This window comes from Pongo pygmaeus, chromosome 19 (genome assembly GCF_028885625.2).
Source record: "Pongo pygmaeus isolate AG05252 chromosome 19, NHGRI_mPonPyg2-v2.0_pri, whole genome shotgun sequence".
Lineage (NCBI taxonomy): Eukaryota > Metazoa > Chordata > Mammalia > Primates > Hominidae > Pongo > Pongo pygmaeus.
Genome location: NC_072392.2, coordinates 6,659,695 through 6,803,873, shown reverse-complemented (window position 1 = coordinate 6,803,873; position 144,179 = coordinate 6,659,695). Strand labels below are relative to the sequence as shown.

The window sequence follows — 144,179 nt, the reverse complement described above, 5'->3', positions numbered from 1 at the left end:
GCCTGTTTCTGGGCTGTCCATTCTTCTATTCCAATTGCTCTACTTGTCAGTCCCTGTGTTAATACCATGCCGTCTTCAAAACAGGTCATTTCTATTGATGTCTGGCTTGTTTGCTCATACTAGCCATAGCATGTCTTGCCTGATTGCAATCTCCTAATTTTGTTGAGACTTACTTTATTGTCCAGCATGATTCACTTTGTAAAGGTCCTGTGTGTTCTCGAAAAGAATGTGTGGTATGCAGTGTTGGGTGCTGTGTTCTGTGAATGTCCACTTGATCAAGTCTGTTAATTGTGTTCAAATCTATGTTCTTACTGATTTTTCATCTACTTGTTCTATCAATTATTTTCCTTCCATAGGTCCCCCTTTTCTGGGACTTTCCTCCTCAATTTCAGCTTCTCTGGAAGCCCCAAATCCAATCTCTGGCTCCACATCCCCTAAAATTGCTTCTTTCTGTTTGAGATCTCTTCCACTGTGTGCAGCAGCAAGCTAGGAAGTCTCTCAGGAGAAAAATCTTGGTAAATCTGGAGCTCATCTCATGTGCTTCCTTCATTTTGAGGACTGTCTGTTTCCTGCTCAGTTTCTGCCTGCTTAGGTTTATCTCCAGTCCCTTCAAAGACCTGTTTGTTATATTTTGCCCAGAGTTTATAAATAATTATGGCAGAGGGGTTAATCTGATACCATCTAGTCCTCCAAAAGAAGAACTACAACTCTGGCCACATCTCTTTTCATCCAGTCTTTTGATGCTCCAATTATAACGGCCGTGACCCCTTAGTTACAAGAAGCTTCATCTTTCCTCTGCAGTATCTTCTTGTGATAGTCTAAAGGGATTAGTCTTTATTAATGCTGACTGTGAGGGAAGAAACAAGAAAGGCTGATTCGTCCTCTAAATGCCCCATCCTCCCCTGGTGTTTTTGTCATCATCACTTCCTGGAGATGTTGGTGAAAACGGAAAGGTGAGAAGCTTATTTAAAGGTTGGCCCTGTTTCAGGAATCACCTCAACTTCAAAGTCAGCAATTCCTCAGGGTGTGATACCTCTTCTCTCCAGTGTTACTCCCAGTCAGGCGCCAACCCATAGAAGTGTTCAAATCCCTTCAGGTCACATATATAAGCAGTCACTTTCCCCTAGGCAGGCTCGCAGGGTCCAGGTGCTTGGTCAGGGCTGGTGTTAAGCATGAGATACAGACTAAGTTCTCTTCTATGTTAACCTAGCCCTTGTGTTGACTCCAGATGGCGATTCCCGATCGCTAGCCCTCTTAAGATTTCTCTTGGGTTATCTGAGGGCCAGCTTACTTCAGTTGGAGATACTCCAACTTTTTAGAAATGTGTCAATTAATTATAGCAAATCGAGGAAATCACTCAGATCTTTATTTTCTTCCTTCCTGAAGGTCCTCGTTTTTAGGATGCAAGGGGGATGCCACCTACTTTTTTCTACCAAGAACATTTAAACTCTTGCTCCCTGTTAATCTTCCCTATACCTCCCACCCCCCTCCAAAAGAAAATCCCGCTACTTTTTCTCTAGAACAATGAGTGGGTTCTTGCTTGTGTGTAACGAAGTGACCAAACTGTATACTTCCCCAAATTAAAAAAAAAGGCTACTCTGAGGTAGTTTAAAAGCTCTCTTCTTAAAAACAGAAATGGCTAGCAAATCTAAAAGCTTAATTTCATTATGAAAAAAAGCTTGTGGAAGACATACATGTAGACAACAAACATAAAAATGACCAACATCATTAATCATTAGGGAAATGCAAATGAAAACCACAATGAGATACCATCTCACACCAGTCAGAATAGGTATTATTAAAAAGTTGAAAATAACAGATGCTGGCCGGGTGCGGTGGCTAGCCAAGATCGCGCCACTGCACTCCAGCCTGGGCGACAGCGAGAGTCCGTCTCAAAAAACAACAACAACAACAGATGGTGGTGAGATTACAGAGAAAAGGGAATGCTTATTCACTGCTGGTGGAAATGTAAATTAATTCAGTTGTTGTGCAAAGCAGTGTGGAGCCTTCTCAAAGAGCTTCAAACAGAACTACCATTTGACCCAGTAATCTCATTATTGGGTATATACCTGCAGTAGACCACACTGCTATAAGGACATATGCAAGATTGGGTAATTTATAAAGAAAAAGAGGTTTAATGGACTCACAGTTCCACATGGCCAGGGAGGCCTCACAATCATGGCGGAAGGTAAAGGAGAGGAGCAAAGGCACATCTTACATGGCAGCAAGCAAGAGAGTGTGTACAGGGGAACTGCCCTTTATAAAACTATCATATCTCTTGAGACTTATTCACTATCATGAGAACAGCTTGGGAAAAACCTGCCCCCATGATTCAATTACCTCTCACCGGGTTCCTCCAATGATAAATGGGGATTACGGGAGCTACAATTCAAGATGAGATTTGGGTGGGGACACAGCCAAACCATACCAATACCCAAAGGAAAATAAATTGTTCTACCATAAAGACACATGCACTCATATGTTCATTGCAGCACTACTCACAATAGCAAAGACACAGAATCAACCTAAATGCCCATCATCAATACACCAGATAAAGAAAAGGTGGCACGTATACATCGTGGAATACTATGCATCCATAAAAAAGAACAAGATCATGTTCTTTGCAGCAACATGGAAGGAGCTGGGGGCCATTATCCTAAGTGACCTAATGCAGGAACAGGAAACCAAATACTGCATGTTCTCACTTAGAAGTAGGACCTAAAACACTGAGTACACATGGACACAAAGAAGGGAACAGTAGACACGGAGGCCTTTGTGAGGGTGGAGAGTGGGAGGAGGCAGAGGATCAAAAACTACCTATTGGGTACTATGCTTATCAGCTGGGTGACAAAACAGTTTGTACACCAAACCCCCATGATACTCAATTTACCTATACAACAAACCTGCATGTGTACCCCTGGACATAAAATGAAAGTTAAAAAAAGATAAAATTTGTAATCAACAGCAACAACCACAAAAGTTTTGTTTCACAAAGCATTCATTACAATATGTAAAATAGTAATACTTAGGACAGTTGGCGACTCATTAAGAATCCAAAATGATAGCGATTATTTGACAAATTCCCACTCTATACCAGCTCTAAGTCCTAGTTCCTGACTACACAGTGCAGAGTGGGCTTAAATTAGGACCCTTTACGTTTTTAAAATCACGGTGAAGTTTTAGCCATTTTAAAGTGTACAGTTCAGTGGCATTAAGCCTGTTCACTCATGTTATGCAACCATCACCTCTATCTAGGTCCAGAACTTTTAAAAATCACCCTAAACAAATGCTAACTAAGCAGTCGCTCTCCATTTCTCTCTCTTCTCAGCACTTGGCAACCACTAATCTACTTTCTGTCTCTATAGATTTGCCTATTCTGGACATTTCATATAAATGGAATCATTCAATACGTGGTCGTTGGTGCCTGGCTTCTTTTACTTAGCATAATGTTTTTGTTTGTTTGTTTGTTTTTGAGACAGAGCCTCACTCTGTCTCCCAGGCTGGAGTGCAGTGGTGCAATCTCAGCTCACTGCAACCTCCGCCTCCTGTGTTCAAGTGATTCTCCTGCCTCAGCCTCCCGAGTAGCTGGGACTACAGGCGTGCGCCACCATGCCTGGCTAATTTTTGTATTTTTAGTAGAGATGGGGTTCCACCTTGTTGGTCAGGCTGGTCTCGAAATCCTGACCTCGTGATCCGCCCCCCTCTCAGCCTCCCAAAGTGCTGGGATTACAGGTGTGAGTCACCATGCCTGGCCAGTTTAGCATAATGTTTTTGAGGGTCATCCATGTTGTAGTATTTTTCATTCATTCCTTTTTATGGATGAATAACATTTAACTTTATAGTATCAAAACATATTTTGTTTATTCATCTGTTGGTGGACAGTTAGGTTGTTTTAAGCTTTTGGCTATTGTGAATAGAGCTGCTGTGTTCATTGGTGTATAACATTTTGTAAACAAACAAATGGAAATGTTTTTATTTGAACACCTGGTTTCACTTCTCTTGGGTACATATTTAGGAGTAGAATTGCTAGGTCATATGATAATTCTGTGTTTATTGAAGAATCACCAAACTGTTTTCCACAGTGGTTGTACCATTTTTCACCCCCACCAGAAATGTATGAAGGTTCCAATTTCTCCACATCTTTACCAACATTTATTCTCTATTTTTAAGAAATGGCTATCCTAGTGAGTGTAAAATGGTATATCTCATTGTGCTTTTGACTTGCCTTTCTCTAATGACTAATGACATGGAACATCTTTTTGTGTGCTTTTTGGCCATTTATATATCTTCAGATAAATGTCTGTTCTTTTGTCCCTTTTTAAATTGGGTTGTGTTTTGTTGTTGTTGAGTTGGATTTTTAAAGCTTTAAATTGCAGAAAACACTAGCTTAAACAAAAAATGTTTTTCTTTTTTTTGAGGAGGAGGCTTACATAGCTGGAAGGTAAAAGGAGTGATTTGTTTAGTTCCAGGAATTCTAATAATGTGAGGAGGGCTCTGTGTCCTCTTTACATCTGTCAGCTGTGATTCCCTCAAATTAGTTGCAGAGGTTTCTTTTACTACAGAGTGGCAAGGCGACCTTCAGTAGCACCACATCCATCTCATCTCCTGACCGACAGTGGAAAGAAATCTTCCTAATACCTTCCTTTTTAAAGGAATAGCATTAGGAGAAATATCTAATGTAGATGACGGGTTGATGGGTGCAGCAAACCACCATGGGACGTGTATACCTATGTTAACAAACCTGCACGTTCTCCACATATATCCCGGAACTTAATGTATAATAAAAAATTACTTTTATATTTATTTATTTATTTAGAGACAGGGTCTTGCTCTGTTGCCCAGGCTGGAGTATAGCGGTGCAATCACAGCTCACCACAGCCTTGACCACCCAGGCTCAAGCGATCCTCCCACCTCAGCCTCCTGAGTAGCTGGGAGTGCAGGTGTGCATCACCATGCCCGGCTAATTTTTTTTTTTTTTTTTTTTTAAGATGGAGTCTTGCTCTGTCACCCAGGCTGGAGTGCAGTGGCGAGATCTCAGGTCACTGTAAGCTCTGCCTCCCGGGTTCACACCATTCTCCTGCCTCAGCCTCCCGAGTAGCTAGGATTACAGGTGCCCACCACCATGCCCAGCTAATTTTTTTGCATTTTTAGTAGAGACGGGTTTCACCATGTTAACCAGGATGGTCTTGATCTCCTGACATCATGATCCGCCCGCCTCAGCCTCCAGCTAATTTTTTTGTTTTTCATAGAGACGAGGTCTCCCTATGTTGCCCAGTCTGGTCTCGAACTCCTGGGCTCAAGCAATCCTCCCACCTCAGCCTCCCAAAATGTTGGAATTACAGGTGAGCCACTATGCCCACTCTCTAATACCTTTCAGAAAATGTCCAGGGGGAACCTAGTTTAGATTTCATGTCCAGGTCTTAAATGATCATGGTAGCTGATGTTATGGGTAGCATAATTTGCCGAGTCTAGGTCATGTACCCAGTGATGTCGTCATGGTGACAAGTCAGCGTTGGCCCTGTCCTAACCACAGGGAAGCGGTTCTCCACAGAAAAGCAGAGTTTAGATCTGAGAAGGTAGTTGAGAATGAGTGACGTATAGTGAATAATAGTAGATTTTTACCCCATTTTATCCCTCTTGTCTTTGGTTGTATATATATTCACATACCATTCTAATTATACATGTAGTTTCAAAAATGCCTCTGCTTCTCCAAACACAACTATACTTTATATATATTTTCAAAAACAGATCTACCTCCTTCTTCCAAAGATAAATATCTGTGTTTTGTGTCCTCCATGGCCACCCCTAAGAGAGATGCGAGGAGGATTTCATTCCTGGGAATGACCTACTTTAATAGCCTGGGTATTTACTGAAGGAATGAAGAATTACGGGCACCTATTTCTGGGCTTGGCATTTTTAAGCAGTATTTAAAACCTCAGTTGACATGAATTTGATGATTCTATGGCATAATAACCACATCCAGAGATCTTGTCTAAACCTGGACCTTGACTCTTGATCCTCACCTTGTGGTTTCTATTTCTTGCCAATAATCTATTCTGGCTTTTCCCCATCTCCCAAAATAATGCTTTTACTTTGCTGTCTGCTTTGAACAATGTGAAAGACTTGAAGGGGAAAATGAAGCTATATAATTGGCATTTCCCCCAAGATTATAACCTGCTGGATGCATTTTTATAAGGGATATGATGCTTTTGTCTAGCAAAGAATACCTACAATATAATATTTGAGAGAGAATCAGACTTCCCAAATTTTCTGGCTCATCCAAGACCCAATATTTTATTTATTCATTTAATCATTTTTTCAACAATTTAAAAAATTGATGGATAATAAGTTACATAGTTTCAGGGTACACATGATAACTTAGTACATTCATATAATTCGTATACATCACATCAGTGTACTTGGGATATCCATCACCTTAATATTTGTCTTTATCCTAGAAATGTTTGAATTTTTCTCTTCTATCTATTTTGAAATGTACAGTATGTTTTTGTAAACTATAGTCACCCTACTCATCTGTTGAACACTGGAGCTTATTTCTTCTGTCAACTTTATATTTGTATCCATTTATCAACTTCTTCGAATCCCCTACTTCTGCTACCCTTGCTGGCTTCTGGTAACCACCAATCTATCTCTACCTTCATGAGATCCACTTTTTCTTAGCTCCCACATATGAGTGAGAACACGTGGTATTTGTCTCTTTGTGTGTTTGGCTTATTTCACTTAACATAATGACTTCTAGTTCTATTTATGTTGCTGCAAATGACAGGATTTTATTCCTTTTTACAGATGAATAATATTCCATTGTGTATATACACCACGTTTTCTTTAGCCATTCATTCATTGATGGGCACTTAGATCGATTCCATATTTTGGCTGTTGTGAATAGTGCTCGATAAACATGGGTGTGCAGATAGCTCTTTGATATATTCATTTCCTTTCTTTTGGAGATATACCCAAGAGTGGGATTCCTGGATCATATGGTAGTTCAATTTTTAGTTTTTTGAGGAACCTCCAAGCTGTCCTCTGTAGTAACTGTACTAATTTCCATTCCCACCAACAGTGTACAAGGGTTCCCTTTCTTCCACATCCTCGCTGGCCTGCGTTATTGCCTGTCTTCTTGATAAAAGCCATTTTAACTGGGGCGAGATGATATCTCATTGATTTGCATTTCTCTAATAATTTGTGATGTTGAATATTTTTTATATGCCTGTTGGCCATTTGTATGGCTTCTTTTGAGAAATGTCTACTCAGATCTTTTGCCCATTTTTAAACTGGATTACGTTGTTTTTGTTTGTTTGTTTTTGCTATTGAGTTGTTTGAGCTCCCCATACCTTCTGGTTATTAACCCCGTCTCAGGTGGTTAGTTATATTTTCTGCCATTCTGTGGGTTTTCTCTTCACTTTATTGATTATTTCGTTTGCTATGCAGAAGTTTTTAGCTTGAAATAATCCCATTTGTCTATTTTTACTTTGTTTGCCTATGCTTTTGAGATCTGACATAAAAAAAATCTTCACCCAGACCAATGTCCTGGAGTGATTCCTCAATGTTTTCTTCTAGTAGTTTCATGGTTTGAGGTTTTAGATTTAATCTTTAATCAATTTTGATTTGATTTTTGTATATGGTAAGAGAGAAGGATCCAGTTTCATTCTTCTGCATATAGTTATCTAGTTTTCTTGGCACCATTTATTGAAAAGTCTAGCCTTCCCCCCGTTATATGTTCTTGGTACCTTTGTCAAAGATGAGTTGGCTGTAAATGTGTGGATTTACATCTGTGTTCTCTATTCTGTCCCATTGGCCTATTCTGTCTGTTTTTATGCCAGTGTCATACTGATTTGGTTACTATAGCTTTGTAATAAAATTTGAAGTCAGGTAGTGTAATGCCTCCAGCTTTGTTCCTTTTGCTCAGGATTGCTTGGTTATCTGGGGTCTTTTGTGGTTCCATATACATCTTAATATTTTTTTTCTATTTCTGTAGAGAATGTAATTGGATTGCATTTAATCTGTAAATTGCTTTGAGTAGTATTATAATTTAACCAATATTAAGTATTACAGTTCATGAATCTGGAATATCTTTTCATTTTGTTGTGTCCTTTTCAATTTCTTTCCCACTATTTTAGTATGGTATTTCTTTATCTCTTTGCTTTTGTCTTCACAAATTTTAGCTTAGGATGCAGAATTTGGCCTTATCAAATTCTGGCTCCCAGTCCTCAAGGATTGCAAGGTATGGGTATAAGGATTTTTCTAAAAAATGAAGTTTCATTATTCCCTCTCTGCTTTTAGATAGTATAGCTTGGACTGAACTTCTGCTTTTCTCATGTAATATTATTTGAGGCCACAAGTAATGTTCAATATCTTGCTATTTTTCTTGGGTCTGAATCCAAAGACTTAACAAACTATTGGATAGCCAATTGCATTTCTACTGTATAACAAAACTTTTCAAACAATTATTTAGGGATGGGAATAATTATCTCCTCTCTGTTTTGCACCCCACATTATCTCAGCTATTTTCATATGTTAGGGCCTGTTACTTAAATTATCTCATTCTTAGGTATAAATTACTCAGGAATTTTTCAGTTGCAGATGACAGAAACCCAACTCAAAACTGCTTTAACAAAATTAAAGTGGGTGGTAGGGGGTGCAGATGTGTGTTTCAGAGGTGGGAAGATTATCTCCACTTCTATAAGTACATGCTAGATTGGGCACTGATGGATGGAATCATCAATTTATTAGTGAAGCATGACTTGTGTTGAACAAGACAAGCTGGCTCAGGCATTTGAAGATGCTTTCAAGGTACTAAGGCAACATTCAACTGGAGATCTTCAAAACTTACCTGGTTTTCATCAGTGATTGTCCCCATATCAGAGGAGATTCCAATTGCTATGGAGTGTTGCTTACAGAGGAATCTATTTATAATTGGAGAACTTTAATAAATAATGCTGCAGACTTCTGTTTTGAAGGAACTATTCATTGATCTTTGTGGAACATAACTGAAAGCCAGCTGGTACAGTCTGCTGTTTTCCAGCAAGAGGGAGGACAAGGCAGGAAGATGCTCTGACTGTTTGAATAACTTCACAAATCTCGGTATAATCCCAAGATGGCATCTGTATTCAGTAAGTAGATAAAACCAAAGGCATTTTCCAGTGTGTATCAAAAAACGAAGAAAAATTTGCCAAACTTTGAGGAATAAGAAAGGGCAACAGGAAGACCATGATCTATCAGAAAATGGCCAGGGAACTGAGGAATTATGGAAAAACTCAGGAAATCAGCAAAATTTGAAAAAAGCTCATTTACCAATCATTTACCAATGAGCTTCAGTGGGGCCATTCTCTGAAGATCTCTCCATCTTGTTTCTCAGAGAAAGAGATTGTCTACTCACAGTATGTTCAACTGATGAAGAACATCTCAGTTTAAATAATTGGAATGCAAACTAAAATTATACATATGCCAGTTACCATGAGCTTAGTCACCATGATTGCTAAATATACTCTCCCATTTCATCATCTTTTTTGGCATTAGAAATCCCTACAAGCTTCAGGATTTTTCTCTTAAAGCAAACACTGAAGATAAAAAAATTAGCTTCATTGCAGCTATCTTTTATCAAATAGCACATAATTTATACAGACCCGGTGGGAAATTCTGCCAGTGAACAACTTTATTGTTTCAAATCATCAAGCCCCTTTTGAAAGTATGGACCAAATATCCTTGCTCTTACTATTCTCTATGCAGCCACTTTCTTCTAGGTTGACAATGCCAGTGCAGATGATTTGATTTATGTATTGATTTAAACATTTTCCTGTCTTACACTCAGGTGAAAAATCATTTGGATATATATCTGATGGCTTTACAAAAATTATTTACAAAAAGTAATTGCATATAATACAGTGTTTATGCCAAAGTATGTTTATGTCTTAAAAACTTTAGTGGAAATGTCTATTCATGTCCCTTGCTCATTTTCTAATTGGGTTTCTTGTTTTCTTAATATTGAGTTGTTTGAGCTCCTTCTGTATTTTGGATATTAATCCCTTGTCAGATGTATGACTTGCAGCTGTTTTCTCCCAATCTGTGCATTGTTTCTGCATGCTGTTGGTTGTTTCATTGGCTATGCAGAAGCTTTTTAGATTGATGTTATCCCATTTGTCTATTTTTGCTTTTGTTGCCTGTGCTTTTGGGGTCACATCCAAAAAACTGTTGCCCAGAGAGTGTCATGTAGTTTTTCCTCCCTGTGTTTTCTTCCAGTAAGTTTAGAGTTTCTGGTATTACATTTGAATCTTTCAATTCATTTTAAGTTGATTTTTAGTTCTGTATATGGTGTGAGATAAGGGTCCAATTTTATTCTTCTGCAGGTAGAAATTTCGTTTTCCCAACAATATTTATTGAAGAGACTGTCCTTTTCCTATTGCATATTCTGGTACCTTTGTTGAAAATCAATTGACTGTATAGTAGTAGGTTAATTTCCAGGCTCTCTATTCTACTCCATTGGTCAATGTGTCTGTTTTGTTTGTTTTTTTTTTCCCAATACCATGTTGTTTTGATTGCTGTAGCTTTGTAGTATACTTTGAAATCTGGTGGTGTGATACCTCCAGCTTTGTCCTTTTTGTTCATGATTGCCTTGGTTGTTTGAGGTTTTTGTGGATCCATATGAATTTTTGTTTTGTTTTTTGAGACGGAGTCTCACTCTATGGCCCAAACTGGAGTGCAAGTGGTGCGATCAGGACTCACTGCAACCTCCGCTTCCCAGCTTCAAGTGATTCTCGTCCATCAGCCTCCCAAGTAGCTGGGATTGCAGGTGAGCGCCACCATGTGTGGCTGATTTTTGTATTTTTAGCAGAGATGGGGTTTCACCATGTTGGCTAGGCTGGTCTCGAACTCCTGACCTCAGGTGATCCTCCCACCTTGGCCTCCCAAAGTGCTGAGATTACAGGTGTAAGTCACCACGTCCAGCCATATGAAGTTTTGGATTTTTTTTTTATTTCTATGAAAAGTGATGTTGGGATTTTCATAGGGATTGCATTGAATTTGTAGATCACTTTGGGTAGTATAGATATTTTAGTAATGTTAGTTTTTCTGAACCATGAACATGAAATATCTTTCCATTTACTTGTGTCTTATTCAGTTTATTTAATCAACATCTTATAGTTTTCATTGTGTAAGTCTGTTGCCTCCTTTGTTAAATCTGTTCCTGGGTATTTTATTTTATTTTATTTTTTGTAGCTACTGTGAGTGTGATTTCTTGCTTTCTTTTTGGATAGTTTGTTGGCGGTGTATAGAAATGCTACTGATTTTTGTGTGTTGATTTTGTATCCTGCAACTTTATTGTATTTATTAGTTTTAACAGGTTTTTTTTGATAGGATTTTCCATATATAAGATCATGTTATTGGCAGACAGTGAAAATTCCACTTATTCCTTTTAATAAAAGGCCTTCACTATTTTGCTTTTTATTTCTTTTTCTTGCTTAATTGCTCTGTCTAGGACTTCCAATTCCATGTTGAGTGGGCATCGTTGTCTTGTTCCAGATCTTGGGGGAAAGGCTGTCAGTTATTCACTGCTGAGTCACTGTTAGCTGTGAGCATCTCTGGATAGCTTTTATTGTTGAGATACCTTTCTTCTATACCTAATTTGGTGATTGTTTTTATGATTAAGGGATGTCGAATTTTGTCAATTGTTTTTCTGCTTCTGATGAGATGATCATATGATTTTTGTCATTTATTCTGTAATGTGGCATATCATTTATTGACTTGCATATGTTGAACCCTCCTTGCATTCCAGGGATAAAGACATTTCTCAAAAGAATACATATAAATGGCCAACAGATATAATGAAAAATACTCGATATTGCTAATCATTAGGGAAATGCAAATTAAAGCCATAATGAGACATCATCTCACACTGGTCAGAATGGTTTTTTATCAAAAATATGAAAGATAAATGTTGTCAAGAATGTGGAGAAAAGGGAACAATTGTACAATGTTGGTGGGAATGTAAATTAGTATAGTCAATATGGAAAACAGTATGGAGGTTCTTCAAAAAACTAAACATAAAATTGCCATATGATCTTGAAATCCCACTTCTGGGTATTTACCAAAAAGTTTTAAAATCAGTTTGTCGAAGAGATGTCTGTACCCCATGTTCCCTGCAGCACCATTCATGATAGCAAGTTACAGAATCAACTTAACTGTGCATCAACAAACGAGTGGATAAAGACAATGTGGCATACTTACAGAAAGGAATACTATGAAGGCTTAAAAAAGAAAGACATTCTTGGCCAGGCATGGTGGCTGACACCTGTAATCCTGGCACTTTGGGAGGCCGAGGTGGATGGATCACTTGAGGTCAGGAGTTCGAGACCAGCCTGGCCAACATGGTGAAACCCCGTCTCTACTAAAAATATAAAAATTAGCCGGGCATGGTGGTGGGTGCCTGTAATCCCAGCTACTCAGGAGGCTGAGGCAGGAGAATCACTTGAACCGGGGAGGTGGAGGTTGCAGTGAGCCGAGCTTGCACCACTGCACTCCAGCCTGGGTGACAGAGTGAGACTTGGTCTCAAAAAACAAACAAACAAAAAAACAAGAACAACAACAGAAAAGAAAGACATTCTGACATTTGTGACAACATAGATGGAATTAGAGAATATTATGCTAAGTGAATTAAGTCAGGTTCAGGAAGGCAAGTACTGCAGGTTCTCACATATATGTGGAATCTAAAACAAACCCATAGAAGCAGAAGGTAGAATGGTGGTTACAGAGGCTGGGGGTTGTAAGGAATGGGGAGATGGTGAACAAAGGGCATCAGATTTTAGTCAGACAGGAGGATTTTAAAAATACCTTTGAGTTCTATTGCACAGCACGGTGAATATAGTTAATAATAGAGTATTGTACATTTCAAAATTGCCAAGAGAGTAAATTTCAAATGTTCTCACCACAAAAATGTAAGTATTTGAGGTACTGGATATGTTAACCAGCTTGATTTAATTATTTCACATTGTATTCATAAATTGTAACATCACTTTGTATCCCATAAATTTAATTATAAATTATCAATTTACAATTTCAAAAATAAAGTAGGAAGGGGATTTATTGGCTCACAGAGCTAAGTCTGAGGCCGATAGGATTAAGGTGTGGCTGGATCAGACGTCATCAGTACTCTGCCTTTCTGCCTTCCTTTTTTTTTTTGAGACAGAGTCTTGCTCTGTCACCCAGGCTGGAGTGCAATGGCTTGATCTTGGCTCACTGCAACTTCTGCCTCCTGGGCTCAAGTGATTCTCTTGCCTCACCCTCTTGAGTAGCTGGGATTACAGGTGCCCGCCACCACGCCCGGCTAATTTTTGTATTTTTAGTAGAGTCGGGGTTTCACCATGTTGGCCAGCCTGCTCTCAAACTCCTCAGGTGATCCATCCGCCTCGGCCTCCCAAAGTGCTGGGTTTACAGGTATGAGCCATCATGCCTGGCCGGAAAGGGTTTCTTAATGAGAGCTGATGGGATGGGATTTGAACTGGCAGGAAATAAAGTGGCAGATACTCCTTTGGGCGGCTGCATCAGCAAGACTGGAATCAGGGAGTTGAGACGAGGTGGGACAGGCAGGAGGGAGCCAACTCTCACTTCCTCCTTCTCTCCTCATTTGTCTTCTTTTTTACCCTGAGCAGATACCTGTCATCCTTTTTTTCATTTAATATTGTATCATAAGCATTTTCCATGTTGCTAATGTATTTTCTTAATAAACTTTTTATTTTGGAATAATTTTAGATTTACAGAGAATTAATGAAGACAGAACAGAGAGTTCTTGTATTCCCCTCCCCTAGTTTGCTTCTCCTGATGTTCTCATCTCACATGACTGGTCAATTGTCATAACTAAGAAACCACTCTTGGTACGTTACTATTTTTATTTTTGAGACAGGGTCTCACTCTGTCACCCAGGCTGGAGTGCAGTGGCACAATTTCAGCTCACTGCAGCCTCCACCTCCCAGGCTCAAGCGATCCTCCCACTTCAGCCTCCTGAGTGGCCAGGACTACAGGCATGCACCACACCTGGCTGATATTTGTATTTTTGTTTTGTTTTGTTTTGGTTTTTTGAGACAGAGTCTCACTCTGTTTCCCAGGCTGGAGTGTGGTTGCGGTGGCACGATCAAGTACTCCCTGATCACTGCAGCCTCCGCCTCCCGGGCTCAAGTGATTCTCCTGCCTCAGCCTCCCAAGTAACTGGGACTACAGGTGCACGCCACCACGCCTAATTTTTGTATTTTTAGTAGAGATGGGGTTTCACCATGTTGGCCAGGCTGGTCTCAAACTCCCGGCCTCAGGTGATCCACCCACCTCAGCCTCCCGAAGTGCTGGGATTACAGGTGTGAGCCACCATGCCCAGCCGTATTTTATTTTGGTAGAGACAAGGTCTCACTCGGTTGCCCAGGCTGGTCTCAAATTAAGTTCATTGATCCTGGGCTCAAGTGATCTACCCATGTCGGCCTCCCAAAGTGCTTGGATTACAGGCATGAGCCACTGCACCTGACCTATATGGTACGTTACCATTAACTTCAGAATTTATTTGGATTTTGCCAGATTTTCCAAAAATATCCTTTTTAAATTTTAGGATCCAGGCCAGGACACCACAGTGCATTTGGCTGTCATGTCTCCTTCGTCTCCGTGATAGTTTCGCAGTTGTTCCTTGTTTTTCGTGACCTTGACAGCTTTGGGGAGTACTGACCAGGCACTTTAAAGAGTGTCCTTCAAATTGGGTTTACCTCATATTTTTCTCATGATTAGTGTGGGGTTATGTGTTGCTGGAAAGAATACGACAAAGGCGGCATGCCCGTCTCATCCCATCGCATGAGTGGCACAGGATATCCATGTGGCATCGCTGGCAATGTGAGCCTGGATCACTTGTTTAAGGTGGTACCGGCCAGGTTTCTCTGCTGCAGAGTTACTGTTCATCCCTCTGCCTCCTCTGTTTTTGGAAGTGAGTCACAAAGTACAGTCCACCTTCAAAAGGGGCGGGGAAAATGAGCTCCTCTTCCTGGAGGAGGTAGTATTTTCATACGTGATTTGGAATTCTGTAAGGAACTTTTGTTTCTTCTCCCCATTTAATTATTTATGGAATCTTTTATTTATATGGGTATGTATGCTTTATATTTTGGATTACTATCCAGTACTACGATATTTATTTTGTTGCCCAAATTGTTCTAGCTTTGGCCATTGGTAACTTTCCAATTGGCTTCTGTGTCCCTGCAACATGCCCCCATCCTTTTATGATGATGATGATTTTTTAGCAGTTTCTTATTTCTGGCACCATGAGATGCTCCAGGCTCATCTTGTATTTTTCCTGCCCCAGCCCCTAGAGTTAGCCATTTTCTCAAAGAGCCCTGATTTCTTTGGAGAATGATATTTAGAAACCAAGGTCTGAGTGTTGGGAGTTGCTACATGGTTTTTCTAACTATGTGTTTCAACTGTTTATTCCATTTGGTGGATTACAATGATTAATTCAGCCAGTCTGAATTTTACATTTACTAGTAACACAGTTAAGTATCATTTTGCACATTTCCTCTTTGATTGGATTATTTCTGGAGAGTAAATTTCTAGGAGAGGACTTAATGAGAACAAGGTCATGAATATTTTTATGTTTCTAGAGGAGGACAAATTGTTCTCCATAATATTGTTCTAATATATAATGTCTCCAAGAACTTATAAATTCACTAGTTTTATTTCAATTTTTAGAATAAATAAAAAAGTATACAATGAAAAGTCGTTTTCCTGTCCCCATCTTTCCAGTTCCCACACACCTCTTTCTTGGAGATGACAGTATTTGGTTCTTAAGTATCTTGTAGAGTTTCTTTATGAATAAAGCAGAAAAATGAATGCATGCAACAGAGCATACTAAACACAGTTATTAATTTTGTCTTTTTTGTTTGAATCCGGAAACCTTTCTATATCAGCACAAAAGAACTTCCTCATTGTTTTTATACCTGCGAAATCTTCCATCGTATGAATGTATTATAATGTATCTACTGATAGACATTTATTTTTCCTGTCTTTTACTAAAAGCAAACAACGAGGCAATGATTAATCTACACATTATTTTGCCTGCATGCAAGTATATGGATAATGAATTCTGATAAACATTATTGCTGGATTGAAGGATATCTACATTCACAATCTTGTTAGATATCACCAAATTGCCCTCCTGTAGTGGCCTATATCTAACTTACATACCTGCTCATAACATGAGAGTGTGATTTCCCTATTATCTTATACACACGAATGCGTTATTAAGCATGTGAGTTAATATGTCCAAACCACATAGAACAGTGAATGGCATATAGCAAGAGAGTGTTAATTACTTTTATTACCATTGTTATTATTGGATTTTTGCCAATCTGGTGAAAAATTGTACCCTTGGTATCTTTTAATTTGCTTTTCTCTTATTATGAGTGAGGCTGAATCTCTTTTCAAGTGTTTAAAAGCCATTTTTAGTTCCTTTTCTGTGATCTCTTTGCATGTCTTTCACTGTTTTTCTGGGTTAATGATCTCTTTATGAACTGTTGTTAATTACATCTAGTGAAATGTTTATTTCAGATATTGTATTTATCATCTCTAGAAGTTCCATTTGGTTATTTTTATATTTCAGAGAAGCTCTTTCAATATTAGAGAGATTAGTCTTTTGTAATATGAATGCCAAATATTTATTCCTAGTTCATCATTTATCTTATTGATCTTTGCTTTTATGGCTTTTAGATTTTGAGTCATAGTTGGAAAGGCTTTTATGGTTTCATTTTTTACATTGAACTATTTTATTCTTTTAGAAAATATCCTGGTAGATGGTATAAGGTTTAGAATATTTTAAATTTTTGTAAATTTAATAGCTATAAATTAGCCCCTTGGTGATATTTTTGTCTGCATTTATGTGATTATTGGTGAGGTGAAACATTCTCCTGTGAATTTGTTTTCTGATATTGTTTCATCCCAGCTGAATGGCCTGTACATACTTTTGCATACATTAGTTTTTGGGATCTCAAGAATTTTCTTACCAACTTTCAAGTGTTCCTTATATAATAAAAGGTACATATATTTATTGTATATATTTTTCCAAGTCTGTTTTTGTCTTTTTATATTTATTGTGTTTCAGAAAGTTTTAGCTTTTATACATTATTTACCTCTTTATGCTTCATTTTGGATAATTCTTATTGCTATGTCTTCAAGTTCATTGATCTTATATAGTATTTCATCTGCTGTTAATTGCATCTAGTGAAATGTTTCAGATATCATATTTATCATCTCTACAAGTTCCATTTGATTATTTTTATATTTTTCATTTCTCTCCTTTCTATCTGTATATTTGACTTTAAATCTTTGAGCATATTTATAATGGTCATCTTAAAGGCCTTGTCTGACAATTGCATCATTTTTGTTATATCTGGTTTGTTTCTATTGAATACATTTTATTCAGGTTATGGACCACACTTTCTTCCTTCTTTGCATAGCTAGTAATTTTTGATTGGATGCCAGATATTGTAAATTTAATGTTGTCAAGTGCTTGATTCTGTTGTATTTCTTTAAAGAGTGGTGTGCTTTGTTCTGTTAGATAATTGATTTACTTGCAGATCCCTTTATCTTTTTGAGGTTTGTTTTTAAAGCATTCTAAAGGATAGAGCTAGAGTGGCCTGTACCCATGGCCAGGTTAGCCCCTCTCCTAAGGGTGACCCTCCTGGGTCTTTACTGAATGCCACATGTATTTAATGAGGTCTCTCCACTCTGACTGGTGGGAACTTGAAGAATTTCTAGCCCTGTGTGAGCTCAAAATTTTTTGACCTACAGATTTCAAGTAATTGTTCTCTGGCAGGTGTTTGCCTAGACTCATCGAATTTCAACCCTTTGTCAGATTGGTATTCAGCCAAACACTCAGGAGACCTCTATGCAGATTTCTGGAGCTCTTTCTCCTTGTAGCTTCCTCCTCTCTGGTATTTTGCCCCCTAAATTCTGCCTCAACCTCTCTGCACTCTGTTGTCTGTTTTCTCAATTCAGTGAAGTTCTATTTGAGAGTCTTCTGGTTCTATAATCGAGGAAATGCCCCTAGGCAGAACGCCTGTGCAATATAGGATTCATCTTATTTGTTCACGGTCCAGCACTATCTGTTTTCTCTTTGAAAACAATTGTTTCACATATTTTCCCAACTAATTTTTTTTTGCTTTTTGTTTTTTAATGGCAGAAAGGCAAGTTCCATAGTAGTTACCAAATATTCAGCTTTTTATATGTTATATTCTTTGTAACCTTTTTCTATTATACATATCTGAGAAAATTTTTATCTTGCTCTCAGAAATGTGATAACCCAGGAAAGGAGAGGAGGATTTGGTAGTGAGAATGGAGAAAGAGTGTTTTTTTTTTTTTTTTTTGAGATGGAGTCTTGCTCAGTTGCCCAGGCTGGAGTACAGTGGCGCCGTCTCGGCTCATTGCAAGCTCCGCCTCCCGGGTTCCCGCCACTCTCCTGCCTCAGCCTCCCGAGTAGCTGGGACTACAGGCGCCCGCCACCATGCCCGGCTAATTTTTTTGTATTTTTAGTAGAGACGGGGTTTCACCGTGTTAGCCAGGATGGTCTCGATCTTCTGACCTCGTGATCCGCCCGTCTCGGCCTCCCAAAGTGCTAGGATTACAGGCGTAAGCCACTGCGCCCGGCCAAGAAGGAGTGATTTTAAGAGATACTGCAACAGGAACAAGTAGTAGGATCTGGCAGTTGCGTATGGGGGGGGTGTGTGTGTGTGTGTGTGTGTGTGTGTGTAAATTATGAGAAGTAAAGGACGGCCTAAAGTTATAATAAAAATGAAGGTGACACTGAAGATAAATCTTTCAGCCAAATGGTGCTGGATCAGATGTGCTGATCTTGAGATAAGGTCATTTCATTCTTATTTATAATTTGAGAAGAGGAGGAAGGTGCATATCCAAAAGAAGACATGATGATATTGAAGAAGTAACTGTATAAACACATGAGACATTGTATAAAAAGCAGTGAACTGGGAATTGGAAATTCTAGGTTCCAGTTCCTGCTCTACCATTTGCAAGCTCTGCAGCCTGCAGCTTATCTGAGCCTTAGTTTCTTTGTTCAGTGGGAAAAATATCTGTCATATGTACCTCCCAGGAGAAGCTCAAATAAAATAATGCAAGCGAGAGTGCATTATAAACCACCTTGTACCATACAGGGGAGATATCACTATATGTTTGTTATATTTTGCCTAGTAAATGTCAAGATGCAGAGGGTCAGACCAAACTTCAATCAAAACCAGACAGTTATGATCTCAGAGGTCTTCCTAAACAAGGTGTCATTAAAGGTGGAAACAAGGCCGGGCACGGTGGCTCACGCCTGTCATCCCAGCACTTTGGGAGGCCGAGGCGGGCGAATCACAAGGTCAGGGGTTTGAGACCAGCCTGGCCAATGTGGTGAAACCCTGTCTCTACTAAAATCACAAAAATTAAATGGGCGCAGTAGCATGCGTCTGTAGTCCCACCTACTTGGGAGGCTGAGGCAGAAGAATCGCTTGAACCGGGGAGGCGGAGGTTGCAGTGCACCGAGATCGTGCTACTGCACTCCAGCCTGGTGACAGAGCAAGACTCTGTCTCAAAAAAAAAAAAAAAAAAAAAAAGCTGGAAACCATAACTGGAGGGAAAGTAACAGGTATGGGAACCACCATAAACAAAGCATTAGAGGCAGAAACAAGCTCTCTTTTTATGTTGGCCCCCGGGACAGTTTACTCTTCTCCCCACAGAGAGTAGCTGACCAACACTTGGAGGAAACTATAGCAAAGAGTTTAAAGCCTGGAGTGGGAAGATTAGGGGTGTGCTGGGTGAGAGACGGGGTACTGAGAAGGAGCGAAGAGGCATGGCTGGAGAGAGAGAGATAGATGTGGGAGAGCAAAGTGACTTGTCACCACTGCTTTTTGGCTGGAGTGGCAGTGGGGATAATTATTATTATTATTATTATTTTTCTGAGACGGAGTCATGCTCTGTCGCCCAGGCTGGAGTGCAGTGGCGCTATCTGGGCTCACTGCAAGCTCCGCCTCCCAGGTTCATGCCATTCCCCTGCCTCAGCCTCCCGAGTAGCTGGGACTACAGGTGCCCGCCACTACGCCCGGCTAATTTTTTTTGTATTTTTAGTAGAGACGGGGTTTTACCGTGTCAGCCAGGATGGTCTTGATCTCTTGACCTCGTGATCCGCCCGCTTCGGCCTCCCAAAGTGCTGGGATTACAGGTGTGAGCCACCGTGCCCGGCCCGGGGATAATTATTAAAATAATCCCTACTAATTGTAAAAATTCATGGACAATAGAAGGGAACATCCTCAGCTCCTTTTCACCACTGTTTTTTGTTTTTTTAACTGCTCCTAACAATCTGGTGTATTTCTTTACATACTTTCTTCCTGTGCATACAAACCATAAGAATACAAACTTATAGGATACCAGGCAATACCAACCACCTAAGCCTCGAAACTCTCTCTGCCACTGGCTGCTTTGTCCCTGTGCTGGTTCTCCTCCTAACCTCCAGGTGGTCTCTCTCTCTCTCTCTTCTTTCCCCTTCCTTCTCTGTTTTTTTTTTTTTTTTTTTGATTGAGACAAAATCTCACTCTGTCATCAGGCTGGAGTGCAGTGGTGTGATCTCGGCTCACTGCAACCTCCACCTCCCAGGTTCAAGCGATTCTTGTGCCTCAGCCTCTGAGGAGCTGGGACTACAGGCGTGCACCACCACGCCTGGCTAATTTTTGTATTTTTAGTAGAGATGGAGTTTCACCACGTTGGCCAGGCTGGTCTCGAACTCCTGACCTCAGGTGATCCATCCGCCTCGGCCTCCCAAAGTGCTGGCATTTCAGGCATGAGCCACGGCACCTGGCCCCCTTCCTCTTCCTGAAAAGAAGGTGATCTCAAGGCTCAGTCCTGCTCTTCCCTCCACGTCCTTTGCTCTTGCATGCAGGTGGCTTCCTGATGTCCTCTTCAATATCTGACTTCTCTCAAAAGTTCCAAGTCTGGATTTGCCATTGCTTGCTGGACATCTCTTCCTTTGTCTCATACCCACCACTGCTCATAAAGATTTGTTGACGACCAAAGTCAGTCATTTGTCTCAGTTTCCTTCTTTAAGCCTTCCATTTTTTATCACTGGTGTTTGTGTATACCCAAAGTCATGGGCTCCAAACATTGGCCTCATCCTTGACTTTTCTCATTAATATCCAGCTCTAACTGGTTCTTCTCCTGTAATATCTTTCTCCTCCATCCCATCGTATCACTCTATTTTTACCACCTAGATCATGATAGACTTCCTGCTATGAATCTGTCCCCACTCCAACCTGTCTCCTTACAGCTGCCACGTGAACCTTTATAAAATGCTATTTACATGTTAATCCTCTCTTCCTCCTGAACACAGAATCCTCACCTTCTTGCTTACCTCCCACTGTCCCAATTTCTAATCCTGGTAATTATACCTCCCACCGTCTAGCACCAAACTATCTTCCTAGACTCACCTCCTGCTTTTCCCTCACCCGTGTTCCACTCCAGCCCAAATCATTTAGTTATTGGTCTCTTAAAACACTTTGCATTTGCTGACTCCTGGGTCTTTCCTTGAGCCACTAACTCAATCTGAAATTTTGATCTCCTTTTTTTTTGAACTTGTTCAAGAACTTTTTTCCCAGCTCAAATCCCAGTCAAGCCCTATCTCTTTCAAGAAGCATTTTTTTAGCTGGGCATGGTGGCTCATACTTGTAATCCCAGCACTTTGGGCGTCTGAGGTGGGAGGATTGCTTGAGCCCTGGAGTTGAGACTAGCCTGGACAACATAGTGGGACCCCATCTCCACACACACACACACACACACACACACACACACACACACACACACACACACACACACACACACGCACACACACACACACACACACACACCATTTTTTGGCCACCTCCACAGTCCATAGAACTGACCCTTCCAAAACCTGAGGCCAATGCTTATTGATAGACTGGATTGGTATTTACATATTATATATTATCTCTTTGGCCTCCCTGAGTTTCCCCTGTGCAGAGACTATACCTGTCTATTTACCTTCTATTTCTCTATTTATCTTCAGTGCCTGGCACAGGATCTGGACATCATAGATGTTCAATAACTTTTTGAAAAAATTATTTATATATTGAGAGACAGGGTCTCTCTCTGTCACCTAGGCTGGAATGCAGCGGCATGATCATAGTTCACCGCAGCCTTGAATTCCTTGGGTCAAGGGATCCTCCAGCCTCAGTCTCCCAGGTAGCTAGGACTACAGGTGCAGGCCACCACACCTGGCTAACATTTTTTTTTTTTTACTTTTCATAGAGATGGGGGTCTGGCTATGTTGCCCAAGCTGGTCTTGAACTTCTGGCCCCAAGCATTCCTCCTGCTTTGTCCTCCCAAAGTGCTAGGATTACAGGCATGAGCCACCATGCCTAGTCTCAATAGCTTTTATGTGGAATGATTATGCTTATGCATAGGTTGAAGGTTTGAAGGCAAGAAGATAAAGTTTGGGGAATAAACAAGGGAGATGTTATAGGAATGGATAAAGGATTAAACTGTGGTGGGGACAAAGGGTTAAAGGAGAGGCAAAATTGGGTTTGGGGATTAAGATCGCAGAAGAAGGATACGAGTATGAGATTGTGTGAGACTGTCCTACATGTCATTGGCAGTGCTCGGGTTAGAGGGACCATCTGGATGTGGTCATGAGGTTGTTGGGTGAGAACCAGATGGGCCTCAGGCTAGGGAAAATTAGCTGGAGTTGGCCTCCTCAGATCTACAAGGGCAGACAACCCAGTGAATTACTTACTTAATTTGACTCTTGAGGAGGCTCAAAGAAGCTCCTCCTGGAAGGCCTAGCTGCTTGTTTCACAAAGGCCAAAGACAGGGAAGTATTTTGTTGTTTACTGGATTCATTCAGAAAAGTATTTATTGAGCATATACTATGCACCAGGCATTGAGAACATAGAGATTTTGTTTTCCCTCAAGGAGTTCCTAGTCTAGTGGGGGGAAACAAAGACATAAAAAGTAAATGCTAAAGTCTGTTACAATGGAGAATGAATCCTGTGTAGGGTATTATGGGGGCACAAAGCAGGGAGGGATAGGTTCACCTCGAGGAGATAGAAAAGGCTTCTCAGGGAGGCAACTTGAACTGAGTCTTTAAATCTGAGTGGATATCTACCAGGTTGATGGGAATAAAGGACAGTTGGGGAGAGGGTGGGCATTCTGGGCAAACAGACAGCAAGAGTTGCAGGGAGCTGATGAAATTTCGGGGAAATTCATGAGTTTGGGGTCAGGAAGAGATAAGTGATGTGGTTGCACAGAACACAGGAGACCCATGAGGAGACGTCTTTGGTGTGCTGGGGAGAGATAACAAAGGCCTGCAGCAAGCAGGGGAAGCAGGAATGGAGATAGGCAGGGTGGAAGACATGCGAAGGAAGTTGAGTGGTCAGGACTCCTTTGTTTAATTGGTGATGACAGGAAGAGAAAGAGAAAGAGTAGACTGTGTGAGAGAGAGCAGAAGAGAACGAAAGATTGGTCATTGTTACTCCCTGGTTCTTGGCTGAGGCAACTTGGTATATGATGTGTGTGTGTGTGTGTGTGTGTGCGTGTGTGTGTGTGTGTGTGTGTATTTGCTGAGACGTGGGACACATAAAGACTAGAAGAGTTGCTTGGTTTTTGACAACCAAGTCTGAGGTGCTTTTGGGAATCATGGCCCACTTAACTTTCCACTCCTTTTCATCTGTGAAAGCTCTGATGTCTGAGAAAGGTCAAAGGGATCTTTGGTAGAGAACTATAAGCAAGTACAATCCAACTTAGAATAACTTACTGAACATTCACTATGTGCAAGACACAGTGTGGTCCACGCTAATCTCCGAGGGGGCAGGGACTCTGACTTCTTCACGTTTGCATTCCAGTGCCTCATACAGAGGCTGACACACAGTGGACATCCAATTAATATTTGTTGAATGGATGACAAGACATGAATGAACATAACACTTAATGGGTAATGGGAATATAGTAATGAGAATCTCCTGATCCCTCCTTTTGGGAGCAAGCTGTCTGGTTGGGGCGACAAATGTATAGACAACCAGTGTCCAAAGAGCATATTAAATACTTGAATAGAGGTTGGATGTAAGGGCAATGGGGACTGAAGAGAAAGGAGGAGTGACTGAGCCCTTGTGTTGGATTTTTAAGGATATGTAAAAGTTTTCTAGGCAAAGAAGAAAAGAAATCCCAGGAAGAAGGAACAGACCATATCAAGGCTTAGAGGGGTGCAAATGTATGGCATGGTTCTCAGAATAACAAAATGTTTAATGCATCCGAATTCCACATGGCGATCATAATGCCTGCTATCCCCTAATAAGGAAATCTGCCCCATCCACAGAGGTGTACTTGGATGGGACCACTCCCCAGACAAAAGGGCAGGGTCAGTTTCTCAGTACGGGTGTGTGTGTGTGTGTTGATGTGGAAAATACAGAGAGGATCAGGCAGTTAGCAATAGGAACAAAGATGGAGAGAAGCCAGAGGGGCCAAGATGGCCATGGGGAACAGAAGTTACAAAGAAGTAGAACCTCATGATAGAGAAAAGACATGCTGAACAGAGGGAGATGCCACGGTTGTTTTTTGGCTGAGAGCAGATGAACTCAGATGGTCAGCCCATTAATCACATCTATGTATATTGAAAACCTATTAGTCATGTTAAAATATTTGCTTCCAACCATCAAATATATTTTAAAGAACTCATTCGGAGAGGGATAGTCTGTTATATTTACCCAGATATTTAATGTTTCTGTTGTTCTTGCTTGATTCCCCATGTTTCAGGTTTCCTTCTCACATCACTTCCCTTCTGTCTGAACAACTTTCTTAAGCAATTCTTTTAGATTACATATGCTGGAAATTCTTAGTTTTTTTTCTTTTCATCTGAGAATGTCATCATTTCACCTTCATTTCTCAAAGATATTTTTTCTGGATATAGAATTCCTAGTTGATAGCTCTTTTCTTTCAACACTTTAAAGATATTATTCTACTTTCTTTTTTTAAAAAAAATTTATTTCCATAGGTTATTGGGGAACAGGTGGTATTTGGTCACATGAATAAGTTCTTTAGTGGTGATTTATGAGATTTTGGTGCACTCATCACTGAAGCAGTAAACACTGCACCCAATTTGTATTCTTTTATCCCTCACCCTCTTCTCACCCTTTCCCCGAGTCCCCAAATTCTATTGTATCATTCTTATGCCTTTGCATCCTCATAGCTTAGCTCCCACTTATGAATGAGAACATAGGATGTTTGGTTTTCCATTCCTGAGTTACTTCACTTAGAATAATGGTCTCCAGTTGCATCCAGGTTGCTGCCATTAATTCATTCCTTTTTATGGCTGAGTAGTATTCTATTGTATGTATGTGTATATGCATATCAGTTTCTTTATCCACTTGTTGATTGATGGGCATTTTGGTTGGTTCCACAGTTTTGCAATTGCGAATTGTGCTGCTATAAACATGCGTGTGCAAGTACCTTTTTTGTATAATGACTTCTTTTCCTCTGGGTAGATGCCCAGTAGTGGGATTGCTGGATCGAACGGTAGTTCTACTTTTAGTTCTTTATGAATCTCCACACTGTTTTTCATAGTGGTTGTACTAGTTTACATTCCCACCAGCAGTGTAGAAATGTCCCCTGTTCACCACATCCATGCCAACATCTATTATTTTTTGATTTTTTTGATTATGGCCATTCTTGCAGGAGTAAGGTGGTACACATTGTGGTTTTGATTTGTGTTTTCCTGATTAGAGATGTTGAGCATTTTTCGTATGTTGGTCATTTTGTATATCTTGAGAATTGTTGTCTGTTCATGTCCTTAGCCCACTTTTTGATGGGATTGTTTTTTTCTTGCTAATTCGTTTGAGTTTGTTGTAGATTCTGTATATTAGTCCTTTGTCAGATGTATCTTCTGGCCTCCATTATTTTTGATGAGAACCCTGCAGTTATTTGAATTATTATTTCTTTATGGGAAATAACATTGCTTTTCTCTGCTTGCTTTCAAGATTTTTTTTCTTTGGCTTTAGTTTTCACTAGTTTGATTGTGATTATCTGGATGAGGATTTGTTTTATCCTGTTGGTGATTTGTTGAGATTTTTGAAGCTGTAAGTTATGTCTTTTATGAAATTTGAAAAATTGGAAGCCATTATTTGTTTATTTTTTTCTGCACCACACACCCTTATCTTTCTTTGACTCTGATGACATGAATGTTAGACCTTTTGGTATTGTCCTTCATGTCCTTGAGACTCTATTTACTTAAACAATTTTTTCTTGATGTCATTCAAATTGCATAGTTTCTATTGAGCTATCTTCAAATTCACTGACTCTTTCCTTTGCTGTCTCTGTTCTGCAAGCTCACTCAGTGAGCTAAAACTTGTTTTAAAAATTTATTTTATTATTAACTTATTAATGGGGTACAGGTGGTTTTTGATGACATGGATGAATTATATAGCGGTGGAGTCTGAGATTTTGGTGCACCTGTCACCTGAATAGTGTACATTGTACCTAATGCATGGATTTTGTTCCCTTGGTCCCCTTCCCACACTCCCCCTTCTGAATCTCTAAAGTCTTATTATATCACTCTGTACGCCTTTGCGTATTCCTAGCTTAGCTCTCACTTATAAGTGAGAACATACAGTGTTTGGTTTTCCATTCCATTATCTCCTAGGGGGTTGGAATGGTAGAGGTTTCTTAAAACTTATCTCCTTCTCCCATGTCATGCACTTTTTATTTATTTATTTTTCCCCAGTATTTTATTTACTGTTTTGATGATTCAGGTTTCAGGCCAGTAGAAGAGGTGTCCTTGATTAGGAATCGGTTTTGGCTAAAGCAAGTGGGTAAATGAAGTCCCAGGCTTGACAGAGGTGGCTGGAGGAGCCCTCAGTGAGTCACAGTGAGGTCTTATCAGGGAGAAGGGTTGGAGCCACCTTAGCTCCCCTGCAAGGTCAGCAGAGACATTTTCCACCTCTTAACATATGCTCCTGTCCCAGCGCTCTGGCTATTCAGATCAGAGAGGCACCTCTTTTCATCTGTAGGATGTTGGTGTTCCAAATAGAGAGGAATTGTGACTGTTTCTTGTGCAAGCCTGATCAATGGAGCGTGCTCCTCTTGTGGGGATGCAGTCACTTAGATATGTTCTAGAATGGCCATCTATAGTTGCACCCATGTCGAGCTCCTGTGGGAGAAGTCCCAACTGTGCATATGGTGGCAAACAAGGGGGGAAAGACTTCTTCTTCTCCAAGATCCTCCCCGTGCACCAAAGCTGTCTGACTGTTGAGATAGAGCTGAAGACTTTCCCTGCTGAACCCAGCACTTCAACTGTGCCTCTGCCCAAGGAAGCTTTCCACCAGCAGAAGGATCTGATGCTCAAGGCCTGCCATCCAGATTCTTTGGTCCCACAGGGTGTTCCCTTGATGGGGTGTACTCCTCCTTTCCCTATGAGTGGGAGTCCCTGTGAGCCACACTACTGTGAATGTTGTTGCTCCTGTGGGTCTAGCTGTCCAGTGATGTTGCCACCCTCCAGGCTGGTGTTAGGGAATGCCAGTTGTGAATGCCAGTTTCCCAGAAGTGGGTAGCAACACCAGCTCTACTGGGGGTAGCAGGGGAGTGACGTAGACTCTGAAATTCCTTGGTTATTGGTAGCCATAGTGTGCTGGCTTTCTTGAATGCTAGTTATAGTAGTAATGAGCTGGTCATGTGGACTCAGGACCTCCTGGTTAGCCGGAGTGATGCAGGCAGTGGTGATAGCTGAGATCACAGAGCCTCCTTCCTGGGTGCAATGTTATTCTACCAGGAGATGCTGTAATGGACTGTGCTGGTTGACCTCCAGCCGGGAGGTGGTGCTTGCAAATGAACAGCAGCTGCTGTAGGTGTGTGTATGTGGGGTGGTGGTGGTGGGGGCGTGGAGGGAGGAGTACTCTGGTTTCACAGGCAATAGGCGGGGCCACGTAGCTCTCAAGAGATTCTGTCCTTTGTGTTAAGCTACCAGGGCAGGTGGCGGGGCAAAGCCAGATGGGGGCTGGGTCAGTCAGGTTTGTGCTCTGATTCTCCGTGTGCAGGGCAAGCAGCAGCTCCTGTGAATGTTGGGGGATGGAGTGGGTCTCAGGCCACTGGGTGGATGTTCTTCTGCCTCCGCTGCGCAGAAGAGTTTGTGCAGAGTGGGGAGTAGCAGGCAGCGGTGAGCCCCCCAATTCCCATGCACTTAGTGAGGCAGATCTACTACCACAGCTTCCACTGGCAGCGGCGAGCTGAATTCCAGTCAGTCTGTAATCAGAACTTGCCACAGTTATAAGCTTTCCCCACGGGAGATCGCAACTGTGGCTTTCACGCCACACCCTTCCCTCTCCTGCAAAGCCGGCACCTGAGGCTCCTGCACTCACGGCCCACTGCACTCGCAGCTCACCTGCACTCCCCTGCCTGGCCCTGGCCAAGGGAGTTGGTCCCCACCCAAGGTTATATATATATATCATGAAACCCCGTTGGGAGCTTCTTTCAACCTGTGACCGCCGTCTAAACTTTCCGCTTGTCCTCCACGGGGTCCCCTGTGAGGAACAGTAAGGAACGGCTGCCCTCCTGTGTTGGGATTTGGGAGTGCACACAAGTGTCTTCTGCCACTGCTCCTATTTTTATATTCCACCACCCTCCCCGAGTTGGTTCCTTTGCTGGGAGGGGTTAGGGTCTTCCTCCGTGTCCTGTACTTTCAGGGTCCCTGGTGGGGGTGTGTATCCCAGAGGCAAATTTACTCTTCCCCTCTGACACCCTGGGACTCACGGTCCTTTACCCGACTCAGTGTAGACTGCAGCCTCCTGCGTCCTTCCAAGGGTCCCTGGGTTTTCCTGTTCAATGACTGCATCGCTTCTTGAAAAAAGTTCACAATGTGAATCTCTCTACACTATTTTGTCCTTCCACGTGGGAGAGGCGTGCTAGCAAGGCCTCTAATCCGCCATCTTGACAAAAAGAGTTAAAAAACTTTATTGCATTTTTCAGTTCTGAAATGTTCACTTGGTTCTTCTTTATATTTTTCTATTTCCTTCCTGAGGTTTTCTACCTTTTCAACAGTGTTTGCCCCGACTTGGAGTATTTTATAACTGTCTCTTCCCATGTGAACTGAGATTTTCCTGTTTTCTTCTTGTGTCCGGAATTGGTGGGTTCTTGGTCTCACTGACTTCAAGAATGAAGCCGCGGACCCTCGCGGTGAGTGTTACAGATCTTAAGGTGGCGCGTCTGGAGTTTGTTCCTTCTGATGTTTGGATGTGTTCGGAGTTTCTTCCTTCTGGTGGGTTCGTGGTCTCACTGGCTCAGGAGTGAAGCTGCAGACCTTCCCGGTGAGTGTTACAGCTCTTAAGGTAGCGCGTCTGGAGTTGTTCCTTCCTCCCGGTGGGCTCATGGTCTCGCTGGGTTCAGGAGTGAAGCTGCAGATCTTCGCGGTGAGTGTTACAGCTCATAACAGCAGTGTGGACCGAAAGAGTGAGCAGTAGCAAGATTTATTGCAAAGAGCGAAAGACCAAAGCTTCCACAGTGTGGAAGGGAACCCCAGCGGGTTGCCATTGGCTGGCTCGGGCAGCCTGGTTTTATTCTCTTATCTGGCCCCACCCACATCCTGCTGATTGGTAGAGCCCAGTGGCCTGTTTTAACAGGGCGCTGATTGGTGCGTTTACAATCCCTGAGCTAGATACAAAGGTTCTCTATGTCTCCATCAGATTAGTTAGATACAGAGTTTCGACACACAGGTTCTCCAAGGCCCCACCAGAGCAGCTAGATACAGAGTGTCAATTGGTGCATTCACAAACGTTGAGCTAAACACAGGGTGCTGATTGGTGTGTTTACAAACCTTGAGCTAGACAGAGTGCTGATTGGTGTGTTTACAATCCCTTAGCTAGACATAAAGACTCTCCGCGTCCTCACCAGACTCAGGAGCCCAGCTGGCTTCACCTAGTGGATCCCGCACCCGGGCTGCAGGTGGAGCTGCCTGCCAGTCCCGCACCCTGCGCTGGCACTCCTCAGCCCTTGGGTGGTCGATGGGACTGGGCGCCCTGGAGCAGGGGGCAGCCCTCGTTGGGGAGGCTCGGGCTGCACAGGAACCCACGGAGGCAGGGGAAGGCTCAGGCATGGCAGGCTGCAGTCCTGAGGCCTGCCCTTGGGAAGGCAGCTAAGGCCCGGTGAGAAATCGAGCGCAGCGCCGGTGGGCTGGCACTGCTGGGGGACCCAGTACACCCTCCGCAGCCGCTGGCCCGGGTGCTAAGTCCCTCATTGCCCGGGCCCAGCAGGGCCGGCCGGCCGGCTGCCAAGCTCACGCCTACCCGGAACTCCAGCTGGCCCGCAAGCGCCACACGCAACCCCGGTTCCCGCTCGCGCCTCTCCCTCCACACCTCCCTGCAAGCTTGAGGGAGTGGGCTCCGGCCTTGGCCAGCCCAGAAAGGGGCTCCCACAATGCAGCAGTGGGCTGAAGGGCTCCTCAAGTGCCACCGAAGTGTTTACCCAGGCAGAGGAGGCACCGAGAGCGAGCGAGGGCTGTGAGGACTGCCAGCACGCTGTCACCTCTCATTATAAGGAGTAATTTTGGATTGTATCCTAATATTTTGAATATTGTGAGACAATCTTGTTTATGTCCTATGGAGAATGCTGGTATTTTTCTGAAGCATTGACCTGGTTGAGTTCGGCCCACAAGTTCGAATCAGTCTTCTGCGGTGGTTTCAATTCTAGTTCTGTTTTCCAGGCCTTTGCAATGCTGTTTGGATCTAGCCTATGCATGTGCCACCCAGTTAGGAACCTGGATGGGACCCTACTTCTGAATTCAGCTCTCAGTCTTTAGTAGTTTGGTCTGTGATCTGATCTCTGTTTGTACAGTTTAGGAATGAGCCCCTGAGCTTATAAACAATATTTTGGGGTTTCCTTCCTGAGCTCCTCTCTCCGTATGATTTCCTCTGTGCTCTTCAGCTTCCTGGCATTTTCCTTTTTGGTCCTTCAGCCAGAAATTTAGGGCTTAATTTACCCTACCCTGCTGTACACTTCTTGCCTCTGTGCCCTCATCCAGGGTCAAGTGCTAAGAGGAAAGAGAGAGGAAAAAAAGCCATGGAGGTTTTCCCCACGCTCTTGGGACCACACTTCTTCTGATTGGAGAGGAAGATTCCCCTTCTTCAGACTGCACGTGCTTATCGGCCCCCTCTGCTGTTGTCATTTCCAGGAGACCCCTTTATCACTCCCGTATCCCAGAACTGAGGGCTTTCCCTAAAGCTTTCTGTCCATGCTGACTTGCACCTCTAGGTTTTAGGCTGCCTTGAAGTCAGTCTAGGAGTTACTGCAGGGAAAATATAGTAAGCTGACTACTAGTTTTCTTTCTGCTCCTTTACTCCAACCCACCTGGTACTGCTGCTTCAGGCATTCTGACCAGGTCTTCATTGTTGCATTCAGTGGCAGAGAGGAACCAGCACATCTGCCTTTAAAAAAATACTACAAATTATAAAGCATGCTTGTTTTAACCTGACACTGTTGCTTTTGGTTTCTTTACATATTACCACATTCTTGGCATCTCAGATAACTTTTATAGTCTTGTTTTTCCTTTTCTTTCTGAGCACATTACCAAAAGTTTTTGTGAGGCAGGTCTTTAGAAGTAAATTTTCTCATTAAAAAATGATTGAAACCATTTTTTTTAGAGTTCTGAGTTCACATTTCTTGGTTGACCAATAATTTTTTTCAATATACCAAAGACCTGATTTTGTTATTTTCTGGCTCTCATTGTCATTGAGACTTTTGTTGTTGTGCTAATTCTGGTTCCTTCGTAGGTGATCTTTCCTTCCTTTTTGCCTGTATTTCAGATTATCTTTTTACCTGTGGTGTTCTGAAGTTTCACTCTGATGTGTCTCGTTATGGATTTATGTTCATTTTTTCTGCTTGGGATATACCAGTCTGTGGGGTTTGATGTGAAGCCTGCAGAATTGTGTACCTCTTTTCTTTATAAATTATCCAGCCTCAAGTATTTCTCTATAGCAATGCAAAAATGGCCTAATCCACCTTCTTTGTGTCTCTTTACAGTTTTTGACTTGAAGTTTATTTTATCTAAGTATAACTTCTCTTACTCCTTTTTGGTTTCCACTTAAATAGAATATCTTCTTCTATTCCTTTAGTTTCAGCCTATGTGCATCTTTATGAAGTGAGTTTCTTGTAGGCAAAATATAGGTGGATCTTGTTTTTTTTAAAAAATCCATTCAGCCACTTTCTTTAATTTGGAGAATTTAGTCAATTTACTTTAATGTTATTATTGATAGGTAAGAACTTACTATTTACATTACGTTAGTTGTTTTCTGGTCATTTTGCAACTCCTCTCTCCTTTACTTTCTTTTTTACTGTCTACCTTTGTGCTTAAGTGATTTTCTCTGGTAGTATGTTTTAATTTCCTTGCTTTTTATTTTTAGTGTATCTATTATAGGTGTTTGCTTTGTGGCTATTGTGAGGCTTACAGAAAACATCTTACAGATATAACACATTATTTTAAACTTAACCAGTTGTCATTTAAGATGAAAATTAACTTAAATCACAAAGGAGAAAAACTGAAGAAAACTTTACACTTTAACTCCATCTCCCTACATTTTGACTTTTCATTGTCTCAACTCACATTTTTTATAATGCCTATCTCTTAATTTTCAAACTAGAGACATGAGTAGCTTACACATCACTATTGCAGTATTAGAGTATTGGTCTGTTTGTCTATGTACTTACTTTTACCAGTGAGTTTTACACATTTAAATGTTTTCTTGTTGCATATTAGGATCCTTTTCTTTCAGAATGAAGAGCTCCCTCTAGCGTTTCTTATAGGTTAGATCTGCTGATGATCAGCCTTGTCAGTTTCATTTGTCTGGGAAAGTCTTTATCTCCTTCATGTTTCATGGATAGTTTTTTGGATATAGTATTCATGACTGAAAGTTTTTTTCCAGCCAGTTGTGGTGGCTCATACCTGTAATCCCAGCACTTTGGAGGGCCAAGGCAGGAGGAAAACTTAAGCTCAGGAGTTCAAGACCAGCTTGGGCAACATTGGGAGACCTTGTCTGTACAAAAATTTGAAAATTAACCAGGCTTGGTAGCTCATACCCGTAGTCCCAACTACTTGGGAGGCTGAAGTGGGAGGAGCACTTGGGCTTCAGGAAAATAGAGGCTGCAGTGAGGCATGATTGTGCCACTGCACTCCATCCTGGGTGACAAAGTGAGAATCTGTCTCAAAAAAAAAAAAAAAAAGTTTTTTTCTTTGCATTTTGAATATGTTTCCCACTCCCTCTTGGCCTGTATGGCTTCTGCTGAAAAGTCTGTTGCCAGACAAATCAGAGCTCCTTTACATGTTATTTTCTTCTTTTCTCTTGTTGCTTTTAGGATCCTTTTTTTTTTTTTTTTTCTGAGATGGAATCTCACTCTCGGCTCACTGCAACCTCCACCTCCTGGGTTCAAGCAACTCTTCTGCCTCAGCCTCCTGAGTAGCTGAGATTACAGGCATGTGCCACCATGCCCAGCTAACTTTTTTCGTATTTTTAGTAAAGATGGGGTTTCACCATGTTGGTCAGGTTGGTCCCGAACTCCTGACCTCATGATCCGCCTGCCTCGGCCTCCCAAAGTGCTGGGATTACAGGTGTGACCCACTGTACCCGGCCCTTTCTTTGTTCTTGACCCTTGAGAGTGCGATTATTACATGCTTTGGGGCGGTCTTATCTGGATCTGAATCTATTTGGTGATATCTGACTTTCCTGTACCTATATATTTATATCTTTCTCTAGGTTTAGAAAGTTTTCTGCTATTATTTCTTGGAATAACTTTCTACACCTTGCTATTTCTCAAATCCCTCTCAAATTCTAATGACTCTTACACTTGCTCTTTGGAGGGTTTTCCCTAGATCTAGTAGGTTTTTAAAATTTCTTTTCATTCTTTATTTCTTTTCTGTGTGCATTCAAACAAACAGTCTGAGCCTTAACATTCAAATTGCTGCTCCAAGATGGCCTACTAGATGCAGCCAGTAGAAACATCTCCCAATGAGGTACCAAGACATCAGGAAGACTGGTGCACTCCTAGCAGATCTTCAGAGGGAAGGTACTGAGAGTGGACAGAGGGAAGACACAGAGGCTGGGCTGAACGGGAGGAAGCTGGGAACCCTGTACAGGGGTACTGCACACCAGGACTCATTCTGGCCCCCACTGATTCTTGTGGAAGGGGTGAGTCTAACAGGCAAGGAGCAGCCCACTCTCACCATGGGCCTCCAGAATCCCAACAAGAGGAGAGCTCTCAACCACCAGAGATACTTGAGTTGGCAGGAAGAGATGTCTAGAGAAGGGGTAGAGGCAGAAATCCAGCTGGTGCAGAGCCCAGAGAGTTTGGTGCAACAGTGTCTGTACTGGAGTACAGCCAGGGACACCCACGTCCTTAGGCCTGACTTGCTCTCATAGGACACTTTAACCCTAGGGGCACAGTCAGACCTGAACTCTGCAGGGTGGTCTTGCCCATGAGACAGGATCAGTTTGACCTGAGCATCCCTTGGTCTGCTGGCATCTCACAGAGCCCCAGCCTGGCTGCACCTGCCTGCAGTGCAGCTCCCAGATGCCTCCTTGGGAGCCCACGTCATAGCTTCTGTGCTGGTGGACCATGCCTGCCCAATATATGGATCCAGCAGAGCAGCCTTCACAGATATGCACCAGGCTTCCCTTGCCCTCCCTTAACTATAGCCTCCCCCATGCAGCTTTCTCTATACACACCCACCTGTGGCCACCCATATTGCTTTGCCACTGCATGTGTTTGCAGGCAAACTTTGCCTTCCCTTCCCCACTGGTGCACGTGTGTGCATATCCTGCCGTGCCACTGCTGCTGGCATGAGTACACTCCATTCTCCTGCCCCTCACCATAGCTGTGTTGGTGGGCATGGAACACACCAGCTCTGCTACCAACAGTGCCCTGGCCCTGTGCCAAAATTGCAACTGGCACAAAACTAGGCATGGAGAACAGCGAATCCCACCCCTTCCCTGAGCAACCACCACCACTCATGTGAGCACACACAGAGCTGCACACACAGTCCTGCTCCCAACACCACCCTGTCTCCATGCTGACACCACCGCCACCACCACAAACATATGCATGGTCACTGGCAGAAGACCCTTGTGCCGCCCAAGCTATGCTACCTCTTTTGCTGCTGTGAATGCCTGCATGGAGGCTGGTACCCCAGCACCACTAGCATCCTGCTGCAGCCAAGGAGCATTCACCTTACCATGGTGCCACTGCTGTTGCTGCTGGTATGTGCAAATGAAAACTAATCCAGTGGCCACCACCCTATGAGTAACTGGAACTCTAGTAGGAACATAAACAGATACAGACACTTTGGGAAACAGTTTGGCAGTTTCTACAAAAGTTAGGCATACATATACCATGTGAACCAGTCATCCCCAAGCAAAATATTTCCCTTATAGATATTTACCCAACAGAAATAAAATCATATGCCCATACAAAGACTTGTTCACAAGTGTCCATAGCAGCTGTATTATAATTTATATATATGTCAATATTTTGACTATTACAAGAGTCAAAAACTGGAAACAACTCAAATGTCCATGAGCAAGTGGCAGATTTTTCTTAAGTTGCAGTATATACATATAGTGGAACACTACTCAACAGAAAAGAATAGTGAACTGTGGACACAGGCCACAACAAAGATAAATCTCAGAATAATTTTGCTGAGTGAAAAAAGCCAAATAAAAAACCCTGCATATTTTATAATTCAATTTATATAAAATTTGAGGAAATGCAAACTAATTTGTAGTGACAAAAAGTAGATCAGTGGTTGCCTGGGGTCATGGGTGTTGGATGCAGGCAGGAAGGAACTATAGGAAGGGGTCATAAAAGGGCACAGGGACACTTTCAGAGTTGATGGATATCGTGGTAGGTAGAAAATGTCCATGTCCTAATCCCCAGCATTTGTGAATGTTTTCTTACATGGTAAAGAGACTTTGCACATGTGATGAACAATCTTGAGGCCTGGTGCGGTGGCTCACGCCTATAATCCTAGCACTTTGGGAGGCTCAGGCGGGTGGACTGCCTGAGCTCAGGAGTTCGAGACCAGCCTGGGCAACACAGTGAAACCCTGTCTCTACTAAAATACAAAAAATTAGCCGGGTATGGTGGCAGGCGCCTGTAATCCCAACTACTCTGGAGGCTGGGGCAGGAGAATCGCTTGAACCCAGGAGGTGGAGGTTGCAGTGAGCCGAGATCACGCCACTGCATTCCAGCCTGGGCGACAGAACGAGACTCTGTCTCAAAAAAAGAAAACAAAAACAAACAAACAAAACAACAATCTTGACATGGGGAGATAAGCCTACATTATCCAGGTGAATACAATAAAATCATAAGGATCATTTTAAGGAAAAGAAGGAAGCAGGAGAGTCAGAAAAGGAGATGTGAAGACAGAAGTCAGAGAGATGTGGCCATGGGCCAAGAAATGCAGGTGGACTCTAGAAGGGAGAAAAGGCAAGGAACAAATTCTCCCCTAGAGACTCCAGCAGCAACAAAGGTCTGCTGACACCTTGATTTTAGTCCCATGAGACCCATTTCAAACTTCTCATTGGGGACAGTAAGCCATGATTGCACCACTGCACTCCAGCCTGGGCGACAGAACAAGACCTTGTCTCAAAAAAAAAAAAAAAAAAAAAAAAAAAAAAATCAGAGTAAATTAAAACTTGTTCTGACAAACAATAATTAAGAAACTTCATTACCAACAAAGTTGTACTACAACTAGTGTTAAGTAAGTTCCTCAGGAAGAAACATTATGACACCAGACAAAAACTTAGATCTCCACAATCTTTAGAAACGGTTGAAAGTAAATGTAAAAGACCTTTTAAGAAATACATTATTGTTGTGTTTATTATTTCATAAATGTTTACTTTGTGCCTATTCTACAAAGTTATAGCCCTGACCGTATAGTCAACAGTTGTTTTATATTATTAAGGCTCTATCGATTATGTGTCAGCAAATTAAATTCCAACTAGCTAGTGGAATTATGTGTCAGCAAATTAAATTCCAACTAGCTAGTGGTTCTTGTTTCTCTCTACCTGCATCCATTCAGAGACACATGTGGGAAAGAACACAAAAATCACCTACATAAAAAGAAATCTCCGCCGGGCACGGTGGCTCATGTCTGTAATCCCAGCACTTTGGGAGGCCGACACGGGCGGATCATGAGGTCAGGAGATTGAGGCCATCCTGGGCAACATGGTGAAACCCCATCTCTGCTAAAAATACAAAAATTAGCTGGGTGTGGTGGCGCACACCTGTAAATCCCAGCTACTCAGGAGGCTGAGGCATGAAAATCGCTTGAACCTGGGAGGCAGAGGTTGCAGTGAGCCTAGATCACACCACTGTACTCCAGCCTGGCGACAGAGTGAGACTCTGTCTCAAAAAAAAAAAAACACAAAAAAACAAAACACCTCACCAGAAATATATTGCTAGGGAGCAAATAAAACATGTACCCAAACACTTCTATATGAGTTTAAAATACTTACGATAAATCAAGAAAAGGGCAAACATGTCTCCTAGAGCTGGGATACACTCATCTCCTCCCTTAGACAACAGAACTCCAGGTTTGCCAGCCTGGATTCCAGGACTTACATCAGCAGCTTCACAGGTTCTTAGGACCTTGGCCTCACACCAAGAATTACACAAACAGCTTCCCTAGACCTGAGGCCTTTAGACTTAGATTAAGCCATACTACCAGCATCCCAGAGTCTCCAGTTCACCAATGGCCTGTTGTGGAACTTCTCAGCCTCCATAATCACATGAGCCAATTCCCATAATAACCCTCCTCATATATGTATATGTGTGTGTATATGTATCTATCTATATATATGTGTGTGTGTAATCTATATGTGTGTCTCTCTATCCTATTGGGTCTGTCTCTCTAGAGAACTCTAGTACACAACTATTGCCTGTTTAATAATGACAATTCAAGTAGTAGAAGTATACACACATTTAAGAATAAATTTTTAAAAGATATCAATAAAAATTTGGTGATGAGAGGGAGGAAATATTTACAAGCCAATTTCATCATTGCTCATACTAAGAAATAGATATTTTAAATGAGGAGATTAAGGTCTTTATATAAAATAGAAACTATAAAGATTATTGCTAGATCAAAATTATAAACCTTCTTGAATAGTCTAACTGCAATAAGAAGACACAGAGTAAAACATTATAATTTATATATATAAAAAAATCACATGAAAAACTTAAAAATAGAGCATATCAATAGATGTAAATGATGTAAATGAACATAGCATGTGTTACATAAATGATGTACATGAACATAGCATGTATTATAAGAAAAATATTTTCATATTAGATTACAAAGAAAAACCCAACTCTCTACTATACACAAAAGGCACATTTAAAAGAAACTGATTCTGGCAGTTGGAAATAAAAGGATGGGCAAATGTATAACAGACAAAAACAGAAAAAAGCATCATTAATAATCTTAAAATTAGATATTATATGTCGGGCACCGTGGCTCACACCTGTAATCCCAGCACTTTGGGAGGCCGAAGCAGGCAGATCACGAGGTCAAGAGATCGAGACCATCCCGGTCAACATGGTGAAAATCTGTCTCTACTGAAAATACAAAAATTAGCTGGGTGTGGTCATGTGCACCTGTAGTCACAGCTACTTGGGAGGCTGAGGCAGGAGAATTGCTTGAACCCGGGAGGTGGAGGTTGCAGTGAGCCGAGATCATGCCATTGCACTCCAGCCTGGCGACAGAGTGAGACTCCATCTCAAAAAAAAAAAAAAAAAAATTAGACATTATAGAATTCAGCAGAAAGCAAGGCTACTTTTTTTTTTTGAGACGGAATCTCACTCTGTCGCCCAGGCTGGAGTGCAGTGGCGTGATCTCAGCTCACTGCAACCTCCGCCTCTCGGGTTTGAAGCAATTCTCCTGCCTCAGCCTCCTGCGTAACTGGGACTACAGGCATGTGCCACCACGCCCAGCTAATTTTTGTATTTTTAGTAGAGACGGGGTTTCACCATGTTGGCCAGGATGGTCTCGATCTCTTGAGCTCGTGATCTGCCCGCCTCGGCCTCCCAAAGTGCTGGGATCACAGGCGCGAGCCACCGCACCAAGCCTTTTGAAGACTAGAGGGAATAATTAACAATAAAATACAACAATAATCAATATCAATGCATCAAATAACAATAGCAATTTTTATGGTAGAGAAAATATAAGAGATTTACAAACAAACACTGACTTCGATTATGCCAACTGTTTCCTGCCAGGGATTCTGATTGCTATGTGTGTGTCCCATAAAAACATCATACATGTCATCTTTTATGTTCTCTCTTATTTTGCTACCTAAATGTTTTTAAGTATGGTGGCCACATGTTAAAAATGCAGAGCCACAAGATGAAGGGAGCCTGAGTCCCTAACTTAGTGAAGGAGAACTATGCACCAGTTAGGAACCATTGTTTTAAATTAGGAGTGGAAAAAAAAAGAACATCTATTGTCTTTGAACCATTATTCATTTCGGCTGATTTGTTACAGCAGCTGTTACCTTAACAATGTACCTTCTAATCAATTAATGAGAAACTCAGTCATTCTCCGATGGGCCCTTCCCAAAAGCCTAGAGATGGAGTTTCCAGCCTATTTGTTTAAATATTAAGGGTAGCTTGTGAGTGAAAATCAGGGATGACCTTGGGAACCAGGGACTCCCTGGAATGGTACCTGCTTGGCAGACAGCCATTGAGGAAAGTGGACAACCAGAAGACTATGATGTCATAGAAAGTAAAAGTATTTAAGCAAAGTTAAAGTGGCTAACTGTGTCAAATGCTACCAAGAATCCACATAGACTGCTGTTGACTGTGATGACTATGATCTATATCTGACCAGCAGACTTCCTACCCATTCTGGTAAAGTATGCAAGTAATAAGGTGGTAGGGGGAAAATGGGCATCCCAGTGACCCAGAGTTAGTCAAGGATAGCCTCTTTGGCCACATATAAGAGACAAAGATGAAGATCTCCTGGAGATATGATGAGAGGCCTTGGGGATTTCTGTAAGATTTATATAATACAGGACCCTTTTGCTAGGTTTGGAGATTTCTCTGGCTATTCAAATCTCTTAAAACTTCTTGCAGTATGGAATCAGGCAATTCTCTGGAGCATTAACCAAAGCTAGAGATACAACCAACAAATTGAGCCATACTGGCATCAGACTTACCCAAAATGAGAGCAACTCCTCCAGATGCCTTAAAAGCTGATATGATATTAAACTGACAAAATAGAATCATCAAATATAATCCTTTCCATATATTTACTGACTTTTGGATGTCCCCATGAGAAATATATGTTTAAGTCTTTAGTACATTTTTTTCTTTTTTGAGATGGAGTCTCGCTCTGTCACCAGGCTGGAGTGCAGTGGCGCGATCTTGGCTCACTTTAACCTCTGCTTCCTGGGTTCAAGCGATTTTCCCGCCTCAGCCTCCCGAGCAGCTGGGATTATAGGCACGCATCACCATGCCCAGCTAATTATTACTTTTTTTTGGTAGGGATGGGGTTTTACCATGTTGGCCAGGATGATCTCGATCTCCTGACCTCATGATCTGCCTGCCTCGGCCTCCCAAAGTGCTGGGATTACAGGCATGAGCCACCATGCCCAGCCTTTTGTCCATTTTTTATTGAGCTGCCTATTTCTTCTTACTGATTTGTAGAAAGTCTTTATTCTAGTCTGGCAGGTATTTTCTTTCAACACTTCCAAGATTATTCATTGTCTCTGGCAGCTAATGTTTCATTTGAGAAAATGCTATCTGTATTATTGATGCCCATGTGAAAGTAATGAGATTTTCCTCCACATTTAAGATTTCTCTTTAATCTGTGGCTGATGATGTCTTTGAAGGATTTTCGACCATCCCTGTATCTCTCTCGCTGTCTCTTTCTCACCCACTTTGGGTTGGGACCTCAAAGAGCTGCACCCTAGCGGTAAAGTGGGGTGGAAATTCAGGCCTTAAAGGGATTAAAACCCAGCATCAAATAATCTTAGTTCCTGATTGGATTAAGGTGATCTGTGACTGCTAGACCCTCAGTCTAGCTCTCTGCACATCAAATATTTTCTAAAGGAAGGTAAGTCTAGTTAGAAAGTTAGACCAACAGACTTAAGCTAGGCTTTAGAGAACTGATAGGTGCAAAGTACTTTTAATCCACCATTGCCTGAATACCATGGCATTTCATCTTTCAGTTATAATAGTTAATTCTTCTTTATTATTATTATACTTTAAGTTTTAGGGTCTGTGTGCACAATGTGCAGGTTAGTTACATATGTATACGTGTGCCATGTTGGTGTGCTGCACCCATTAACTTGTCATTTAGCATTAGGTGTATCTCCTAATGCTATCCCTCCCCCCACCCCACAACAGTCCCCTGTGTGTGATGTTCCACTTCCTGTGTCCATGTGTTCTCATCGTTCAATTCCCACCTATGATTGAGAACACGCAGTGTTTGGTTTTCTGTCCTTGCGATAGTTTGCTGAGAATGATGGTTTACAGCTTCATCCATGTCCCTACAAAGGACATGAACTCATCATTTTTTATGGCTGCATAGTATTCCATGGTGTATATGTGCCACCTTTTCTTAATCCAGTCTATCATTGTTGGACATTTGGCTTGGTTCCAAGTCTTTGCTATTGTGAATAGTGCTGCAGTAAGCATACGTGTGCATGTGTCTTTATAGCAGTATGATTTATAATCCTTTGGGTATATACCCAGTAATGGGATTGCTGGGTCAAATGGTATTTCTAGTTCTAGATCCCTAAGGAATCGCCACACTGACTTCCACAAGGGTTGAACTAGTTTACAGTCCCACCAACAGTGTAAAAGTGTTCCTATTTCTCCACATCCTCTCCAGCACCTGTTGTTTCCTGACTTTTTAATGATCGCCATTCTAACTGGTATGAGATGGCATCTCATTGTGGTTTTGATTTGCATTTCTCTGATGGCCAGTGATGATGAGCATTTTTTCATGTGTTTTTTGGCCGCATAAATGTCTTCTTTTGAGACCTGTCTGTTCATATCCTTCACCCACTTTTTGATGTTTTTTTTTTTTTTAAACACCAAAAGCAGTGGCAACAAAAGCCAAAATTGACAAATGGGATCTAATTAAACTAAAGAGCTTCTGCACAGCAAAAGAAACTACCATCAGCGTGAACAGGCAGCCTACAAAATGGGAGAAAATTTTCGCAACCTACTCATCTGACAAAGGGCTAATATCCAGAATCTACAATGAACTCAAACAAATTTACAAGAAAAAAACTCTTCTCTTTTAAAATGATATGTGATTTATTGTGTAATGTTGCTTTTGACTAGCCAAAAAAAAAAAAATCTCTGCCTCTGCCCTGGAGAAGAGAACATACTAACACTATTCATTAGCTTAGCAGAAATTTAGAGACAACCCTGTGATTTTGAATAAAGATCCCTCTACGGGCCAGAAACGAATACAAAGGACCTGCTGTTAAGCCGCTGTGAAATGGAATGAGAGAAAAATGAAGAGATGAACTTGAAACGGGTTCTCAGCCTAATAGAATCGGCGCAACTCCAGAACTCAGGATGCTTTCAATATCATTTTTACAGACAGCTGCTATATTACCAAACTCCAGAGGACACCTTCCACATGGAATACAACATAAATGGTACCACGTGGAGTTTTGTAATAGCATGACCCTACATGAGTGCAGGTGGACTACGGAGTGAAGGACCAATCAAAGCCAGGACACTGAGCTTTAACGATTCCTGAAGGCAATTTGAGCTTGTTGTAGAAATAAGGAGAGGTGATTTCATAAGACATCTAGAGGTGAGCAGTCCACGTAGGATTAACACAAACATAGATTCAGAGATCACAGTAAGCCTCTCATAGGCACAGGTGCCTGAACAGATTATCTCAGTAAAAGAGTAGTTATATCAGACCCTCCTGAGAGATGAGGTGGGAGAATTTGAAAGCTGGACTGAGGATATGACTGTGCTGTGCAGAGGAGATGAGGACACTTGCTGAGGAAACACGGGAGGATGGGGAGTAGATTGGGGAGGAAAATGGGAGCGAGGTGACGCATCTAGAAAATGGGAAAGCCATTGGGTGCAGTGGCTCACACCTGTAATCCCAGCACTGTGGGAGGCCGAGGCCGGTGGGTCACCTGAGGTCAGGAGTTTGAGACCAGCCTGACCAATATGATGAAACCTCATCCCTACTAAAAATACAAAAATTAGCCGGGTGTGGTGGCACAGGCCTGTAATCCCAGCTATTTGGGAGGCTAAGGCAGGAGAATCGCTTGAACCTGGGAGGCAGAGGTTGCGGTAAGCCGAGATCACACCGCTGCACTCCAGCCTGGGCAACAAGAGTAAAACTCCATCTCAAAAAAAAGAAAAAAGAAAATGAGAGCGAGCTCAGGGAGACAACCCAGTCATAGGGAGTGATGAGCTCCTCCCGGAATTGTCTCAGCACAGCTTGGGGTTCAGGGCCAGAGAAATATTTCTCCTCATGCTGCCCCAGGGCCACCTGAGAGGCAGAAGACAAGTTGGCTCAGCCGCTTGGGGCTCTCAGCCCAGAATACTTCCCCTCCTTTGAGCTGCCTCCTTCCCAGGACCCAGGCATTTGCTTCTCACCGTGACAGGCTGGCGTCTGCCAAGGAACTTTGTGAAGGTCTTTTGCATACGCGCCTGGTGGAGATCGGGCAGTGAGTCCACTATATCCTTCTCTGTCACATCCTTAGAGATGGGCGGGGGCTTCCGCATGGTGCATGGGCCATTAGGGATCCGGATCCAGGAGTACCAGTCCAGCTGCAGGGAGGAGAGCCCAGAGAAACGCAGGCTGATGACCTGGGCATTTGATCCCCCACTTCTCCATCCTAGGAGCCCTTAGGGGATGATCACATAGGTTACCTGGCCCAGGTGGTTAGAAGCATGCTGACCTGTGCATGTGAAGATACACATGGTGACAAAGTGGCAGAGCTGAGCCCGGGACTCTAAGGAGATGGGGAACCTGGTGAAATGAGAATCAGAGATCTCGAAACCAGAACACAAAACAGGTCACAGGCAGGGAAAGCTATGCGGAGGTATAGAAAAGAACTTTTCTGTGGTCCTGGCCTGCACGCCCTAGGACTCCCACCTTGTGTGTGCTCAAAGGTTAATGCACTTGGGATGAACCTTGAGCTATGGGGAGAGTGAGGGAAAATACCTAAGAGAAGTTTTGTATCTAGGATTCTTCCAATATTGAATCGTCCTCCCCTTCACCCATCCATTTCCATACCAGGTGAAAAATTCCCCATTCGGAGACAAGACTACTCCGAGCCAGGGTGTTGATCGCCTTGGTGTAGCGGAAGTGGGGGATCAGGAGCTGATTATGGAAGAAAGAAATGGGACACGGTCAAATAAGAGAGTTCCCAGCATCCATGAGGGAAGAGGATGTTAAAGGAAGTGACAGAAAAGAAGGGAGAGGATGGGTCTTTATGAAATGGAGAGACTTCTCGTTAAATTGGACTGGGTCAGGGTAACATTTGGGAATACAGAGATGGGAAAATGTCTTCTCAGAGCATCCCATGGTGAAAGTTTTAGGAGTTCACTTATTTCCACAGTTTCATGTCCTTGGGAGAATTCTAAAAATCCCATATCCTAGCAGGTACCCACATATGAGCCCATTCCTTTTTGCCTTCACCCGGACCTTCACCCTCCTATAATTATATTACTTTTCCTCTGTCATACAAACACGTGCAATATTGGATACCCTAAAGAAAACCTGTGCTTGACCCCCACATCCTTGTCTTGCCATCTCCTTGTTTCTTGCTTTCCCTTTCACAGCAAATCTTCACTCAGTGTTGTCTTTGCTTACCCACCTCACATTTGCTGCTCACCCCCATGAATCAGGCTTCCTCCACTTCCCTGAGATGGCGCATATCCATTTATTAACCAATGACTTCCATATTGAGAAATCCAAATGTCACTTCTCTGTAACTTTCTTGATCTCTCAGCAGCATTTGAGAAAGATAATCACGCGTCCCTCTTGAAACACTTTCTTTTCCTGGCTGCCATGGATTGCACTTTTTGGTTTTCCTCCTACCTCAATAAGGTTCCTTCTCTTGTTTCTTTTCTCACTCTGCTCCCTCCTCTCAGTTTGTAAATGTTAGTTCAACCTACAGTTATATCTCGGTCAAATTCGCTACAAACCCTAGACAACTTCATCCAGTACAATGACTTTAGATACTTTTGTTTTCTAATGACTCTAAAATCTGTATTTTCAACCTACACCTCTTCTAGGAACTCCAGACTCACATATCCAGTTGCCCTCCTGACATGTGCAAATGGGTCTTTATAGGCATTGGAAGCCCCACATGGTCAGAAAATAACTCTTGATTCTTCTCCCTGCTAAGTAACATGGCTTCTTCTCTCATCTCCTCCCACTTCTTCTTCCTCCTCATCCCAACTCATGCCCTATGCTTTAATCTCACCCAATCTCAGCCATTATCCATGTTCCCTTCTTTCCTCGCCTCTATAGATCTTTGTGGCTGTAATGTTCCATCCCTCACTTGCCCACTTGGAAACCTCCTCAGCCAAAATTTCAAATCCTTTGCAAAACCTATTCTCACTTTTCCCCCCAACTCATAGTAAGTGTGTGTCCTGGGTGTTTCCATAGTACTGTGTATGTGTATGCGTCTGTGTATGTATCTGTGTATGTGTCTCCACATATAAATTGATTGCTGCTAGACTGAAATGTACAAGGTTAGACTCTTTGTAGGAGTCTGAAATATGAAGGACAGTCAGATACAGAATGACAGAGATGCTGAAGTACCTTGTAGATAGGATGGAGGCTAGGCAAGCTTTTCATTGTAGCCACAGCAATAACCTCAGCAATCAAGTGTCGCTTAGCAGATGTGACTGTAACTGGTGCAGCTGGAAATCAGAGCTCCGGACCCAGGTCTTGGGCAGGAGCCAGGCCATGGGGGGATCCGAGGGCAGAAAGAGCAGAGGTGGGGGACATCCATGTCGAGGTGGCTGGAGCTAGAGCAGGAGAGAGAGTGGGGGCTGAGGACTTGTGTATCTGAGTCCCTAAAGGAGATCAGTGTCTGGTAGAAAAATACCTGGGCCCTCTCACCTGGATGACCATGGGTAAGAGTCCTCCATCAGGCTGAAGCTTCAGAATGACCAAAGGGGCTGCTACGTATTGCTGCTTAAAAATGATGACATTAGGCTTGACTCCATCCAGCAAGGAGAAATCCACTTCAAACAGAGATCCAGCCTACAGGGCCAGGGGCAGGAATAGAAAACAGGGTTGGAGTCATTTCTGGAGCTGCCCTTCTCTCATGTTCCAGGGTGGATTCTTCCTCTACCCATCCAAGTCTTTTTTACTTTAAACACCAATCACTTTCCCCAGAACCAAAAAACTGAACGCAAAGTTTTCATGACTGATGTCTTCCTTCAGACTTGGAGCTCCCTGCAGCGAAGTTTCTGGTTTTCCACTACATAAGGCCACTGCATTCTTCACGTATCCCCTCTTCTGCCAGCTTTAGCCAATGTAGCAAAAATATTTCCTTTATCTACCCACCTCCCCCCAAAACAGATTCGGCTTTTAGCTCTCCAAGGCTTTGTTTAGTTTTTCTTGCTATTGCTCTCCAGAAGCTTGCGCTTTTCCCTAAGGCTGATATATGTTCAATGAAGAAGGAAGAGAGGAACGTGGAGAAGGAAGAGAAAGAAAAGAAGATACAGGAGGAGATGTTGTAGATCAGTGTTCTCAATCGGGGCGATTCCTCCTCTCCCCAACCGCAGGACATTTGGCACTATCTAGACACATTTTTGGTTGTCACAACCAGGGGGATGCTGCTGGCATCAATGGGTAGAGGCCAAGGATGCTACTAAACACCCTACGATCCACAGGAAAGCCCCCCCGCCAACAGATAATTATGTGGCGCAGAATGTTAATAGTGCCAACGTTGAGAAACCTTAAGTGCAAATGCAGGAGGGTGTAGATGAAGGAGGTGTAGATGGAGGAGATGAGAAGGGGCTGGAGATGGGAGGAGAAGGGAGGTGGGGGTAATGGCTGGGATGGTGGATGGGCAGAAAGCTCAGCAGCACCTGGAGTTCTTTCTCCAGCTGGGTCTTCAAGTCCTCCATCCCTGGAGGTAGCGCCAGGTGGGCTGGGAGCCTTGAAGAACGCCTCAGGAGCATGGGGTTTGCACCATTGAGAAACTGGTACCCAAAGAAGGCATCATTCTTCCAAGAATCATAAACCCGCTCTAGGAACATCAATTGGGGAGCACCCTGTGAGCTCCGAACTCCTAATCCCACTGATCTAATCCTCCATCCCCCTCCTTTTTCAAATCCCTGGGTTGGAAGTCTGTATATTGGTTTTGGGAGGTTGTGAAAACTGACCAGCCAGGACAGTCTTTCCATGTGGGAATATTTTTTTGAAATCTTCCAGCCTTTTCACACAATTTATGAAATCCAGTGTCCCCTTACTGGCCAAGTCCTTTAACCTGTGGAAACAATGGAGTGCAAAATCAAGGAAGGATTCCACCTTGTGCCCTGGGAAGCAAGTGCCCAGCCTCTACCTGGCACTCACCCTTTAGCTAGGGAGACATTAAAGTCTAAATCCTTATCCTCGAGGAATCGCTCGTCCCCAGGAAGGTCCGGTTGCCTATTCCCTGCTATAGGCAGGATTAACCCATCTTTCTAGGAGCCCCACCTGGAGGAAGAACACACAGGTAGGGGTAAGGGGGCAGGTGGCGGGTTTCTTGGGATCTGGTAGGGGATCAAAGACTTCCTGGGGCTCACCGGTACACCTTCCTTCTTTCCTAGAGCTCCTGTTCCCGATATTTCTTAAACAGGTTCTGGGGGTCATCACTCACGGTCCGTGCTGGGGGAGAGGGACAAGAGCACGTGCCCGCCCTGGTCACCCCTCCGCTCTCGGGTCACCCCATCAGCCACCCTCCTCCTTCACTTCTCCCCATCTCCCTCATCTCTCATTTTCCCTCTTTTACAGTAGCCTCCCCCCACCCGCTTCTTCCTCCAGCCTGCCAGGGGCTGTGCCCCTTCTCCACCGAGCTCACCAGTGCCCTCGGGCAGGCAGATAATCCCGTGGCCCTGCACCCAGCGGTACCAGGGGAAAAAGGCCTCGCCTTGGGTCCCCAGGCCCTGCACTGAGATCCACTTGCAGAACCAGTCGAGACTCAATAGCACGTTGTGTTTGTGCAGCTTCACCGTCAGGAGGCGCCCCAGGTGCAGGGGGACGTCGATCTCAAACTCAGCCTCCTGCGCAACAGTACGCAGCTCAGTGTCGGGTTTGGGGTCTTCAGGGAGGGTGGCGGGGTCAGTGAACCTTCAGAGAATCCTGGCTCCGTTTCCCCACCACAGCACACCCGGGGAGAGGTGGAGGTAAGGAGGAGCAGCTGGTATTGCGGGGCGCCAGCCTCCCCCCGGGCCTGCCGTGCACACCCCAGCGGGTGTCTCTGTCCTTCTGCTCGAGCAGGAAAATGCCTCTCATCTCTCCTGTTCCTCTTGCTTTTCCTATCAGGCGCACCAAATGTACCCGACCTTAGCCCCTACTCCGCTTCCTGGGTTTCTCACGGGTGGGGCTCCAGCACCCTCCGAATGGCCCCGGCCCCCAGTGACACCTCAGAGTCCCAGGGCCCCAGCTCTCACCGCAGTCCGCGCTCACCTTTCCCCACACCGGTGGCAGCTGCTTCCCTAGGTCTGCCTCCCCGTGCTCGCCCACCAGCCACAGCTGCACCCGGTTGGGAGAGCCCTCCGGGAGCAAATCCCTGGTGGCTATGCGGACCGTGTACTTGCCCATCTTGCCCGGACCTCCAGGGAGATCTGGGGAGAAATCAGCTTTAAAAGAATCTGAGACCCAGCTCCCAGGGAACCACGCCCAGTCCAGAGTGGCTGTTGTATTTGGGTTTCAGGTTCCCCACCTCCCACCCACAGATTCCTCCCCGACTAGAAGGAACGCTGAGACTGGCGCCAGGCTAGGGTCTCTGTATCCAGAGTTCCTCCAGGCGGCTCTGGAAAGGGCAGCCCCACCTTATTCACTTGGCAAACCCTCCCTGATGCCAGTTTCACACCCTGCCATGAGCCAAATACAGCAGCCTACGGATGATGACAGCTAAACACTAGCTCCCACCCAATTTTGGTGAATACATAAATAAGATTGCCACAGAAGTGAAATGGCTTGATCATAGGGGTATTTTTCAATGAAAGTTGACACTCCCCAGACACTCCTGCTCACCCACGGCTCGCCTCTCTCCTGGACCTCCTGTGCTATCGTGAACAGAAGGGCTTGAACAGCCCTTCCATCTCCTCATGTTGAAAGAGTCAAAATAGTTGGCTAAAGTGAAAAAGTATACAGATGTACCTTAACATTTTGTTTTAAACTGAAATCATAAATGTTGAGCCATTCATGAATTTTTAATAAAGGGCCAAGGTGTTTTCGTTGAATGAGGGTCCATAATAAGAGCTCTCATTTAAAACGGAGCTAGAACCTAAAGGTTCTTGTGGGGAAAAAAACTAAATGCAGCCTCTACAGTTTTCTCAAAACCTTTTACAGTTGTATGGCTGACTCCTAGTCATCAAATTGACAGTGACTTTTAAAATATTGTTTATGTAGTCATAAAATATTCAACTTATTTTTAAAAAATACCTGCATGTTTATACTCCTATTTCATTAGTTTGTCTATAAATTGCATCATTACAATAACAAATATAACTGATATAAACAGTTTTTTTTTCTTTTGAGACAGTCTTGCTCTGTCACCCAGGCTGGAGTGCAGTGACATGATCTTGGCTCACTGCAACCTCCGCCTCCTGAGTAGCTGGGATTACAGGCGCCCACCATCATGCCTGGCTAATTTTTTTTTGTATTTTTAGTAGAGACGGGGTTTCACCATGTTGGCCAGGCTGGTCTCAAATTCCTGACCTCAAGTGATCTGCCCACATCGGCCTCCCAAAGTGCTGGGATTACAGGCGTGAGCCACCGTGCCTGGCCATAAACAGTTTTGGAAGTTTACACAACTATTCTTGATAAACATAAAGCTCAACTGGTGGACATCAAAGTGCCATGCATGTCAGAAATTAGCCTACTGGCTGTGGGCATGTCTTTTTTTTTTTGGAGGAGATGGACAGTGTCAGTCTCCTCCAAAAAATAAGTTGGTGATGGGTAGGTAATTTAAAAGCTTCTATTGTAAAATCTAGTCTCTTTGACACTGCCCTGTCCACTGCAGCCATATCTCCCAATACTCAAGAATCCTGAGAACATGAGTGGTCATGACACTTACATCATTCACCAATAAAACCCTCTATCCTTCCTCCTCAAAATCAGGATCGCTCTCCTATCCTCCCCATTGACCCCCACCCCTGACAAGCTTCACCTCCACTCTGTGCCCTACCATTATCCTCTAGAGCCTCAACTTCTCTTTGAAGAAGAAGATCCTTCTAACATTTTGGCAACATATTCCCTCCACTTAATCAACCTCTAATTCTAATTCCCATTTTCAGTTTCAGTCACCGACCAGTGCAATCACAGCTTAGACTTCATTTGTCACTTAAAACTCACCTACAGTATATTACCCATTTTGTGGTTTATCCACTCAGCCCATGAGCCACTCTCCCCTTCCTGAAGGTTATGACTGGAGAGAGGAGAGAGAGAGAACAATTGAGTTTCTGAGGATTTTCCAGGTCCTGTGAAATCCAGCTCAATTCTCTTCCTTGGGTTCTGTGAGATACCCAAGCGGCTTTCCAATAAATCTCCCTTTATTGCTTAAGTTAGCTTGAAGTAGGTTTCTAGAACAATTAACTCTACCATATATAAGAAAAAAAAATTTCTGTCAGAAGTGAATTGCGGTGAGTCTCGAGAGTTGAAGTATAAACATGAACTTGTGTTCCTTTTCTAATAACCCTTCCTCCTGAGTAGTGGTTTGCTTAACAGTTTCGTGGCCAAGTCCATAATTTTCCAATCATTCTTAATAGTATACTCTTATTTCAATATTCAAGATTGCTTCTTTTATAGCTTCCATATCAAAGTCCATTCTAGGCTCATCTCCTTGCCTCCAGCCTCCTTTCCTAAACTATGTTCCTCTCCACCTGTCCTAACTCAAGTTAAACCTATTTTTGAACCTAGAGGCTTACAGTAAAGGGGAGGGCTTATCTTTTTATCTTTTTTTTTTTAAATGAACTTTCCCTTTATTTTCTCTCTTTGAGTCTCATATTCTCATACATCTCCTATGAAGGAAGCAAAGAGAGAATGAAGAAACCACTTAAGTAGTCAAAGGTATCTCTGCCGTCTGCTACTGGCTACCTGTGTGAACATTATATGGTTCTTATAAGGAATGTTTGGTTTTCTTGGAGCAATGTTCAGCTTCATGACTATCTTTGCTACCAAAAGAACTCCTTCTAGAATGGAATCCATATTTAATCGGGACACTATCCCAATGTCATTTTCAGGTTGGATGTTCCATTGTTTAGCCTGGAAAAACTGCAGTCTGATGGTTTCTGCCCTTCTGCTAGTCTCCACGACCCTTCAGGTGGAGCCACAGGAATCCCTGACACACTCTTGTTTACCCTTTAAGGGCTGCAGAGAAGTGAAATTAGTTGAAAATGGCCTCCTTCTTCTTCTAAGGCACAATACATTATGATTATTTCAGGGTTGGCACTCTTGACCAGTGTCTTATTAAAAAATGCTCAGTGAAATTTCTTCATTCAAACAGTAGCAAACATGAGTTGCTATATTAAAATATGCTCCCAAATTCAGAAAATACATGCCAAATAGCCCCTTCTTCTCCATAATGGAGGAATAAGACTGAATGTGCAATGCTCTGTACTGCTAAGATCTCAGAACTCTTCCATAATAACTTTATTTCAGTATTCTACACCTCAATGATGACACTAGGAGATTCATATTCTGCCAATTTTCCCATATCAGTCAAGGACTCAATATAAAACAGTTGGCACACTTAAATTAGAATAATTAGAGGAGGGTTTATTTGCAAAGGAACAACTTATGGTGGATAGGGTGTGACGGAACCAAAAAGGGATAGTGCAGGAGCCTAAGGCTGGCAGCACTGTAGCTGGCGCCATCCTTGGGCCCAAAGGAAAGAGGAAAGAGAGCAGTAACTAGTCGAAGGGTATGAAAGCTCATAATATTATCCTTCCAGGGAAGAAAGAAGAGTGCATAAAGATAGAAAATAGATTTAAAGAGACCAAGTAGCTGTGTTGAGGAAACGCAAAGAAATTCAGAATCCTATCAGATACATTTAACAAAGGGATTGAAATAATTTAAAAGAATCAAGCAGAAATTCTGAGGGTGAAAAATGTAACTGATATACTGAAGAGTGCATCAGAGTCTCTTAACAGAAGAATAGACTAAGCAGAAGAAAGAATTATCTTGAAGACAGGCTATTTGAAAACAGTCAAATAAAAAAATAAAAAAATGAAAATACACAATCAGAAGGGACAAAAGAAAAAATAATAAAAAAGAATGAAGCACATCTATGAGATCTAGAAAATAGCCCCAAAGGGGCAAATCTAAGAGTTATTGGCCTTAAAGAGGAGGTAGAGAAAGAGATAGGAGTAAAAAGTTTAAAGGGATAATAACAGTAAACTTCCCAAACCTAGAGAAAGATATCAAAATCCTAATACAAGAAGGTTATAGAACACCAAGCAGATTTAACCCAAAGAAAACTACCTCAAGGCTTTTAATAATCAAACTACCAAGGGTCAAGCATAAAGAAACGATTCCAACAGCAGCAAGAGAAAAGAAATGAATAACATAAAATGGAGCTCCAATAGGTCTCACAGCAGACTTTTCAATGGAAACCTTACAGGCCAGGAGAGAGCGGCATGACATATTTAAAGTGCTGAAGGAAAAGAAAACATTTACTCTAGGATAATATATATCGTGAAAATATCCTTCAAATGTGAAGAAGAAATAAAGACTTCCCCAGACAGACAAAAGCTGAATGATTTCATCAACACAAGACCTGTTCTACAAGAAATGCTAACGAGTTCTTCAATTTGAAAGAAAAGGACATTAATGAGCAATAAGAAATCATCTGAAGGTCCAAAACTCATTGGTAATAGTAAGTACACAGAAAAACACAGAATATTAAAACACTGTAACCATGATTGTAAACTACTCTTTTTTTTTTCCAGGTTCAAGCGATTCTTCTGCCTCAGCCTCCCAGTTAGCTGGGACTACAGGTGTGTGCCGCCACGCCCAGCTAATTTTTGTATTTTTAGTAGAGACGGGGTTTCACCATGTTGGACAGGATGGTCTCGATCTCTTGACCTCATGATCCACCCACCTCATCTTCCCAAAGTGCTGGGATTACAGGCGTGAGCCACCACGCCCAGCCTTGTAAACTACTCTTATACTAAATAGACCAAAAGATCAACCAATTGAAAATAATAACTAAAACAAATTTTCAAGGCATGCACAGTACATTAAGATATAAACAACAAAAAGTTAAAATGTGGGGGATGAAGTTAAGGCATAGAGTTATTAGTTTTCTTTTTGCTTGTTAGTTTATGCAAGCACTGTTAGGTTGTGATAACAGTGATAAGCTTAAAATAATGGCTTATAAAATAGTGTTGGAAAATCTCATGGTAACTCAAATCACAAACATACAACAAATAGACACAAAATAAAAAGCAAGAAATTAAATTATACCACCAGAGAAAATCACCTTTACTAAAAGGAAGACAAGAAGAAAGGAAAGGACAAAGAGAAGACCACAAAACAATCAGAAAACAAATAATAAAATGGCATGAATATCACTTATCAGTAATAACACTGGATGTAAATGTACTAAACTCTCCAATCAAAAGACATAAAACGAAGATTCAGTGATCTATCGCTTAGAAGAAACACACTTCATTTATGAAGACACATATAGACTAAAAAGAATGTAAAAAGATATTCCATACCAATGGAAACTAAAAAGGAGCAGAAGTAGCTACACTTACATCAGACAAAATAGATTTCAAGACAAAAACTATAAGAAGAGACAAAGAAGGTCATTATGTAATGATAAGGGGATCGACTCAGCAAGAGGATAACAATTACAAATGTATATGCATCCAACACTGGAACACACAGATATATAAAGGAAAGATTACCACAGCTAAAGAGACAGACCAATAACAGCTGGAGACTCCAACACCCCACTTTTGGCACTAGAGAGATCTTCCAGACAGAGAATCAATAAAGAAATATCACACTTAATCTGCACTATAGACCAAATGGACCTCATAAATTTTGACAGAACATTTCATCCAACAGCTGCAGAATACACATTCTTTTCCTCAGCACATGAATTATTCTCAAGGATAGACCATATGTTAGGTCACAAAGCAAGTGTTAAAACATTCAAAAAATTGAAATAATATCAAGCATCTTCTCTGACTACAATGAAATAAAAGTAGAAATTTTGGAAACTATACAAATACATGGAAATTAATATGCTCTTGAATGACTAGTGGGTCAATGAAGAGGTTAAGGGGGAAATTGAAAAGTTTTCTGAAACAAATGATAATGGAAACACAACATGCCAAAACCTATGGGATACAGCAAAAGAAGTACTAAGAGGGAAGTTTATAACTATAAGCATCTACATCAAAAAAGAAAAAAAAACTTCAAACAAATTACCTAACAATGCATCTTAAAGAACTAGAAAAGCAAGAGCAAACCAAACCCAAAATTAGTAGAAGAAAAGATAATAAAAATCAGAGCAGAATTAAAGATTTTGAAATAAAGCAGCACAAAAGATCAATGAAACAAAAAGTTGGTCTTTGAAAAGATAAACAAAATTGACAAATCTTTAGACAGACTAAGAAAAAAAAAAAGAGAGAGGAGCCAAATAAATAAGACTAGAAATGAAAAGTGAGACATTAGAACCAATGCCACAGACATTCAAAGGATCATTAGTGGCTATTATGAGCAACTATATGCCAATAAATTGGAAAACCTAGAAGAAATTGATAAATTCCTACATATGTACAACCTACCAAGATTGAACCAGGAAGAAATCTAAAACCCGAACAGACTAATAACAAGGTATGAGATAGAAGCTGTTAATAAAAAAATAAAAATTTTCTCAGCAAAGAAAAACTCAGGACCCAATGGCTTCACTGATGAATTGTACCAAACATTTGGAGAAGAACTAATACCAATCCTACTCAAACTGTTACAAAAAGTATAGCAGGAGGGAATACTTGCAAACTCATTCTATGAGGCTAGATTTACCCTGATACCAAAAGCAGACAAAGACGCACCAAAAAATAAAACTACAGACCAATATTTCACTGATGAATATTGATGCAAAAATTCTCAACAAATACTAGCAGACCAAATTCAACAACACATTAAAAAGATCATTCATCATGACCAAGTGAGATTTATCCCTGGATGCAAGGATGGTTTAACATATGCAAATCAATCATTGTGATATATCATCATCTCAACAGAATGAAGGACAAAAGACATATGATTATTTCAATTGATGATTAAAAAGCACTTGATAAAATTTAACACCTCTTTGTGATAAAAACCCTCAATAAACAAGATATAGAAGGAACATACCTCAATATATGGCTAGTATCACACTGAATGGGGAAAAACTGAAAGCCTTTCCTCTAAGACATGGAACAAGACAAGGAAGCCCACTTTCTTTTTTATTTTTTCTTTCTTTTTCAATAAGACTGCTCAAGGATCAAATATGCCCACTTTCATCACTGTTATTCAACATAGTACTGGAAGTCCTAGCTAGAGCAATCAGATAAGAGAAAGAAATGAAGGGCATCCAAATTGGAAAGGAAGAAGTCAAATTATCCTTATTTGCAGATGATATGATCTTATATTTGGAAAAACCTAAAGACCCCACCAAATTAAAACTGATAAATTTAGTAAAATTGGAGGATACAGAAGCAACATACAAAAATCAGTAGGATTTCTATATGCCAACAGCGAACAATCTGAAAAAGAAATTAAGAAAGTAATCCTATTTACAATAGTTACAAATAAAATAAAATACCTAAGAATTAACTAAAGAAGTGAAATATCTCTACAATAAAAACTATAAAACATTGATGCAAACAATTGAAGAGGATATGAAAAAATGGAAAGATATTCCATGTTTATGGATTAGAAGAATCAATATTGTTAAATGTCCATACTACCCAAAGCAATCTACAGATGCAATGCAATCCCTATCAAAATATCAATGGCATTTTTCACAGAAATAGAAAAAACAATCCTAAAGTTTATATAAGACCACACACACACACACACACACATACAAAAGCCCAGAATAGCCAAAGCTATCCTGAGCAAAAAGAACAAAACTGGAGGAATCACATTGCCTTACTTCAAATTATACTACAGAGCTATAGTAGCCAAAACAGCATGGTACAGTTACAAAAACAGAAACATAGACAAGTGGAACAGAATAGAGAATTCAGAAATAAATCCATACATCTACAGTGAACTCATTTTTGACAAAGATGTCAAGAACCTACATCAGGGAAAGGACAGTCTCTTCAATAAATGGTGCTGGGAAAACTGGATATCCATATGCAGAAGAATGAAATCACCCCTATCTCTTGCCACATACAAAAATCAAATCAAATGCATTAAAGACTTAAGTCTAAAGATTTAAATCTATGTTCTCAAACTATGAAACTACTACAAGAAAACATAGGGGGAAATCTCTGGGATATTGGTCTGGGCAAAATTTCTTGAGTAATACCCCACAGGCACAGGCAATTGAAGCAAAAATCAACAAAAGAGATCACATCAAGTTAAAAAAAAACTTCTGTACAGCAAAGGATGCAATCAACAAAGTGAAGAGACAACCCACATAATGGGTGAAAATATTTGCAAACTACCCATTTGACAAGGGATTAATAACCAGAATACATAAGGAGCTCACACAACTCTAGGAAAATTACCTAATAATCTGATTAAAACAGACAAAATATCTGAATAGACACTTCTCAAAAGAAGACATGCAAATGTCAAATAGGTATATGAAAAGGTGCTCAACATCACTGATCAGAGAAATGCAGATCAAAACTACAATGAGAGATCATCTTACCCCAGGTTAAAAATGGCTTATATCCAAAAGACAGGCAATAACAAAAGCTGGTGAGGATGTGGAGAAAAGGGAACCCTTGTACACTGTTGGTGGGATTGTAAATTAATACAACCACTATGGAGGTTCATCAAAACACTAAAAATAGAGCTACCATATGATTGAGCAATCCCATTGCTAGGCATATACTCAAAAGAAAGGAAATCAGAATATCGAAGATGTATCTGCACTCTCATGTTTCTTGCAGCACTATTCACAATAGCCAAGATTTGGAAGCAAACTAAATGTCCATCAACAGCTGAATCGTTAAAGAAAATATAGTACATTTACATAATGGAGTGCTATTCAGCCACAAAAAAATAAGATTCTGTCATTTGCAACAACATGGATGGAACTGGAGGTCATTATGTTAAGTGAAATCAGTCAGGCACAGAAAGACAAACTTTAAATGCTCTCACTTATTTGTGGGAGCCAACAATTAAAACAATTGAACTCATAGAGAGTAGAAGGATGCTTACCAGAGGCTGGGAAGCATAATGTGGTGGGGGGAGTGGGTAGGGCGTGGGGAATGGAGATGGTCAATGCGTACAAAAAAATTAGAAAGTGTTGGGAGCAGGCCCCCCAAAATCTGGCCATAAACTGTCCCCAAAACTGGCCATAAACAAAATCTCTGCAGCACTGTAACATGTTCATAATGGCCCCAACGCCCAAGCTGGAAGGTTGTGGGTTTATGGGAATGAGGGCAAGGAACACCTGGCCTGCCCAGGATGGAAAACTGCTTAAAGGCGTTCTTAAGCCACAAACAATAGCATGAGTGATCTGTGCCTTAAGGACATGCTCCTGCTGCAGTTAACTAGCCCAACCTATTCCTTTAATCTGGCCCATCCCTTTTCCCATAAGGGATACTTTTAGTTAATTTAACATCTATAGAGACAATGCTAATGACTGGTTTGCCATTAATAAATACGTGGGTGAATCTCTGTTTGGGGTTCTCAGCTCTGAAGGCTGTGAGACCCCTGATTTCCTACTTCACACCTCTATAGTTCTGTGAGTGTGTCTTTAATTCCTCTAGCACTGCTGGGTTAGGAACTCCCAGACTGAGCTGGTCTCAGCAAGTGGCGTCCATTTGTGGGGGCTCAAATCCAGGTCGAAGGGTCACCGGAGCAACAGTTGGAATGGAAAACTAGCTGGAGGACACAGGAGTACTCTTAAAGCAATCCCTGTGGTGAGTAAGAAGGGGAGCTTGGAAGGGTAACAATGGGACAAGTGTGGGGTCTGGTTCGTTCCATCTTGGAACTTTTTCACACTGATGATGAGGAGGAAGGAGAGTATAGTGAAGTAACAGAAGAGGTTACAGAGCATGTTTATTTACCAGCTAAAGCTAAAGTGGCAAAGGAAGGAGAGGTTCATCCCTACCCTTCTGCACCCCCTCATTATTATTTTGAAGAAAAAGACTCTCCAGATCTTTCTTTTCCGGAGGACACTGGGCGAAAAGTAGTTGCCCCTGTGACTATTTGAGCAGTGCCTCAAGCGACCACTTTTAGTTCTATTCAGGCAGGAATTCAGCAAGCTAGATGACAGGGTGATTTAGATGCTTGGCAGTTCCCTGTTAGAATACACCCCCCTGATCAAAAGGGAAATGTTATAGCTACATTTGAGCCTTTTCCTTTTAAATTACTCAAAGAATTTAAACAAGCTATAAATCAGTATGGACCAGGTTCTCCTTTTGTAGTGAGACTGTTAAAGAACGTTGCTGTTTCCAGTCGGATGATTCCTACTGACTGGGATGCTCTTACTGGAGTTTGTCTAACTCCTGCTCAGTTCTTACAACTTAAAACTTGGTGGGCAGATGAAACTTCCATTCAGGCTGCTCGCAATGCCCAGGCCCAACCTCAAATTAATATAACTGCAGACCAACTTTTGGGAGTTGGCGGCTGGGCTGGTTTAGATGCACACTGGTCATGCAGGATGATGCCATAGAACAGCTTAGAGGAGTGTGCATTAGAGCTTGGGAAAAAATCACTTCAGGTGGGGAACAATACCCTTCCTTTAGTCCTATAAAACAGGGGCCAAGAGAACCATACATTGATTTTATAGCTCAGTTACGGGAGTCTCTTAAAAAGATGATTGCAGATTCAGCTGCTCAGGATATAGTGTTGCAGTTATTAGCTTTTGACAATGCTAATCCCAATTGCCAGGCTGCTCTGCGACCTATCAGAGGGAAAGCACATTTAGTTGATTATATCAAGGCCTGTGATGGTATTGGAGGTAATCTGCATAAAGCTACTCTGCTAGCACAGGCAATGGCAGGACTGAGAGCGGATAAAGGAAATACTCTGTTTCCTGGAACTTGTTTTAACTGTGGGAAGCATGGTCATACTAAATAGAATGTAGAAAAAATCAGTGAGTCAGGCCGTCAGATAGGGGAAAAAAGAAAACTGCTGATCCTGAAATATGTCCAAAATGTAAAAAAGGAAAACACTGGGCTAATCAGTGTCACTCTAAGTTTGATAAACAAGGGAAACCAATTTCGGGAAACGCCATGAGGGGCTCGTCCCGGGCCCCATTCTAAACCAGGGCATTTCCAGCTCAGGCCGTTCCCTCACCGCTGTACAATGTCTGTCCCCCGCCACAGCTGGTAGTGCCGCAGTAGATTTATGCTGCACAAAAGCTGTGAGCCTTCTGCCTGGGGAACCTCCACAAAAGGTCCCAGCAGGAGTCTGTGGACCCTTGCTAGCAGGGACGATAGGATTACCTTTAGGAAGGTCTAGTGTAAGTTTAAAAGGCATACAAATACATACAGGAGTCATTGATTCAGATTATAATGGAGAAATTCAAATTGTTATATCTACTTCTGTTCCCTGGAAAGCAGAGCCAGGAGAGTACATAGCACAGCTCCTAATTGTGCCGTATGTGGGAATGGGGAAAAGTGAAATTAAATGAATAGGAGGATTTGGAAGCACAAATAAACAAGGCAAAGCAGCTTATTGGGTAAATCAAATTACTGATAAATGTCCTACCTGTGAAATAACTATTCAGGGAAAGAAATTTAAAGGTTTGGTAGATACAGGAGCGGACATTTCAATCATTTCTCAACAGCACTGGCTGTCTGCGTGGCCAGTTCAACCTGCTCAATTTAACATAGCTGGAGTTGGTAAAGCCCCTGAAGTATATCAAAGTAGTTATATTTTGCATTGTGAAGGGCCCGATGGACAACCTGGGACTATTCAACCAATTATAACTTCTGTACCTGTAAATTTATAGGGAAGAGATTTATTACAACAATGGGGAGCACAAGTTCTAATTCCAGAACAATTATATAGCCCTCAAAGTCAACATACAATGCATGAAATGGGATATGTCCCTGGTATGGGACTAGAAAAAAAATTGCAAGGTTTGAAAGAACCGCTTCAAGCAGAAAAACAAAGTTCTTGCCAAAAATTAGGAAATAATTTTTGATGGCGGCCATTGTTAAGCCTCCAGAACCTATATCTTTAAAATGGTTAACAGATAAGCCAATTTGGATAGAAAATGGCCGCTAAGTAAAGAGAAACTGGAGGCTTTAGAGAAATTAGTTACTCAACAATTAGAAAATGGGCACATAGCTCCAACATTTTCCCCTTGGAATTCTCCAGTTTTCGTAATTAAGAAAAAATCAGGTAAATGCAGAATATTAACTGACTTAAGAGCCATCAATTCAGTTATACAACTTATGAGAGCATTACAGCCAGGATTGCCTTCTCCTGCTATAATTCCAAAAAATTGGCCTTTGATAGTCAAAGACTTAAAAGACTGTTTCTTTACTATCCCTTTAGCTGAGCAAGACTGTGAACGGTTTGCATTTACAATTCCTTCAGTAAAGAACCTGCAGCCTGCTAAGGATATTCACTGGAAAGTATATTCATTGGAAAGAGGCATGTTAAACAGCCCCACAATTTGCCTGACATATGTGGGGCAAGCAATTGAACCTACTTGTAAAAAATTTTCACAGTGTTACATTATTCATTATATGGATGATATACTTTGTGCTGCCCCACTCGAGAAATATTACTCCAATGTTATGATCACTTGCAAAATTCGATTTCTTGCGCTAGTTTAATTATAGCTCCTGACAAAATTCAGACTACTACTCCTTATTCCTACTTGGGGACCTTAGTAAATGACACTACCATTGTGCCACAGAAAGTAACCATACGTAGGGATAAATTAAAAACATTAAATGATTTTCAAAAATTACTAGGGGATATTAATTGGATACGACCTGCTCTAGGCATTCCTACCTATGCCATGAGTAATCTGTTTTCTATCCTTAGAGGAAATCCTAGTCTCACTAGCCCTTGGCAATTAACAAACGAGGCGGAGGCAGAGTTACAACTGATTGAGAAGCAAGTCCATAAAGTTCAAATAAATAGAATAGATCCAGAGAAGACTCTAGATTTGCTAATTTTTTCTACTCAGCATTCACCCACTGGTGTTATTGTCCAAGAACAGGACTTAGTAAAACGGCTTTTTCTTCCACATACTAATTCATGGACTCTCCTTATTTAGATCAAATCGCTACTATAGGGAATAGGAGAACTCAGATTGTTCAATTACATGGATATGATCCTAGAAAAATTATTGTCCCTCTCACAAAGGCACAAATACAGCAAGCTTTTATAAATAGTCTTACTTGGCAAACCCATTTAGCTGACTTTGTGGGTATTCTCGATAATCATTTTCCTAAAATGAAGCTGTTTCAGTTTTTGAAATTAACTAATTGGATTCTCCCCCAAATAACTAAGTTTAAATCAATTGAAGGTGCTGAGAATGTTTTTACAGATGGGTCTAGTAATGGTAAAGCTTCTTATTTTGGCTCAAAAAGTAAAGTTTTCCAGACGTCCTATACTTCAGCTCAAAAAGCAGAGCTTGTAGTGGTAATTGAGGTACTGACTGCTTTTGATATGCCTATTAATGTGATTTCTGATTCTTCATATGTGGTTCATTCCAACAGAGTTAATTAAAAATGCTCAGTTATGATTTCATACAGATAAACAACTGATGACTTTATTTACCCAATTGCAAATAGCAGTTAGAAGTAGAATGCACCCTTTTTACATCACTCACATTAAGGCTCATATACCTCTTCCAGGACCTTTGACTGAAGGTAATCAAATGGCTGATCGCCTAGTTGCTAATGCAATATCTAATGCTAGACACTTTCACAATTTAACCCATGTTAATGCCTCTGGTCTCAAACGCAGATACAGCATTACCTGAAAAGAAGATAACCTGGGGTAGAGGTTATGCTTGTTTCTCCAGGCCAAAATCAACAGCTGATTTGGATACCATCAAGACACCTGAAACCTTATCATGAGCCAGATTCCAAGAGGATCGCGAGGACCCCCCAGTTGCAGCCATGTCAAGACTGATGCTGAGGAGGACCCCAACTGTCACGAGCAACACCCGTCAAACACAGCCACCCACCTGGGGACAGATCAAGAAGCTGTCACAGATGGCGGAAGAAAACCTGAGGAAAGCAGGACAACCAGTCACAATGAATAATTTAATGGTAGCTATGATAGCGGTTATCACCACTGCCATGAGTATTCCTTCAATAAGGACTGACACAGAGAACAGTTATACTTACTGGGCATATTTATCAATCTTGGCTGGCAATAATGCCTGGATGCAATCACTCTGACACAGTTACACATGCTTTCTGATCTCAGTATTTAACATAATAAATCTGCTCATATATTTGAGGTATACCATCCTCAAAAACCTTTTTGTAAACAGGATTGGACCCAGTTAGAAAAAAATGAACGTACTTGTTTAGGAAGATTGCTTTGCAGAACAGACAGAGGTGCTGCACAATGATTCCTATGGAATCATTATTAATTGGTACCCTAAGGGGATGTTTAGCTTGAATTGCACCTCTCAGTCTGTGTGCCACGGCCACACTATGTTCAGATGATCTGAACAAAACGGTCAGATGGTAGAAATGATAAGAAGTATGGCAAAAGTTCCTATTATCTGGAACCATGGTGGTATAGTGGCACCTCAACCTCAAATGATATGGCCTGCTCTAGGAGCTTAACATAAGGATTTGTGGAAACTATTAGATGTTCTTAATAAGATCAAAATTTGGGAAAGAATAAAAAAGCATCTAGAAGGACACTCTACAAACTTGTTTTTGGATATGGCAAAATTAAAAGAACAAATATTTAAAGCATCCCAGGCACACCTGACCTTAATGCCAGGAACTGGAGTGCTTAAAGGAGCTGCAGACAGATTAGCAGCTAGTAACCCATTAGAATGGATAAAAACACTTGGAAGCTCTGTATTTCAATGATGATTGTGCTTTTAATCTATGTTGTTTGTCTTTGTATAGTCTGCAGATGTGGATCCTGACTCCTGTGAGAAGTAGCTCACCGTGGCAAAGCTGCCTTTGCTTTTATCTCTTTGCAAATCAAAGAAAGGAGACATGTTGGGAGCAGGCCCCCCAAAATCTGGCCATAAACTGTCCCCAAAACTGGCCATAAACAAAATCTCTGCAGCACTGTAACATGTTCATAATGGCCCCAACGCCCAAGCTGGAAGGTTGTGGGTTTATGGGAATGAGGGCAAGGAACACCTGGCCCGCCCAGGATGGAAAACTGCTTAAAGGCGTTCTTAAGCCACAAACAATAGCATGAGTGATCTGTGCCTTAAGGACATGCTCCTGCTGCAGTTAACTAGCCTAATCTATTCCTTTAATCCGGCCCATCCCTTCGTTTTCCATAAGGGATACTTTTAGTTAATTTAACATCTATAGAGACAATGCTAATGACTGGGTTGCTGTTAATAAATACGTGGGTAAATCTCTGTTCGGGGGCTCTCAGCTCTGAAGGCTGTGAGACCCCTGATTTCCCACTCCACATCTCTATATTTCTGTGTGTGTGTCTTTAATTCCTCTAGCGCCACTGGGTTACGGTCTCCCCGACTGAGTTGGTCTTGGCAAGAAAGAATGAGTAAGACCTATTATTTGCTAGCATAACAGGGTGACTATAGTAAAAAATAATTTAATTATACATTTTAAAATAACTAAAAGAGTATAATTGGATTTTTGTAACATAAAGGATAAATGCTTTATCCTTTAGCAAAGATGGATACTCCATTCTGATGTGATTATTACACATTGCATGTTTTATCAAAATATCTCATGTAACCCATAAGTATACATATCCACTATGTACCCATAAAAATTAATATTAAACTTGTCCAGGTGACTTTGGAAATTCCCATCCCATTCTCACCACTGCAAAGCCTTTAGGCAATAGGAAAATCCTCTAAATCAAAACAGTATTAAACCATATTCAGATAAGCTATTTTCTTTGAGTTGGACTTAAGAGTTTGAGACTGCCTCATGGGAAGCACCTCAGAGTATGAGATATTGGAGAAAGACTGGTGTAGTAGTTACGGCCATAGGGTTTTGAGCTGAACACACTTCAGTCACATTCTGGCCATGCCCCTAACTTGCTGTGTGACCCATGACATATTACTGAGGATACAGCCTCTATGTCCTCATCTATAAAATCAAAATACTAAAGCCTACATCATAAAGATACTTGAGGATTAAAAGGGTTACTGTGCAAACTTGCTCTTAACACAGTCTATACAATTTAATAAGCATTCAACAAATGATATCATCATTACATACAAGGATACCTCAAGACTTAGAAAAGAAGCTGAGCTTGTAACTAAAGCTGAAGAAGACCAGTGCACAAAATGGACCACCTCGAGGTCATCAATTGTAATGGTTGTCATGTTGTGGCCTTTTGAAACTGTAGTTTTGAAAATGAAACTACATATAATGAAGGGAGAAATTTTCTTTTTTTTTTTTTTTGGAGATGGAGTCTTGCTCTGTTGCCCAGGCTGGAGTGCAGTGGCATGATCTCGGCTCACTGCAACCTCTGCCTCCCAGGTTCAAGCAATTCTTGTGCTTCAGCCTCCCGAGTACCTGGGATTTCAGGCACATGCCACCATGCCCGGCTAATTTTTATATTTTTAGTAGAGACAGGGTTTCACCAGGTTGGCCAGGCTGGTCTCAAACTCTTGACCTCAAGTGATCCACCCACCTCGGCCTCCCAAAGTGCTGGGATTACGGGCGGGAGCCACCACGCCCGGCCATGAAGGGAGAAATTTTCTACACAAGTTAGTCAATCTCAGGGGCATCTTCTCTAGAGCTTCAAGATCTTTACTAATTATTCAAACTTCTTATAGGACCTAGAGACGCCTCCCTAGGGTTGAGAGTACCAAAATTAATGAAGACCTACAGTTAAATCTCAAAACACCTAGGGGCTATCACAGATGGAGAAATCAGAGAAAAGCTCTCAGATTCTATTTCCACAGCCTTCTCAACTAAAATCAGCTCATCAAAGACTTAAGAGTACCGACAACAAAGAGATGAATTAGTCTCTGTCTATGAATACCACTTAGAAAACAACTGGAAAGATTACCCAGGTTTAACCCTAAACGGCATTGGCTTTAGTTACCAGTTTTGTTAATGAGCTCCATACTAAACTGAGAGAGTTTATTCATACTAATTAACATCGTATTAATTATATGCTCCTCTCCACCTGTCCTAATTCAACTTATACCTATTTGTGGACCTAGAAGATAAGAGTAAAGCAGAGGGCTGATCTGCTTTTTACACACTTTGCCTTTCTCTCTTTGAATTTCATGCTTTCATACATCCTCTGTGAAGGAAGCCAAGAGAGAATGAAATTCCACTTAAGTAACTGGCCAAAGGTACCACTGCCAAAATGCCCCTCTCTTTAAGATCCATGTTTTAGCACAAACCCAAAATATGTACAGGCATCTAAATAATCTGAACAATGCAAACTCATGGATCTCCAACTGAAACAACTCATGGGGAATCACCCCAAGGCCTTGAAGTCACCTCGATGTCCCTACGATCGTGAGTAGTCTGGAGCACCTGTAATTATCTCAAGGTCCAAAAAGAAAAATGTCAGCATCCCAGTGACTCCCCTTTGAGGAATCTGCTCTTGTGCACCCCCCGATACCCTTGAACACACAGGGAGAAATAATAATCCCAGTCAGTGGGCACCCTATGACCTTTCTAATAGATACTAGAACCACCTACTCTACCCTTAACCCTCACAATTCCTTACCATAATGCCTCAGTAGTGGGGGTGGATGATTTGCCTCTTTCTAAGCCCCTTTTGGTGTCTCTTGGACTCCATCATGCCCAACACAGCTTTTTGTTAAATTTCACAATCCCTGTTAATCTATTAGCAGGATTTACTTTTTATTTGGAATGTTAATATTTTTGTTTATCCAACGTACTAATTCCTGAAGTCCTGGAACTCCTTCCCCCTGGCCTTTATCCTCCAACAGCTCTGATAGATCACCCCAGTTTCCTTGCTCCCCCCATAATTCCCCAAATCCTTGGCATCCCTCACTCAGAACATGCTCACTCACATCCATCAGTTTCTTTGGCTACAGGATCAACAGACATATTGGGGAAGCAGGGCCCTTAAAATTAGAAATAGACCCCACCATTCCCCCTCCATGGACTATCCCAGTTTCCTTCAAAATCTGAAGCAAGTGAAGGTCTCAGATCTGTTTATTATTCAAGGATTCCTTGACAAAAGGTTCCTCATCCCTATTTGCAGTTCCTGTAACGCCTTTGTTTTCCATGTACAACACCTAAGATTAGACACTGCTAAAGAAAATGAAATGGCTGAGTGTAGTGTGATGAGTCACCCACCAGATTACCTAAGGATCTATGTCTACTGCCTGAACCCTGAAAGCTAGGCAATGAGTCAATCGCGCACCCAAGGAGCAGGTATTCCTGAGAAAGGAAACATCCCAGAATGCATCTGAGAGCATACCAAGGAAAACAGTCCCATCGCACACACACAGTAGGAAAAGAGCCAGAAAATTAGCCTAAAAGCAGCTTAGACGCTGGGTGCGGTGGCTCATGCCTGTAATCCCAGCACTTTGGGAGGCCAAGGTGGGCGGATCACGAGGTCAGGAGATCGAGACCATCCTGGCTAATACGGTGAAACCCCGTCTCTACTAAAAATACAAAAAATTAGCCGGGCGTGGTGGCGGGCGCCTGTAGTCCCAGCTACTCAGGAGGCTGAGGCAGGAGAATGGCGTGAACCCGGGAGGCGGAGCTTGCAGTGAGCCGAGATTGGGCCACTGTACTCCAGCCTGGGCGACAGAGTGGGAGTCCGTCTCCAAAAAACAAAAAAAAGCAGCTTAGAAAGGTGACTATAGTCAATAATACTTATACATTAAATAAATGTATAAATATATATAAATTAAAAATAACTAAGAGCATAATTGGATTGTTTATAACACAAAGAATAAATGCTTGAGGGGATGAATACCTCATTTTCCATGATGTGTTTATTATGTATTGCATGCCAATATAAAAACATCTCACATACCCCATACACCTACTACGAGGTATATGAGTAGGTATATATCTACTTCTCACCCACGAAAATTAATACAAAATTATTTTAAAGTTGGCCGGGTGCGGGGGCTCACGCCTGTAGTCCCAGCACTTTGGGAGGCCGCAGCGGGTGGATGACGAGGTCAGGAGATCGAGACCATCCTGGCTAACACAGTGAAACCCCATCTCTACTAAAAATAGAAAAAAAATTAGCCAGGTGTGGTGGCGGGCGCCTGTAATCCAAGCTACTCGGGAGGCTGAGGCAGGAGAACGGCATGAACCTGGGAGGTGGAGCTTGCAGTGAGCCGAGATCGTGCCACGGTACTCCAGCCTGGGCTACAGAGTAAGACTCTGTCTCAAAAAAAAAAAAATTATTTTAAAGTAAAAATAAATAGATAAATGAAAAGCAGACAGGTGGCAGAGCAGACCTCCATGTTGTCCTGCTGCCTGCTGCTGCCCAGGAGTACCCTGTAGGTAAGTCCCAATAAACTCATCTACTCCTCAAACTGAACTTATCTAAGTCATTCTTTGGTGTCTTGGCTCCTTCCCAGTATGGGGGAACTTGCTTCTATACTGTTCTGGCTTTTTCCCATAACAAATGGTGGTTGCCGGGAACTAGGGTGAGGAGGGCAAGTTGCAGAATAGGGAGTTGTTTAATGGGTATAGTTTCAGTTTTGCAAGATGAAGAGTTCTGGAGAATGACTGCCAACAATGTGAATGTACTTAACACTACTGAGCTGTACACTTACAAATGATTAAGATGGTAAATTTTATGTATATTTTGTCACAATTAATAATAAAAACTTAAAAATGGGCAAAAGAGGCTGGGCACGGTGGCTCACGCCTGTAATCCCAGCACTTTGGGAAGCCAAGGCGGGTGGATCACCTGAGGTCAGGAGTTCAAGACCAGCCTGGCCAACATGGTGAAACCCTGTCTCTACTAAAAATATAAAAAGTAGCTGGGCGTGGTGGTGGACACTGTAATCCCAGCTATTCAGGAGGCTGAGGCAGGAGAATTGCTTGAACCCAGGAAACGGAGGTTGCAGTGAGCTGACACAGTGCCACTGCACTCCAGCCTCGGCAACAGAGTGAGACTCTGTCCCAAAACAAAAAACCAAAAAAAAAAAAAAAAAGGGCAAAAGATCTGAACAGATATCTCATGAAAGAAGGTAGACATACGGCAAATGAGTATAGGAAAAGATGCTCAAGTCATATGCCATTAGGAAATTGCAAATTAAAACTATAGTGAGGCCAGGTGAAGAAGCTCATGCCTGTAGTCACAACACTTTGGGAGGCCAAGGTGGGAGGATCACTTGAGACCAGGAGTTCAAGATAAGCCCGGGCAACAAGACCCCATCTCTACAAAACAAATTTAAAAATTTTCCATTGTGTTGTCATGTGTCTGTAGGTCCAGCTACTCTGGAGGTTGAGGCAGGAGGATTGCCTGAGCCCAGGAGGTGGAAGCTGCAGTCAGCCACGATTGTGCCACTGCACTCCAGCCTGAGCAACAGAGCAAGAACCTATCTCAAACACTAAAAATTAAATAAATAAACAAACTACAATGAGATACCAGTGTCAATACCAAATGCTGACAAGGATGAAGAGCAATAGGAACTTTCATTTATTGCTGGTGGGAATGCACAATGGTAGAGCCGCTTTGGAAAATCTGGAAGTTTCCCACAAACTAAATATATAGCTTTACCATCTGATCCAGCAGTTGTACTCCTAGGTATTTAACTACTTATTTCAGCACAAAACCCTGCACATAAGTGTTTATAGCGGTTTTATTCAAAATTGTCAACAACTGGAAGCAACCAAGATATCCTTCAATAGGTAAGTGAATAAACTGCGGTACAGTCATTTGATGGAATATTATTCAGCAATTTTTTAAATGAGCTATCACACAATTAAAAGACACGGAGCTTCTTGCCACTGAGTTTAAGAAAAAAGTAAGACATGGAGGAACTTCACACTGATGGCATTCTAGATAAGACAAAACTATAGAGACAATAAAAAGATCAGCAGTTGGCAGAGGCTTGCAGAGAGCTGGAGAGGAATGAATAGGTAGAACACAGACGGTGTTTAGGAGGTAAAACTATTCTGCATGATCTTGTAACGGAGAAATCATTATGAGTTTGTCAAAACCCTTAGAACCATACAATACCAAGAGTGAACTAATATAAACTATAGTCTTTAATTAGACTATATTTAACAATGTAAAGTATATGAACTGTAACAACACTAAAGCAAGATGCTAATAATAGGCGAAACTGTGTAAAGAGGAACAGGGATATGTGGGAATTCTCTGTGCTATATACTCAATTTTTCTGTAAATCAAATGCCGTTCTAAAAAATAAAGCCTATTGGCCGGGCACAGTGGCTCACACCTGTAATTCCAGCACTTTGGGAGGCCGAGGCAGGCAGATCACAAGGTCAAGAGATCGAGACCATCCTGGCCAACATGGTGAAACCCCGTCTCTACTAAAAATACAAAAATTAGCTGCGCGTGGTGGTGCGTGCCTGTAGTCCCAGGCTACTCGGGAGGCTGAGGTAGCAGAATCACTTGAACCCAGCAGGTGGAGGCTGCAGTGAGCTAAGATTGTGCCACTGCATTCCAGCCTGGGCGACAGAGCGAGACTCCATCTCAGATAAATAAATAAATAAATAAATAAATAAAGGCCATTCAAAAGCTTAATGGGAAGAATATTAATTAGTCCAATACCTGCAAGCCATAAACAAACTAATGAAGCCTGGATTCCCTTTAGTTTCTAACCCTAAAACCATCCTCATTTCAATACTCCCTGACACCAATTACTTCACGGTTGACTCATGTTTCCACCTTCTCCAGTAAATTCCTCTGCCCTGAATCACAACATCTATTTGCCTTTACCTGCGTCAACCTAAAATAATCAAAAGAATCAGAATCTAATTTAAAGGGAGTTTATCCAAGCACAAAGTGTGATTTTGTATTCTGATTTTGGAGCTCTGGATTGAGCTAATTTTATATCAAATTCAGGTGTTTAATAGTTAATATAAAGTGTTTTTGTTTAGAGCCACTCTTTTTGCTACCTTATTAGCTAGCTAATTGTCTTTGCTTTCTGGGATACTGATTTGAAATGGCCTGGAATTTTAATTATAAACAGTGACTGTGGTAATAATATAGCCTTCAAAAATTATGAAATGAGGTGTCCACTTTTTAAGGACTGACCAGAAGTTAAAAATCCTGTGTTTCCATAGTGTTTCAAAATCATGAGCTACTCTAAAAGCATATCTACTCTCTATATTAATATTAGCAGTTATTCCTCTTGCCAATTGACAAGTCCTGACTAGTGTAATTAATTCTATTTGTTGAGCTCAGGTGGTGCCTAGAAGGTTAACACTTTCCTCCTCTTCTTCTCCTTCTTCTTCTTATTTTTATTTTTTCCCAGTTAAAGATACTATCGTACAACCTGAGCGGTAAGTCCCAGATTTATCCTTTAAGTAAGATCCATTTGTAAACCAAACACCATTGGGAGTAGTAAGTGGGGGTCTCTTTGAGGTCAGTCCTGGGAGAAAGAAGTTGATCAGTGATCAGTTAGGGTTATGCAATAGTGCAGTGTTTTATCTGGAAATGGAGACAGAAGAGTTGTAGGACTTAGGTTATTACATCTAGAGATGTTGATATGAGAAGCTGAAAGAAATAAAACTTCATATAAGACTAGTCTACTAACTGAATAATATTGAGTATGACACGAGTTTAGCAAATGCTTTCACAGAATGAGGAACAAAACCACTAAGGGCTGTCACCATGAGAATTTCATCAGTTGCTTCAACTAACAAAGCAGGGGCTGTTATGGCTCTCATGCAAGATGGAAATCCTCTTATTAGAGTCTAACTGTTGGCTATAATACCCCACAGGTCTCTTTGGGCTCCATGTTTTTTAGTTAGGACCCTTAAAATGTTTCCATCACTTTCGTGTACAAATACTGAAAATAGAAGATTATAATGTGGATGCACGAAAGCTTGGGCATTAGCAAAGTCATTTTTGATCATTTCTGACATTTCTAGATTTTCTTCTGTTCAATCAAGAGGGTCTGGAATGTCCTGTTTAAAAGAAGCATGTAAGGGCCAGGCATTCATTCATTCATTCATTTAGATGGAGTCTTATTCTTTTTGCCCAGGCTTGAGTGCACTGGTGCGACCTCGGCTCACTGCAACCTCTGCCTCCCGGGTTTAAGCGATTCTCCTGCCTCAGCCTCCCGAGTAGCTGGGATTACAGGCTCCCGCCACCACGCCCAGCTAATTTTTTTGTATTTTTAGTAGAGGCAGGGTTTCACCATGTTGGCCAGGCTGGTCTCGAACTCCCGACCTCAGGTGATCCACCTGCCTCGGCCTCCCAAAGTGCTGGGATTACAGGCCTCATGCCTGAGCCACTGCATCCGGCCAAGGGGCAGGCTTTTAAAGAAAAGTTTGGGATCCAAGTTTTTAAATGTCTTACCAGCCCCCAAAACTCTCCCAGCTGTTTCTTGGTTCTTAGTGGCAGAAGAGCTAAAATTCCTTTCAGTCTGTATGGACTAATAGAAAGTCCTTCCTTAAGGCCGGGCGCAGTGGCTCACGCCTGTAATCCCAGCACTTTGGGAGGCCGAGGCGGGTGGATCACGAGGTCAGGAGATTAAGACTATCCTAGCTAACATGGTGAAACCCCGCCTCTACTAAAAAAAATACAAAAAATTAGCCAGGCGTGGTGGCGGGTGCCTGTAGTCCCAGCTACTTGGGAGGCTGAGGCAGGAGAATGGCATGAACCCGGGAGGCAGAGATTGCGGTGAGCCAAGATTGGCCACTGCACTCCAGCCTGGGTGACAGAGCAAGACTCTGTCTCAAAAAAAAAAAAAAAAAAAAAAAAAAAGTCCTTCCTTAAATATTAGGTGGCCTAAGCACTTCACTTGTTTTTGACAGGATTGGTGTTTTTCTTTAGAAGCTTTGTGTCCCTTTAAGGCTAACTGTTGTAACAAGTGAATCCCATTTTTGAGAAATAATTGCTTATCCTCTGAGCAGAGGAGTAAATTGCCTGTGTATTTTATTAAAATGAATTTTCAAGAAGTCAATATCTGGGAGATCTGCTTTTAATATTTGTGAAAAGTAAGCTGGGCGCTCAGTTCATCCCTGAGGCATGACTGTTCATGTGTATTGTCTTCCTTCCCAAGTGAAGGTGAAGAGAAATTGATTATTTTTATCTACAGAAATACTAAAGAATGTACTACATAAGTCTATTACAGTAAAGAACTCAGCTTCTGCCGGCGCGGTGGATCATGCCTATAGTCCCAGCAATTTGGGAAGCCGAGCAGGTGGATGGCTTGAGCCCAGGAGTTCAAGACCAGCCTGGGTAACAAGGGGGAAAACCCCATCTCTACAAAATATACAAAAAGTAGCCAAGTGTTGTGGTGTGCACCTGTAGTCCCAGCTATACAGGAGGCTGAGGCAGGAGAATTGCTTGAGCCCAGGAGATTGAGGCCTCAGTGAGCTAGAATCACACTGCACTCCAGCCTGGGCAACAGAGTAAGGCCTTGTCTCAAAGTAAAAAGAAAAGAACTCAGGTTCAGTTGGGATGTCAGTCAACAACATATTGAAGTTTGGCCCTACTGGGTGTCAAAGAGTGACTATGTTTTTAATTGCTGTCAGATTCTGTACAAACCTCCATCCTCTATCATTTGATTTCCTTACAGGAAGGACTGGAGTATTACATTGGCTGTTATAGGGAATAATCAAGTCCTATTTTTAAATAATCTGAAACTATAGGCTTTATACCTTTTAGGGCTTCAGTTCTTAGATGGTATTGTTTAAGGTTTGGAAGGGGTTTTGATGAATCTATTGAACTTTGATTGGGGTAGGCAAGATAAATTTTCCAAAATCAGTGGAAGACTTTAACCATGATTGATTAGGGACTATATTTAGTGGGTTTTGTAATTTTTTACTACTCAATAATTTAGTGTCTTCAATGTCAATATGGATTGTTGACAAAAGTATGTCTAGTAACTCAGTTTTATCATCTAATTCTAAATACATTTTCCTCTTGAGGAGAAAGAAATGTAGGTATTAAATAATTCTAAGAAGTCTCTTAGAGTATTTGTGACAACGACAGATTGAATTGTTTACTTCAAGGAATGGGACCTTGTAATAAGGTGGAATTTATTACAGATAAGGTGATTCCAGGTCTGTTAATAAGAGTTTGTGTTAGTTCTCCATTTAAAATAATTTTTATTCATTTTAAAATAGAGCCAGGGTCATAAGTTCAAATATTTAATTGCGATTTTTCTGGCAAAACCAGAAAACTAGGACTCACAGGGTCCTAGTGAGGATCAGGAAATTCCTTAATTATACCTTTAAGTTCTATCTTTGACCATGACGGATACACTAGGGCAGATTAATCCCTACCAGACACTGGCTGTTTCAGGGATGGAGCCAGAGCAGAAGCAGGGGGAGGAGAAAGAAGAGGTAGTTCTAGGTAAAGTAGCCCAGGTAATAAAGAACAAAGAGAAGGAGGAGGTGAGGGAGGAGGAGGAGAAATTTCACCTGTCTTTTTAAATTTGGAAATTGTTTTAGGTAACTTTTTATTCTCCTTTTGTAAAGAAGTAACTCTATTAAAATCTCTTTTGGATGCTTTAAATACCATTCAAAATAACTCTCCTAACTATTCTGTTTTATCCTAGAACCAGCTTTTTCTTATTGAGCACACAAGTAAATTAGTTGAGGTATCCAACTTTGGCCATTGCAATTTTAGTTTTTCATGAGTTATGTGCAACCATTTTCTAAATAATGACAAGAAGTGGCACCATAAGTTTTATACATGAGTCCAGCTGGAGTTTCTAAAGGTGGATCTCTCCTTAAGGAGAAAGACTTGATTTTGGAGGGACAACAGTCCATAATTTGAGTTCTCTTAAGTAACCAAAGACTGTGGAAATGGAAAGTGTGGTCACTCACGAAGAGTTTAGCTATGTCAGCTGAACCAAGCTTCAGAACCTAGAAAATATAAAATCACAAATTTAATTTGAGCCAAAAAGATTTGCTTCCTCTTTTCAGAGAGAAACACTTTCTCCTTCACCAAATTTGAACAAGAGAAAAGGCTGAAAAGTTTTGGGAATAAAACAAAACTTTATCCTCAAAGGAATGTGAAAGCACAGATCTGCAAGCCACAGAATCTCTAGAGAAATAACAAATGAAACTCCTACTTTTAAAAGTAAAGCTTCAATTTCAGTTTTGTTGAGCGTGGAATCAGGATGCTTCAATAAAGTCTGAATCTCAGCCAAAACCAGAGAGATTCAAAATCTGAGAGAAGCCAGGCCAGAGACCCTCTCCAGCTCCAATGAAGTCAAAGACATGAAAGCTGCTTGTGCTGTACCAAAGCTCCAGATGTCAGCAAAGCAGTGAAGATTGCAGAAGGCTTTACTTCGGGTCCCATCTGCAGGTTATCAAATGTCAACCTAAAATAATTAAAAGAGTCAGAGTCTAGTTTAAAGAGAGTTCATTCACGCACAGAATGTGAGGATGGCCCACCCAGAAACCCCAACTCCAAAGGAATAGAGTCAGGAATCCGAAGCAGGGAAGTTAAGATTTCGTTTAGATAGGCAGAGACAGAGGAGTTTTTAGCAGGGTTGCATTATTCATACAGGGTTGGCACATAGTCACAGCAATCTGATTAGTTATATGCAGTGTTTCTTATGAGTAAGGGTACATTTAACATTTTTTTTTTTTGCAAAGGCTGTAATAATCGTGGGTTTTCTGTCATCTTGTCTAAGCAAATCAGGACAATAAAGGGGAGTTAATCTACAACAACAGTCATTAATTAAGAAGGCAGGAAGCTTTTGTCCCTGCCATCATTTAATTCTCTCTAGTCATTGAACAGATCAAGAAAAATAAGAAAACTAGTTAACCTATGATTATAATCTGAGAACAGAAGCTGAGACCATACATAACTCAGATCACAGTCACATCTCTATCAAGGCTTAAAAGTGTTCTTTGGGGTTCCAACAGCTTTTAAATTTATTTATTTTCACACCTGGGGAAATTAGCAGTATACTTGGACTATTATGCCTCATGGATTAACAGCCTATTTTTCCCAGACATTAAATGCAAATTTAGAGAGGAGCCATGATGGCTGACTGATGCAGCCAGGAAGAGCATCTCTCACTGAGACACCAGACCATAGGGAAGACTGCCATACTCCAAGCAGACCTTCAGAGGGAAGGCATTGAGAGTGGACAGAGGGAAGACACAGACCCTGAACGGAAGCTGGAAGAAAGCTCCTCTAGGTGGCTTTGGCCTTTGATGGCTGCCGGACCTAGACAGAGAAGGGAGGTCTTGCCCATGGAATGGGACCAGTTTGATCTGAGTGTGCCCCTGTTTACCAGCCTCTCCTGGGGCTCCAGCCTTGCTGCATCTGCTTGCAGCACAGACTCAGATGCCAAACCAGGGTGCTTCCAAGGGCCGTCATAATAACTCCTTCACCAGCTCACCATGCCTAACTGGCTCCAGTAGGCGTTTCCACTGTTGTGCAATCAACCACCTTGCAGCCTCTCCCCACTGCAGCCTCCTCCCACCACTTTTCCAGCACACACTCACCCACAGCCCATGCTCACAGCTTTTGTCAGTATGAGTGTGGGCAGATCTCACCTCCCCTCCCCTGCCAGCACATGTGAGCACACCCTGCTACCCCATCACTATCAGCACAAGCACGCATACAGACACCACCACCACCACCCCCACTAGTGCCCGGTTCCCACCGACGCATGCATATCCCACCATGCCATCACCACCAGCGCTAGTGCATGCATGAATGCTGCCACCCCACCCCCACTGGTGCCCTGCCACTGCTGATGTGCAGGCACCCTACTGTGCTGCTGTGGCTGCTGGCACACACATGTGAGCACGGATCCCACTGCCACTGCCACAACAAAGCACTTTGGCCAGCACCCAACCAGCAGAGTGTTATGGCCAGTGAGCCAGGAACACCTTAGCCCCCCTTATTGCAGCAAGTTTCTAACCTCGAAGGGCCAGAGAACAAAGCTAGGGCCCAATACTAGCCCCCCAGAGTTAGAAGATGCAGACCAGGAGTGATAAACTGAGCCTTGGCCCCCTGAAATACTTTAAACAAAGACAGTTGACTGAACCCATGTTGTACCACAGTCAAACCCTCAAGGGCATCAAAGAATATAAGATCAAAAAACCCCATGCAAAGGAAAGCAGCTTCAAAGATCAAAGGAACATCAGCCCACACAAATGAGAATGAACCAGCTCAAGAACTTTGGCAACTCAAAAAGCCAAAATGTCTTCTCACCTTCAAATGACCACACTAGTTATTTGGCAACGGTTCTTAACAAGGCTGAAATGACTGAAATGAAAGATACAGAATTCAGAGTCTGGATAGGAATGAAGATCATTCAGATTCATTAGAAAGTCAAAACCCAATCAAGCCCAGGCACGGCAGCTCAGGCCTGTAATCCCAGCACTTTGGGAGGCTGAGGTTGGTGGATCACAAGGTCACAAGACCAGCCTGGCCAAGATAGTGAAACCCTGTCTCTACTACACACACACACACACACACACACACACACACACACACACATGCCAGGAATGGTGGCAGATGTCTATAATCCTAGCTACTTGGGAGGCTGAGGCAGAGAATTGCTTGAACATGGGAGGCAGAGGTTGCAGTGAGCCGAGATTGCACCACTGCACTCCAGCCTGGGTGACAGAGCAAGACTCTGTCTCTAAAAACAACAACAACCACCACCACCACCACTACCAAACAAAAAACCCAATCAAATGAATTTAAGGAATCCAATAAAATGATACAAGAGATGAAAGATGAAATAACCATTTAAAAAAAGAACTAAAATGAGCTGATAAAGCTGAAAACTCTGTATAAGAATTGCATAATGCAATTTCAAGTATTTACAGCAGAATAAACCAAGTGGAGGAAAGAATCTCAGGGCTTGATGACCAGTTCTTTGAATCAACTCAGTCAGACAAAAATAAAAAAAAGAATAAAAAAGAATAAACAAGATCTCCAAGAAGGCTGGGCATGGTGGCTCATGCCTGTAATCCCAGCACATTGGGAGGCCAAGGCAGAAGGATCACTTGAGCCCAGGAGTTCAAGGCCAGCCTAGGCAACATAGTGAGACACCATCTCTATTAAATAAAAAAATTTTTAAACCTCTGAGCAATATAGGATTATGTAAAGAGACAAAATCTACGACTTACTGGTGTCCCTGAAAGAGAGGGAGAGAAAGCAAGCAACTTGGTAAACATATTTGAGGGTATTGTCCATGAGAATTTCCCCAACCATGGTAGAGAGACTGACATTCAAATTCAGAAAATACAGAGAACCCCTGTGAGATACTGTACAGGACAACCATCCCCAAAATACATAGTCATCAGATTTTTCAAGGTCGACATGAAAGAAAAATATTAAAGGCAGCCAGAGAGAAGGAGCAAGTCACCTACAAAGGGAACCACATCAGCTTAACAGCAGTCCTTCCAGCAGAAACCCTACAAGCCAGAAGGCACTGGGGGCCTATATTCAGCATTCTTAATGAAAAGACATTCCAACTGAGAAATTTCATATCCAGCCAAACTAGGCTTCATAAGCAAAGGAGAAATAAGATCCTTTTCAGACAGCAAATGCCAAGGGAATTAATTACCACCAGACCTGCCTTACAAGAGGTCCTCAAGGGAGTGCTAACTATGGAAACAAAAGACTTGCCAGCCACCACAAAAAAACACATTAAGTACGTAGACCATTGACACCATAAAGCAACTACACAATCAAGTCTGCATAATAACCGGCTAATATCACAATAACAGTATCAAACCTGCACATATCAATATTAACCTTGAATATAAAGGTGCAAAATGCCCCACTTAAAAGACACAGAGTAGTGAGTTAAAAAACTAGACCCAACTATATGCTGTCTTCAAGAGACCCATCTCACATGCAGTGACACCCACAGGTTCAAAGTAAAGGGATGGAGAAAAATCTACCAAGCAAATTTAAAACAAAAAAGGCAGGGGTTGCTATTCTAATTTCAGACAAAATGGACTTTAAACCAACAACAGTCAAAAATGACAAAGAAGGTAAAAGATTTAATTTAATGAGAAGAATTAACTATCCTAAATATATATGCACCCAACATAGGAATACCTAGATTCATAAAACAAGTTCTTAGAGAGCTACAAAGAGACTTAGAAAACCACACAATAATAGGGGAAGACTTCGATACCTCCACTGACAGAGTTAGACAGATCACTGAGGCAGAAAACTAAGAATGATATTTGGGACCTGAACTCAACACTTGACCAAATGGACTTAACAACATCTCCAGAACTCTCCACCCCAAAACAATAGAATATACATTCTTCTTATCTGTACATGGCACACACTCTAAAATTGGCTACATAATCGGCCATAAAAATGGTTTTCAGCAAATTCAGAAAAACTGAATCATACCAATCACACTCAGGACAACAGGGCAATAAAAATAGAAGTCAATACTAAGAAGATTGCACAAAACCATACAATTATATGGACATTAAACAACCTGCTCCTGAATGACTTCTGAGTAAACAAGGAAATTAAGGCAGGTATCAAGAAATTCTTTGAAACTAATAAAAACAAAGAACTTATCAGAATCTCTGAAACATACTCAAAGCATTATTAAGCAGAAAGTTAAATCCTCACATCAAAAAGCTAGAAAGATCTCAAATTAACAACCTAATATCACACCTAGAGAAATTAGAAAAACAAGAGCAATCCAACCCCAAAGCTAGCAGAAGATAAGAAATAACCAAAATCAGAGATGAACTGAATTGAGACTTGGGAAACCATACAAAAGACAACAAAATCATAAATTGTTTCCTTGAAAAAATCAGATTGGTAGACCACTAGCTAGACAAATAAAGAAGAAGAGAGATCTAAGTAAACACAATCAGAAATGTCAGAAATGACTTTACCACTGACTCCAAAGAAATACAAAGGAAAAAGAACCCTCACAGACTATTATCAGCACCAGTGCATACAAACTAAGAAACCTACAAGAAATGGATAAAATTCCTAGAAACACACAACCTCCCAATATTGAACCAGTAAGAAATTGAAATCCTGGTCCCAAAATTGAATCAGTAATAATTAAAAAAAAATCCCTGCCTACCAGGAAAAGCTCTGGACCAGATGGATTCACAGCCAAATTCTATCAGATGTCTAAAGAAGATCTGGTACCTACTGAAACTTTTCCAAAAAGTTGAGAAGGAGGGACTCTTCCCTCACTTATTGTTTGAAGGCAGACTCATTCTGATACCAAAACCTGGCAGAGACACACAAAAAAAGAAAACTTCAGACCAATATCCTTGATGAACATAGATCCAAAAATTTTCAACAGATTACTGGCAATCTGAATTCATCATCACATCAAAAAGTGAACCCACCACAATCAAGTAGGCTTTATCCATGGGATGCAAGGTTGGTTCAATATATGCAAATCAATAAATGTGATTCATCACATAAACAGAACTGAAGACAAAAACCACATGATTATCTCGATAGATGCAGAAAAGGCTTTTCAATAAAATTCAACATCCCTTCATGTTAAAAACCTCAACCAACTAGGCACTGAAGGAACGTAACACAAAATAATAAGAGCCATCTATGCAAACCTACAGCCAACATCATCCTGAATGGGTAAAAGTTGGAAGCATTCCTTTTGAGAACCAGAAAAAGACAAGGATGCCCTCTTTCACTACTCCTATTCAACATACTACTGGAAGTCCTAGCCAGAGCAATCAGGCAATAGAAAAAAATAAAAGACATGCAAATAAGAAGACAGGAAGTCAAACTATCCCTGTTTGCAGATAATATGATTCTATACCTAGAAAGCCCAATAGTCTCTGCCCCAAGGCTCCTAGATCTGATAAACAACTTTAGCAAAGTTTCAGAATACAAAATCAATGTATGAAAATCAGAAGCATTTTTATACACCAACAACATCCAAGCTGAGAGTCAAATCAAGAATGCAATCCCATTCACAACAGCCTCACACAAAAAATAAATACATAGGAATATACTTAACCAGGGCAGTGAGAGATCGCTACAATGAGAATTACAAACACTACTGAAAGAAATCCAAGATGACACAAACAAACGGAAAAACATTCCATGCTCATGGATAGGAAAAATCAATATTGCTAAAATGACCATATTCCCCAAAGCAATTTACAGATCTAATGTTATTCCTATCTAACTACCAATGAAATTTTTCACATAATTACAAAAAACTATTCTAAAATTCATATGAAACGAAAAAAATAGCCCAAATAGCCAAAGTAATCCTAATAAAAAAATACGAAGCTGGAGACATCACATTACTTAATTTCAAACTATATTATGAGTCTACAGTAACCAAAACAACATGATTCTGGTACAAAAACAGACACACAGACCAATGGAACAGAATAGAGAGCCCAGAAATAAAGTCACACACCAACACCATCTGACCTTTGACAAAGTCAACAAAAGCAATGAGGAATGGATTTCGTATTCAATAAATGGTGCTGAGATAACTGGCTAGCCATATGCAGAAGACTGAAACTGGACTCCTTCCTTTCATCATATACAAAAATCAATTCAAGATGGATTAAAGACTTAAATGTAAAACCTAAAACCATAAAAATCCTGGAAAATAGCCTAAAAAATACCATTCTGGACATACGACCTGGCAGAGATTTCATGATGAAGAAAGCAAAAGCAACTGCAACAAAAACAAAAATTAACAAGTTGACCTAATTAAACCAAAGAGCTTCTATACAGCAAAAGAAACTATTAATAGAGTAAACATACAGCCTACAGAATGTGAGAAAATATTTGCAAACTATGCATCTGGCAAAAGTCTAATATCCAGAATCGATAAGGAACTTAAACAAATTAACAAGCAAAAAACAACCCCATTAAAAAGTGGACAAAGGACATGAGCAGACACTTTTCAAAAGAAGACATACATAGGGCCAAAAAGCATATGAAAAAAATGTTCAACATCACTAATCATCAGACAAATGCAAATCAAAACCACACTGAGATACCATCTCATACCAGTCAGAATGGCTATTAATAAAATGGCAAAAAATCACAGCCGCTGGAGAAGTTGCACAGAAAAGGAAATGCTTATATACTGCTGGTGGGAGTGTAAATTAGTTCAGCCACTATGGAAAACAGTTTGGCATTTTCTCAAAGTACTTAAAACAGAACTACCATTTAGCCCAGCAATCCCATTATTGGGTATACACCCAAAGGAACATAAATTGTTTTGCCCTAAAGACATGTGGACACATATGTTCACCATAGCACTATTCGCAACAGTAAAGACATGGAATCAACCTAAATGCCCATCAATGGTAGAACAGATAAAGAAAATGTGGTACGTATACATCATGGAATACTACATAGCCATTAAAAAAAAGATCATGTCCTTTGCAGCAACATGGATGGGGCTGGAGGCCATTATCCTAAGCAAACTAACGCAGGAACAGAAAACTAAAGACCACATGTCCTCACTTATAACTGGACACAAAGAAGGGAACAACAGACACTGGGGCCTACTTGAGGGTGGAGGGTGGGAGGAGAGTGGGGATCAAAACAAACTACCTATCAAGAAACCTGTTTATCACCTGGGTGACAAAATAATCTGTACACCAAACCTCTATGACACAAAATTTACCTGTGTAACAAACCTGCATATGTACCCCTGAACCTAAAATACATGTTTAAGATTTTTAAAAATGCAAATTTAAAGGATTTGGTTTTCCCTTGTAATTGCATCTTCATGCAATATGTAGATATCCTCATGTCCTCCTTCTTTGCTCCAGTACATTTGATAATTTATTGGCACATACTCAATACCTTTTGGAAGATCCGACTTAAAAGGGACATTGTTTTCAAGAGACAAAATATAATTTCACTATCCTTAGTTTTGCTATTTTCAGTTTCACTCTCTAAAACATGACATCTCCTGTAAGGGAAAAACTTTGTCTCCAGATGTAAGAAAAGCAGCCTTAATTACACTTTATCTAAAACAATGAGACAACCCCTGGACTTTCTCAGACTGGTTGGCTATTGTAGGATGTGGATTCCTTGTCTGAACCCCTACAATGAGAATTAGCCTCTATAAGAGTATTGGATCCTTTTAAAAACCTCCCTTTCCTCTTCCCCCAGCTTGGGACTCCCCAACTACTCCTTGCCCTTCTCCCTATTCATTCATGAGAGAGAACATACTTTAGATGTCCTGTCTCAGAAATACAGAAGGAGCCTGAGGCCCATTGGATATTTTACCTTCATGCTAGGCCCTATAGCTCAAGCCTTCCTTCGTTGTTTCTGAGTTGTCATGGCAACAGCAAATTTGATTCAAGCCACAGTTGATTTTGCGCTAGGTCATACTTCGCACACTTCTGTACCCAAGTGGTTCACATCTTTGTCCTGGCTGCAAACCCCCAACATTTTTCAACCTCTAACCTTACCTCTTATGAGATCCTTTTGTTTGCTCCTTCTCACATTACTATTCACCATTACCAAAACCTTAACCTTGTTACCATTTCTCTCCCAACTGAAGTACAACCACCATGACTGTATTTCAGCCACCTAAGCTCTAACCTTTCCCTGTCCTGATCTTTCTGAAGTACCTCTTATAGATCCAGATCTCATTTTCTTTGTTGATAGTTCATACCCCTGACCTCAGAAAGAGGCTTCCAGGCTGAATATGCCATTGCATATATCCACAGTCCCATAACATATGAGGCTTTACCCAGTGCAAATTATATCAGATAGAATAATTTGTGGCTCTCAGAAGAACCTACACTTTAGCTAAGAATCAGAGTTAACATCAACACAGATAACAGATATGTTTTTAGGGTATTACATGACTTTGACATGTTGTGGAAAGCCAGGGAATTTGTGACTACAGCCAGAACACTAGTTTAAAATGGGAAATGTGGGTGACCTCCTAGAGGCCTTATTATTACAAGAGCTGGCCATACTCAAGATAGAAGCTTATATGGGCAATAAGACCCGTAAGGCAAGGGAAAGCTCAGCTAATAAATATGCTAAGTAGCAGTTTATAAATCTGTCCCAGTCCCACTGTAATCAGACCAGATATTAAGCCTACTTAGTTTGCCAATGTATCCTCTAATTGAGGACATTAAAATATCTCAGTTAAAGGCCCCTGAAGATGAAAAGGCTAATTGAAAACAAGGTGGATGTTTTACCCACCAAAAAGTCCAAAGATAGGCTTTGAAGACACTAAGAAGGCTACTTGGTCTCTCCCCGGTCCCTGATCTGAAGTTCAGTCTTCACAAAATTTTTCATCATGGGAAAAATACTGACTCAACTCCTTCATCATCATTTATGGGGAAACTTCACTCCTTACTTGGAATATCTGCCAAAAATAGAATTCTGGAAAAGTTATAAAGGTAGAGCAAGGAAGAGAGCCACCTCTAGCAGGACTTTCTCTGTTGGCAATGATATTTTATTCAACTTCCTAAGTCAGTGTTATTAATATGCCCTGGCCATTGTTTTTATGTTCAATTATTGACTAGAAGCTTTTCCACGCAAGAAGCCCACAGATACAACTGTTTGTTCTGTTAGAACAAATTTTCCCCTCCTGAGGAATTCTACTTGCCCTGTCAAGTGACCAGGGAACTCACTGCACCAGTAAAGTCATCCAAAAAAATCCAACAGTTCTTCCTCTGTCTCCCAAATTACATGATCCTCACCATATCCAGTCATGCAGAATGACTGAACAAGCAAACAGACAATTAAAACTAAAATTTTCAAAACATTCTGAGGTGAGGCCAGGTGTGGTGGCTCATTCCTGTAATCCCAGAACTTTGGGAGGCTAAGGCAGGAGGATTACTCGAGACCAGCCTGGACAACTTAGTGAGACTGCATCTCTAGAGTAAAAATACATATTTATATTTTTAAAACTTTCAGAGAACTCAACCTTCCATGGCCCAAGGTCTTTCCCTTGGTCCTAATTGCTCTCTAGCCGTTCCTTGTTAGACCACACCAGCCCCCTCAAAAAATAATTACTAGCAGAACTATGAGAATTCCCTACTCTATGTGGGCAACAGAAGATTCCAGTGAAGTTAATTCACATTATTTCAGAATGTGAGACATGCCTTGAATGCATGTCTCACAACTTAAAAAGTACAGGAGTTACTTATAATAAAAATCTACTTCACCTGGAGATCTTAAACCGGGGCTCTCTAGGAGGATTATGGCTGCCTCTGCCGAGTCATGCAAGTTGTCAGAGAAGCAGGGGAAAGCCTGCAGTCACAGGCCTCACCCAGATCCCATGCACACCGAAGGGCTGGTCTCACTCCCACCACGTCCGCCGCAACACCTCTGAGTCTGTTTCCAGGCAGAGGGCAGGCTTGAAAACTTGCCCGCACCTGTGAAAGAAAAGGGCTTTATTTAGTTCTTCCCCCACCTGTGAAGTCTGCACGCTAGATCCGCGTCCTCCCCCAAGTTCCCGCCAGGAGGCTTCTTGCCCCACTCAAATTGTTACAAAGTTCAGCTAGGGAAGTCCTTCTCGTGGTAGGGTTTTACCCCCTGCTCCTCTGGCCTCCCTCCTGATGGATCCCAGCGGTGCCAGGCAGGAATAGGCTACGTGGGGATTCAGTGAGCTCCCAGGGCCTCCCTGCTGCCTCCTCCGCCCCTGTATTTCACTTGGCCCCGTTCTCCAACTTGACTCAGCTCCAGGGGAAGTCGGAAGCATCTCCCGGAAGCAGACCTTCAGCTTCTCCAGTGGGGAGTGTGTGTTCCGGAAAGGAGGGTCTCCCTTTCCCACTTCCGCAGTTGGGGCACTCACAGTATTTGGGGTGTCTCCTGGGTCCTGCAGGAGCAGTCTGCTTCTTTCAGAGGGTCTGTGGGCCCTCTCTCAAAATATTTTTTTAAATATTAAAAGCAGCTGGTGATAGGGTTTGTCCCCACCAAATACCATGTTAAAATTTGATCTCCAACGTTCAAGGTGAGGCCCGGTGGGAAGTGTTTGGGTAATGAGGACAAATCCCTCCTCAACGGTTTGGTGCCTTCCCGTTGGTAATTAGTGAGTTCTTGTTCTATTACTTCACATGAGAGCTGGGCTGGTTGTTTAAAAGAGCCTGGCATCTCTTTTGCTCACTTTCTCACCGTGTGACATGCCTGCTCCCCCTTCACCCTTCAACATGAGTAGAACATTCCTGAGTCCCCTATCAGACATAGATACTAGTGACATGCTTCTTGTACAGTCTGCAGAATCATGAGCCAAACAAACCTTTCTTCTTTTTTTCTTTTTTTATGAGATGGAGTCTCGCTCGGTAGCCAGGCTGGAGTGCAGTGATGCGATCTTGGCTCACTGCAACCTCTGCCTCCGAGGTTCAAGTGATTCTGCCTCAGCCTCCCGAGTAGCTGGGACTACAGGCGTGCACCACCATGCCCAGCTAATTTTTGTATTTTTAGTAGAGACGGGTTTCACCATGTTGGCCAGGATGGCCTTGATCTCTTGACCTCATGATCCGCCCACCTCAGCCTCCCAAAGTGGGAGGCCCCTCTTTTCTTTATAAATTACCCAGCCTCAGGTATTCCTTTATATTAATAGTAATGCAAAACAGACTAACACAGTTGGAGAAATGGATTCCAGCTTTACATAGTAGAAGCCATACCTTAAAATGCGTTGAGGGGGAATACCAGTAAGTACCAAGCCAAAGAGCTCTCAGAGAACCCCTCAAAGATCCAAGCCTTGGAGTTACCCGTTTCCTAGAATATATGAAAGTGAGAAATGCCAGGACTGGCTGAAAGTCTATATATGGAACAATGCCCAACCCACATACCCCACCTTACACATAAGATACACCTTTGTCAACACCCTAGAGTTTTATTCTCTGGAGAAACTAAAATGAAGAGGATCTGAACTTAGAGCATTAGGTACAGAGATCAGCTGGATTGGGGGATAAGGTAAAATGGGGATAACGTCAAAGTCTGCAAAATCAACACTGAAGCCCCATCCTTCTTCCCGCTCCCTGCCCCTAGAACATCAGGAGCCAGGTGTTGTTCTGAATTCAGGCAATTGGAAGAATTATCTATTAAAAAAAAATTCTGGGCCGGGTGTGGTGGCTCACGCCTGTAATCCCAGCACTTTGGGAGGCTGAGGCGGGAGGATCACAAGGTCAAGAGATTGAGACCATCCTGGCTAACATGGTGAAACCCCGCCTCTACTAAAAATACAAAAAAATTAGCCGGGTGTGGTGGCGGGCACACCTGAAATCCCAGCCACCTGGGAGGCCGAGGCAGGAGAATGGCGTGAACCCAGGAGGCGGAGCTTGCGGTGAGCAGAGATCTTGCCGCTGCACTCCAGCCTGGGCGACGGAGCGAGACTCCAACTCAAAAAAAAAAAAAAAAAAAAAAAAAAAAAATTCTGAATTGCCCCAGAGAAAATATCTCCAAATATCAATATCTGGGGATGCCCCAATAATCACCACCAGACTACTCGGAAAAATTCACAACACCACCTGTACAGATAGAGCTTCAGTTCTTTCTTTTTATAGCCAGTATTTTCCTGAGGATAGTTCTTGCTCTTGGTCCTTTACTAGTTGTTAACTTGAAACACTGTGAACATTTTCAACGAGCAAAGGCAATCTTTATTTCAGGAATAGTGTTTCTAAGTTTTCTGTGGATATTTAGTGCCATTTGTTCTATCTTTCCTGGAGTATACTTTGCAGATGACTCTCAAATCTGTGTGTCTAGCATGGACATTTCCCTGAGCCCTGCACATTCACACACAACATCTTTTTCTTGAGGTACCTCCAGCTAGTCAAATGCAAGGTTTCAAAAAAAAAAAAATTAGTCACTGCTCTCCCTCTAACCCCTCATTATTACTGTCACCACATCATTGTCCTCATCTACACTGGTGTTTTGGGTAATGTTATTCCCGTAGACATTCATCCTACAAATTTTCAGTCAATTCTGATTCTTCTAACTCTTCTTCACCCTTCCCTCACCACCAAGCCACTGATTCAGTGTTTATTGAATTCCCCACAGCTGTCTTTTCCTTGCCCTTCCCACTCACCTTTCCCTCATTATCATCTCCTATTTGGACTGCTGATGTAGTGTCATAATTGGCCTCACTCCACCACCTTTCTTCAATCTTCAAACTTCTGCCAAGTTAATCTTTCAGAGGACCTGCTCTGATCATCATCCATATCAGAAATCAACATTGGCTCCCTGCCATCACTGCAACCTAAAAATAAACAACAAACAAACCAACATCTTTCCAAATTCAGTGCGTAGATTAATCTTCCTATACCTCCTTTTTAATGATAAAAAGTAATATATTTCTGGGAAGATAGTTTCAGTGGAGGCAGCATAGAATTTGGATCTTCCTGGATATCCACATAAAAACAGACAGAACAACTAGATAGCAAAATCAAATACTCATGTATCACATTTACAAAAAGCTAGACAAGTAATCCCTGCGAACTCCAAAACAGGACAAACCACCAATAGCCATAAGACCTATGTGTTATCCACATCTCACCTGTGCAAGAGAACATGGAAGAAAACAACAGGACATATGACAAACCTGAAAATGGTAAAATTGTAGTAGGCCAATTTGGGAACAACAGCTGGAACTAGGAGGGATCATGCCCATTTGTTTCAGGCCATTCTTGCACTGCTGTAAAGAAATACCTGAGTCTGGCTCATTTACAAGAAAAAAGGTTTAATTGGCTCATGGTTCTACTGGCTGTACAGGAAACAGTGGCTTCTGTCTCTGGGAAAGCCTCAGGAAGCTTCCAATCACGGAAAAAGGCAAAGGGGGAGCAGGCACATCACATCCTGAAGGCAGGAGCAAGGAAGAGGGGGAGAAGGTGCCTGATATGGTTTGGATCTATGTCCCCACCTAAATCTTGTGTCAAATTGTAATTTCCAAATGTTCGAAATGGGACCTGGTTGGAGGTGATTGGATCATGGGGGTGGATCTTTCATGAATGGTTTAGCACTATCCCTTGGTACTGTTCTTATGATAGAGTTCTCATGAGATCTGGTTGCTTTAAAGTGTGTGGCACCTCTCCCCGCTCTCTCTCTTCCTCTGGCTCCAGCCATGTGGCTGTTCCTCCACCTTCCGTCATGATTTTGTTTCCTGAGGCTTCCCAGAAGCCAAGTAGATGCCAGCATCATACTTCCTGTTCAGCCTGTGGAACCATGAGCCAATTAAACCTTTTTTCTTTATAAATTACCCAGTCTCAGATATTTCTTTATAGCAATGCAAGAACAGACTAAAACACTGTCACATACTTTTAAACGACCAGATGTCAGGAGAAGTCACCCACTAGTGCAAGAACAGTACCAAGGAGATGGTGCTAAACCATTCATGAGAAATCTCCTTGATGATCCAGTCACCCCCTACCAGGCCTTACCTCCAACAATGGGGATTACAGTTTGACATGATATTTAGAGGGGACACAGATCGAAAGCCTATCACCACTCTAATAGCAAGTAGGTGCCAGGCCCCATGATAAGACCTAAAGATTTAAGGGAACTCCTGAAACTGGTCAGCCAAGGCTGTCTTCCAGGATGGAGCAGAACACTTCAGAGAAACCCTTGGAAAAACTCAACCAAAATAAATGAAAGAAAAGATCCAGAAAAGCATAGGGCGGGGAAACAAAGCCAGGAAATCTCGGAAAGCAGGCCGTCATGTTTTTGAACATTACAAGATCAAAAATGGATGGGGATCCAAGAAGTTAGATGTGTTATCTGAACAAGCTTCTTTTTATTAACATGGAAAATAAAATTCACATAAAAATTGTGGGTGGCAAGCCATCCAGGTGCCGAGGCAAGAGACTGAGGGCATGAGCTGTTCCAGTATAATAAAATATATAAAACAACAAGAGTTATACTAGATCTAGATCATCGACATGATTATATATGAATATCATTAATCATTAGTTTGTAGCAATTACTCTTTATTCCAATATTATAATAATCCTCGCTCTATAATCATAACCTAGGAAAAACCAGGCCATACAGAGATAGGAGCTGAGGGGACATAGTGAGGTGTGACCAGAAGACAAGTGCGAGCCTTCTGTTATGCCCAGACAGGGCCACCAGAGGGCTTCTTGGTCTAGCGGTAACGCCAGTGTCTGGGAAGACGCCCATTGCCAAGCGGACCGTGGTCTAGGGGTAGCCTCAGTGTCAAGGAAAAACACCCGCTACTTAGTGGACCGGGAAAAGGAGTCTCCCTTTCCCTGGGGGAGTTTAGAGAAGATTCTACTCCTCCACCTCTTGTGGAAGGCCTGACATCAGTCAGGCCTGCCCACAGTTATCTGGAGGCCTAACTGTCTCCCTGTGATGCTGTGCTTCAGTGGTCACGCTCCTAGTCCGCTTTCATGTTCCATCCTGTACACCTAGCTCTGCCTTTTAGATAGCAGTAGAAAATTAGTGAAAGTACTAAAAGTCTCTGACATGCAGAAATAATGGCGTAAGCTGTCTCTCTCCCTCTCTCTCTCTGCCTTGGCTGCCAGGCAGGGAAGGGCCCCCTGTCCAGTGGACACGTGACCCACGTGATCTTACCTGTCATTGGAGATGACTCACACTCTTTACCCTGCCCCTTTTGCTTTGTGTCCAATAAATATCAGCACAGCCAAACATTCGGGGCCACTACCAGTCTCTGCGTCTTGGTGGTAGTGGTCCCCCAGGCCCAGCTGTCTTTTCTTTTATCTCTTGGTCTTGTGTCTTTATTTCTATGCTCTCGTCTCCGCACATGGGGAGAAATCTGCTGACCCTGTGGGGCTGGTCAAAATGGCAATAGAAAAGCAGTGAAGTCAAATCCCATACAAAGTTACTATAAGAAAAGAGAAAATAAAGGGCAAAATAATATCATTACACAAAATAAAAGCACAATGGAAAGATGAACAAAAACCAAAGCAAAGGATCAGAAAAAATACTAAAAGCTGTAATTCAAGAAAATGCGGGGGGGAACTTGGCAAGATAGCCAAATAGGAACAGCTCTGGTCTGCGGCTTCCAGCAAGACCAATGAGGAAGACAGGTGATTTTTGCATTTCCAACTGAGGTACCCAGTTCATCTCATTGGGACTGGTTAGGCAGTGGGTGCAGCCCATGGAAGGCGAGCAGAAGCAGGGTGGGGCGTTGTCTCACCCGGCAAGTGCAAGGGGTCAGGAACTCCCTCCCGTAGCCAAGGGAAGCCATGAGGAACTGTGCCATGAGGGACTGTACTATTCAGCCCAGATACTATGCTTTTCCCACGGTTTTTGCAACCAGCAGACCAGATTCCCTCAGGTACCTACACCACAAGGGCCCTGGGTTTCAAGCATAAAACTGGGTGCCCATTTGGGCAGACACTGAGCTAGTTGCAGGAGTTTTTTTTTTTTTTGTATCCCAGTGGCACCTGGAACCCTAGTGAGACAGAACCTTTCACTCCTCTGGAAAGGGGACAGAAGCAAGGGAGCCAAGTTGGTCTTGCTCAGCGGGTCCCACCCCCCTGGAGATCAGCGAGCTAAGATCCACTGGCTTGAAACTCTTGCTGCCAGCACAGTAGTCTGAAGTCAACCTGAGATGCTCGAGGTTGGTATGGGGAGGGGCATCCGCCATTACTGAGGCTTGAGGAGGCGGTTTTCCCCTCACAGTGCAACAAAGCCACTGTAGCCAGACTGCCTCTCTAGTTTCCTCCTCTCTGGGCAGGGTATCGCTGAAAGAAAGGCAGCAGCCCCAGTCAGGGGCTTATAGATAAAACTCCCATCTCCCTGGGACAGAGCACCTTGGGGAAGGGGCAGCTGTGGGCACAGCTTTAGTAGACTTAAGCGTTCCTGCCTGCCGGCTCTGAAGAGACCAGTGAATCTCCTAGCACAGCACTAGAGCTCTGCTAAGGGACAGACTGCCTCCTCAAGTGGGTCCCTGACTCCCATGCCTCCTGACTGGGAGACATCTCCCAGCAGGGGTTGACAGACATCTCATACAGGGGAGCTCCGGCTGGCATCTGGCAGGTTTCCCTCTGGGACTAAGCTTCCAGAGGAAGGAGCAGGCAGCAATCTTTGCTGTTCTGCAGCCTCTGCTGGTGATACCCAGGCAAACAGGGTCTGGAGTGGACCTCCAGCAAACTCCAGCAGACCTGTAGAAGAGGGGCCTGACTGTTAAAAGGAAAACAAACAAACAGAAAGGAATAGTATCAACATCAACAAAAAGGATGTCCACACCAAAACCCCATCCAAAAGTCACCAACATCAAAGACCAAAGGTAGATCAATCCACGAAGATGGGGAGAAACCAGTGCAAAAAGGCTAAAAGTTGCAAAGACCAGAATGCCTCTTCTCCTCCAAAGGATCACAACTCCTTGCCAGCAAGGGAACAAAACTGGATGGAGAATGAGTTTGACGAACTGACAGAAGTAGGCTTCAGAAGGTGGGTAATAACAAACTCCTCCAAGCTAAAGGAGCATGTTCTAACCCAATGCTAGGAAGCTAAGAATCTTGAAAAAAGGTTAGATGAATTGCTAACTAGAATAACCAGTTTAGAGAAGAATATAAATGACCCGATGGAGCTGAAAAACACAGCATGAGAACTTCGTGAAGCATACACAAGTATCAATAGCCGAATCGATCAAGTAGAAGAAAAGATATCAGAGATTGATCAACTTAATGAAATAAAGCATGAAGGCAAGATTAGAGAAAAAAGAATGAAAAGGAATGAACAAATCCTCCAAGAAATATAGGACTATGTGAAAAGACCAAACTTACATTTGATTGGTGTACCTGAAAGTGAAGGGAGAATGGAACCAAATTGGAAAATACTCTTCAGGATATTATCCAGGAGAACTTCCCCATACTAGCAAGACAAGCCACATTCAAATACAGGAAATACAGAGAACATAACAAGATACTCCTCAAGAAGAGCAACCCCAAGACACATAATCATCAGATTCACCAAGGTTGAGATGAAGGAAAAAATGTTAAGTGCAGCCAGAGAGAAAGATCGGGTTACCCACAAAGGTAAGCCCATCAGACTAACAGCGGATCTCTCTGGAGAAACCCTGCAAGTCAGAAGAGAGTGGGGGCCAATATTCAACATTCTTAAAGAGAAGAATTTTCAACCCAGAATTTCATATCCAGCCAAACTAAGCTTCACAAGCAAAGGAGAAAGAAAATCCTTTACAGACAAGCAAATGCTGAGAAATTATGTCACCACCAGGCCTGCCTTACAAGAGCTCCTGAAGGAAGCACTAAACATGGAAAGGAACAACCAGTAGCAGTTTGCAGTTGCAAAAACATACCAAATTGTAAAGACCATCGACACTATGAAGAAATTGCATCAACTAATGGGCAAAATAGCCAGTTAGCATCATAAAGACAGGATCAAATTCACACATAACAATTTTTTTTTTTTTGAGATGGAGTCTCGCTCTGTAGCCCAGGCTGGAGTGCAGTGGTGTGATCTCGGCTCACTGCAAGCTCCACCTCCTGGGTTCACGCCATTCTCCTGCCTCAGCTTCCCGAGTGGCACCCGCCATGATGCCTGGATAATTTTTTGTATTTTTAGTAGAGATGGGGTTTCACTATGTTAGCCAGGATGATCTTGATATCCTGACCTCATGATCCGCCCACCTCGGCTGCCCAAAGTGCTGGGATTACAGGCCAATGGAACAGAACAGAGGCCTCAGAAATAACACCACACATCTACTACAACCATCTGATCTTTGACAAACCTGACAAAAACAAGCAATGGGGAAAGGATTTCCTATTTAATAAATGCCGCCCAGTCTGGGAAGTGAGGAGCGCCTCTGCCTGGCCGCCACCCCGTCTGGGAGGAAGTGAGGAGCACCTCTGCCCAGCTGCCCCATCTGGGAAGTGAGGAGCACCTCTGCCCGGCTGCCACCCTGTATGGGAAGTGAGGAGCGCCTCTGTCCGGCCGCCCCATCTGGGAGGTGAGGAGTGCCTCTGCCCGGCCGTCACCCCGTCTGGGGGGAAGTGAGGAGCACCTCTGCCCGGCCGCCCCGTCTGGGAGATGAGGAGCATCTCTGCCCGGCCGCCCCGTCTGGGAGGTGAGGAGTGCCTCTGCCCAGCCACCACCCCGTCTGGGAGGAAGTGAGGAGCACCTCTGCCCGGCCGCCCCCTCTGGGAAATGAGGAGCGCCTCTGCCGGGCCGCCACCCCGTCTGGGAGGAAGTGAGGAGCGCCTCTGCCTGGCTGCCCCATCTGGGAAGGGAGGAGCGCCTCTGCCCAGCCGCCACACCGTCTGGGAAGTGAGGAGCGCCTCTGCCTGGCCGCCACCCCGTCTAGGAGGTGAGGAGCGCCTCTGCCTGGCCGCCCAGTCTGGGAAGTGAGGAGCGCCTCTGCCTGGCCGCCCAGTCTGGGAAGTGAGGAGCGCCTCTGCCCGGCCGCCCAGTCTGGGAGGTGAGGGGCGCCTCTGCCCGGCCGCCCAGTCTGGGAGGTGAGGAGCGCCTCTGCCCGGCCGCCCTGTCTGGGAGGTGAGGAGCGCCTCTGCCCGGCCGCCACCCAGTCTGGGAGGAAGTGAGGAGCGTCTCTGCCCGGCCGCCCCATCTGGGAAGTGAGGAGCGCCTCTGCCCGGCCGCCCGGTCTGGGAAGTGAGGAGCGCCTCTGCCCGGCCGCCCGGTCTGGGAAGTGAGGAGCGCCTCTGCCCGGCCGCCCCGTCTGGGAGGTGAGGAGCGCCTCTGCCCGGCTGCCACCCGGTCTGGGAGGAAGTGAGGAGCGCCTCTGCTCGGCCGCCCCCTCTGGGAAGTGAGGAGCGCCTCTGCTTGGCCGCCCCGTCGGGGAAGTGAGGAGCACCTCTGCCCGGCCGCCCCGTCTGGGAGGTGAGGAGCGCCTCTGCCCGGCTGCCACCCGGTCTGGGAGGAAGTGAGGAGCGCCTCTGCCCGGGCGGCCCGGTCTGGGAAGCGAGGAGCGCCTCTGCCTGGGCGGCCCCGTCTGGGAAGCGAGGAGCGCCTCTGCCCGGCCGCCCCGTCTGGGAGGAGAGGAGCGCCTCTGCCCGGGTGGCCCCGTCTGGGAAGTGAGGAGCGCCTCTGCCCGGGCGGCCCCGTCTGGGAAGCGAGGAGCGCCTCTGCCCGGCCGCCCTGTCTGGGAGGTGTACCCAACAGCTCCGAAGAGACAGCGACCATCGGGAGCGGGCCATGAGGACGATGGCGGTTTTGTTGAAAGGAAGAGGGGGGGAAGTGTGGGGAAAGGAAGGAGAGATCAGATTGTTGCTGTGTCTGTGTAGAAAGGGGTGGGCATAGGAGATTCCATTTTGTTCTGACTAGGAGAAATTCTTCTGCCTTGGGATGCTGTTGATCTATGGCCTTTCCCCCAGCCCCATGCTCTCTGAAACATATGCTGTGTCAACTCAGGGTTAAATGGATTAAGGGCGGTGCAAGATGTACTTTGTTAAACAGATGCTTGAAGGCAGCATGCTCTTTAAGAGTCATCACCACTCCCTAATCTCCAGTACCCAGGGGCACAAACACTGCAGAAGGCCGCAGGGTCCTCTGCCTAGGAAAACCAGAGACCTTTGTTCATGTGTTTATCTCCTGACCTTCTCTCCACTATTATCCTATGACCCTCCCATATCCCCCTCTCCGAGAAACACCCAAGAATCATCAATAAATACTTCATAAATTTAAAAAAAAAAAAAAAAATGGTGTTGGGAAAACTGGCTAGCTATATGTGGAAAACTGAAACTGTACACCTTCCTTACATGTTATACAAAAATTAACTCCAGATGGATTAAAGACTTTAACGTAAGACCTAAAACCATACAAACCCTAGAAGAAAACCTAGGCAATACCATTCAGGACATAGGCATGGGCAAAGACTTCATGACTAAAACACCAAAAACAATGGCAACAAAAGCCAAAATTGACAAATGGGATCTAATTAAATTAAAGAGCTTCTGCACAGCAAAAGAAATCACCATCAGAATGAACAGGCAACCTACAGAATGGGAGAAAATTTTTGCAAGCTACTCATCTGACAAAGGGCTAATACCCAGAATCTACAAGGAACTTAAACAAATTTACAAGAAAAAAACAACTCTATCAAAAAGTGGGTGAAGGATATGAACAGACACTTCTCAAAAGAAAATATTTATGCAGCCAACAAACACGAAGAAAAGCTCATCATCACTGGTCGTTAGAGAAATGCAAGTCCAAACCACAATGAGATACCATCTCACGCCAGTTAGAATGGCGATCATTGAAAAGCCAGGAAACAACAGATGCTGGAGAGGATGTGGAGAAATAGGAATATTTTACACTGTTAGTCGGAGTGTAAACTAGTTCAACCATTGTGGAAGACAGTGTGGCGATTCCTCAAGGATCTAGATCCAAAAATACCATTTGACCCAGCAATCCCACTACTGGGTATATACCCAAAGGATTATAAATAATTCTACTATAAAGACACATGCACACATATGTTTATTGCAGCACTATTCACAATACCAAAGACTTGGAACCAACCCAAATGCCCATCAATGATAGACTGGATAAAGAAAATGTGGCACATATATACCATGGAATACTATGCAGCCATAAAAAGAATGAGTTCATGTACTTTGCAGGGACATGGATGAAGCTGGAAACCATCATTCTCAGCAAACTAACACAGGAACAGAAAACCAAACACCGCATGTTCTCACTCATAAGTGGGAGGTGAACAATGAGAACACATGTACACAGGGAGGAAGAACATCACACACTGAGGCCTTGTCAGGGGGTGGGGAGCAAGGAGAGGGAGAGCATTAGGACAAATACCTAATGTAGATGATGGGTTGGTGGGTGCAGCAAACCTTCATGGCATGTGTATACCTAAGTAACAAACCTGCACATTTTGCACATGTACCCCAGAACTTAAAGTATATTTAAAAAAGAATCTAACTCTTGATTAATGGATATAACACCTTATTTTATTTTTCTGAAGAAATTGCTTATCAAATTTTTATTTTCACATTTTTTTTCTACATCTTCCATCATTTCTGCTTTCTCCAAGTTCCTTTTTCCTATTGGTTTGGATCTCTTTCTTCCAAGTTGGAGGCTGTCTTTAAACATTTGGCGATCCTGGGCTGCCTGTTTCTATCTAAGTGTGACTCACTAAAAAGGTGAATGAGAACTGTGAGGGAGTAGGTGAGGCTTGTCCACAGAAGCACTTACAACAAGGTCGTTGGACAGCAAACTGGCTTTTAAATTGGAGTGGGACTCCAAGATGTCAGAATGTGGAGGTCTTTTCTCTGGAGCCACTCGGTTATCCAGAGAGAATGTGTCAAACCTCCTGCTGGCAGTGAGGGTGGGGAGGCGTGCAATGGGTGGGTGGAGACAGCTGGGGTGCGCCTGCTGTAGGAGGAGGAAGGGGGTCCATCCTCCCCCTATACAGGCCATGTAGCCCCCCTGTTTTTAGTCCCATGCCTCATGCCTACCTTCTGTAGATTTGGATCTCCCCATCCTCAGCACCTAGAGTTCTACAAGACCACCCCACTTCTGCTTGTAATTTTCCTCATCTGCAGGGAGCCAGGTAGTGATCCCCAGCTCTGCCAAGTCAGCTCCTGCTCCTCTCCCTCTTCCAGATATTTGCGGGACTCTCTCATCCATGTTCATCTCTTCCCTCATATTATCCCCTTATGAGTTTATATATTCTTGATTCCTTTATTGCCATTTCAGTGGAGTTTTGGAAGGGGGAAGTGAGCAATCTGCCGTGCTTACTCAGAAGTGGGCTGCATTTTAAAAACAAAATCGGCTGCATTGCTCAAAGATGAGGGAGGGTTTAGGAAAACCAATTTGTGTGCAAGGCATACTTTTTCATAGATATATGTACGCATGCCTCACATGATGAAACTCCTGTGAGAGGGGCCAGCCTGTGAAATTCCCAGATAGTGAACATAGGACCCACCTCATTGAATTGCTATGAGGATTAAATGAACTAACACAAGTAAAATGCTTAGCCAAGGGCCTGGCATTTGAATTCTCAAGGGATAGCGTGGTGATTATTCTGAGTTTTGGGATGAACTTGACTAAGGGCTCTGGGGATTTAGGGGAACTTCTCTCCGTCCTCTTCTGTGCCCTGAAGGAGGAAGCACTTTCTGCAGGCTTCTCCTGGGAACCCCACCAGCCTGTGGATCTCAGAGCTCTTTGGAGTTTGAGAAGGGAATGGGAAAATCCCTCTGGTCTTTACAACTCTGACACTGCATAATCGGCATAAATGGGGGATCTCAGCTCAGACAGGAATGTTCTCGTTTCTTGGCATGATCCTGTCTTTTTGCAAACACAGTCACTTTGTGTCTGGCTCATCAGCCCTCTTCCAAAGGTTTCTTCTACTCAGTCCCACCATACACATCGTTTTCAACATTAAAGTCACTCTTTAATTTGTAACAAAGAGATATGGGTTCTAGTTCTGTCTTTGCTACTAATTGCCTAGAAATAGCTCAAACTTGGGATCTAGATTTGATGTGCCTGATTTGAATCCCAACTCTGCATGAGCCATGTCCCACGGGCAAGCACTCAGTCCTCTATGGGCCTTGGTTTCCTCATCTATCAAATGAAGATAATAATAGTTCCTAACTCATAGAGCTACGATGGGGCTGAAAGAAATAATCCACGTAAAGCGCCCAGTCTGCTACTCAGAGTTCAGATAAAGCTAGCTGTAAGGATTACTATCTTTCCCAATTTAGACTCTCCCACAAACTTAGTCAGGTACAACTTGAGGTGAGGAATCAGAGGAAATGTGATTTCCTTTTGTCTGTAGCTTTTACTAGACCACATAGCAACTGAGCAACATAGCAACTAATGAAAGCAATTCTGTATAGTTCCAAGTCCAGGAGCTTACTTTTTCAAAAAGATGTCATTCACACTTAAAAAACTCGCCAATCTTCTTGAGTAGCTTTCATGTCATATAGAAAAACTCTTTATGGTAAAAATGGTGTTTGATTTTTGTTTCTGCTCAAAGCAGTTCTTATCACAAATTTAAAAACTGATCACAAACGTCCTTGGCTCTTCTGAGCCTACTGTTTTATAAACGAGTTACCATACTGCCCTCTTGTGGAACATATTGATTTCCTTGAATTAAAATCCTTGCTTGGATTTGAAACAGGACTCCCATTTATAATTTATTATTCATAGTATCAGGCTCATTGGAAAGTATGCTTTATCCACATATTTCACAAAACTCTTTTAAGATTTAATTATTATTTCATTTTCAATTGTTTGAACTTGAAGGCTTGATGTTCACTGATTCTGTCTTCCTACAGCGATTCTACCCAGGGTGTATGTCAATCCTGCTCCTCGAGCTTCCTCTGGGTTCAGAGGGCTACTCATAAGTTAGTCCACAGCAATTCAGGCATAGTGGGGAGAGCAGGCCACAGGCCACAGGCCAATTGTTCTGCAGGGGTTGCAATTAGGACTCAAGGAAACTGGGAGCCAAGATGGCCGAATAGGAACAGCTCCAGTCTACAGCTTCCAGTGTGAGCGATGCAGAAGATGGGTGATTTCTGCATTTCCAACTGAGGTACCGGGCTCATCTCACTGGGGAGTGTCAGAAAGTGGGTGCAGGACAGTGGGTGCAGCGCACTGAGCGTGAGCCAAAGCAGGGCAAGGCATCACCTCACCTGGGAAGCGCAAGGGGTCATGGAATTCCCTTTTAGTCAAAGAAAGTGGTGACAGACAGCACCTGGAAAATCGGGTCACTCCCACTCTAATACTGTGCTTTTCCACGGTCTTAGCAAATGGCACACCAGGAGATTATATCCCACACTTGGCTCTGAGGGTCCTACGCCCCCAGAGCCTTGCTCATTGCTAGCACAGCAGTCTGAGATCAAACTGCAAGGTGGCAGCGAGGCTGGGGGAGGGGCGCCCACCATTGCCAAGGCTTGAGTAGGTAAACAAAGCTGCCAGGAAGCTCAAACTGAGTGGAGCCCACCGCAGCTCAAGGAGGCCTGCCTGCCTCTGTAGACGCCACTTCTGGGGGCAGGGCATAGCCAAACAAAAGGCAGCAGAATCTTCTGCAGACTTAAATGTCCCTGTCTGACAGCCTTGAAGAGAGTAGTGGTTCTCCCAACACGCAGCTGGAGATCTGAGAACAGACAGACTGCCTCCTCAAGTGGGTCCCTGACCCCCGAGTAGCTTAACTGAGAGGCACCCCCCAGGAGGGGCAGACTGACACCTCACGTGGCTGGGTACTCCTCTGAGACAAAACTTCCAGAGGCATGATCAGGCAGCAACATTTGCTACTCACCAATATCTGCTGCTCTGCAGCCTCCACTGCTGATACCCAGGCAAACAGGGTCTGCAGTGGACCTCCAGCAAACTCCAACAGAACTGCAGCTGAGGGTCATGACTGTTAGAAGGAAAACTAACAGAAAGGACATCCACACCAAAACTCCATCTGTACGTCACCATCATCAAAGACCAAAGGTAGATAAAACCACAAAGATGGGGAAAAAACAGAGCAGAAAAACTGGAAACTCTAAAGATCAGAGTGCCTCTCCTCCTCCAAAGGAACGCAGCTCCTCACCAGCAATGGAACAAAGCTGGATGGAGAATGACTTTGACAAGTTGAGAGAAGAAGGCTTCGGATGATCAAACTACTCTGAGCTAAAGGAGGAAGTTTGAACCGGTGGCAAAGAAGTTAAAAACCTTGACAAAAAATTAGACGGATGGCTAACTAGAATAACCAATGCAGAGAAGTCCTTAAAAGACCTGATGGAGCTGAAAACCAAGGCAGAAGAACTATGTGATGCATGCACAAGCCTCAGTAGCTGATTCGATCAACTAGAAGAAAGGGTATCAGTGATGGAAGATCAAATGAATAAAATGAAGTGAGAAGAGAAGTTTAGAGAAAAAAGAATAAAAAGAAATGAACAAAGCCTCCAAGAAATATGGGACTATGTGAAAAGACCAAATCTACATCTGATTGGTGTACCTGAAAGTGACGGGGAGAATGGAACCAAGTTGGAAAACGCTCTGCAGGATATTGTCCAGGAGAACTTCCCAAATCTAGCAAGGCAGGCCAACATTCACATTCAGGAAATACAGAGAACAGCACAAAGATACTCCTCGAGAAGAGCAACTCCAAGACACATAATTGTCAGATTCACCAAAGTTGAAATGAAGGAAAAAATGCTAAGGGCAGCCAGAGGGAAAGGTCAGGTTACCCACAAAGGGAAGCCCATCAGACTAACAGCTGATCTCTCGGCAGAAACTCTACAAGCCAGAAGAGATTGGGGGCCAATATTCAACATTCTTAAAGAAAAGAATTTTCAACCCAGAATTTCATATCCAGCCAAACTGAGCTTCATAAGTGAAGGAGAAATAAAATCCTTTACAGACAAGCAAATGCTGAGAGATTTTGTCACCACCAGGCCTGCCTTGCAAGAGCTCCTGAAGGAAGCACTAAACATGGAAAGGAACAACCAGTACCAGCCACTGCAAAAACATGCCAAATTGTAAAGACCATCGAGGCTAGGAAGAAACTGCATCAACTAACGAGCAAAATAACCAGCTAACATCATAATGACAGGATCAAATTTACACATAACAATATTAACCTTAAATGTAAATGGGCTAAATGCTCCAATTAAAAGACACAGACTGGCAAATTGGATAAAGAGTCAAGACCCATCAGTGTGCTGTATTCAGGAGACCCATCTCACATGCAGAGACACACATAGGCTCAAAATAAAGGGATGGAGGAAGATCTACCAAGCAAATGGAAAATAAAAACAGGCAGGGGTTGCAATCCTAGTCTCGGATAAAACAGACTTTAAACCAACAAAGATCAAAAGAGACAAAGAAGGCCATTACATAATGGTAAAGGGATCAATTCAACAAGAAGAGCTAACTATCCTAAATATATATGCACCCAATACAGGAGCACCCAGATTCATAAAGCAAGTCCTTAGAGACCTACAAAGAGACTTAGACTCCCACACAATAATAATGGGAGACTTTAACACCCCACTGTCAACATTAGACAGATCAATGAGACAGAAAGTTAACAAGGATATCCAGGAATCGAACTCAGCTCTGCACCAAGCGGACCTAATAGACATCTACAGAACTCTTCATCCCAAATCAACAGAATATACATTCTTCTCAGCACCACACCGCACTTATTCCAAAATTGACCACATAGTTGGAAGTAAAGCACTCCTCAGCAAATGTAAAAGAACAGAAATTATAACAAACTGTCTCTCAGATCACAGTGCAATCAAACTAGAACTCAGGATTAAGAAACTCACTCAAAATTGCTCAACTACATGGAAACTGAACAACCTGCTTCTGAATGACTACTGGGTACATAACAAAATGAAGGCAGAAATAAAGATGTTCTTTGAAACCAACGAGAACAAAGACACAACATACCAGAATCTCTGGGACACATTCAAAGCAGTGTGTAGAGGGAAATTTATAGCACTAAATGCCCACAAGAGAAAGCAGGAAAGATCTAAAATTGACACCCTAACATCACAATAGAAAGAACAAGAGAAGCAAGAGCAAACACATTCCAAAGCTAGCAGAAGGCAAGAAATAACTAAGATCAGAGCAGAACTGAAGGAAATAGAGACACAAAAAACCCTTCAAAAAATCAATGAATCCAGGAGCTGGTTTTTTGGAAAGATCAACAAAATTGATAGTCTGCTAGCAAGATTAATAAAGAAGAAAAGAGAGAAGAATCTAATAGATGGAATAAAAAATGATAAAGGGGATATCATCACCGATCCCACAGAAATACAAACTACCATCAGAGAATACTATAAACACCTCTATGCAAATAAACTAGAAAATCTAGAAGAAATGGATAAATTCCTCGACACATACACCCTCCCAAGACTAAACCAGGAAGAAGTTGAATCTCTGAATAGACCAATAACAGGCTCTGAAATTGAGGCAGTAATTAACAGTTTACCAACCAAAAAAGTCCAGGACCAGATGGATTCACAGCCGAATTCTACCAGAGGTACAAGGAAGAGCTGGTACCATTCTTTCTGAAACTATTCCAATCAATAGCAAAAGAGGGAATCCTCCCTAACTCATTTTTTGAGGCCAGCATATCCTGATACCAAAGCCTGGCAGAGACACAACAAAAAAAGAGAATTTTAGACCTATATCCCTGATGAACATCGATGCAAAAATCCTCAATAAAATACTGGCAAACCGAATCCAGCAGCACATCAAAAAGCTTATCCACCATGATCAAGTGGGCTTCATCCCTGGGATGCAAGGCTGGTTCAACATATGCAAATCAATAAACGTAATCCAGCATATAAACAGAACCAATGACAAAAACCATATGATTAGCTCAATAGATGCAGAAAAGGCCTTTGACAAAATTCAACAACCCTTCATTCTAAAAACTCTCAATAAATTAGGTATTGATGGGGTGTATCTCAAAATAATAAGAGCTATCTATGACAAACCCACAGCCAATATCATACTGAATGGGCAAAAACTGGAAGCATTCCCTTTGAAAACTGGCACAAGACAGGGATGCCCTCTCTCACCACTCCTATTCAACATAGTGTTGGAAGTTTTGGCCAGGGCAATCAGGCAGGAGAAGGAAATCAAGGGTATTCAATTAGGAAAAGAGGAAGTCAAATTGTACCTGTTTGCAGATGACATGATTGTATATCTCGAAAACCCCATCATCTCAGCCCAAAATCTCCTTAAGCTGATAGGCAACTTCAGCAAAGTCTCAGGATACAAAATCAATGTGCAAAAATCACAAGCATTCTTATACACCAATAACAGACAAACAGAGAGCTAAATCATGAGTGAACTCCCATTCACAATTGCTTCAAAGAGAATAAAATACCTAGGAATCCAACTTACAAGGGATGTGAAGGACCTCTTCAAAGAGAACTACAAACCACTGCTCAATGAAATAAAAGAGGATACAAACAAATGGAAGAACATTCCATGATCATGGGTAGGAAGAATCAATATCGTGAAAATCGCCATACTGCCCAAGGTAATTGATAGATTCAATGCCATTCCCATGAAGCTACCAATGACTTTCTTCACAGAATTGGAAAAAACTACTTTAAAGTTCATATGGAACCAAAAAAGAGCCCGCATTGCCAAGTCAATCCTAAGCCAAAAGAACAAAGCTGGAGGCAGCATGCTACCTGACTTCAAACTATACTACAAGGCTACAGTAACCAAAACAGCATGGTACTGGTGCCAAAACAGAGATATAGACCAATGGAACAGAACAGAGCCCTCAGAAATAATGCCGCATATCTACAACCATCTGATCTTTGACAAACCTGACAAAAACAATAAATGGGGAAATGATTCCCTATTTAATAAATGGTGCTGGGAAAACTGGCTAGCCATATGTAGAAAGCTGAAACTGGATCCCTTCCTTACACCTTATACAAAAATCAATTCAAGATGGATTAAAGACTTAAATGTTAGACCTAAAACCATAAAAACCCTAGAAGAAAACCTAGGCAATACCAGTTTCTTGTGTATCCTTCCAGAGATATTTATGCATTTACAAGAAAATACGTATATATGTTTTATTCCTCCCATCTTATTTATAGAAATATTTTTGAGGACAAAATAGGTAATATCAACCTTTCTGCTTCAGCTACTCAGGAGGCTGAGGCAGAAGGATCACATTGATTTTTTTATTGTTTTTCACTGAAAATTATCCTTTGGAGGTCATTTCATTTGGCTACAAAAGGTCCTTCCTCATTCTTTTGTAGCTTCATAGTTTCCAATGGTAAGGATGTGCCATAATTTGTTTAGCAAGATACCTATTGATGGGCATGTAAGTTGTTTCTAGTCTTTTCCTATTACCAGCGATGCTGAAATGAATAACATTGTGCATGCAGGTGTCATTTTAAAGCCATCTCGTCATTTCTTTCTCGCTTACTTTTGATTATATTTGGTCTTGTTTTTGGAATACTTGGTAAAACCCTGAATATGTTCAACATTTGGTTTGGTTGTCTACAAAGAAGCCAAGAGCAAGCCTTCTAAGCCTGATCGAGTAGATACATATTCCCTGAGTGTCTCCAAAGCAAAAACCTTAGACCCTGAAAACAAAATAGTTTCATAAAAGTTACTCCAGTAATTTTTAGAGATGAGGCACTGCTCAACATCCTCAAATTCAAATTGCCAAAGCAGTCAAGATCCTGTTGTGATTCAAGAGCCTAGACTTCCAGACGTAGGAGACAGCCTGGAAACAAAGCTTCTGCTCAGGACCTTGTCGGCTGGGTGAAGAAGCTTACAGGAGAGCCCGTGGAGGCAGATGGGATGCTCAAAGGATCACGCACATGGCTGGTTTTTCTTTAAGGAGAACCATACAGCATATGATGAAGGGCAGGAAATGGCCACTTTGCTCAAACTCCAGAAGGCAAATAGGAACCAGACTTAAGAAAGGTCTGTCAAGCCTCCAAGTTACACATTGAAAAGATCATTATGTACTACCTTGAAAAGGACTAACCTGTCTCTTAGGAGCATGTGAGTCAATATAGTGCTCCGACAATGGGTATAGTGGTTAACATTGCAGGCTCTAGGGTCAGGGAATTAAAATCTCCCCCACCTTTATTTTAACCGTTTAGTAGCTGTAAGTAACTTCTTTGTGCCTCCTCTCTTCTAAAAATTTGGGTCATTAATCATAGCTCCCTTAAAGGGCTGTGTGTAGATTAAATGGGATAATATCTCCCAAGCACAGTGCCTGGCACATAATACATGCTTGATAAATGGTGGTTGTGGTGATTATTCGAGAAACAGGAAGCATTTCACCACTTAATTCTATACCAGAAGCTACTTTAAAATTTCTTGACGACTTGTAGAAATAAATACATGTTGCACATATTCTTGACTATCATGTTTCTAGCCTCAGGATTTTGATTTATTTTGTACTGTGGTGTCAGTTACAGAGAAAAGCCACCTTCTAGAAATGAGAAATGGGGACTCTGAATGGGGCCTCGCTTGTGAACTGTGCCGGGACATCCTGGTGTGTGCCATACAGTCCTGTAACTGATCAGTGTCTTATGAATCTTTCCCATTTTTTTCTTCCTTGTTGATTTGCTGTGAACACCTGAAAGAAAGATGGTGGAGAACATCTCTTCATCCTTACTGGCAGTGAAAATCTGTTATTTCAAAGGGGAAGCACATGCTTTACATCCTCTTATTCCCCTAAGGGCCTCTTAAAAGCACACCACAGTTATTTGGTAGGTTAAAATTCCAATGAAAAGCTTTTAAGTTATCATGTTTGTTAACTGCTAATTTGGGGATAGTGTCATACAACACGGGACTAAGTCCCTGCTACAGACCCAGGACACTGGGGTCTTGAATGCCCAGCTTCACACAATGGCCTGTAATATTGATACTTATTATAAGGAATAGCGAGAATAAAAGGCTGGTGGTTTCTTATCAATGAACTCACTGTTCCACAGTGAAATCGAAGATGGAAAACAATTCACATCTTACCAATACCCTTATATGAAGGAAGTTTTTTTTCCCCCTCATCCAGGTGCAGTTCAGTGGGGAAGTTGACACAGATCCCAATACCACTGGCCATGCTACCAAAACAGAGGTCAAGGGTCATAGTGGCCACTGTCTGAAAGTTAAACAAGAAGTGAATAAGATCTAATGTCTGGGTAGCACTTTTGCATCCATAAAATACTCAGGAAAGCATGACAGATTTATTAAGGTTGGGAAACCTGAGGCTCATCCGTGGTGAGATCCAGGCTGGAAGCCAGTCTTCAGGCCCCTGGCTAAGTGTGTCGTCTCCTAGACATACCGCCTCTGTTCATCTCCCTCCGAATTCTTCTGGTTTCAAAATAACTAGTTAGCTTTGTCTCAACGCTTTCATACCTCCTGCTCTTCTATCGGCTGCCCTATTTGTGTCATTCATTTACTTAAATCATTTATTATAAAGAGTTTCTGCATTTTTGTATTCTTTTAAAAGAGATAATATATTGTACAACTCTCAAAAGGCAAAAGATTATTCAGTGAAGCCTCCTTTCCCCTCCGCACCCCAGCCATCCAGTTCTCTTTCCAGAGGCAACCAGTGTTACCAGTTTCTTATGTATCTGTCTGGAGAAATTCTATGGGTACACAAACAATTACATTTTACCATTTTCTATCATAACAATGGTAAAATACTATATATATAATTCCCCTGAACCTTGCTTTTTTCATTTAATATATCTTGTTGGTCACTCCATATCAAAGAGATGTAAAAAAGATTTCTAATTATATATTTTACAGTAAAAAATACTCTATGACTATTTCATAATTTATTTAATCAGTCTCCTCTTTGTGGACACTTGGGATATTTAAATTTTTTTCTATTAACAACAATTTTGCAATGAATAACCTTTTACACACAGTTACATCATTTTGCACATGTGCAGATGTATCTGTAGGATAAATCCCTAGATGTGGAATTGAATTGCTGTGTCAATAGCTGTGCATCTGTAATCTTCACAGAAGGCAGAGACTGTGTTTTATCTTCATCCATCCTTAGTGTCTAGCACAGGTCTTGATACTTCGTAGTTGTTCAATAGCTATGTGGACAAATTAATGAATGAGTGAATTCAGAGAATGAGTTCAGAGAGTGGTCAACAAATCTTTGTTGAACAAATCAATGAATGAGTTCAGAGAATGAATGAGTTCAGCTGGGATGATCATGAAGGGGGTGGTGACTTTTGGCACCATATCTTGTATTTCATATACTACTCTGAAAATGACATCAAAATTTAATTTTCTTCATACTTATAACTTTCTTCTGTAGGTTTTTTTATTTATTTTTATTTTTTTAGAGACTGGGTCTCACCATGTTGCCCAATCTGGTCTTGAACTTCTGAGCTCAAGCAATCTTCCCGCCTTGGCCTCCCAGAGTGCCAAGATTACAGGTGTGAGCCACCATGCCCAGCCCTTGTGCAGCTTTTAACTTTTCTCAGAATTTGTATTCGTCTATTTTTAACTTATAAAAATTAAAAAATATTTTAATAGACAGGGGTCTGTGTCACCCAAGTTGGAGTGCGATGGTGTGATCATAGCTCACTGCAGTCTCAAACTCCTGAGCTCAAGCCATCCCTCCCAGGCATTCCAAGTGATGGCACCTCAGGCATGCATCACAGAGACTGTCATCATTTATCTACTTTTTATTGCTCAGAAGAGACATAATTTCAACTCACCATGTGGTTATACTTCTGGGTTATGAATCATAGTTTGTATAACTCTTCTTAAAGATATTGTTCAAAACTTCTTTTGACTTTTAGTTGTAATTTGGACTGATTGCTTTTTAGTTCTATAGCTATTATACTGAGCTTTCTTTTCATCACACAGCTGGGTTGGTTCCACTATGTCTTATGTCCAATATCTTCTTCTTTCTGGATTTTTCACTTTTGCTCTATTATTTTTTTCCATAAAGAATGTACGCTCACCGTTTTGAGTACTGGCATGTCCAAAGAAGTCTTTTATTTTGCTCTCATACATGAAATGCTTTGACTGGTTGTAGAATCCCAGATTTGAAATAATTTTCTATAGAATTTTGAAGGCATTATTCTAGCATCATTTCTAGCAACCATCATTTCTAGCCACCTGTGTTACAGATGAAACGCTTGATACCTATTCTCTTTTTCTCCTTATTCTTTGAATTAAGAAATTCCACCAGAATAGGTATAAAGTTGGCCCTTCATATCCGTGGATTCTACATCCTTGGATGCGATGACACACAAATAAAAAATATTCAGGAAAAAAATTCCACGAAGTTCCAAAAAGCAAAACTTGAATTTGTTGCACCCTGAGTGCTATGTTGAATCCGTGCTAATGAATTGATGAGTAGGCATTATTAGGCATTGTATTAGGTATTGTATTAGACATTGTATTAGGTATTATATTAGGTATTAAGCGTTGTATTACGTATTGTATTATGTATTGCATTAGGCACTGTATTAGGCACTATATTAGGTATTGTATTAGGCATCGTATTAAGTATTGTAGCAATCTAGAGATGATGTAAAGTATGCCTATCTAGGGATGTGCATAGGTTATATACAAATACTACACCACTTTATATAAGAGACTCGAGAATCTGCAGATTTCAGTATCTGAGGGGGATCCTGGAGCTAACCACTCTATGGATTATATGTATAATCCACAGGGAGGACTATATGTAAGGAGTGGGCGTGTGTGTGTGTTCATTTCAGGTGGGTCGTTAATCTAAAGACTTGAGTCTTCGGCTCAAGTTATCTCTCTCACTTTCACAATTGTTTTGCCATTCCCTCTCTTTTTTTCTTTCCTTCTGGAAGTCCTACTTGACAAATATTAAATCTTCTGGAGCTATCCCCTCCGATTTAATTTTTCTCCCATATTTTCCATCTCCTAGTGGATGCAGAGTGACTTCTGGCGTGTTTGCCTGAAGGCGTTCTACTCACACCTGCCCTCACAGAGTGCCCCATCAGGCGCCCCACGCAGAAATAACCCAGTTGTGGTAACAGACCTATACAAACTCTGGAGGAAACTCATTGTAGCTTACAGAAACAATCAACTTGGCTTCCTGATTTTTAACCCTCAATTTCGCCTGCGACTGCGAGGTCCTGGAGGCATCGCCCAGCCTAACCCCACTGTATAGCCGGGAAGTCTGAGACCCGGGGTACAGCGCGACCCGAGATGATCCCGCCCGCGGGAGGGCCCGCACTAGACGCAGGTCTCCTGACTCCCACCTCGGGGCTTTGGCTGCTGTCTTCTGCTTGGTGCCCAGCGTCTTCACGGTAGGTTGAGGTGGCCGGAGCATCTGGCCCTACCCTTCCCACACGCCACACTCCTGGGTCTCTGGCTCTGGGGTCCGCAGAATTTGCGCCTGCGCCAAGCCTTTGGCCAGGCTGCTCAGTGGCGGAACCCGCCCTCTTTGCCCTGGCAACGCGTCACTTGTTGTCATGGAGACCGCGTTGTTTACCTCTTTGTTCTGCAAGAGCTGGAAGCTCCAGTTGGGGTAAGGAGGCTCCCATCCCGAGCTTGCGCAGTGGTTCTGTGTGGCGCTGAGGTAAGTAAACCTTGACCCCACCCCACCGACCCCTACGTGCAACCCTCCCCGCCTAACCAAATCCTTATGCCGTTGGGATGAGCCCTAATTTAAGTCCCCACCTCTCTGGGGGCTACTCAGACTTATCCAGGAGTCTTGGGTTAAATGCTGGGCTCCACACTCAGATAAATTTGGTAGAAGCCATAAAAGGGACTAGGCTAGGAGGAAACGGAGAAACTCCATGTTGTCTGAGGGGGCTGGGTGGGCTGAGGTTCTCAGCCTGGTCAAGATCTGACTCTAGTTTCATCCTTACATATGTGAAGGCTTCAGAGATCCAGAAGGCCCTAAGAGCAGGGGCTCAGACCTTAGGGTAGAGATGGGAGTGGGGCCGGATTTCAGCCCTGTCTGAGGAAGGCAGTTCTCATGGTCCATCAGAGTTGTATGAAGATGAAGTGGGTAATTTTAGCGTTTCCATTGCCGACAGCCTCTGCCAGCTGGCTTCCCCTGTGTTGTTCCCCTTCCTTTCCCTCCTTTTCTTTGTCCTGGAAGTTTTTAGATTCCTTTATGTGTTGAACAAGTTCAATACCCAGTTGTCAGTTTACACATGTTACATTTCCTCCTCCTCCTCCTCCTCCTTCTTCTTCCTCTTCTTTTTCTTCTTCTTTTTTAAGAAAACATCTCTGGGCTCATCTGTTTGGCAGAACATTACTCCATGACCCCGCAATTCTAATAAGTTATAAAAATGCATACACGTGTTCACTAAAAGACATGTATGAGACTATTAGTAGCATTCTCATTATGGCCCTAGAGTGTAAACAACCCAAATATCCATAAACAGTAGAAAAGACAGCTAGATTTTATTCATATAATGGCACCTACACAGCAATGAGAACGCACAAACTGCAATCATACAGACAATAAGGATGAATTTTACAAACATAATGTTGAGCTAAAGAAGTCAGAGACAGAATAATACACACTGTATTATTCCATTTATGTTAAATTCAAAAACAGCAAAACGAATTTGTAGTGTTAAAAGTCAGGATACTGGTTACCCTGAGGGGCTTGAGGTGGAGTAACTGGGAAGAGGTTAGAGATGCTGGTAATGCTTGTTTCTTGGTTTGGGTGCTGGCTACACAGATAGATTCATTTTGTGTATAGATTATGATTTATGCAATTTTCCGTATATATGTAATGCTTGAATAAAAATTGTCATAGAAAAGGACAAATTGCTTTCATTTAATCTAAAAGAGTCTGCTTTTGATCAGGACTTTGGAAACCTCAAATGGCTAAACTATTACAACCTCCGCCCAAGTTCCTGCTCTCAGAGTGGCACATTGCTAACAAGAACCAGTACCACAGAGCAGACGCTCAAAGGTCCCGATCGGAACGCCTGGTCGCAGAAAGCCAGAGGCTTGTGGATGAAATTGAAAAGACCACAAGAAAATCTCAAAGCGATGTGAACAAGAAACTAGGTAAGACAATATGCTTGGCATATTTGTGAACATGCTAGGATGAAACTGTTGAGTTTAGCTATAGCGTCATGTTCAGGTGTGGCAACATATTATTTTTGAACATTAGAGAGTCATGTGTATTCTCCAGGTTTTATGTTTAAGTTCACTGCCCTAAGATAGACACATGGTAACCCAGCCTGATTTTCAGCCACCCATCATTCATTTATTTGTTGATTTGATAACACAGTTATTGAGCATCTATGGGCATCTATGTACTGCACACTAGGCATATCACAGGGAATGATCAGAATCTCTACTTTTTAGGGGCTTCTAACTTGAAGAGGATAAAGACACAAAAATTAATCATCAGAATACAGTCAGCCCTTTGTATCCACAGGCTCAGCCAATTGTAGGTCCAAAATACTGAGGGAAAAAACCAATAAAAGATAACAATACAAAAATTAAAAAATACAAATAAAAACCATACAGTTCAACAACTATTTACATAGTATTTGCATTGTATTAGGTATTATAAATAATCTGGAGATGATTTAAAGTATACTGGCTGGGTGTGGTAGCATGTGCTGGTAGTCCCAGCTACTTGGAGGGCTGAGGCAGTAGGATCCTGTGAGCCCAGGAGTTAGAGACCACCCTGGGTGATATAGCAAGACCCTGTTTCTTAAAAAAAAAAAAAAAAAAAAGAAAAAGGGAGAAAGAAAGAGAGAAAGAAAGAAAGAAAAGAAAAGAAATGAAAAGAAAGAAAAGGAAAGTATATGGGAGGATGTGCATAGGTTGTATGCAAACACTACACCATTTTGTATAAAAGACTTGAGCATCCATGGATTTTGGTGTCTGTCAGGGACTCTGGAACAAATCCTCTGAGGATACCAAGGGACAGGTGTATAACCAGATAGGTGCTGGGGTAGGGGAACAAAGACAGGGGTGGAGTAGACATGAAAAATTGGAAAAGTTTTTCTAGAGAAGAACATTTACTTGAGTCTTAAAAGAAGAGTCATTTTCTCTTGACAATTCCTTACTTAAAACAGTATTTATTTATATTTATTTAAATTTCTTGAGACAGAGTCTTGCTCCATCACCCAGGCCGGAGTACAGTGGCACAATCTCAGATCACTGCAATCTCTGCCTTCCAGGTTCAAGCGCTTCTCCTGCCTCAGCCTCCTGAGTAGCTGGGATTACAGGCGTGCGCCATCACACCCGGCTAATTTTTGTATTTTTGGTAGACATGGGGTTTCACCATGTTGGCCAGGCTGGTCTTGAACTCCTGACCTCAGGTGGTCTGCCCGCCTCAGCCTCCCAAAGTGCGGGGATTACAGGCGCGAGCCACTGGACCCGGCCTAAAACAGTATTTAAAAGGTAGCATTCTTTAGCAAAGATCTCAGGAAAGCACATTAAAAAAAAAAGATAGTGTCCTTAAATAATCAAAACAAAAATAAACATAAAACAAAACAAACAACCAACATCTGCTAAATGCCAAAAAGGGATTAACCAGGGGTCACCAACTCAACTATCTATAGGGACCAAGCAGGTAGCATAGGGATTGAATGTAAGGCATTAGGGTTTAGTAGGGACTGTGGGGACATGGAGAACATGTGCCCCATCTAAGCAGGAAGCTGCTACTCAATTTCAACCCATTGCTTCCAAGAAAGAACATGAGCCCAGTGTTGCCTGATTGTCCGATTTTTTCAAGAAAATCTGGAAAGCAGGAATTTATTCACGTTTTAAATGTTGGTAACTGACTTAATTTATTTATAACACTGGGCCAGCTGAACAAACACGTTTATGGATCAAACCTGGTCTGAGGACTGTAGTTTTCTAATTTCCAATAAATGAAACCTTCATTCAGGTCAGCAATGTTAGATGTTAGGCTCTACTAATAGGTTGACCCTTACATCCATACCACCCTGTAGATAGGCCTGTTCTAAATAATTGTGCAAATAGGTAGGTGTTAAAAATGAGAAGGCGCCCGGGTGTGGTGGCTCACGCCTGTAATTCCAGCACTTTGGGAGGCCAAGGTGGGTGATCATGAGGTCAGGAGATCGAGACCATCCTGGTTAACACGGTGAAACCCTGTCTGTACTAAAAATACAAAAAATTAGCAGGGCATGGTGGCACGCATCTGTAGTCCCAGTTACTCAGGAGGCTGAGGCAGGAGAATCGCTTGAACCGAGAAGGTGGATGTTGCAGTGAGCCGAGATCGTGCCACTGCACTCCAGCCTGGGTGACAGAGTGAGACTCTGTCTCAAAACAAAAAAAAAAAGAAGAGAAATCATTATTCATTTTCACAATACTGTGTTTCAGTAGATATGGGGAAAAAGTGAACCTTCATTGATTCATGGAATCATTTTAAAATTAGCCATTAGGCATTAAAAGCATCAAATATGTAGGAATAAATCTAGCAAAAGATGTGCAAGTGTTTTGCACTGAAAAATCATTTTTGCAAGAAATTAAAGAAATTCTTAGTAAATGCAGGGATTTATGAGTTAATGGATTGGAAAACCTAGTATTTAAAAGTGTTGATTCCCTTCAAAAATTAATCTATAGATTCAATGCAATGCCAATGAAAATCTCAGCAGGTTTTATGGTGAAATTGGCAAAATCCTTCTAAAATTCATATGGAAATGCAAAGGGTCAAGAATAGGCACGAGGCTGGGTGCGGTGGCTCATGCCTGGCTCCCAGCACTTTGGGAGGCTGAGGTGGGTGGATCACCTGAGGTCAGGAGTTCGAGACCAGCCTGGCCAACATGGCGAAACCCTGTCTCTACTAAAAGTACAAAAAAATTAGCTGGGCGTGGTGGTGGGTGCCTGTAATCCCAGCTACTCAGGAGGCTGAGGCAGGAGAATCGCTTGAACCCGGGAGGCAGAGGTTGCAGTGAGCCGAGATTGCGCCACTGCACTCCAGCCTGGGCGACAAGAGCGAGACTCCATCTCAAATAAATAAATAAATAAATAAATAAATAAATAATAGGCACAACTATCTTAAAGAAGAACACAGTTGGAAGACTTCTACCATAGGTACTGAGAGCTGTGACAAAGCTATGGTAATTGAGACAGCAAAGTATAAGTGGGGATAGACCTGTTGACTAATGAAATATGACAGAGTCCAGAAACAAACCCACATACATTCATTCATCTGAGTATGACAAAGCAACACTACAGTGTAATGGGAAAAAGAGAGCCTTTTCGATGAATTGGCCAATTAGATATTCATATAAAAAATGATATCCTGGCCGGTCGCCATGGATCACGCCTGTAATCTCAGCAATTTGGTAGGCCGAGTCGGGCGGATCACGAGGTCAGGAGATCGAGACCATCCTGGCTAACACAGTGAAACCTCGTTTCTACTAAAAATACAAAAAATTAGCTGGGCATAGTGGTGGGCACCTGTAGTCCCAGCTAGTCAGGAGGCTGAGGCAGGAGAATGGTGTGAACCCGGGAGGCGGAGCTTGCAGTGAGCTGAGATCGCGCCACTGCACTCCAGCCTGGGCGACAGAGTGAGACTCCGTCTCAAAAAAAAAAAAAAAAAAAAGATATCCCAACCCCTACCTTGTATTTTCTATCTATCTATCTATCTATCTATCTATCTATCTATCTATCTATTATCTATCTATCTATCTATCTGCAAATCTAAGTGGAGTGCATATCTAAACGGGAAAGGTGAAACAATGACACTTAGGGGAGAATATATTTATGATATTTATGACTTGGAGAAGGCAAAGATTTCTTATTCTTAAGCAGGACTGAAAACCATTCATAGAAAAGAAAAACAATAAATTAGACTATATTAAAATGAAGAACTTTTGTTTAACAAAAATACCTCATCAAAAGGCTAAACAGCAATCTAAAGAGTAGGAGAAGATATTCGCAATATATGTATCTGACAAATCCATATCCGAAATATATAAAGAACTTTTAAGAATACCAAAGAAAAAGGCAGATAACTCAATAAACAAATGGACAAAACCTTGACAGATACCTTACAAGCGAGGACATTCAAACAGCCGATGAACGTGTGAAGAGGTGCTCTAATTTGATGAGTCATCAGGGACATACAAATTAAAATCAAGTTGAGATGCCATTATACAGCCATGGAATGGCTACAATTAAAAAGAAGGAAGAGAACAAGAAGAAAGGAGAGGAAAGAGGATGTGGAGCAACTGGTACTGTCATATTCTGCTGGTGGAAATAGAAATTGCTATAATCACTTTGGAAAGCTTTGGCAATATTGACTACAGTTGAAGACATGCGTACTTTTCACCTGGTTATTCTACCTTTAGAGTTTTATCATACAGGAATATACGTTTACCAAAGATATATGCTGCAATGGCCAAAGGAGTGCCATTTGTAATGGCCCCAAACTGGAAACTACCCACATGCTCATCAACAGTAGGATGGATAAATAGGCTATACCTCACAGCAAAGAGAATGAGTGGCCTACAGCTGTATACAACACTACTGATGAATCTTACAAACTTAGTAAGATGTTGAGTGAAATAAATGACACACAGATGAGTATATGTCATATTATTCTATTGATGTAAAGTAAAACAAACCAAATACAATGAAAAATTAATCTATACCTTGGTGTGTGGAATGATAGGAACTGGAAGGGGTCATGAGAGACCTCCTAGGATGCCAGTTATATTCTGTTATATTCTGTTTCTTGAGTTGGGTCTTATATGTGTGTGTTCACTATGAAAATACATTGAATTTTATGATTTTTTGATATGTGTACTCTTCTATAGGTTTTTGATATTTCAATAAAAAGTTAAAAATAACTTGCAGGTACCTGTGCTGGTGCTGATGATATAGACACACCAGACTGGTGCTTGCCCTTGGGGAGCTTGCAGTCTGAAAGTAGAGATGAGTCCAGTACAGGATACCCAGGATACGGTGTGATTCATCCCACAAGTGGCACCAATAAAGCACCATCAGACTGGAGGAGAGAACAAATCACTTCCAACTGGTCACATCCAATGACTACTCAATTTTCCAATCTAATGATCACTTAGTCTTCATCCAACTTGATCTCTCTACAATACTGGATGCTCAAAACTGGACGTGTCCAGTTACTTTTAGAATTCTATGGCACAAATTTTTCCTGATTCATTTCCTTTCTCTCTGGCCATTTCTTCCTCTTCTCTATTGTTGATGCTTCTTTCCCCATTCATTTCCTATTGGTGTTCTTTAGTGTTTTGTTCTTGGTCTTCTTAGCTTTTTCTTCTCTTCCCTCTATGCAGTCTCTCTTGATGACCTCATTAGAAATTTTATCACTATTTTCTTTGTGTTACTGGTTTGCAAATAGAAATCTTCAGCTCTAATTTCTCACGAGAACTTTTTGGGGAAATAGAGAACTACTTGCTATATATTGCCACCTAGATTCCTTCAGGCACCTCAAAATAAGTATATCCCAAGATGAACTCATCGTTGTCGTTCAACACTTGCTTCTGCTTCTATAGTTGCCTATCCTGGTTAATGGGACCAGAGCTCATTCATTCATTAATTCATTCATCCTTCAAATAGGTCTGACCCTGTGCTAGATGCTTAGGAGTATAAAATTGAAAAAGTGACACATTCTACTATGTAAAAGAGACACAATACAAGTAAAAAGACAAGTAACTAAAATTATTGTAAATTGCTGGCCAAGATGAAGGCAATGGCAGTAAAGATGGAGAGAAAAAGTGCTCGATAATATGTATGTTGGATTTATGAATGAATTTTAACAACAAAAGTCAAAGAGATAGCTTGGACAAAATAATAAAGGCAGGATGAGTGTGACATTTATGGGGAAGGAGTAGAGAGGTTCAAGTTGATGTGTAGAGTACATGAGGAAGAGCAGCATGATGAAGGTGAGAGGGAAATGAAGCGGGGCCAAGCCTGAGGAGGACCTTGATTTTGGAATGTTCAGTTCATTGGACAGCCTGTTAGAATTTAAGAGTTAACACTAGAAATCTGGAGGTAATCACATAAAGATGGGTGAGGGGAGCTATAAGGGTAGATTAGATTACCCAAAGAATGTATCGAAAGAGAAGAAAAGGGCACATGAGTTGAAGAGGACCAAGAGAAGAGCTGAGGAACATAAGTTCAGGTGGAAGAATAAAAACATGAGACCAAGGTTTTGAAAGCCAAAAGATGAGGTTTTGGCGGGGCGTGGTGGCTCACGCCTGTAATCCCAGCACTTTGGGAGGCCAATGCGGGTGGATCACAAGATCAGGAGATCGAGACCATCCTGGCTAACACGGTGAGACCTCGTCTCTACTAAAAATACAAAAAATTAGCCAGGCATGGTGGCGGGCGCCTGTAGTCCCAGCTACTTGGGAGGCTGAGGCAGGAGAATGGCGTGAACCTGGGAGGCAGAGATTGCCGTGAGCCGAGATAGCCCCACTGCAGTCTGGCCTGGGCAAAAGAGTGAGACTCTGTCTCCAAAAAAAAAAAAAAAAAAAAAGATGAGGTTTCACAGGTGAGGAAGTCTTCTATTGTATCAGTGGTTGTCTAAATATCAAAGAGGCTGAGAGCTGAGCCGAAATAAATTTGGACTGGTGACTTGAAGATTATTGGTGACCTTTGAGATAAGAGATGTCCAGTAGGATAGTGGAGGGTACACAGTAGAGGTGAAAATCAGTTACAAGGTGTCAATGGGAAGACACCCACCTACATGGTGGATTAAGCACATGCATTTGTCTTCGCTTCCTTTTAGAATTCCAACAAAATAGCAGTAAAGAATTAATAGCAGTAAAGCTAACAAAATAATAATAAAGCTATGCCCCAAGCATGAGAGAGATTGAGACACATACACAAGCAAGCGCACATGCATGCGCGCACACACACACACCATACACACACACACACACACAGAGTTAGAGAGGAAGCAACAGTAGACAAATAATGAAATCAAGATTTTAGAAAGCAAAGGTCAGCTGGTAACAGACCTAGGGACTGCAGAAAATCAGGGTGGGTAGAGAACAATAAGAAGCCAGCTGATTCATGCTGCAGAAATCTTGTAATGCTCAAAACAGGATGCATCCAGTTACTTCTGAAGCTGGAGAGTCAGGATAGAGCCAGAAACAAGCCTTGGTTGAAAGTCTTTATTAAGAGCTTCCTCTTCACTCTGGCTCTCCCTCACCCCAGCAGAAGGTTAAAGGTTAAAGGGTTCAATGAATGTCTACTTAGTGATTCATTCATTCCTATGTCTACATAGTAATTCTTCCAGCTGGTTCCTAGGACACTGGTAGCCAGGCTTCTACCCTCAGACAGGAGACTGGAGGACATTTCTGTGGAGAAAGTAGAAAGTAACTGGCCCCAAAAGGAAAGATCTATAAATATTAACATTTGAGGATTCTCCTGTGAGATGCCAGGGTCTCACCTGATCACTCTGTACAATAAAGCATTCTGGTTGACAAGCACTGTCCCTGTAGACAGCATTTCCAGGTAGCACTTTAGCATCTCAGTCTAAATCAGATGATCACCAAATAATTGAGGAAAGCCACTAACATGGCAGACACCAAAACAAATAATCAAAGACACAGAAACTCAGGAGACAGATAGTGTATAGAGAAAAAGAAGACATACGCTATGAAATCCATCAAGAATTTAGAGAAGAGACTGCATCCTTGGAACATGCAGAGGAGTCTAAAAAAGAGAACATTTGGAGAACAAGCATTCTTAGAAATTAAGAATATAAGAGCAGAAAAATCTTAAAAATCAAAAGAAGTGTTGAGAATCTCCAGAAAGTGGGAAAAAAGGACAACAAAATAAATAACAGCAAAGAAAAGTCAAGAAAATTAGAGGATCAATCTGGGAGGCTCAATAACTAATAGGAGTTTCAGAAAGAGCATAGAGAAAATGGAGTAGATATGGTGGCTCACACCTGGAATCCCAGGACTTTGGGAAGCCAAAATGGGAAGATCAGTTGAGACCAGGAGTTTGAGACCAGCCTTGGCAACATAGAGAGACCCTTGCCTCTACAAAAATAAGAAAATTAGGTGGGTGTGGTGGTGTGTACCTGTAGTCTCAGCTACCCAGGAGGCTGAGGTGGGAGGATCTCCTGAGCCCAGGAGTTCAAAGTTAGAGTGAGCTATGGTTGTGCCACTGCACTCCAGCCTGGGTGACAGAGTGAGACCCTGTCTCGAAAAAGAAGAAGATGAGGAAGCAGGGCCCTAGGCCTGGCCCAGGAAGCATTTTTTTCTCCTAGGCCTCTGGGCCTGTGATGAGAGGGGCTGCTGTGAAGATCTCTGACATGCCCTGGAGACATTTTCCCCATTGTCTTGGCAATTAGCATTCGGCTTCTTGTTACTTATGCAAATTTCTGTAGCTGGCTTGAATTCCTCCCCCCAAAATGGGTTTTTCTTTTCTACCACATGATCAGGCTGCAAATTATTTAAACCTCTATGCTCTGCTTCCCTTTTAAACATAAGTTCCAATTTCAGATCATCTCTCTCAAATTCAAAGTTCCACAGATCTCTAGGGCAGGGGCAAAATGCTGCCAGTCTCTTTGCTAAAGCATAAGAAGAGTGAACTTTGCTCCAGTTCCCAATAAGTTCCTTATCTCCATCTGAGACTACCTCAGCAGGACTTCATTGTCTATATCACTGTCAACATTTTGATCAAAACCATTCAACAAGTCTCTAGGAAGTTCCAAACTTTCCCAAAACTTTCTGTCTTCTTCTGAGCCCTCCACACTGTCCCAACCTCTGCCTGTTACCCAGCTCCAAAGTCACTACCACATTTCCAGGTTATCTTTACAGCAGTGCCTCACTTCCAGTACCAATTCTCTGTATCAGTCAATTTTCACACTGCTATAAAGAAATATCTGAGACTGGCTAATTTATAAAGGAAAGAGGTTTAATTGACTCACAGTTCCACATGGCTAGGGAGACCTCAGGAGACTTACAATCATGGTGGAAGGCAAAGAGAAAACAAGGACCTTCTTCACATGGTGGCAGGAGAGAGAAGAGAAAGGGAAGGGGGAAGAGACCCTTATAAAACTATCAGATCTCAAGAGAGCTCACTCACTATCAGGAGAACAGCATGGGGGAAACTGCCTCAATGATCCAATTACTTCCCACCAAGTCCCTCCCTCAACAGGTGGGGATTACAGCTGGAGATGAGATTGGGTGGGGACACAGAGCCAAACCATATCAAAGGGTATATCTGGCATGTGGTACAACAATTAAATAAGTTTAACACCAGTGTGAAATTTCAGGACACTAGGAAAATAGATTACTAAAATTTTTCGGAGTGCAAAAAACAGGTCGTATACAAAGAATCAGGAATCAGAATGGCATCAGACTTCTCAACAGAAACTCCAGAAATTAGAAGGAAATGGAGGGACACAATCACAATTCTAAATAAAAAAGAGTTACAAACTGTAACTTAGGGCACAGCCAAATAGAATGAAATGGTGACGGTAGAATAAAGACATTTGCAGACTTGCAGGTTTTCAAAAACTTTACCTTACATGCATCCATTTCTTAGGAAGTTACTGAAGGATATGCTTCAGCATACTGAAAGAGTAAATCAAGGAAGAGGAAGAAATACAATCCAGGAAACGGGACAGCAACATGAGAAGAGTGAAGGGGATTCCTGGAAGCAAAGTCATAGGATGACAGCTACACAGCAAACTAGAGAGCAGCCCATCCGGCAGGAGAAGATGCTCTAGGAGAGACATCTCCAAGGAAGAAAGAAAATTGATAGCTTACTTGATGGGTTGGAATATATTGAGGGCATATTGAGAAAAAATTAATAATATAAAGAAAGTGAAGCAATCACTATGCTACCCATTTTACTATCTCATAATGTCATGTTGTAAACCTCAAATATATACAATAACTTTTTTTTTTAAACAGAGTCAGTTTACAGAAGTGGAAACTGACACTACAACCAGTACATTATGACTTTAAGATTCAAATGCTGAACTACTCATCAATTAAATATATATATATAATATATACTTTTCCTAGTATAATCAGTCATTTTTTACTCATAGTGCCTAATAAATCTGCCTTTATCATTTAAAAAAGAAAGTGAAGCAAAAATGCCATTTTAACTCCTCCCCAAAACAGAACATTTTGTAAGAAAAGAAATGTATTACAGTGTATGATAGGGCTCAGGTGTAAATAACATTTATATATTTACAAAATGTAAATAAACAATAAGTTTACTTATTTCTTGTTTAAGAAAATGGTGATACAACTATATTGGGAGACGGAAGTATGTTGTGTGAGTTGGTTAAGCGCAAATCATTATCTTTCATCACAGGAAATCAACATATAATATCAAAACTGATAATGAGTGAATAGCAGTATAAGCAAATGTCAGAAGAAGTGATGAGGGGCCGGGCACAGTGGCTCACACCCATAATCCCAGCACTTTGGGAGGCCGAGGCAGGCGGATCACGAGGTCAGGAGATCAAGACCCTCCTGGCTAACATGGTGAAACCCCGTCTCTACTAAAAAATACAAAAAATTAGCTGGGCGTGGTGGTGGGCACCTGTAGTCACAGCTACTCAGGAGGCTGAGACAGGAGATGGCATGAACCTGGGAGGCGGAGCTTGCAGTGAGCGGAGATTGCGCCACTGCACTCCAGCCTGGGCGACAGAGTGAGACTCGTCTCAAATGGGTGGGGACAGGTCAGAGAGTTTTAATTCTTTGTGACACTATTTGACTTTTCAAACAACACACATTTATATCTTTGATAAAATTAAAAGTTATTTAAAAAAGTGGGCACCAAAGAACTAGTGGGTGTAGAATGATAAATCTGATGTGGACTGTAAGAAAATATATCTTCCTTCCTTCCTGTAAATAAACATTTAAAAAGATGAAAAGATGCCCTAAGTAGCACAGCGCTAAGAGGAAAAGAGCATATCACAGGTGGTTTTACAACAGTCTTCAAGTTTCTAATTCAAATGTTGGCTACCTTGGGATAGATTAACCCTGGTGTAACTTCCCTGTGTGCTTCAGAACAGAGACTCGAGGAAGTCCGGTTCTGGAAGAAGGAGTTAGATGACAAACTTGAGCAGCTTGTGAATGTAACCGATGATCTACTCATATATAAGATCAGATTGGAAAAAGCCCTGGAGAGCTTGAAAGAGCCCTTGCACATTACTGAGACGTGCCTGGCATACAGGTAGGAGCAAAGGTCCCTCAAATGATTCACGTGTTGTTACAAATGAGATGCTGGGTAGTAAATGCTGGCTGTGCACGATGGTGAGTTAGAACACGGCACTTGAGCAGGTGTTCTTCTAGAGCCTGAAGTTATCCTGGCATGCCCTTGGTGCTGGGCAGTGTAAGGGGTACTGGACTTGGTTCATGCCTCAACTCTGCTCTTGACTAACTCAACTCAAATATATGTTAGGACTAGGTTTGGCTGTGGGTAGCAGAAAACTCTAAAATAACATTGAATTTAAAGAAAACGATTTCTTTCTCTCTTACATTTAAAGAGTCTAGAGATAGTCAGTCCAGGGTTGCAATGGTGGGCCAAAGATTTAGGGTTCCAGACTTTGTCTGTCTTCTTGTCCTACTGCACATGGCTTTCACTCCTAATGTTACCTCGTGGTTTAAGATGGCAGCTGGAGCTCCAGCCATTATGTCTACATTCCAGCAAGTAGGAGTAAGTGGGGTCTGGCATTCATCATTTCTATTTGCATCCTATTGACAGAACTTAATCACATGGCCACACCAACAGATGCTGGGAAATGATTGGTTTTACTTTGGGCAGCCAGGTGCTCAGCTAAAAAACCAGGGGTTCTGTTGCCAAGGAAGAAGGTGAGAACAGACATTACAGCTCCCAGGGGACAGTATGTCTCTCCCATGCAGAGCCACACGGAAGCACTTTGTAATCCAGACAGCACTATAGGAACATGCTTTTTATTATTATTTCCCTCCTATAAATCCAATGAGTAGAATGATCCTTTCTACTCTGGGGTGATGCTGGTTTCCAGACCTAGGTCCTGCCGCAGCCCTAGCTGGAGTGCCCTAACAGGTCTTCTTGCTGTTAGCATAGTCCCCTATAATCTAGTGCACCCTCCACACTGGCTGTTGAGTGAACTTTTCCAAATGCAGATTTTTCCCAGTCACTGCCATGCTTAGAATCCTTCAAACCCCAATGGCTAATTTTAAGCTTCTTAGCTTAGCAAACCAAGGTTCATCATGATAGGGCCCCCAGTGACCTCTCCGGGTCCATATCTTGTCCCCAGTAGTGGGAGTGCTTAGGTGTGTGGAGCTACTTGCAGTTTCTCAAATGCACCATGCCCCTGTCTTCCTGGAAAGCCCTATTCCTTCCATAAGCTCAACTAGGACCCTTTGCAGGAACCAGGCAGCAGTCTCCCTAGACAGATTTAGAAAGTCGATGAAGCAAAGAGAAATAGCAGCTCATCAAAGAGCTCAACACCCAGTTGGCTCAAGTCTAAGCCTAAGGGTAATGATAATGTAGAGGCTGCTAAGTTTATTGAGCATGTACTATGTGCCAGGTACTGTAGCTTATGCTTTTATAGCTCATTTGTAGTGTGCCACAATCCTATGAAGTACTAAAAATTACCCCCATTTTACAGAAAAGGAAACCAAGGCACAGGTAGGTTATATAGTGGCTAAGGGCACCCAACTAGTGAGTAGGGGAACCTCCTTTCCAAGCACTATCTTGCAGGTTGAAAAAGCAAAATGTTGTGCAGCAGGGTCAGTTTGGGAGGAGGATGGCATCTTGGCTAGAAGCACACGTGACACACAGTTCCGTGACACTGGGTAGATCACTTAGTCTCTCTGAAACTCAGTTTCCCCATCTGTACTTGAAAGGGCTAAGAAAGAATGTTTATATATAAATAAAGCTCAGCACAGTGCCTGTCATGGAGTAAGTGCTCACTGGCAGAGGCAATATTACTATTGGTGTTATTATTATTAATAGTTATTATTACTATAAAACATCTTTTTAAATTTTTTTTGAGATGGAGTTTCGCTCTTGTTGCCCAGGCTGGAGTGGAATGGAGCAATCTCGGCTCACTGAAACCTCCACCTCCTGGGTTCAAGCGATTCTCCTGCCTCAGTCTCCTGAGTAGCTGGGATTACAGGCATGCACCACCACTCATGGCTAATTTTGTATTTTTAGTAGAGGCGGGGTTTCTCCATGTTGGCCAGGCTGGTCTTGAACTCCCGACCTCAGGTGATCCACCCACCTTGGCCTCCCAAAGTGCTGGGATTACAGGCGTGAGCCACCACACCCGGCCTAAAACATCTTTCTATATTCAATTGTTTGTCTACACACTGAATGAGGATCAAGGAAGGAAGCAGGTCTTTGAATTTATTATTATTATTTAAAACTTTCTTCTTCTTGGGAAAAAAAAGTCCATTTGGCTGCAAATCAAAACCACAATGAGATACCATCTCATGCTAGTTAGAATGGCAATCATTAAAAAGTCGGGAAACAACAGATGCTGGAGAGGATGTGGAGAAATAGGAATGCTTTTACACTGTTGGTGGGAGTGTAAATTAGTTCAACCATTGTGGAAGACGGTGTGGCGATTCTTCAAGGATCTAGAACTAGAATTACCATTTGACCCAGCAATCCCATTACTGGGTATATATCCAAAGGATTATAAATCATGCTACTATAAAGACATATGCACATGTTTGTTTATTGCGGCACTATTCACAATAGCAAAGACTTGGAACCAACCCAAATGTCCGTCAGTGCTAGACTGGATTAAGAAAATGTGGCACATATACACCATGGAATACTACACAGCCATAAAAAAGGATGAGTTCATGTCCTTTGCAGGAAAATGGATGCAGCTGGAAGCCATCATTCTGCGCAAACTATCACAAGGACAGAAAACCAAACACCACATGTTCTCACTCATAGGTGGGAATTGAACAATGAGAACACTTGGACACAGGGCGGGGAACATCACACACTGGGGCCTGTCGGGGTGTGGGGGGCTGGGGGAGGGATAGCAGTAGGAGAAGTACCTAATGTTAAATGATGAGTTGATGGGAGCAGCAAACCAACGTGGCACATGTATACCTATGTATCAAACCTGCACATTATGCACATGTACCCTAGAACTTAAAGTATAATTTTTAAAAAAATACAAAGAAAAGAAAAAGAGAGAGAAAAAAAAGTCCATTTGGCATGTTTCAGACCAAGTGACCAGTCATCAATCAATTTTTCTTCATTGTGTTTGGATATTTTGAAGTCACATAGACACCAACTAATATCTGTCACCCACTGTGTCATCGGATGGCTCGGGTGACACTCAAATCAGTTGTGCAGGTAGTTCTGAGTGTGCAGACATTAGCCAACGTTGAGTCACCTCATGTTGCACGTGTTGGCTGACTGGCTGCCTTTCCCCCTGCCAGGGAGAAGCGCATTGGCATTGACCTGGTGCATGACACAGTGGAGCATGAGCTGATAAAGGAGGCTGAGATCATCCGGGGCATTATGGCTCTGCTGACCCGTACCTTGGAGGAGGCTTCCGAGCAGATTCGGTATGACTCTTCAGCCTGCCCTCCAAATCTCCACTGGGAATTTTGAGAAGAGGCAGTGTCCACAAAAGCTGGGCTCCATGGCACAGAAAGAAAGGGGTTCAACATTCCCACTCCCACTTTGTGTCCCCAGATCGCCCCAGCACTCAGGATAAGAGCTGGCCACATCCCTCATACATGGCAGCTGCCCTCTGGTAAGGGTGGGGCTTGAGGTGGATTTCACCCTGGTTATAAACTGGAGGACGCTGGAACCCACTGGTGAGGCTGACCCCTCACACATAGTAGGCTGCAATGGTGACACTGGAAAATGTCACAGTAGAAGGGAGGATCTCCAAGTCCACGTTTGGTTACGTTGATTTGTCACCGGGCATCAAATGGTATACGCGTGAATGTTGGGGTGATGGGTGCGGGGGGAGGGCAGCACCATCATCCTGCACCAGACCTAGCTGCAGCTTCACTTTCCAGGACCTCCCCAAGGACCTGTGGGTGCCATCTGGGCACTCCAGAGGCAGAAACCCAGTTTACTTTCTCCCTTCAGGATGAACCGCTCTGCCAAGTACAATCTTGAGAAGGATTTGAAGGACAAGTTTGTGGCCCTGACCATAGATGATATCTGCTTCTCTCTCAACAACAACTCACCAAACATCAGATATTCTGAGAACGCCGTGAGGATTGAGCCAAAGTGAGTGGGCCTTGCCGTCTTCCTCCCTGTGGGTGATGTCCCAGTGCTTCTCAGGCAGGCAAGACCTAGCAGCTCATCCTTGCAGCTGGCTGAGAGCTTGGAAGTGGTGGGTTGGGGCAAAGGCAGTGTTGAATGGTGACCTTGACATTGGGCCCAGAGGCTCCCGATCCTCCAGGTTAGGCTCACTAACTAAGAAAGTCTGACATAAAACCTTTAAACCTTTAAAGAATAAAACACTTTATTCCTATATCTATACATGTTTTTAACAAGTAAAAGAATCTAAAAATGTATAAAGAGCAAGTGAATTTTTCCCCTTTCTTTTTTTTTTTTTTGAGATGGAGTCTCACTTTGTTACCCAGGCTGTAGTGCAGTGGCGTGATCTCGGCTCACTGCAAGCTCCGCCTCCCCGGTTCACGCCATTCTCTTGCCTCAACCTCCCAAATAGCTGGGACTACAGGTGCCTGCCACCACGCCTGGCTAATTTTTTGTATTTTTAGTAGAGATGGGGTTTCACCGTGTTAGCCAGGATGGTCTCGATCTCCTGACCTCGAGATCCTCCCGCCTTGGCCTCCCAAAGTGCTGGGATTACAGGCATGAGCCACTGCACCCAGCCTCCCCTTTCCATTTTTACATTCACTGAGATAACTGGTATTAGCTGCATGTTCATACAAACATATGTACATATGCACTCACACACATATGGTAAACTTTGTTTAGTTTATAAAAATGAGATTATACTATGTACCTTTTCTGTGACATCTAATTTGCATTTTTCAGTTAACATTATATCACAGCCTAACTCACTCTAATTTTTAAAACCTTCTTTTTGAAATAAAACATACATATAGAAAAGTGCACAAGTTCGAAGCATTCTCATTGTGTTAGTTATCTTTTGCTGTATACTAAATTATCCCAAAACTTTGCAGCTTAAGACTATAAACATGTATTATCTCATGGTTCCTTGGGTGGGGAAGCCAGGCCCTGTTCAACTGGGTGCCCCGGGCTCGATGTCTTCTGAGGTTGTAGTCAAGCCAGCTGCCGGGGTTGCAATCCATCTGAAGGCTTGACCCGGGTGGGGTCCAATTCCAAGCTGATTGTGGGTGATGGTGGGCCTTGGTTCCTTGCCTTGTGAATTTCACCATGGGGATGTCCCATGACACGGCAACTGGTTTCTCCCATAATGAGTGATCCGAGAGAGAGAGGAAGAGAGAGAGGGAGAGAGAGAGAGAGAGACAGAGAGAGAACCGATGACAGAAGCCACAGTCTTTTTTATATCCTAGTCCCAGAAGTGACATCCTTCTATTTGTGAGGAGCAAGTCAATAAATTCATCCCATACTCAAGGTGAGGGGATTACACAAAGGCATGAACACCAGGAGGGGGGATCACTAAGGGCTATCTCAGAGGCTGCCTCTAATCACAAACTGAACAAAGCCTCATATCACCACCAGGTGAAGAAAGAAAACATTATCACCATCCCTATCATCCTGTCCTCTTCCAATCAATAGTCCCTCCCTCCATCCTGAAGGTAACAACTTTCCTGACTTGTAATAGGATGGTTTTGCCTGCTTTTCATTAAACAGCATTATATACTAGATATATGTGTGTGTGTGTGTGTCTGGTTTCTTCCAATTAACATTATTTTGAAGTTCATCAGTGTCGTTCCAGAAGACAGTTCCTCTTCAAATGAGTAATTTATTCACTTGTTTATTTAAATCTGTATAGATGGATGGTTTCTATTTTATTCAGTGTAATCTATTACATTAGTATTTATTTTGATGCTCAAATTATCTCTAGCTGAGCAATCTCACCCAAGTTACTTCATTTTTCTGAGCTCAGTTTCCCTCATTTGTAAAATGGGGATTAGAAAAGTTAGCTCACTTGGCCATCATGAGGATTAAATGAGATAATGTCTATAAGGTGCCAGCCCAATGCCAGAGTAGGGAGGTTGCCCAAAGTGACAGCTATTGATACTGACAGACCACTATTTGCTCTGCCTAGAGATAGAGTAACGTTCTAGGTGCTTCTGATGAGAGGAAGGTGTAGCTCATCCCACTCTCCCAACCCCCTTCCCCACCCCAAGTATGCTGTGAATGAAAGCGTGGGGTCTGTTTCAGCTCCGTGAGTCTGGAAGACTGGTTGGACTTCTCCAGCACCAACGTGGAGAAGGCTGACAAGCAGCGGAACAACTCCCTGACGCTGAAAGCCCTGGTGGATCAAATCCTGTCCCAGACAGCCAATGATCTGCGCAAGCAGTGTGATGTGTTGGACACGGCATTCAAGAATGGGCTGAAGGATACAAAGGATGCCAGGGACAAGCTGGCTGATCATCTGGCCAAGGTGAGGTCCCTTGAGGGAGCATGGAAGAAGAGCAGATTCAGGAGCTTTCACCATGGAAAACAAGAATGCCCCCGGGCCAGACCGCTAGACTTCTGGGCTTGGGATATTGGGTTAACTTGTGGGTAAGGGTCATTCATATCTCTCCAGCTTAGCAGCAGGCTTTGCATTTTTGGGGACTGGAGTGGGACTTTGCCCCACTCTGGGCCTCCATTGTCACTCACTGCTACAGAGAACTGAAATGCAGAGAACAGAACCCTGAGGCAGGAGACGGGAGGCTTAGGGGCTGGCTGCAGCTTTGTGCCTGGCTGTCTTCCCACTCCAGTTGCCATTCCTCCATATGTGAAATACAGAAATGGACTACATGCTCTCACGTGTCCTTTAGGACTCTGAAGTTACAGGAGTTGATGCAGCCAGTTTTTCCAAACACGGTTGGAGTTTTAGGACTCTAGCTGGTCATTTCTCCTTGTTATCCAGTGTTGTGCTGGTAAACTGGCTCTCAGAGGGTGTTTTAGTCCACTTTCACACCACTGTAAAGAGCTACCCAAGACTGGGTAATTTATAAAGGAAAGAGGTTTAATTGACTCACAGTTCCACATGGCTGGGGAGGCCTCAGGAAACTTACAGTCATGGCAGAAGGTGAAGGAGAAGCCAGCACCTTCTTCACAAGGCGGCAGGAGACAAAAAGTGCAGGGGAAACTGCCACTTTTAGAACTATTAGATCTCATGAGAACTCCCTCACTATCATGAGAACAGCATGGGGGAAGCTGCCCCCATGATCCAATTACCTCCCACCAGATTCCTCCCTCAACATGTGGGGATTACAATGCAAGATGAGATTTGGGTGGGGACACAGAGCCAAACCATATCAGAGAGGGTTAGTATTTGTACTGCAAATACTAAAGTGGGAGCATTTTTACTACAGATATTGGCAAATTCTACAGATTAGGGTCCTTCCTGTAGAATCTGTCGATATCTGTAGTACAAATACTCCCACATTGGTGGATTTCAAGCTACTCATTTCAGCAGGCCACTGTCAGCCCACCCTACACTTTACTGCTGGTGAAGCTGAAACAGAGAGGAGAAGGGCCCCAAGGTGGCAGGGTGGGAGTGGAGCCCAGGCCTTCTCAGCCCCTGAATCTCTGTCCTGTTGCCACATCCTGAACATTCCCTCCCACAGCTCAGAGTCCTGTTGTGGACAAGATTTATTTCTGTGATGTGCAGGAGAAACCAGAGTATTATCGAGGGTGAAACTGCAATGTTCAGCAAACGGAGAGGTAGACGAGCCTAGTGGAAATGGGTAGACATCAGAGCCAGACATCCTGGGTTTGAATTGTGGCTTCAACACTTGCTGTGTGACCTTAGGGAGACCCTGAAGCCCCGTGTTCCTTAGTTTCCTCCTTGATAAAATGGGGAGAAACAACAGTCTTCCCCAGCCAGAGTTAAGTTAGACAACTCATATAAAATATTTAGAACAGTGCCTGGCAAGTATACATTTCACACACACACACACACACACGCACTGCATATATGATTAACATATAATATCATACATATAAATAATAAAAATAGTTGATTGATGATGATGATGATGATGATAGCCAAGGAATAATCCAGAGACTTCCTGGTGGAATAAGAACCTAGTATAGGCCTTGAAAGATGGATCTGAGATAGGACAGAAGTGAGGATGGGAGAGCACTGAGAAGATAAGAGAGGAAGAGAAGAGGCTAAGGAGCATAAACAAAGACATACTGGTAATAAAACAAATAAGATGTCACGGCCAGGTGCGGTGGCTCATGCCTGTAATCCCAGCACTTTGGGAGGCCAAGGTGGGTGGATCACCTGAGAGGTCAGGAGTTCATGACTAGCCCGGGCAACAGGGTGAAACCCTGTCTCTACTAAAAATAGAAAAAATTAGCCTGGTGTGGTGGTGGGCGCCTGTAATCACAGCTACTCAGGAGGCTGAGGCAGGAGAATCTCTTGAACCTGGGAGACGGAGGTTGCAGTGAGCTGAGATTGCACCATTGTGCTCCAGCCTGGGCAACAAGAGCAAAACTCCATCTCAAAAAAAAAAAAATACATAAAAATAAAATAGTAAGATGTCACTGTATGGTGATACATGGTTGGAAAACTGTCAAGTTATAAACATGTCACTGTGATTTATAGTGCTCTGGGCAACAGTGCAAAGACATGAGAACATCACATACAGTGTGTCACCATGACTTAATTCTGCCATGGTAGTTCAGAAGCAATAATAAATGAATAAGCATGGCTGTGTTTCAACACAGCTTTATTTATGGGCATTAAAAATATAATTTTATGTAATTTTCACATGATGATATTCTGCTTTTATTTTTCTCCCCAACCATTTAAAAATTTAAAAATCCCTAAGACAATGAAAAGACAAACCACACACTGGGAGAAAATATTTGCAAAATACATATCTGATAAAGGACTGTTATCCGAAATATACAAAGAACTCTTAAAATTCAACAATGGGAAAACAGACCAACTAAAAAATGAACAAAAGATCTAAACAGACACCTCACCAATACAGATATACAGAGGGCAAGTAAGCATACAAAAAGATGCTCAACATCCTATGTCATTAGGGAATTGCAAATTAAAACAACACCACCTCGGCACCTACAGAAAATCCAAAGCACTGACACCCCCAAATGCTGGTGAGGATGTGGAGCAACAGGAACTCTCATTCATTGCTGATGAGAATGAAGAATGGTACAGCCCCTTTGGAAGACCGTGTGGCAGTTTCTTACAAGGCTAAACATATACTCTTAGGATTCAGCAATCTCCTTCCTTGGTATTTGCCCAGATGGGCTGAAAACTTAACGTTCATACAAAAATCTGCGTGTGAATGTCTATAGCAGCTTTATTCATGATTGCCAAAACTTGCAAGCAGCTAAGATAGGTGAATGGATGGATAAACTGTGGTACATCCAGACAATGAAATATTATTCAGCACTAAAAAGGCGTGAGCTATCAAGCCATGAAAAGACATAGAGGAACTTTAAATGCATATTGCTAAGTGAAAGAAGCCGAGGTGAAACTCATACTGTAGGATATGAATCATAATTCCAACTATATGACATTCTAGAAAAGACAAAACTATGGAGATGAAAAAGATCAGCGGTTGTCAGGGGTTTGGGTGGGTGGAAGAAGGAAGGAAGGATCAATGGGAGCAGCCCAGGGGTGTTCTAGGGCAGCAAAACATATTCTGTATGATATTGTAAAGGTGGATACATGTAGTTATACATCTGTCAAAACCCATAAAATCGGCCGGGCGTGGTGGCTCACGCCTGTAATCCTAGCACTTTGGGAGGCTGAGGCAGGTGGATCACCTGAGGTCAGAGGTTCAAGACCAGCCTGGCCAACACAGCAAAACCCTGTCTCTACTAAAAATACAAAAATTAGCTGGCTGTGGTGGCGCCTGCCTGTAATCCCAGCTATTTGGGAGGCTAAGGCAGGAGAATCGCTTGAACTTAGGAGGCAGAGGTTGCAGTGAGCTGAGATCATGCCATTGCTATCCAGCCTGGGTGACAGAGTAAGACTCCATAAAAAACAAAAGCAAACAAACAAACAAACAAAACTCATAGAATGTACAACACAAAGAGTGAACCCTAATGTAAATTGTGGACTTTAGTTAATAATAATATATCAATATTGGCTCATCAATTGTATTAATAACAAATGTACCACACTAATGGAAGATGCTAATAATAAGGAAAACCTAGGTAGAAGGGAGAAAGCATATGGGAACTCTACTTTCTGCTCAATTTTTCTTTAAACCTAAAATGGCTCTAAAAAAATTGAAGACTATTACTTAAAAAAAAATTCTTATTTCACAGTCTGTACAAAAACAGGTTGCAGACTGGATTTAGTTTGTAGGCCATAGTTTGCTGATTCTTGATCTCACTCATAGCAGTAGTAGTTTTATTATAAGTGTATTGTTATCTATGTATTTTGGATGATTAAGGTATTTGTAAAATTTAAGAGATTTGGCCTGTTTTTTAAAAATTTCTTTAAAATATATAATTAAATAATTGTTTTAGCCTTATGATTTTAGTTGAAACTTTAAATTTGAAGATAGCATTAGAATATTTAAGAAAATTTAAAGCATCATCTTTTTTTACTAATTTATTAGATTGACAAATCTATTTAAGAACTCCAGAAGGTCTTATTTGTTAAGATAATTCAAATAGGGGTGGAGCCAAGATGGCCGAATAGGAACAGCTCCAGTCTACAGCTCCCAGCGTGAGTGATGCAGAAGACGGGTGATTTCTGTGTTTCCAACTGAGGTACCGGGTTCATCTCACTGGGGAGTGTTGGAAAGTGGGTGCAGGACAGTGGGTGCAGTGCACCGAGCGTGAGCCAAAGCAGGGCGAGGCATTGCCTCACCCGGGAAGCGCAAGGGGTCAGGGAATTCCCTTTCCTAGTGAAAGAAAGGGGTGACAGACGGCACCTGGAAAATCAGGTCACTTCCACCCTAATACACGCTTTTCCAATGGTCTTAGCAAACGGCACACCAGGAGATTATATCCCGCGCCTGGCTCGGAGGGTCCTACACCCACGGAGCCTCGCTCACTGCTAGCACAGCAGTCTGAGATCAAACTGAAAGGTGGCAGCCAGGCTGGGGGAGGGGCGCCTGTCTTTGCCATTGCCCAGGCTTCAGTAGGTAAACAAAGCAGCCACGAAGCTCGAACTGGGTGGAGCCCACTGCAGCTCAAGGAGGCCTGCCTGCCTCTGTAGACTCCACCTCTGGGGGCAGGGCATTGCCAAACAAAAGGCAGTAGAATCCTCTGCAGACTTAAATGTCCCTGTCTGACAGCATTGAAGAGAGTAGTAGTGGTTCTCCCAGCACACAGCTGGAGATCTGAGTACGGACAGACTGCCTCCTCAAGTGGGTCCCTGACCCCCGAGTAGCCTAACTGGGAGGCACCCCCCAGGAGGGGCAGACTGACACCTCATGCGGCCGGGTACTCCTCTGAGACAAAACTTCCAGAGGAACGATCAGGCAGCAACATTTGCTGTTCACCAATATCCGCTGTTCTGCAGCCTCTGCTGCTGACACCCAGGCAAACAGGGTCTGCAGTGGACCTCCAGCAAACTCCAACAGAACTGCAGCTGAGGGTCCTGACTGTTAGAAGGAAAACTAACAGAAAGGACATCCACACCAAAACCCCATCTGTACGTCACCATTATCAAAGACCAAAGGTAGATAAAACCACAAAGATGGGGAAAAAAACAGAGCAGAAAAACTGGAAACTCTAAAAATCAGAGCACCTCTCCTCCAAAGGAATGCAGCTTCTCACCAGCAACGGAACAAAGCTGGATGGAGAATGACTTTGACAAGTTGAGAGAAGAAGGCTTCAGATGATCAAACTACTCTGAGCTAAAGGAGGAAGTTGGAACCCATGGCAAAGAAGTTAAAAACCTTGAAAAAAAATTAGACGAATGGCTAACTAGAATAACCAATGCAGAGAAGTCCTTAAAGGACCTGATGGAGCTGAAAACCAAGGCACGAGAACTACGTGATGAATGCACAAGCCTCAGTACCCGATTCGATCAACTGGAAGAAAGGGTATCAGTGATGGAAGATCAAATGAATGAAATGAAGCAAGAAGAGAAGTTTAGAGCAAAAAGCATAAAAAGAAATGAACAAAGCCTCCAAGAAATATGGGACTATGTGAAAAGACCAAATCTACGTCTTATTGGTGTACCTGAAAGTGACGGGGAGAATGGAACCAAGTTGGAAAACACTCTGCAGGATATTATCCAGGAGAACTTCCCAAATCTAGCAAGGCAGGCCAACATTCACATTCAGGAAATACAGAGAACGCCACAAAGATACTCCTCGAGAAGAGCAACTCCAAGACACATAATTGTCAGATTCACCAAAGTTGTAATGAAGGAAAAAATGTTAAGGGCAGCCAGAGAGAAAGGTCGGGTTACCCACAAAGGGAAGCCCATCAGACTAACAGCTGATCTCTCGGCAGAAACTCTACAAGCCAGAAGAGAGTGGGGGCCAATATTCAACATTCTTAAAGAAAAGGATTTTCAACCCAGAATTTCATATCCAGCCAAACTGAGCTTCATAAGTGAAGGAGAAATAAAATCCTTTACAGACAAGCAAATGCTGAGAGATTTTGTCACCACCAGGCCTGCCTTGCAAGAGCTCCTGAAGGAAGCACTAAACATGGAAAGGAACAACCAGTACCAGCCACTGCAAAAACATGCCAAATTGTAAAGACCATCGAGGCTAGGAAGAAACTGCATCAACTAACAAGCAAAATAACCAGCTAACATCATAATGACAGGATCAAATTTACACATAACAATATTAACCTTAAATGTAAATGGGCTAAATGCTCCAATTAAAAGACACAGACTGGCAAATTGGATAAAGACTCAAGACCCATCAGTGTGCTGTATTCAGGAGACCCATCTCACGTGCAGAGACACACATAGGCTCAAAATAAAGGGATGGAGGAAGATCTACCAAGCAAATGGAAAACAAAAAAAGGCAGGGGTTGCAATCCTAGTCTCAGATAAAACAGACTTTAAACCAACAAAGATCAAAAGAGACAAAGAAGGCCATTACATAATGGTAAAGGGATCAATTCAACAAGAAGAGCTAACTATCCTAAATATATATGCACCCAATACAGGAGCACCCAGATTCATAAAGCAAGTCCTTAGAGACCTACAAAGAGACTTAGACTTCCACACAATAATAATGGGAGATTTTAACACCCCACTGTCAACATTAGACAGAACAACGAGACAGAAAGTTAACAAGGATATCCAGGAATTGAACTCAGCTCTGCACCAAGCGGACCTAATAGACATCTACAGAACTCTTCATCCCAAATCAACAGAATATACATTCTTCTCAGCACCACACCACACTTATTCCAAAATTGACCACATAGTTGGAAGTAAAGCACTCCTCAGCAAATGTAAAAGAACAGAAATTATAACAAACTGTCTCTCAGACCACAGTGCAATCAAACTAGAACTCAGGATTAAGAAACTCACTCAAAACCACTCAACTACATGGAAACTGAACAACCTGCTCCTGAATGACTACTGGTTACATAACGAAATGAAGGCAGAAATAAAGATGTTCTTTGAAACCAACGAGAACAAAGACACAACATACCAGAATCTCTGGGACACATTCAAAGCAGTGGGTAGAGGGAAATTTATAGCATTAAATGCCCACAAGAGAAAGCAGGAAAGATCTAAAATTGACACCCTAACATCACAATAGAAAGAACAAGAGAAGCAAGAGCAAACACATTCCAAAGCTAGCAGAAGGCAAGAAATAACTAAGAACAGAGCAGAACTGAAGGAAATAGAGACACAAAAAACCCTTCAAAAAATCAATGAATCCAGGAGCTGATTTTTTGGAAAGATCAACAAAATTGATAGTCCGCTAGCAAGATTAATAAAGAAGAAAAGAGAGAAGAATCTAATAGACACAATAAAAAATGATAAAGGGGATATCATCACTGATCCCACAGAAATACAAACTACCATCAGAGAATACTATAAACACCTCTATGCAAATAAACTAGAAAATCTAGAAGAAATGGATAAATTCCTCGACACATACACCCTCCCAAGACTAAACCAGGAAGAAGTTGAATCTCTGAATAGACCAATAACAGGCTCCGAAATTGAGGCAATAATTAACAGTTTACCAACCAAAAAAGTCCAAGACCAGATGGATTCACAGCCAAATTCTACCAGAGGTACAAGGAGGAGCTGGTACCATTCTTTCTGAAACTATTCCAATCAATAGCAAAAGAGGGAATCCTCCCTAACTAATTTTATGAGGCCAACATCATCCTGATACCAAAGCCTGGCAGAGACACAACAAAAAAAAGAGAATTTTAGACCTATATCCCTGATGAACATCGATGCAAAAATCCTCAATAAAATACTGGCAAACCGAATCCAGCAGCACATCAAAAAGCTTATCCACCATGATCAAGTGGGCTTCATCCCTGGGATGCAAGGCTGGTTGAAGATATGCAAATCAATAAACATAATCCAGCATATAAACAGAACCAATGACAAAAACCATACAATTATCTCAATAGATGCAGAAAAGGCCTTTGACAAAATTCAACAACCCTTCATGCTAAAAACTCTCAATAAATTAGGTATTGATGCGACATATCTCAAAATAATAAGAGCTATCTATGACAAACCCACAGCCAATATCATACTGAATGGGCAAAAACTGGAAGCATTCCCTTTGAAAACTGGCACAAGACAGGGATGCCCTCTCTCACCACTCATATTCAACATAGTGTTGGAAGTTTTGGCCAGGGCACTCAGGCAGGAGAAGGAAATCAAGGGTATTCAATTAGGAAAAGAGGAAGTCAAATTGTCCCTGTTTGCAGATGACATGATTGTATATCTCGAAAACTCCATCATCTCAGCCCAAAATCTCCTTAAGCTGATAGGCAACTTCAGCAAAGTCTCAGGATACAAAATCAATGTCCAGAAATCACAAGCATTCTTATACACCAATAACAGACAGAGAGCTAAATCATGAGTGAACTCCCATTCACAATTGCTTCAAAGAGAATAAAATACCTAGGAATCCAACTTACAAGGAATGTGAAGGGCCTCTTCAAGGAGAACTACAAACCACTGCTCAATGAAATAAAAGAGGATACAAACAAATGGAAGAACATTCCATGATCATAGGTAGGAAGAATCAATATCGTGAAAATGGCCATACTGCCCAAGGTAATTGATAGATTCAATGCCGTCCCCATGAAGCTACCAATGACTTTCTTCACAGAATTTGAAAAAACTACTTTAAAGTTCATATGGAACCAAAAAAGAGCCTGCATTGCCAAGTCAATCCTAAGCCAAAAGAACAAAGCTGGAGGCATCATGCTACCTGACTTCAAACTATACTACAAGGCTACAGTAACCAAAACAGCATGGTACTGGTACCAAAACAGAGATATAGACCAATGGTACAGAACAGAGCCCTCAGAAATAATGCCGCATATCTACAACCATCTGATCTTTGACAAACCTGACAAAAACAAGAAATGGGGAAAGGATTCCCTATTTAATAAATAGTGCTGGGAAAACTGGCTAGCCACATGTAGAAAGCTGAAACTGGATCCCTTCCTTACACCTTATACAAAAATTAATTCAAGATGGATTAAAGACTTACATATTAGACCTAAAACCATACAAACCCTAGAAGAAAACCTAGACGATACCATTCAGGACATAGGCATGGGCGAGGACTTCATGTCTAAAACAGCAAAAGCAATGGCAACAAAAGCCAGAATTGACAAATGGGATCTAATTAAACTAAAGAGCTTCTGCACAGCAAAAGAAACTACCATCAGAGTGAACAGGCAACCTACAGAATAGGAGAAAACTTTTGCAATCTACTCATCTGACAAAGGGCTACTATCCAGAATCTACAATGAACTCCAACAAATTTACAAGAAAAAAACAAACAACCCCATCAACAAGTGGGCAAAGGATATGAACAGACAGGTCTCAAAAGAAGACATTTATGCAGCCAAAAGACACATGAAAAAATGCTCACCATCACTGGCCATCAGAGAAATGCAAATGAAAATCACAATGAGATACCATCTCATACCAGTTAGAATGGTGATCATTAAAAAGTCAGGAAACAACAGGTGCTGGAGAGGATGTGGAGAAATAGGAACACTTTTATACTGTTGGTGGGACTGTAAACTAGTTCAACCATTGTGGAAGTCAGTGTGGCGATTCCTCAGGGATCTAGAACTAGAAATACCATTTGACACAGCAATCCCATTGCTGGGTATATACCCAAAGGATTATAAATCATGCTGCTATAAAGACACATGCACACGTATGTTTATTGCGGCACTATTCACAATAGCAAAGACTTGGAACCAACCCAAATGTCCAACAACGATAGACTGGATTAAGAAAATGTGGCACATATACACCATGGAATACTATGCAGCCATAAAAATGATGAGTTCATGTCCTTTGCAGGGACATGGATGAAGCTGGAAACCATCATTCTCAGCAAACTATCGCAAGGACAAAGAAACAAACACCGCATGTTCTCACTCATATGTGGGAATTGAACAATGAGAACACATGGACACAGGCAGGGGAACATCACACACCGGGGCCTGTTGTGGGGTGGGGGGAGGGGGGAGGGATCCATTTGGAGATATACCTAATGTTAAATGACGAGTTAATGGGTGCAGCACACCAACATGGCACATGTATACATATGTAACTAACCTGCACGTTGTGCACATGTACCCTAAAACTTAAAGTATAATAAAAAATAAAATTCACCTTAAAAAAATAAATAAAATTCCAGGCCAAAAAAAAAAAAGATAATTCAAATATTTTAAAAAGTTATATATCAAATTTATAAATGCTGCTTTAAATAAATATTCAAAGGACTTTAAGTAAGTTTGAAGTAGGAGCAATTATTAGTCAAAAGCAGCTTAAAGTAATTGCTAATATCTGCTAAATTTAAAAATAGTATATCTGTGAACTGGACTTATGAAAACCTTAAGAAGTGTTTAAAAAGAAGCTTAAGAAAGCCAAGTGCAATTTCTGGACCTCGTTGGGATGTAATTTGGACAAACCAACTCTACCAAAATATATGGAACAATTGGTGAAATCTGATCACTAAATATTATTCTAATAAGTCTTTTGTCTGTTTTTTGGTGTGATAAAGGTATTGTGGTTATATCAAAAGAAAAAAAAAGAATCCTATGCTTAGAAATACACACTCAAATATTTAAGTGAAATATTTAACTAAAAGGACATAATATCTGGGATTAGTTTTAAAATAACTAAGCTGATGGACAGGAGTAGAGATGAAGCAAGATTGGCCACATACTGCTCATTGCTGAAACTGATGATGAGTATGCGAGTTTCCTTAGTCTATCTACTTTTGTGTACATTGCAAAAGTAGATGTACAAGTTTAAAAAAAGCTTAATGAAGAAATACATTTTAAACCAGTTAAATATTAATTTTGTTAAAACCAAGTAACTTAAAAGTAGTCTTTTTCTTTTCTTTTTTTTTCTTTTTTTTCTGAGATGGAGTCTCACTCTTTCCCCCAGGCTGGAGTGCAGTAGCACGATCTCGGCTCACTGCAACTTCCGCCTCCCGGGTTCAAGCAATGCTCCTGCCTCAGCCTCCTGAGTAGTTGGGATTACAGGTGTGTGCCACCACGCTCGGCTAATTTTTGCATTTTTAGTAGAGTTGGGGTTTCACCGTGTTGGCAGGCTGGTCTCGAACTCCTGACTTCGTGATCCGCCCGCCTCAGCCTCCCAAAGTGCTGGGATTACAGGTGTGAGCCACCGCATCTGGCCTAAAAGTAGTCTTTTTCTGTGCATAAAGTCACTCACAAAAATAACAACCAAACTCAGACCTAACTGCTCCTTCTTTCCCCAGGCTTCCAGAGGACAGAGCTGGTGCTAGCAAGATAGGAATGGTGAGGAAATAGGCAGCTTTCTGCTCATGATACAAAGGTACCCTGTACCAAGGTGAGCAGGCGGCTTTGAGCAGTAGTGAGATCCCCACGCTGGCCAGGCCTTTGCTGAGGGCATTCTTCTGTGGGTAGATGGGGTGACAATGGCTCGTCCTGTCCCTTGAGTCCATAACGTTCTAAATTTTATGTGGCCTTGCCCACCAGCAATCACTGCTTTAGGGAAGAGAGATCAGACTCACTCTGGCATGCTGCTTAAGAAATCTGAGGTTCCCTCTTCCTAACTTACATGATCACAACCCATCTGCTGTCAGCTGTTGAGTTTTGAGGAGCACAGCTTGGCCTCACCTACTCTAATCCTTTTTGTAAGGTCATGGAAGAGATTGCTTCCCAGGAGAAAAATATTACAGCTCTTGAAAAAGCCATCCTTGACCAAGAAGGGCCAGCCAAGGTGGCTCATACGCGCTTGGAGACCAGGACACACCGGCCGAACGTGGAGCTGTGTCGTGATGTCGCGCAGTATAGGCTAATGAAGGAGGTTCAAGAGATCACCCACAACGTTGCAAGGTAGGCTAGCAGCCAGTGGGCAGAGGGCCTTCGGGTCTCAATCCCAACCTGGATATCAAGCTCAGGCTAGATAGTGACCAGCAGGGTGAATGAAGCCGGCCTGCTCTGTAATGCTTGAGGAATGCCCCCTAGAGGGCAGTCTCCACCACCTCCCGCCAAAATTGTTGCCTTGGAGAAAATGGATCCCAATATTGAATGATTCTAAAGAAGCCCAAATTCAGATGTTTAGGTCAAATCTGCAGTTTTAAACATCAGCATTTCATAAGGTGTCTATGTCATGAATCTGGCCTGTGGCCGCCAAATTGAAATCTCTGTCTTTTTTTTTTTTCATGGCCTTTTCAATATGCATTTTATTCTAAAATTTGGGAGATCTCTGCCTTCATGAGGAGAGAGGAAGGGGAAGAGCACATATCAATTTGGCTCCTGCACTGAACACTGGGGAACATTCTTTCCCTTGAAAAAGCAATGCATAGAGAGAAATTATTCTCTTCTGTTCTTCCCTTTCTCCTAGATTAAAGGAAACTTTAGCCCAAGCTCAGGCAGAGCTGAAAGGGCTGTATCGCAGACAGCTTGCCCTGCAGGAGGAGATCCAGGTCAAAGAGAACACCATTTATATCGATGAAGTGCTGTGTATGCAGATGAGGAAATCCATCCCACTTCGGAATGGGGAAGACCATGGGGTCTGGGCCGGGGGCCTCCGCCCTGATGCTGTCTGCTAATAGTAGGGCAAGTTCCAATTCTCATTAAACCACATCGTAAACAGTAGTTACAGTAGTACAGAGCTCTCATTTCAGGCTGGCGGGGCCTCTAGCCAGCCTGCTGCAACCTCTTGGCTGGCATTCCAAGCCTGCTCAGGGGGCTGATTTTGGGGCGAGTTTCTTTTCTTATGCTGGTGTGGTGTTTGCCTAACAATTCAACTCCGTATTTTAGCACAGGCCACTCTTACAATATCACAGGACTTGGGGCCCCAGGACAGGGTTTCAAGGCATTTCAGTTCAGATTCAATTCAATAAAGTAGTTGGGCTGGATCACCTATGTAGACCATGCCCCTCTTGCTCATGAGATGGGATGCTAACCTTTCTCTTGGCTCTCAAAATTTCTTTTCTCTAGAAAATAATGTGTTTTTTTTTCTCTTAAATACTCAAATAACATAAAGAAAAAGAAAAAAATTCCATTCATGCCATGGGTTCAAGTCAATGGTTAAGACTGTAGGTTCTGGAGTCTGCCATCTGAGTACAGGACCTCCAATAGTCTCTACTCACAGGGCTATGGGGGCGTTGAATGAGATCACCTCTGTAAAGGGCTTCATACTGAGCCTGTATCATGGGGCAGTGAGTGTTTAATGAATGTGAGCCACTGTGAGCAGTCCCACCCTATACCAACATAATTTCTGCACAATTGTACTCATGGCATAAACTCAATTTCAGGATTATTTTTTTCCTTCACTGCTAATTATTGCAAGCCTTTGTTCATGTTGCTAAATTGTCTTTATAATTATTTTAATGGTTACGTACCTCTTTACAAGTTTTCAGCAAGACTGTTTTATATACTTACTGTTTCTTTTCCAAAAAGAGTTCTACTTGTGGGAGGCTGCCTTCCGCTGAGCTGCAGCAGGTCAGAGATCTATGTGGGTGACTGTCAAAGGAAGACTTTTGCTGTGGGAAACTGCTCATTCGTTCCTTATTCCGCTAACATTGAAGGAACACTTTCCAAGGACGAGTCTTACCATCTCAGCACCCTCCCATGTGTGAAGCTGCTGCTACACTCTGCTAACATTTGGTTCCCTGATGCTTATGGGCACCTGATGGTGTGGGGCTCAGGAGACCTAGCTTCTAGTTCCAACACTGCCAGGAAAGTTTCTCTCCTTCCTTAGGGCCACCTGTAAAGTAAGGAATGGACTATATCATCCGGAACTCTTCCTATCCTTGCTGTTCCCTGAATCTGGCTGTCTAGCTGCACATATGGTGTCATAGGGCACAAAGATAATGCAGAGTGTGGGCCTAATTCCTGGGAGCTTTGCAATCTAGGTGCTCCTTGGTCCAGAGACTCTTTGCCATCAGAAAGGGATGTTCCCAATCTGGGATGGAGAAACCCCCTTTGAGGCCAAAAGCACTGGCTTAATTCTGTTAATTCTGATTTATGCTACCCCAGTGCTGAATGTATCCTCTCAGAGTGCTCAGCAAATACACAGCCCTTCCCATGCCCCAATCAAGGAGGGAGGCCCCTCTCTGCTCACTGGGAAGCCTCTGTGTGCTCTTCTGCTCTGGCTCGGAAGAGTCCAAATAGGCCTTCCCAGCTCACTGGGCAGATCTCAGAGTTTCTGCTAACTTAGCAGGGTTATGAGGTCTGTCCCAGAGGATGTGGCCAGCAGGGTGTGAAGACATTGCGCAAAATCCTTCCTTGTGAATACAGCTCTCAGAGGCAGCCAGCCTCAGTGGTGGATTCAGATCTCAGGCTCTGCAGGGAGATGTGATTCAGATCAGCTGGTGGATCAGTTCCAGGGTCTACCTGTGGTGTGATCCCCGCCAAGTTACTTAACTGCCCCGAGCTTCAGTTGCCTAATCTGTAAATAAGACTAATAAAGCCTAGATCGGCGAGATAACGTGTGGAAGACTCTCAACACAGTGTCTGGAACACGCTGCTTTTAAGGGAAATGTGATTTTGATTATGGTTGAGGCCATTTCTCAACATGTAGACACAAAATGCGGAAACATCTAAGATTTCAAGAAAGCAATGTTTTGTTAGTAAACTTGCTCATGCAATTCCTAGGTCTTATTGGGTATCAACGTGTTTCACAAATGAAATCTGGTCTTAGCCTGTGTTTCATGAAGGACATTTGCAATTAGCCTTTGTAGCTACAGATGAAGGCCACCCTGTTCCATACCCCTCTGACCCATCCAAACCAGATATCTTTTCAAAATAAAATACAACTTTCTTCTTAGATAGTACAAAATTTATTTTTAAATACCGTCACTTAAATTGGGAGTCATTTAAACTTGAATTTTCTTAACATAGAACCAAAGTTGAACGTGTCTATAATCCACATAATTAAAAGAAACACAGGAGCAAAGTTTCTGTCTGTTTCGTGGTTCATTTGGCAGTGATGAGTAGAAATTCTCCCGGGTAGCACAGGATTTGGCACGCTGGGAAAATCTCCGGAAGGTTGTTTTTCTCCCAGAGTACCCAATCTAGGTACTTCTCTGTTCTGTGGATTCTGTTGTCTGCCACTCACTGTAACCCAGAGAGTCCATGTCTTGTCATCTTTGCCTTCCACCACCACTCTAGCATGCTCTGGGGGGTGCCAGGGTTGGGAGTGACAAGGTCAGAACCACCCTCCCAGGGGAGCAGGATCATATTTGGGTAACAGTAATGAGTAACGGCATTAGAACCCACCTTTGTTTCCCATGCAGTGTGGGCTCCATTTAAATGTAGTTTCTCATTCATTCATGCCCAGCCCTGATTCTTTCATGAGTCAATTTTTCTGTGGCTTATGTAGGTA

The 144,179-nt window shown here is 42.3% G+C and overlaps 2 protein-coding genes, 1 long non-coding RNA gene and 1 pseudogene across 3 annotated transcripts; 3 read left to right on the top strand and 1 right to left on the bottom strand.

Moving 5' to 3' along the window:
- The first annotated feature begins 4,991 nt into the window (after nucleotides 1–4,991).
- LOC129016643 (transcription factor Spi-C-like) lies at nucleotides 4,992–9,500 on the top strand (annotated as a pseudogene).
- A 33,965-nt stretch (nucleotides 9,501–43,465) lies between these two features.
- Nucleotides 43,466–109,500, bottom strand: LOC129016885 (polyunsaturated fatty acid (12S)/(13S)-lipoxygenase, epidermal-type-like). The gene is given in 16 exon segments (XM_063655935.1): nucleotides 43,466–43,869; nucleotides 44,001–44,071; nucleotides 45,875–45,945; nucleotides 45,948–46,083; nucleotides 46,178–46,321; nucleotides 47,155–47,315; nucleotides 47,452–47,555; nucleotides 47,642–47,764; nucleotides 47,854–47,935; nucleotides 48,129–48,330; nucleotides 48,737–48,894; nucleotides 49,307–49,405; nucleotides 84,865–85,074; nucleotides 87,729–87,899; nucleotides 90,230–90,448; nucleotides 109,336–109,500. Coding segments are annotated over 12 exon segments (1,407 nt in total). The 5' UTR covers nucleotides 49,383–49,405; nucleotides 84,865–85,074; nucleotides 87,729–87,899; nucleotides 90,230–90,448; nucleotides 109,336–109,500; the 3' UTR covers nucleotides 43,466–43,790.
- On the top strand, nucleotides 49,822–64,141 carry LOC134738681 (uncharacterized). Its single transcript, XR_010124602.1, has 3 exons — nucleotides 49,822–53,271; nucleotides 58,234–58,386; nucleotides 62,405–64,141. It is a non-coding gene; the product is annotated as an uncharacterized LOC134738681 (long non-coding RNA).
- Nucleotides 109,501–109,538: 38 nt separating the features above from the next.
- On the top strand, nucleotides 109,539–143,733 carry TEKT1 (tektin 1). The gene is made up of 8 exons (XM_054456089.2): nucleotides 109,539–109,655; nucleotides 110,903–111,109; nucleotides 122,065–122,230; nucleotides 125,452–125,580; nucleotides 126,116–126,259; nucleotides 128,375–128,597; nucleotides 140,484–140,680; nucleotides 141,192–143,733. Exons 2-8 carry the CDS (start codon nucleotides 110,920–110,922, stop codon nucleotides 141,397–141,399), a joined length of 1,257 nt encoding a protein of 418 aa, XP_054312064.1. The 5' UTR covers nucleotides 109,539–109,655; nucleotides 110,903–110,919; the 3' UTR covers nucleotides 141,400–143,733.
- Nucleotides 143,734–144,179: the final 446 nt, after the last annotated feature.

What these genes read in the sequence shown, in the direction of transcription:
- TEKT1 (XM_054456089.2), top strand. Translation starts at nt 110,920, where the DNA reads ATGGCTAAACTATTACAACCTCCGCCCAAGTTCCTGCTCTCAGAGTGG. An exon ending in CGATGTGAACAAGAAACTAG is followed by an intron (nt 111,110 to 122,064) that starts GTAAGACAATAT and finishes TGTGTGCTTCAG; the next exon opens with AACAGAGACTCGAGGAAGTC. An exon ending in GAGGCTTCCGAGCAGATTCG is followed by an intron (nt 125,581 to 126,115) that starts GTATGACTCTTC and finishes TTCTCCCTTCAG; the next exon opens with GATGAACCGCTCTGCCAAGT.